Source organism: Actinia tenebrosa, unplaced genomic scaffold (genome assembly GCF_029948245.1).
Source record: "Actinia tenebrosa isolate PJP-AT-01 unplaced genomic scaffold, QUT_ActTen_1.0 PGA_scaffold2__45_contigs__length_23673736, whole genome shotgun sequence".
Classification (NCBI taxonomy): Eukaryota; Metazoa; Cnidaria; class Anthozoa; order Actiniaria; family Actiniidae; genus Actinia; species Actinia tenebrosa.
In genome coordinates this window covers 11,898,812-12,040,312 of record NW_028292579.1, presented here as the reverse complement: position 1 = coordinate 12,040,312, position 141,501 = coordinate 11,898,812, and the positions used below count along the sequence as shown (strand labels likewise).

At 38.4% G+C, this 141,501-nt stretch overlaps 16 protein-coding genes and 1 long non-coding RNA gene across 35 annotated transcripts in view; 8 read left to right on the top strand and 9 right to left on the bottom strand.

Moving 5' to 3' along the window:
• The window catches only part of LOC116306470 (sodium-dependent neutral amino acid transporter B(0)AT3), a 12,566-nt gene extending 11,788 nt beyond the window's left edge, over positions 1–778 (top strand). Inside the window, exon 11 of the mRNA XM_031716540.2 lies at positions 1–778. This exon is cut by the window's left edge and continues 363 nt beyond it. The gene's annotated coding sequence lies outside the window, so the exon portion shown is untranslated.
• A 3,034-nt stretch (positions 779–3,812) lies between these two features.
• LOC116306322 (myosin light chain 3, skeletal muscle isoform-like) lies at positions 3,813–4,807 on the bottom strand. Its single transcript, XM_031716359.2, has one exon. It carries the CDS (start codon positions 4,679–4,681, stop codon positions 4,247–4,249), a length of 435 nt encoding a protein of 144 aa, XP_031572219.1. The 5' UTR covers positions 4,682–4,807; the 3' UTR covers positions 3,813–4,246.
• A 758-nt stretch (positions 4,808–5,565) lies between these two features.
• On the bottom strand, positions 5,566–9,945 carry LOC116306305 (uncharacterized). Of its 2 annotated transcripts, XM_031716340.2 has the most exons (3): positions 9,750–9,945; positions 9,547–9,622; positions 5,566–7,954 (listed from the first exon to the last, which is right to left on the bottom strand). In XM_031716340.2, the coding sequence occupies exons 2-3, from the start codon at positions 9,619–9,621 to the stop codon at positions 6,905–6,907; spliced, it is 1,125 nt and encodes a 374-aa protein (XP_031572200.2). In that variant the 5' UTR covers position 9,622; positions 9,750–9,945; the 3' UTR covers positions 5,566–6,904. The 2 variants fall into 2 exon arrangements, with proteins under 2 accessions (XP_031572200.2, XP_088890728.1); XM_089034602.1 differs by having other exon boundaries at positions 9,547–9,945.
• Positions 8,941–9,971, top strand: LOC116306331 (uncharacterized). The gene is made up of 2 exons (XR_004198250.1): positions 8,941–9,279; positions 9,359–9,971. It is a non-coding gene; the product is annotated as an uncharacterized LOC116306331 (long non-coding RNA).
• A 283-nt stretch (positions 9,972–10,254) lies between these two features.
• Positions 10,255–21,506, top strand: LOC116306292 (T-cell activation inhibitor, mitochondrial). 2 transcript variants are annotated; one of them, XM_031716322.1, is made up of 8 exons: positions 10,255–10,416; positions 14,986–15,127; positions 16,683–16,818; positions 17,164–17,308; positions 18,481–19,043; positions 19,575–19,819; positions 20,193–20,324; positions 20,920–21,506. In XM_031716322.1, the coding sequence occupies exons 2-8, from the start codon at positions 15,093–15,095 to the stop codon at positions 21,140–21,142; spliced, it is 1,479 nt and encodes a 492-aa protein (XP_031572182.1). In that variant the 5' UTR covers positions 10,255–10,416; positions 14,986–15,092; the 3' UTR covers positions 21,143–21,506. The 2 variants fall into 2 exon arrangements, with proteins under 2 accessions (XP_031572182.1, XP_031572189.1); XM_031716329.1 differs by lacking the exon at positions 14,986–15,127.
• A 778-nt stretch (positions 21,507–22,284) lies between these two features.
• On the bottom strand, positions 22,285–33,568 carry LOC116306547 (uncharacterized). Its single transcript, XM_031716627.2, has 16 exons — positions 33,447–33,568; positions 31,948–32,313; positions 31,117–31,263; positions 29,403–30,536; positions 28,801–29,031; positions 28,292–28,430; positions 27,614–27,733; positions 27,106–27,165; positions 26,693–26,819; positions 26,098–26,146; positions 25,669–25,752; positions 25,558–25,585; positions 25,050–25,240; positions 24,412–24,519; positions 23,571–23,695; positions 22,285–23,155 (listed from the first exon to the last, which is right to left on the bottom strand). Exons 1-16 carry the CDS (start codon positions 33,462–33,464, stop codon positions 22,996–22,998), a joined length of 3,087 nt encoding a protein of 1,028 aa, XP_031572487.2. The 5' UTR covers positions 33,465–33,568; the 3' UTR covers positions 22,285–22,995.
• A 1,229-nt stretch (positions 33,569–34,797) lies between these two features.
• On the bottom strand, positions 34,798–47,822 carry LOC116306444 (vacuolar protein sorting-associated protein 35). The gene is made up of 17 exons (XM_031716514.2): positions 47,700–47,822; positions 47,516–47,614; positions 47,341–47,437; positions 46,279–46,402; positions 45,787–45,972; positions 44,697–44,916; positions 44,077–44,160; positions 43,299–43,502; positions 42,742–42,890; positions 41,868–42,075; positions 41,549–41,614; positions 39,436–39,525; positions 38,595–38,717; positions 37,819–37,998; positions 36,545–36,784; positions 36,022–36,165; positions 34,798–35,562 (listed from the first exon to the last, which is right to left on the bottom strand). The coding sequence occupies exons 1-17, from the start codon at positions 47,700–47,702 to the stop codon at positions 35,383–35,385; spliced, it is 2,397 nt and encodes a 798-aa protein (XP_031572374.1). The 5' UTR covers positions 47,703–47,822; the 3' UTR covers positions 34,798–35,382.
• A 563-nt stretch (positions 47,823–48,385) lies between these two features.
• On the top strand, positions 48,386–51,885 carry LOC116306118 (ABC-type oligopeptide transporter ABCB9-like). Its single transcript, XM_031716166.2, has one exon. It carries the CDS (start codon positions 48,492–48,494, stop codon positions 50,955–50,957), a length of 2,466 nt encoding a protein of 821 aa, XP_031572026.1. The 5' UTR covers positions 48,386–48,491; the 3' UTR covers positions 50,958–51,885.
• A 1,121-nt stretch (positions 51,886–53,006) lies between these two features.
• LOC116306129 (uncharacterized) lies at positions 53,007–65,867 on the top strand. 10 transcript variants are annotated; one of them, XM_089034684.1, is made up of 3 exons: positions 53,024–53,141; positions 54,828–54,894; positions 63,781–65,867. In XM_089034684.1, exon 3 carries the CDS (start codon positions 63,942–63,944, stop codon positions 64,515–64,517), a length of 576 nt encoding a protein of 191 aa, XP_088890810.1. In that variant the 5' UTR covers positions 53,024–53,141; positions 54,828–54,894; positions 63,781–63,941; the 3' UTR covers positions 64,518–65,867. The 10 variants fall into 10 exon arrangements, with proteins under 10 accessions (XP_031572059.2, XP_088890810.1, XP_088890808.1 ...); XM_089034682.1 differs by having other exon boundaries at positions 63,777–65,867; XM_031716199.2 differs by lacking the exon at positions 54,828–54,894 and having other exon boundaries at positions 53,007–53,141; positions 63,777–65,867.
• On the bottom strand, positions 53,261–114,264 carry LOC116306403 (uncharacterized). Of its 7 annotated transcripts, none has more exons than XR_016120591.1 (19): positions 114,102–114,264; positions 94,994–95,081; positions 92,109–93,946; positions 91,756–91,849; positions 91,072–91,199; positions 90,673–90,752; positions 90,246–90,362; positions 90,016–90,064; positions 89,675–89,804; positions 89,134–89,278; positions 88,753–88,796; positions 86,604–86,682; positions 85,649–85,752; positions 85,254–85,319; positions 85,063–85,119; positions 84,383–84,475; positions 76,562–76,611; positions 63,749–63,785; positions 53,261–54,886 (listed from the first exon to the last, which is right to left on the bottom strand). XR_016120591.1 is itself a non-coding variant. In XM_089034679.1 (18 exons), exons 2-17 carry the CDS (start codon positions 95,036–95,038, stop codon positions 76,585–76,587), a joined length of 3,096 nt encoding a protein of 1,031 aa, XP_088890805.1. In that variant the 5' UTR covers positions 95,039–95,081; positions 97,628–98,012; the 3' UTR covers positions 53,268–53,925; positions 76,562–76,584. The 7 variants fall into 7 exon arrangements, 3 of the variants coding, with proteins under 3 accessions (XP_088890805.1, XP_088890807.1, XP_088890806.1); XR_016120592.1 differs by having other exon boundaries at positions 114,106–114,264; XR_016120589.1 differs by lacking the exon at positions 114,102–114,264 and adding an exon at positions 97,628–98,012.
• On the bottom strand, positions 103,578–110,222 carry LOC148909264 (uncharacterized). The gene is made up of 2 exons (XM_089033501.1): positions 103,734–110,222; positions 103,578–103,666 (listed from the first exon to the last, which is right to left on the bottom strand). Exon 1 carries the CDS (start codon positions 110,220–110,222, stop codon positions 104,007–104,009), a length of 6,216 nt encoding a protein of 2,071 aa, XP_088889627.1. The 3' UTR covers positions 103,578–103,666; positions 103,734–104,006.
• Positions 114,265–114,820: 556 nt separating the features above from the next.
• LOC116306453 (uncharacterized) lies at positions 114,821–122,798 on the bottom strand. Its single transcript, XM_089034063.1, has 3 exons — positions 120,584–122,798; positions 117,097–118,635; positions 114,821–116,782 (listed from the first exon to the last, which is right to left on the bottom strand). The coding sequence occupies exons 1-3, from the start codon at positions 122,611–122,613 to the stop codon at positions 116,377–116,379; spliced, it is 3,975 nt and encodes a 1,324-aa protein (XP_088890189.1). The 5' UTR covers positions 122,614–122,798; the 3' UTR covers positions 114,821–116,376.
• A 3,503-nt stretch (positions 122,799–126,301) lies between these two features.
• On the top strand, positions 126,302–128,530 carry LOC148909263 (uncharacterized). Its single transcript, XM_089033909.1, has 2 exons — positions 126,302–126,764; positions 127,311–128,530. The coding sequence occupies exons 1-2, from the start codon at positions 126,518–126,520 to the stop codon at positions 127,976–127,978; spliced, it is 915 nt and encodes a 304-aa protein (XP_088890035.1). The 5' UTR covers positions 126,302–126,517; the 3' UTR covers positions 127,979–128,530.
• Positions 128,442–130,483, top strand: LOC148909262 (uncharacterized). The gene is made up of 2 exons (XM_089034062.1): positions 128,442–128,447; positions 128,595–130,483. Exons 1-2 carry the CDS (start codon positions 128,442–128,444, stop codon positions 129,612–129,614), a joined length of 1,026 nt encoding a protein of 341 aa, XP_088890188.1. The 3' UTR covers positions 129,615–130,483.
• A 317-nt stretch (positions 130,484–130,800) lies between these two features.
• On the bottom strand, positions 130,801–132,589 carry LOC148909261 (uncharacterized). Its single transcript, XM_089033908.1, has one exon. The coding sequence runs from the start codon at positions 132,479–132,481 to the stop codon at positions 131,426–131,428; it is 1,056 nt and encodes a 351-aa protein (XP_088890034.1). The 5' UTR covers positions 132,482–132,589; the 3' UTR covers positions 130,801–131,425.
• Positions 132,590–133,899: 1,310 nt separating this feature from the next.
• On the bottom strand, positions 133,900–136,935 carry LOC116294122 (uncharacterized). Its single transcript, XM_031701655.2, has one exon. It carries the CDS (start codon positions 136,728–136,730, stop codon positions 135,012–135,014), a length of 1,719 nt encoding a protein of 572 aa, XP_031557515.1. The 5' UTR covers positions 136,731–136,935; the 3' UTR covers positions 133,900–135,011.
• Positions 136,936–139,973: 3,038 nt separating this feature from the next.
• LOC116294526 (uncharacterized) overlaps positions 139,974–141,501 on the top strand; it is a 5,467-nt gene continuing 3,939 nt past the window's right edge. For both annotated transcript variants that reach the window (XR_016120464.1, XM_089034243.1), the window contains exons 1-2: positions 139,974–140,123; positions 140,232–141,501. The exon at positions 140,232–141,501 is cut by the window's right edge. Coding sequence is in view for 1 of the 2 variants with exons in the window: in XM_089034243.1 (XP_088890369.1) it covers positions 140,302–141,501 (1,200 nt within the window). In the remaining variant the exon portion in view is untranslated. The remainder of the gene's footprint in view (positions 140,124–140,231) is intronic.

Below are 141,501 nucleotides of genomic sequence, written 5' to 3'. Positions count from 1 at the left end.
ACTCAGGTGTCCCAGAGTTCCAGCAGAGTACGAAAATGTCATGTCTGTATTGAGTCATGGGGCGATAGACAGGGATGGTAAATATCAAAAATGAGATTTATTTTTCCAGTCCAGTATCCTGAAAATCATGCATTCTTATTGGCTGTTGGAGGGGGTGGTAATTTCATCTCTGACCCCAGCCCAGTATCCTGGCTGCTTAAGCCAACTGCACGCGCATGTGATAAGGGATTGCTAAACAACAAAACAAATTACATGACAAGTGGAAAAGAGAGTTTTTTTTTTATTTTGAGGGTATAATCTTGTACTGTTTTTCTGTTTTTAGGTCTTTTGTTATTTATTGTGTAAAAGTTGTACGTATACCCCCTAGATGAGTGCTTTCGCTTTTAGGGTTGATGTATTGAACAAATATGTTTAAATTAAAAAACTGTGCCCTCAGTCTTGAAAAGAGACCTTACTATCAGCCTCAACCTGTATATTCAAGACCTCGGGCACAGAAGTTTCCCTATCTGGACCTCCATGCCATACAAAGATGCAACTTTATGACTCTGACAAAATGACTCAAGTTACTCAGATAATTCAAGCAGCTGTCCAAATGATGGTCCAAATAAGGGATGGTAACACCTTGTAGTCCATCTTAATATTGCATCAGTTGATGCAAAGCATACAGTCAAGGCTGCAAGCCGTTCAAATTTGAATAATTATCACTTGAAACTACCTTGTAGCCTCTGTTGAAGTCAACCAATGTATGGGAATTTGGGAATAAACACTTGAGAGTCCAGTTCAGCTAGCATACTACATTTTCAGGGTTCAATAAATTTTGAAGCAACATGTGCATCACTACAGGACCAGTCTCAAATCTAGGTAAAGTTCAAAAATCAATTTGGAATTAAGATAAGGAAGGAAAAGCAGAAAGCCTTGTATTTTTTTCAAGTCTCTTACAACAACTATTTTCCACAGGAAAAAAAAAACGGATTCCCCAATTGGGGATTTGTTGGGAATTTCCTTGAATTCCCAACGAATTTCCATCCAATTCCCAGAGAGAACGAAATTGGGAACATGGCACTGATTCCCAATGTTAGTTTGTTGGGAATTTCGTTTTTTCTATTGGGTATTAGAAGGAAATTCCCAACAACAAATCCCAACGTTGGTATTTGAATTTGGAATTCAAGGATGATTCCCAACAATTCCCAATTTGGGAATCCGTTTTTTTTTTCCTGTGTTCTTTAATTTTCTACTAGCTTTCAAAAGAAGAGAAGTTTAAAATATGTATTCATAGCTGGGAACTATTAAAAGTAATCAAAAACTTACCATATATTTAGAATATTGTCCAGTTAGCTGTCCATGCTTTCCAAACTCACACTGCGACACCTTGTCTGCACCTTGTCAACCTGGGTTTCCTGTGTGGTGCATGACGGTGACACAGGGAACCCAATCTTCTTTTCTCACGCGATATAGCTTGATCTCTCATTGGGCGTAACGTTTTCCCATCTCGGACCATGTGTCATTCTTTAGGGTATTATTTTTTGCTTGCCAGTTGTGCATGAGAACAAGAAGAATGTGGTGCAACTCAAAAAATGAATCTTATTCTCAAGAGAATGACAAGTGATCTGAAGTGGGAAACACTACGTCCAAGGTAGAGATCTCTTACATAAGGAATTATAAATGTTCCAATAACTTTTGAAAAGGAAATGTTAAGTTTAGAACGCGACTTAAGAGCCAGACATATATTTCGAAAGACCGGGGGGGTTGTGTCTAATTTTCCTTAGCCCCTCCCCCTTGTGCGTCACAATCATTTGCAGCAACCCCTACATCACCTCTTGCGACTTTGACGTTCGCTTTTTTCCCCACTTATTCGTAGTCTGTGAGGTCGGCTTGGAATAGGTCCAAAATAGTATTCAAATACCATTTTCGCGCAGTGAAATTTAAATAAGAACGATCCCAATATGGAACCGTGTCGCACGCCACAGCGATGTTCGGCATTTCCAACTGCGCATTTACTGACATTGCATACACTGGACCACAGACTACACCGTTGCGCATAACGAAGCTTAGCGTATGAACAATAGTAAGGTAGGTTCACGTGATTGCTATATAGAAGACGAATGCAATTCTTCCTTGCACTAATTCCCATCTGGGAGAAAAAACAGTGCAAGGGGTCTATTACTGAGAGACTGGTTGTCTAAAACTCTCTACGTGTGCGTGACTGTCGTCTAAAACTAATAAGAAACCACACAGCGTGCCCCGTCCATCTGGACTCCAAGTGTTTGCCACTGGCCTTCCCTTGGCAATTATCAAAAAATATAAATATAAAATATTTACAAAAAAATACAAAATCAACTCGTTGTAAGTTTGATGCAAGGCAAAGCTACGATACAGAGTTGTCAGTAGGTAGCACAGGCAGCCAAAAACATCAAAGGATTTATCAAAGGATTGGCCTGCATCTGGACTAGGTCTGTACTAGGTCTGGACCAGACATGAAAAATTAAATTAAAGCTCGGTAAGCGCAGAGTTCAACTGCTTTGTACAATGGCTGTCGACAACAGAGTTAGTCTCGAGTTAGTCAAAGAATCTCACACGTAACAAATTTTCTTACAGGAAAAAAAATTCAAAATAAAAAGAGTGACAGAGTGTAATTATTGGGTGAGAACATATCACGCCATTGCTACGGGCGCAACGTTGAAGACCTTCAAAAGATTATGCGCCGCAATGTTGCAAACTGAAGATCTCCATTACTTTCGCTCAATGTTCGCAGTAGAAAACTTTGAATTTTTTAAATCGAAAATAGCCTCTGGACTAATCAAACTCAGAGCAAGCCTAATTCAAGGATCGAATTAGCAAATCAGAACTTATTTGTTGATGGATAAAAATCAGAGAAAGACCCTCGAATGGAGAGTGAGATCTAACAAACTCAACTCAAATGTCATGCCAAGTCTTGAGAAGCCCGTCACTAATGGTAGGGTTTATGTTTAGCGCTATTCTAGTTTTTCAAGAAATGGCATAACTAAGATCGGTAAAAAAGACAAGCCTCCCCTTTCAAGGTCCTAGCGACGGCCCTGGGTCCAGGATTTAAGGGCTTAGAGGCGATAAGAGATTTAGTGCCCCCTGCTAAACCAACCTTGATTGTTAAAACATATGCCGTGTTCAATAAGTTCAATACTGAGGGGCATAGTTGCACGTGTGTTGAAATAGGATTTGATTACCGTTAAAGTTTTTCATAAACAACATTTCATATTCTGGGTAAATTGCGTTTCTAAAACACAGAAAATGGTCGAATACGCTTAACTTCTATTAATCGACCAGCCTGTATAATACGACCGTTAAAGTCGTTTCTCAAGAGTGACCGCTAATTAACTCTGCTCGATATTCATTAGAAAGGCCTACGACGTTAACCGGGCAAAAAGAGTTTCAGTTTTGAAGGGAATAACACCAATCCTAATTTGTTTTGTTCACGCGCTTGAATCAGAAGAAATTTGTCGAGATACCGATATATGAGGGGATTAATCAAGGACCCTTCTCGCCATCATAGCTGTAACAACAAACAAACCTTGTCGTATTTACATAATAGAATTACGTACCAGCGTCGTTAAGCTATAACGGAACATCGATTAAGATAGTTTAAAGAAATCTAATGTACCATGAAATTCGATAATTATTATAAGAGTTTGTAATTAGTACAGAATTGCCTTGAATTTTAAAATGCAAACTCCATACTTAAGACAATGGTTTAAATCAAACATTTGTATCGGTTGTAGGAATGCATTCTTGCTCGGAAGACAAAATACGCTACGGGAAACCAAAATTTTACGCGATGATGAAAAAAATTTCTAAATTTTTAATATCTTGATTCGGATTTTAAAAGTTAAAATTACATACAAGTATTATATATTTTGAGTGAATCTTTCTGTGTTACGATTCGACATGCCTTAGAATTTACAATTTTAATCAACGAGTCCATATGCGATCAGATCTTAAAACAATACAACAACACAAAAGATTGGCTCTAAAAAAATAATTCTTAGTTTGAAAACAATCACTGAGCTCTAGCGTATCATCAGCAGAGAAACAAGCTCTAAATTGAAAAAAGTTCAATACAGTTTACCAGATTATTTAGCGGGACTGCTCCTTTAAATACTTGAAATTTCTTTCGGCTTTCTTATCGTATCCGTTTCAAGTTTCAAGTGATGTTTCCAATGAAGTTCACTCAAGGTCTTAATAATACGGAATAATACTTCGCTAATAAATCGCACTAGTTATCCATGACTTTATGAATGAGTTTCTCGTATTCAATCGTACCACGATCGTCTTGTAGAGCTACGATAGTATCAGCCTGCTCTGGTGTCAGTTTATCTCCCAGACTGACCAGAAGATTCCGAAGCATAGCAGAGCTCATGGTTCCATCCATCTCTTTATCAAACGCACGCAATCCTTCGATGAATTCCTCCATCACTACTTTAGGTTTCTTGTTGAACGACACGTAGAGGGTCAAGAAAGAATCAAAACTTACTGGCTTCTTGCCGAGTTCTTTCTCCATCTTCTCTATGTCCTCCATCATTGGGTTTAGACCAACTGACCTTAGCACATCTACCACAGTCTTGGGATCAATAGTTCCACGGCCTGAACGATCAAACAGAGAGAAAGCGTCTCTCAACTCGAGAATCTGGTCTTCAGAGAGGTTAGTCATTTTGTTGTAGTATTATAACGAGTTGTACTAGTATTTGGTTGAGTGAGTTCACCAGACGGACGCCGAGAGTAAGATATGTCCCGAGGAATGTAATTAGCATATTAATGACCTCACCGCTGGGCTCGTCACCCCTTGGTAACGGTTAATCATATAATTAAATCCTGCTGCGAAAGCCAACATCCTGTGCAGGAAACCCTTTGACATATTAAAATTTTAGCACGATACAGAGGCTATCTATCTGACAGAGTAAACAGGGTCTGGAGAGTATTCACGTGAACCGGGAAACGGATAAAATTTAGCGCGGGATCTGGGGAACTGGAGCAAAATCTTTGCGCGATTCGCGATATTGGCATCGGCAGTGACCCGGAAATTGTCGAATTCAAAGTCCAGTTCGCACTCCAGGATGAAAACACTTATAAATAACGTGAAAATATTAATAAATAAAATAAAATTTCAAACTCCTTTGAATATGTTGAATATGGTCATCGTCGATAGCAAAATGTCGCAGCACGCGGGATTTCGGGGAAAGATTGTGCGTGATTCGGGATCCGGATCCTCCTTTTCAGACCTCGAGTCAATGTCCCAAAACTCGACTCAGTAGATATACCCAGCTTTTGATATAGACCCGAGTGGTCAAGCACAAAACATTTCTTTCTGGTAGAAAGTATCCTTTCCCCCTGGGCCCGGTTGTACGTGGTACGAAGGGCGGAAGCGCTATCAGACGAGTACTTTAACCAGTGGTTAAATTTATTGTACAGCATCGACTTCAATATATCCACTGGATAAGGATTTATCCTTCGAAAAGCGTTATCCACACTTCGTATAACCGGACCCTGCATGCATAGAGTGTTCAGAATTTGGTAAAGTGTGCGCAAGAGATGGCGTTCAAAGGTATGCAGGCGGGAAACTGCTTACCCGCACTTTATTTCTCTTTTTCAGTATATCACAGGCATGCAGAACACATAGAAATTGAGACCTTAAGATCCGACGACGAGTACGAGAACGAGTTTTTAGCTTTTAAAGAGAGCCACTATCTTTTTGTAGTCGTGAAAGCGTACGAAGATTGAAATTTTGGATTGTAAAAAAATCGGAAATCGACTACGATTTAATGTTAACCACGTGCACAGGACCAATTTTAAAACTCTTACTCGTCGTCGGATCTGAAGTTCGTTAATAGATAACTTCTAACCTGACACTTCCTTTCATACCTCAAACACATACACTACCTGATCTAAACTCCAACTTGAAATCTTACACAAAATTGCAAACAAGTTGTCGGCCGGTTCATAAAAATTATTATTCGGTATTCTGTGTAGTAGATATCATCGGCATTTGGCACAGTTTTTGCATACAGACTCATGCATATATATGAATTATAGCGTCAATTAACAAGCAATATTTTTATCTTTAAACGGATATATATACTTAAATAACTACCTAAATCTACATGCGGTAATACGGGCAACAAATTCGTGCAATTTTTGCGCAAAAATGTATCGTTGCAATTTGCAACAAACTTTCATTGTTAAGAGTAGAGAAAGCTTCTACTTGGTTCAATAGTGAAATTGTGTTGTCGCAGGAGTGTCGCAGGAGTGTCGCAGGAGTGGCAATACAAGCAACATTCTCTCTAAGTATAAGGTGTCTTGTCGCGCAACATAGTTGTGTTGCAACTTGTGGCAAGTTAAAACACAACTTTGCTACGCGACAAGTTGCACGATTGCCCGTATCACAGCAACCTTAACATGAAATTAAATAAATTTGTTCTAATGAATTTAACGTAATTTGCAAGCTTAAGATCAATCGAAAGTGGGGCCAATATAGAACGGGTCTCAAGAGCAGCGGACGACTGGAATGTTAGCAAAAGCACTAGGAATATTAAGGACTTGAGTGTATTCAAGTAAGCTCTTTTGAAAGAATTCTAAAACTAATTATATGTTTCTTAGGATTATTGCTTTAAATACTATATAATATCTTAATAGGAACAACAGCGTTGCGTCACAAGTTGCAAGAGTGTCTACAACTCAATCGTTGCCAAAAGTAGAAACGAATTCTACTTATCGCAACGATTGCTGCAACTTGTCTCGCAACATTTTTTTTCAAATTGCGCAGTAGGTTAAACGCTGCAATGCTCCATTCAATTTTTTATCTTAACTTTTCGATACTCTTGACTGGGGTTTTTTTATATGATAGTATTTCCTAATATTATTCATATAAATGAAATCGTTAGACATTCCTTGCCTTGAGCGCTTCCTCGGGAGTAACAAACGGTAAAATCTTCAACAACTCTTCAATTCCTTCTTCGACTGATATCGTCGCTTCAAATCCTAGTTCTCGAATCTTCTGGTAACACACTTCGTAGTTCCTTTTATCTTTATCTTCGCCGCTGTCAGACTTCGTAATATTGCATTCAGGTACAGACTTCTCAATGCATTCAGCAACTTCACTCTTGGACATGTTCATACATTCATCTCCAACGTTAAAAACAGTGCCTTTCATCTCCTCGTAGTTTTCCAAAGCAAAAACAAAAGCCCTGGCAGCGTCTTTCACGTGGAGGAAAGTACGTCGGAATTCCCCTTGGTAAAGGTCGAACTGCTTCTCTGTAATGGCTTTGTGAGTAAGGTCGTTTACTAGAAGATCAAGACGAAGTCGTGGTGAAATACCAAATACAGTGGCTAATCGTAAGCTGACGGCGCTAGGCGCTTTCATGACTGCTTTCTCTCCCTCAGCCTTTGAGCTGCCATACAGAGTCAAAGGACATATAGGTGTATCTTCAGTACACATCCCATCTGGTATCGCCCCGTAGCAAGACCCGGTAGAGGCATAAATCAAGGCTTGTCCACGTCGTAAACACCCCACTACATTCTTCGTGCCCTGTTCGTTAACTTCTCGGGCTAGCTCCGGGTCTTTTTCGCAAGCCGGGTACCCGACAATTGCAGCTAGATGGATGACAGCGTCACACTTTGCCATACACTCTCTTAGGTGCCTTACATCTAGTATGTTGCCATTGACTATTTTTAGGCGACGATTACCGACGCATGGCAGCAGGCCGCTTACACCCCAAAGCATCTGGTCGTAGACGAGAACCTCGTAGTCTTTCTGGAGTAATAATGGTACTACTGATGTCCCAAGATAGCCTGCTCCTCCTGTCACTAGTACCCTGGGAAATCGTTTGCCCACAACAGGGATCCCGTTTCTGGCACCATTCATTGTTGAGTCTTTGGTTTCTTTTTTGGATCCATTGAGGACTGCAGGGTTGAAACCTTCATTATCATCCTTGAAAAAAAGAGTTTTAAGAAATAAACAAAAATAGCCTAAAACCAAGAGAAAATGAACTAAGAGAAGGAATCCCCATGCCCCATCATATGCATACTTTGATGCTATTTTTAGAATCATTGATGCTATTCAATAATCATGCTTCCTTTAATGCCTCGTTTTAAGACATGAAAAGCTACAAAAACACAGGCATTTGTTTACTGCAAGATTGGAAGTCGCCTACCTTCAAGAAATCAACCAACCAGGTTCTTCGCTCAAAATATCTCCAAGCTAAAAATAGCATCAAACTGTGCACATGATGGTTACAAGGCTATATAGGTAGGATTTCTTCTCTTAGTTCATATTCTCTTGCTAAAACTCTTTAGCTTAGACATAACGTTTTTCAATTTCAGACCATTTTTTACTAGAGTATAATGTCTTTGCTTGACGGTTGCACATGAGAAGACACATGAATATGGATACAACCCAAACAAAGAATCTTATTCTCAAAAGTACATGTAACATGGTCTGAAATGGGAAAACATTTCTAAGGCTAAAGAGAATCATTCTTTACTGGTTTATTAATAAATAAATGTGCTTTATTATATAATTACCAATGAAATATCTATTTTTCTCTATTTCGAAAAATTGATATCTTCTTGATTTTTACAGAGCCAAGAAAAATGAAGCACCAGGAGAAAAACCCTTGTGGCAAGTGATGGGAGAAAAAAAAAGGTGAAAAAGACTCAGAACTTACAATACATAAACAAAAATACTTGATTCTGATTTGGTTGATTGGCTTTCAATTTTTCTTAAATGTTTATGTCTCCACTGCTTGAATGACAACCAAATTTTTTTGCCCAATTATTGATATATAATCATCAACGCATTTTTTTTGTAGATAATATCACCTTACTCCTCGTAAAAGCAATTTCAAACGGTGTTATTTCCTATACTGATTTTATAGAAATGTTATGGGAGTGATAACTAAATTGAACAACCGTGAACACGTATTATGTAATATGTTTCAAGAACTTTAGCATTTCTACTTTATAACAAACTTTTTAGGACCTTACTTCTACGAACAGTTTACCCAAAGACTTACAAAGCTGTATTAAGCTATGAGTAACCAGGAAACCAATACAGATCCTAAATATTTCTACTCCCAAATAGATGTAAATTTGACTAAGCTCGTGATATTAATGGAAAAGGAAAAAGTAAGTGACGTCCCTATAACACCATCTGCATATACATACATAAAGGTATTTGGGGATATTATACAAAAATACCGACGTACTTATCGTACATTATAGAATTCTAATAGCACCAGTAACAGACAAAGTAAGGTAAGTATATTTTCTTAGCTACAGAATAGTCGTTAAGCCACTGAAACAGGCTAACACTATAATTTTTTTCTCAATGTAGGAACCGCTGTAAGATCGTTCACACCGTACTACCGCGGAACTACCGCGTGCTTATTGATTTTCTATTTTGATTTTATACTACCCTGACACAAAGATATCGCCGGTAATTTGGTGGCTAGTGAGATGTAGAAGAAATTTTAAACAAATTGAGTGAAATCGTAAATCATGATCATTCACATCATCACTTACCTGTACAACATCCGAAGACACTCCATTCCTGTTATGAGAGTTCAAAGAAGCGCAGTCTTCGCTAGGATGAGGCATTCTAGTGAGAATAGAATTACTGTGGATTATCTTGAGGAAGAACTTGGGAAACAATAATCAATCGCTCACAAACATCAGCTTTTACATGTAACATTCGTAAACGCAGTTATGAATGAATGGGAAATTACTAGTAATGGATGGACCGTGTCAAATGGAGCACGTGGGCATCTCAGCATACACGGTTACGTAAACCTTAGCACTTTCTCTGGCACTCCTAGCTTATTGATTCTGTTCACAATACAGCAAATAAACGAAAATAATAGCTACAGTTTCAACGTGGCGAAAATTCCTGAAAGCATTTACTTGTACTTGTGTTTTTTTCACGTTAAATAAAATTGAACTCAAACTAATGTGGTTACTAAGCTTTGACTACGACCTCAGGGGGTAGGAGAGGGGACTACAATATATCCACACTGCACTGAATGAAGGAGAATTCGTCCATTTAAAAATACTTCTCAGCTTTTAACAAAAATTAGAACTTAATAGTTTCTTCACGATCTAAAGAAACAATTTATCCTTTTTTCTGTATGTTGAAATACGTCTTATAGCATTTTCCATTGGAATTTTCATAAGAGCATTTTATATGCTCCTCTACCACTCCCCTAGTAGTGAGTATTATTTTTGCTTGTAGTATATTGATCTGACCGAAGTTGATCAACAGCCCGACGTCGAGGGTATGTGATGTTTTGTACAGATCTTAAACCGACAATGACCTACAGAATAAACCGTAAGAGGTGCTTGTTGTAAATAGATAAAGGAAAGCAATTAAGGAATGTTTTCTCGCATCAATTCAAGGTAAAATTTCCTTCATTTTCAAGCATCAATCTTGTTCATCTTGTTGTGTGATTTCTGATTACGTGTTGTGACTGTATTCGTCTGTATTGAAAGTCTTACTCATTTTATGGTAGACAAACGATCTATGATCAATAAACTAATCTGTATTGGTTCCCTGATACTCTCTTTTGACCGCCTTAAGGGTTTTATCAGTCATTTTGTGTGCGTTCTGAACATTTTCAAAATCGTGCACTATGGCACGTAAGTCATATTACAAAAATTGTACAGTAAGTCAGAGTTACTTTGAATACTTAGCGACGATTTCCTTTTTTTCCCTTTTTTACTATACTTCAATCGCATGATCAGTCAACCCAAAAAAAAAAACAACTTATAACGTACTCAAGTATCTTGTCAATCAAAAATACTTAGTCAAAAGTTGTCATTAATAGACTCGAATGGTTTTTCTAACTTTCTTAACTAAATGCTTGCGCATACTTCTATAGCTAATGTTATTAATGATATCTGAGATTCAAACAAAGGACAAACGTACACCAGCTTATTAATAATATCGTTGCTAAGGAAATATCCATACCAGTCTCTAAAAGCCACTTAGATGTGCACCTGTTTCAAGGCTCTTCTGGAAATAGTGGATAATGATTGAATGACACAAAGTATTCCGTCTTGATGATCTAATAAGGGGTTGTTTACATGGAGAAAACTTGTCCCTGATAGCAGACACCTATATTGAGCATTTATATGGAAAGAAGCTGACAACCGGGACAACTATCGATCTCAATGGAGATACGCATGCTCAAATAAAAAAGTTGTTTTGATTAAGCAAAATCACAAAGAGGGAAACCCTACCAGTAGAGTGACCCTTCTATACTAGCTAGCCGAGGCAAAGTAAAATATCTTATGTAAATGCCGAGGCAAAGTAAAATATCTTATGTAAATGCCCAAGATGAATTTATCTCAGATATGGATGCATATTCCCCCTATAAACAAGCTGTGATGGATAGGGGCATTAACATCTGTCAAGTCATTAAAATCCTAGTCTCCCCCACAGCCGCTTTCAGTGTCAGAAAGCGTTGCGTGATGACACTGAAAGCGGCTGTGGGGGAGACTATTAAATTCCATGCCCAATTCCAATTGATCCACACAAAAAAATGCTCAAAACTTTTTGGTAAATTAGTTTAAATCTGCAAACTCTAAATTAGCGACCAAAAACCAAAATCCTGTCCAAAAAAACGATAATTTCACAATCCACTGAATTTACAGGATTCTCTAACCCCCTCAAAATCTTGATCTGAATCTGTAATCTGGAATACATTATTTCTGAAATCTGCTGATTCACCCTAGCTCTCTTGTATAGTTAATCCGTGTTGTCAAGTGCATGTGACACTGAAGTTTGTCATCATAATTAGAATTTATTAACTTACTATAGCACCTTTTAACATTAAAATGATCAAAAGCGCTTTACATGAATGAATAAATGAAATATGAATATACATATATATACAATACTTATGATAAATATAGGATATAACTATAAAAAACTAACAAGAAAAAATAAATATGTATATATAAATATAATAGGTATAAGGAAAATAAACTATGATAGAAAACTATGTTAAAATTGATAAAAATTACCTATTGTAAGCTATATTAAAAAGATAAGTCTTTTAAGCTTTTTTATATTCACAGGAAGGCTGTTCCGCAATGTGGGGGCAGCAGCATAAAAAGAATGAGCCCCTAATGTAGCAAGCATACACCCCTTGGGACGGTCTAAAAATAATGAATTATTCGATCTGAAATAATAATTATTTATAATTATAATAATTCATTATTTTTAGACCGTCCCAAGGGGTGTATGCTTGCTATGCTTGCTATGCTTGCTATGCTTGCTTGTATAATTTACTAACTTACTAAGTGCCATGTGTACTCATGCATCTAGATTTTGGATGCACAAGTGCATATGACACTGCTGAAAAACAGTCCTACTTCTAACTAATATATACACTGTACTTATAGTTTATGTCATACATGCCATACGTACTATATAAAACTGTCTAACATATGTATGCATATAGAATTATAATTGTTTTAGTTAAGGGTTTTTCAAGTTTGAAGTCAATGATACAATATTCTTTTTTCTTTATTGTTTTTAATGTTTTATACCCCCATAGTTATATTACTTTAAATAACACTTAAGTTCTTTCAATATTGAGAATTTTGTACATAGACTTAAAAACATAATTTTTTCTATCTGGTTTCTCCCACATCTGACTTTTTTCCGGTGTTTCAAAGCCTCTTAAATGAAGCATTGACTTCAAACACACTGTCAGTGATCAAAATAATCCAAATATGATTTTCTCCTGATTGGCTCATGGGATGATCATTTGAAAAGGGACCAAAAAATTATAAAATGTTAACGGTTTGAGTGTCCTCACTGTAATAAAAGCTTCATGAATCTAGTAGTTTCTTGCCAAAAAAAATCCAATCAACTATACTAAGCCATATGTATAATTATGAATATATAGGAGACAGAAATACCTATTAATACCTACTTTTGAATAGCCCTGCTATTTATTATCAAAAATGATTTATAATGTGATATACACCATTGCCATATAAATGGAAGACTAAGGAAACTGAACATCAAATGTATTTTCTTAAGTCATAAGAACTGCCTTTGAATTACACTGTAATATCATTCCCAAAAAAATATTTTCATTTAACCAAAGTCAAAATGTCTGGTATAGAGGAATAAACCATGTTGACAAAGGCTGCATAAATCTTTGGTAGCTTTCCTTTCTGCAAACAGGCTCTGTTTTGGGGGGGGGGTGGGTGGTGGGGGAGGAAGACATTATTAGGCCTCCCCTCCCCCTCCCTCTCCCCTTCCAAAAAAAGACAACAGAGAGCCTGTTAACAGGCTAGTTATTAAGCTTTCTTGCTGAAGATCGTAATCATTTCCATAAGGAATATTAGCAGAAAAACCTAACGCCCAGTTATGAATGGCCCTGCATGTTATTTAGTAAAAAAGTGATATATATAATATAATGCATGTGGTATAGATCGTTGCTATTGGAGACTATAGCAACCAAACTGGACAACAAGTATTTTTTTTAAAGTCATAAAAAACAAATTTTCCACCAAAAAATCAATATGTTTAATTGTTATTGAGTTAATTACCTTAGAGATATTCCTCTATTGTCTGCTAATGTCGTTCTTTTTATCACCTATGCGATTAAAACAGATGGTGAAAATCTTAATAAAAGTTCATAATTACACAGCTGGGATGATTGGCTTTTTTAAGGCAAAAATCAGAAACTTGAAAACGGAGATATTTTATATTTTTCTTCCCACTCAAAATCATTCAAAGACTCTTCCTCCGTGTGTGTGGGAGAAAAAAAACCCGGCGTTTTTAGTGGTTTTTTTCACCGTCTTCCTTTTAGTCCAAACTCTCTTAAATCACCAGTCTGGAAACCTAAACAATCTTTCTCGTTGATAAACACCAGAAAATATTCATGGGAAAGAACAATGGTTGACGTAATGTATCTAAATTTTCCTACTTGATTGCCGGCGAAGCTTCAGTAGCATGATACTTCATGTATGTTACAAACATGTGGATTACCAAATACATTTATTGGTAGAAATAAAATAATTTACCAAACATGACGTTCCTACCTTTCGGTAATAATAATAGAACATTTTGGTAGAAATACTAGTCAGTTTATTACTTGATCAAAAATGTTAAAAATCGAATCTACAGCACTGTTATACAAGACGATTTTAGCCAAACATTTCGTTAAAAGTTTGCCTCGTGTAACAGTGTTGCTCGGCAACACCAATCGATGGCAACAAGGTCGTTCAAAAAGCGCAACAAGATATCGTTACTAGTAAAAATCAGAACCGCGCGACTTCATGTTACATTAGAACAATTTTTGCCACGAAAAATCGTCGTTCCTGCGTCTCGTGTAACTCCAACTTAAATACAATTTTAATTTCAAATTTTCTTTTTGTAAAATAATTAGTTGTTCAGTTTTAGTAATTTTTGTGCAAAATAATAAATAACAGAATAAAGAGTTTTGCCTCAAAAATTGATTTTTTAAAAACAAGAATAACATGTATACGACTATTTTATAATATTTATTTCATTCATATATTATCCAAGAACAAATAAAGTTGCATTGCTGTTTGTAGAAAGGGTTTTTTAACATGTAAAATATCGTCTAAACTTGTTTTTTCCATTAAATCTAATATTTGTTTAACATTCTTATATAAAATACGGCAAAAAAGAGCTCACTGTTTTAAAAATATCAACGAATTCGTACTGAATTTTCAAATGACTGAATTCTCAAGAACAGGAAGAGATTTTCTTTTCATTTTGTTGTTAATGTATGATGACTCTTATTAATATTGAACAAATGTCACTTTTATTGTCACGCCATTAATGATTCACGACTAGTTTAAGTTCACTTTGAGGATTGATTGGAGGAGAGATCGAAAGAAGCTTAAACTGTAAACTGTAAACTTATATTTTATTCAAACTTGTCTAGAATAACTAGTATTTTGTTTATATTTTTGAAGGACTGTGTTTCACAGGCTAAGCATCGAATGAAGAGGTTTCTATATCGTCACTTAAACCTTTGCTCGTCTTTAAGGCGGAAAAACTTAACGAAGCTAGCTTCACAAAGATGCTTGCTTGCTTGAGAAAAATCCCTTCAAAGAGGTAATATTAGACGATAATTCTACTTCAAAGGTTAACAGAAGCTACAAAGCTCAAAATGATTAATCTTTAAGGCTTTGTCTATATCTAACAGCGTCTTTGTTTTTTTTTGATAGTTTTATGTATCTCAAATTTTATAACTTTAAGAATTCCTAAAGTGAGACTATTTTAAAAATAATTTGAAACCCATTTCTTCTGAGTGGGGCTTTATTTTAAAGTTATTCGTCGTCCGTTTAGTATTTTTATATCTAATGTAGTTGATACGCCATTGTTTTGTGATGGAAATGTTTACGAAAAAAACATGCATTTTTTCTTGTTTTTAAAACAAAGAAAGAAAAATTAAGATTCATCTTTCTACCAATGACATCTACTTTTTATCATTTGAAAATAGGAATTTTTATATTTCTGTGTCAAAAAAATGGGATTTGATGCACGGGCAGAGAATTTGGCTGCTAGAAGAAAAAAAAGGAAATACTAGGATCGAAAAAATGTAATTGCTTCAAAGATCCATCATTATATTGACTCCGACGAAGGACTAACGTCCGAAACGTCAGTCTACTATCTTTCGTACCTACGGTGATAAAATTATCTACTACGACACATTTGTTTCAACTAAAAAACACTGACGCAGTCCAAGCTAGTTCCAAAACTAGTCGTTATCTACATCATTATATAGGACTGGGATGTTTCTGACATAATTTATGCTTGGAAATAAGAATAGGACTCTGAACCTGTTTAAAACGAGTTTTGAATGTATCTTTAAGAGTCCAATTGCACGTGACTTCTTACCTTTACTATACATGCGTCAGTCTACGTCACTTGTATCAATGACTGCGATGTCTATCGTTTGGAATTTGATATCATTTTCGAGATTCAGGTTTTGAACGCTAAATTTTTATTTCATGGTAACTATTTCCAAAAGTGTTTTTGCCCTGTGAATACTGAATACTGCAGTGAATTGCAGCTAGAGCCATTTTCATAACCAATAACCAGGATCTCACCTCTGGGGTCTCGGAGGTCTTTTCAGGGTCCTATCTGTGAGTTAACGCTGCCATGACTTTCTATTTGATCAGCCCAGTGGTTGCTTCAGGGTTTAAACTGTGAGTTCACCCTGCCGTAACTTTGATCAGAGTAGAGGTTGTTTCATTTTGGAATTCTTCAATATGATTGTGCGCAATGGACTACTTCGACGATACGGTGGCCCTCTTGGATCGCAAAGGTATTATCGGGCGTCCAGGGGCCAAACAAAGCTTTGAATGACGTCGGTTGATATTAACAGCTCACCACAAGAGAATACACAAAACATGAATCAAGATGGCACATCGATCACCTTTACCCATAAAAAAAAGACAAACACGCGAAACTTTGTTTTTTTTTGTGTGTTTTTTGTTGTTTTTTTTTTGTGTTTTTGTTTTTTGTTTTTTGCCCCCTGGCAAGATGGCCGTAGTATCGTCGAAGTAGTCCATTCACTTTGCTTATTCAGTGTTCACAATAGACTCGTAAGTCTGTTTTGATAAAATTTTTCAAATAAATAAATAATATCATTCTTTTTCCCCAGTGTGATACGAACAGGCCCTCGCCGAGGATCATGGCTGCTACCACGATTTCTCTCACACGCCGAAAGCAAAGCGGCTCTGAAACCATTCTACTTCGCGGTCCATCCGGATCTGTTTGGTCAGTTCCCTGCTGAAAGGGTAAGAAAACCGTGCTCTTTTTTTAAACTGGTGGTAGTGATTGCTCACTCAAGAATAAAGCACAGGTAGCCCAAGTATCGGGAATTCCCCAATCAAGAAGGATATGCTTGGGCTGCCTGTGGAAATAAGATAGAAGGAATTTGAGTGTTACCATAGAGACAAAGGAAGTTGTCTAGTTTCTGTGACAAACCTTCCATATTTACCGTAGACAAACAAAATAAGTATAGGAAGAGATATTGGCGAGGCAAAGACCTAGGTATTCATTGGAAATGTAGCTTGAAATTGTCTTGTAAATCGCGGCTGTTTTGTGACCACATCCTGACGTGATTCGTGCGTCTTTTCCAGGCGACAAACGAAGATTCTCTCAAGAGGCTCAACTCCTACATCGATAACATCGAGAACAAATATCCTGTAAATCCCACACATCTGACGTTCTACCTCAAGGACTGCGTCAAACAACTTGAACAACAGCAGATACGACGGAACCAAGGTGACGTTTCATCTCTTATCTCAGTTATTATCTTGACGTTAGTTGAATGAAAATAAGCCTAGATTCTCAGATTCTGACCAGATTGACCGCAGGTGTTAATGATAGAAATAGCCACATTGATATTTTTGGCCGAGGAATTGATTGAACTTGAATCAGAGTACTGGCCGTCGCAGAATCACTCTACGAAAACTAGAACGACAGCTCGTGGAGGGGGACGGGGGTAGGGGGAGGAAATGTCAGAAATAAACTGAACATAAAGACGACTCTGGTCCGTCGGTTTTTTTCAAATATCACAAATCAAATATATATTTTACTTGTTGTTTCTTGAGATTTAGCTTTTTCAGATCGCGTGTCATTTTTTTGAGTATAGATTCAGTTTAAGTTGTATCCATATTCATGTGTCAAACAAAGAAAAAATGATACTCTAGGGAAGAAAATGTGGCCTAAAATGAGAAAACATTACGCCCAAGGTAAAGAGGTTTATTCTGATATCTTCATATGCACATGACGTGATTTACTGGGGTACCTATATGATAGTCTTGATCTTCTTTTTCGATAAAAATTTTTCCTTTAGGTGCGGTAATGCGGCACAAAGTCGTGCGCGTTGTTATGCAACAGAGGCAAATGTTGCGCGCTCCTATTACCACACCATGCGCAACCAAATTTCTATTGTTTCAAGAAAAAGAAACTCTTTCTGAAAATTGGGAATATGTGGACCGCGTAGCACTTATGAAATACATGAAGATATAGAAATATAGATAAGTTATAGTGCTTGGGAACGAAAATTGGTTGCGCGCCCAGCGTAATACGAAAAACATTTAATATCTAGCTTGCAACGTAAGAATGTTGCGTGACAAGTTTGACGATCTTGTTGCCTTTAGATCTCCTACAGGTTTTGTACCGTTGTATACCTCAAGTTGCGACAGATTTCCTCAATCAGGTCTTGGTTATTCAATAGTTACAGCCGTTACTCGGGCTACCTGCATCTGGCCTGATTTTTTTCTCTAAGAGCTTTTACTTCTTCATAGGTTTTACTTGCTCTACATGACATCTGATTTCTTGGGCTACTTCGAACTCCAGTTTTTATTAAAGGTTTTCTTGCCTGGGAAATACAACAAGAGAGAGAAAAGAAGAGAAAAAAATCTAAACATCTTTCATTTTTCTTTTATCAGATCCCAAATTCAAGACAGTTCGAATTTCTCTCTTTTCGCGAGATCTCAGTTTCACAGTCCAACAAATCCTCAAGTCATGTGGGATGCACGAAGACGTTGTGAACGTACAGAACAAGAGCTCAGATCGTCATGACGTATCGACCCCTGGATTCGGCGGACCAGCAGACTGGCTCCAAACCTATCGCATGTACGGTGATAAAAGGAACATCCATGAAAGTCAATTCCAAAAGAAACCCAAAATAACGCTGACGAGCTTTATATACGAACAAATCAAAGACGCGAAGGAAAAACTTGACTCGAGTGAAAAAGCTTATGAAGAAACGATGAGAATTTCGCAGCAAATTTCCGCAGAGTTGGAGTTGAGGGACCTTTCGTTAGACTGTGGCTGGACCTGTGCGTCATGTCAAGGTGCTCTGAAGAATCTGTTGTATCTGTGTAAGGAAAAGATGTCTGATCTATACACTCTGCGGGGGAGGTCTGTGGTGTTGACGAGGTGGACCGGGGTTGACCCTCATGGTAACATCATGTTGAATGTTGAAGACGTGCCACAGTATTGGTTGGCTGTAAGTTTATTTCCATTTTTAGTTTTTATGCGTGGACAACTAAAAACCTTTATAGTGAAGTCACTAAACCCATGAGATAGGTGTTAGGCTAAGACACATTGGGACAGTAGACCCTAATTCCATTGTTTTCTTTTGTGTCTATTTGACTATTACACGTTGACTGACATTTTTTATTTCACGGGTTAAATGCCTTCACTCTATCACTGTACTTAGTTTCATGCAGCGTCTCGATGGGTGGTTGTAGATTTGCAGTTGTTATTATGACAACGCGAGGAATCAACTTCACAAATTAGATTTTAATTGGACGTCAATCAAAGTATTTTTGTGTATGACATGACGATGTTTTCGAGAACATGTACATATGGAATGTCATGGAAACGCCTTAATTGACGTCCACAAAAACGTACTTCGGCGCGACGGGAAATTGTACGATTCCGCGCGTTATTGAAAACGACAGTAACCGGCGAAAATTTTCATAATTTTATTCCATACTATGTCATAATAATCCTAATTTATGTTATTCTTTTTCAGCTGTTCGGAACACTAGAAGACTACGATGTCCTTCTTCATCAAGTACCGTTATGGGAGAAACGATTGTCTGAACCACTCGGTAACATTTCGATAGTGTACGACAAAACCAGCCCCTCACTAGGGGTCCCAGAGTATCTGAATCACTTACACAGACTTGTAATGGGTCTGAGACGGTTCAGGTTCGGTAGGATAGGATATCCTCTTAAACCTGCGACATTTAAAGGCATCGAGTGTAATATTTTAAGGTAAGACTGTAGACGGTTTATTTGTGGATGATAGTGAAAGAGAAGGAAGACAGACAGACAGACAATTTTCACTGAAGCTTGTCCCGCAAAAGCGTTGCGATACAAGTTGCAAGAGTGTTTCACGGTGCACGGAGACGCAATTGTTGCCAAAAGTAGAAACGACTTCTACTTATCGCAAAGATTGCCACAACTTGTCTCGCAACATGTTTTTAAATTGCGCAGTAGGTTACACTCTGCAATGCTCCATACAACTTGTGTCGCAACGCCGTTGCGAGACAAGTTGCAGAGACAATTGCTCCGTGTAATCGCGCCTTAAGGATTCAAAGATGCCAGTGTTTTGATACTAAAGTTTTGGTACTTTTATTGGTTGTAGTCCTAATGGCCCTATGAGTCTATCAGATAATGGACAGTTCAGAGTACCAGCGTCCACACCAGCTGAACTTCTTGTCGACTTTCTACTTCAAAACAAACAGAAATCTCTCAACTTGCAAGAAAAATTGAACAAGTAAGCAGTAATCACGAGAAGTGATTATTTAGGAGTTTGTAATGCCTCCAACTGCGGGAATAGGATGAATTGACCTGTATTAGTGTTTGCACTATTCCTGTGCTTTCCTCGTGAGATCTAGTTAATATAGTTTAAATTCATACTGCTCCGTGCTAATTAATTATTCGGTGAAATAAGAGTAAGATGCACTGTGGGGTGAAGCTCTGTATTCTCCTTCTAGGATTCTTTGTTGTTTTTTTTAAGTCGTGCCCATATTTATTTGTCTTCTCATGCGCAACCGTTCGACAAAGAAATAATACTCTAGGGAATGACACGCGGCCTGAAATAGGAAAACCCCAAGGTAAAGAGTTCTCTTATGTCGCACATGATTCATATTCTTCCAGTTTGGGTGCAAGGTTTTCCCAGTTTGTACATTTTTCTGTTTGGCAATACTTTTCTATCTTCTCAAGCATTAAAAGTGAACAAAAAACAATACTCAAGGGAATGACGCGCGAATATGAATCGATGAAATAAGAGACGTCTAGGAAGGAGGCTTTAGACCTGGTATGGTAGGCGTCTTCGGGTGACCAACGGTCTAACAGACTCTTTCTTCCAGAAATATTGCTGAAGAACAAGAAGTCATCAGTACTTGCAAGCAGACACTAGGGTTGAAATCACTAAGAAAGGATGAGTCAGTATCCTTCCAGCAAATGATGACCTGCTGTCAGGCATTGATCCAGCAGCCACTAGATGAATTGTTTGGTACACGGGTGATAGTGTCGAAATACTATCAAGTATCAGATGACGGGCAGATTACTATACCATGGGACTGGCAATGAACATCTCTGTTGCTCGTATTACCACGCGCGCAACATGTTGGCATTGTTGTGCGATGTAGAAACTCTTTCTACTCTTTGCGACTCCCCTTTTGACAGAGCCTCTTGGTTCTCTACCTATCTATTTGTGTAAATGTCTGTAAATAATTCGATTTCATAATTTAAAGTTTCCAAATAACGCAAGACATTGTTGGCGTTATCTTTGTCAAGTCGATAAACACAGAATGTTACTTCAAAATTAAAAGGCCCTGCACAGCCTTTTGTCTAAAAACTAATATATTCACTCAGGTATCGGAAAAATAAGAGAAAATATTTTGTTACTGAATGATTGTGAAATTATCAAAATAAAATGAAATATTTCATTGCATTTGCGTCTGAATTCAGTGATTTGTTTTATCTAGTTGTTTTAATGTGTGCACATGATGTTGCTTCCTAACAGACTCGTACCCAGTCGCTTCTCTTGTCTTATTGATCTCGCGGTGCATCAAGGGAATAAAGGAAGTGAAAAGCGAAACGACGTCACTTTTTCTCTCCTTCCCAAAAGCCATCGTGCGCATTAAAAAGCGCGAGTGTCGACTGGGTCTGACTTCCTTACATAAAACCAATTTCGATAGATAGACTGGGGTTTGAGTTTCATTTAAAACAAACTACGCTGCCACTCAATCGTCTCGATTTTTTCGTGCGTCATGTCATACGAAGGTGTATAGATGCTTTGCACAGTCACGTGATGGCAGCCATGACAGGAACCAGGAAGGAATAATCGAATCTGGTCTAAACTGGTTTACGGGGGGAAAAAGACTATTGCTGTTCCTCCTGTTATGACTGCCATCATGTGATGGTGCAAAACTTCCAAGCACTGAAAAGAATCAATAATAGACCTATCCCGAATTCGCTTGACTGACCACGAAACAATGGTTTTAAGGCGAGACTGAACTTGATTATTTTGTTCATCAAGTTCAACCTCGACTTGAAACCATTGTTTCGTGGCCAGTCAAGCAAATTCGGGATAGGTCTATTGGCCCAGATAAAAATTGTACAATTTTTTTACACTGGATCCTCTTATCCAATGGATAACTATATTCAGCCTTCATGTAACCGGTTCCAGGGCAATAGACCAGATCAAAGATTAAATACTCACAAGAAAATACCGTGCTCTATATATCATTTAATGCTTATAAGTTCATTATATCAGCTAAAAAGTATTCTTTCTACTTCATATTCGTTTATACACATTAGAGCATTGCATCAGTGACTTCTGTCTTTAAAATAAAACACTAGTTTTACGCGCCGAGCGAGAATCAGTAATAAAAATAAACAAAAAAATATTTGATAACTTGCACCCTTTGTTCAAAGTCAGAATACTTCCAGAATATCTTGGCTCGTGGGCCCACAAGTCTTGCATTCTATTAAATAATCTACACGAGCCGTTTCTTAGAGTTATATGAGATACGTTGGCTGCGCATCGCTTCTAACTGCGCGCATGAGTGCTCATATTCTTACTTCAAATCAATTCAAACATATAATAAAATTTTGTTTCTGACGAGGTTAAAAATACAAAATGCGTTACCATAGTTGACGCACATTGTCACTGAGAATGGTTCAAACGCTCATTATCTCACTCGGGCATTATTTCTAGTTTCTACAATGCGTGCAATATTTACAATAAAGTGCCCTGATATATCTAATGCTGAATATTCAATAAGAATTATATGGTGTGTGTGTACATAATGAGAATTAACCACATCTTCGCCTGGCTTGTCTTCGCTATGTGATCTTATATCTAGTATAATTATTATGCTATTATGATATATTCTTACTATATTATTATTTCATATCTGTAGTGGTTGCGCGCACCTTTATTTTCCGTGTTGTTCCTTGGTATCAGATACGTGCCCCAGTTCAGGATATAGGGGACCTTTATTGGACTTAGTCCAGGCTTTCATGTCACACATAGCATCATTCAGACAGTTGACCCAAGTAATGCGGTCTTCTTTGGTGTCGCAAGCCAGAAGGAATCTGGAAAACCAATTATTCTTGATTAGTTTTACTATGATCGTTAGGGGAAGGCAAATGACGAGGATAAGTATTTGCTGCATTTGCTGAAGTTGATTTTCTTAATCAAAGCAAACTATTCGACAGGAGTTGAATCGATCAAAGCTCGCGAGATCACTTTCGTATTCCGCGAAAATGCTTCGGCAAAGGCTTTTTCTTAGTTTGATTAACAAGGTGCATTGTGGTCTAGATTGAGTACAAAAAAACACCATATGAATCATGATAGATGAAAAATGTTTGTACTCAAACTAGACCAAAATCCATCATGTTCGGAAAGGTCTTCAGCACGGTAACGGTACAGTAGCGTGTATCGATTCTAATAACGATTCCAAATGGCCTCAATATCTATTATATGCGCGTAGTTTCTGTCTAGACTTACTTGACTTGATCGTTGTTCTTCTTCAAACAGACTTCAATAGTGTTTGGTCTTGCACACAAGTCTCTGGGTACTGTAGTTATGTGATCACTAGTGCACTGTCCAATATCCAGGGTGTCAACAGGAGCCTGTACATGGGAAAACACATGACAGTCAATTACTACACGCTCAACACAAGATCCAATTTTCTAAGCTTTGGCTACGTGCAAAAGTAATTGCCTTCAGAGCCAGCTTGACTTGATGTTTTTCATCAATTTCAGTGTTGCATTTTGTCAAGTCCAAGTGTGAACTGCAATCATTGTTTTGTGGTCAGTCAATCGCATTTCGGAAAACTCTACGGAGTTAATCTTTCATATCCTCCCTGCTACTCAGAATTTCCATACTTCAGTGTTTGTTCTAAGCAAACGATTTGCTTTGTGCAAAGGATAGATTTTCTATGTCGTGTAAGCAAGGAAATTTGTTGCGCTAGAGATGGTAATGCTAGCAACAATTGCCCTTCATCTCGCAACATAACAATGTTTCAGTGCAGGTTGAACGATCTTAGCCCGTATCACCACACCTTAAAGGCGCGATTACACGGAGCAATATTCCCTGCAACTTGTCACGCCACGGATTTTCGACACAAGTTGCATGGAGCATTGCAGCGTGTAACCTACAGCGCAATTTGAAAAATGTTGCTAAACAAGTTGCAGCAATCGTTGCGAAAAGTAGAATTTGTTTCTACTTTTGACAACGATTGCGTCTCCATTGCACCGTGTAAACACTCTTGCAACCTGTGTAATCGCGCCTCAAAGGTAAACGAACCAGTAAAGAAGATATCAGAGAAATACCAAAAGTGGTCTACCTGTGTAGTTTCGTCTCCTGGATACCTCCAGTACGAGAGTAATCCACCTTCCAACACACACCATCTTCTTTGCCACGCACTGAACCCACCCACATCTTCCAGAACAGTCTACGAGATAACAAAATATATCACAAGAATGTAGAATATTAAATGATGGTCTTGATGGACATATATAAAGGACCCAATGGAGACAAAGGAAAATGTGGTACTTTATTTTCCGTTGGTAGAGCGCAATATTGGTTTATTTGCGCTTCAGCACTAGTCAATTAAAACCCCCACTCCCACCCCCCTCCCCCGAATCACAGGATAGGGTGGGGAATTAACACGTCAAGACCGGGATTATAACGCACATTTAATAGAATGAATGTGCTGGTATAAGGAGAATTTAGCGCGCATTTTAAAAGTGTAAACAGTTTTTAAAGCAACGAATTCAATAATCTTAACTGCAAATCTTTCCCCGGGGACCGGGAAAAGCGTGAAATTCAACACCACATGAATGTTAATATAAATTCCCCGCTCTGTCCCGGAGGTCTGGGGGTGCATAACTCTATAACTCACTGGTAGTGACGAGCGGGGCGCGAAACGGGCAAAAAAGCAGGGCAAAGTTTTAGTGCTGGAGCTTGTAACCAGGAACTTACCAAGAATCCCTTGACGTGGCTAGTGTACTGTGGCGTACAATGTACTTTCATCTGTATATAATCCTTTAGTGGACAGCCCTCTGCTACACCGTCCAGCATCCACCTCTTGGAGCCAATCTGGGACAGAGTCACGCGGGTAGAGCCTATCAGCTTGAAGTTAGAATTTCTGAATACTGGCATTGGTGTTGCGCCTGTTGAGATGAGATACAAGCGTATTAGATGGTTATTAGTTTACCACAGCTCTGTTGTTATAGAAAACACGCGCATAGAATCATAATCCAGTCGTTATTGCACAACCATTCGCGAAATATATAACACTACAAGTTATTTATTTTCACGTAGTAAGAGCTTTTTTGCGGGCGCACTCGATTTAACCATGTAAAAGCTCTCGTGTGTTTGTGCTTTAAAAAGCACGAATTTACAAACACAATTAACAGACACTGACAGACGATTCTAACTTCCAAGGTACCTTACAAAAACCATCATATTACTGCAGTATCGTTCTCACCTGGTGATGCTCTGTCAATACCGTGACGCTACAAATGAGAAACGATAGTACTTGTTTAGAAACAAATAACCAAAAAAGGCGTATTGTATTAGAAACAGGATCATGACGTACCTTGGTTTTAGCTGCTTTTGGTGACGGGAAGAACTTGCCTTTTTGAACAGCTGAGGATGCAGACGGGACATATTTCTGCACGTGCTGTAAGCAAAATGAAAAACGGTTTATGACAGGGACATGCTTTATTATGAAAGAAAAGAAAAGAAATAAATAAAGGGAGTGTGAAAGGAAGGGAGAAAGAGAGGAAAGGAAGGGAGAAAGAGAGAAAAGGAAGGGAGAAAGAGAAGAAAGGAAGGGAGAAAGAGAGAAAAGGAAGGGAGAAAGAGAGAAAAGGAAGGGAGAAAGAGAGAAAAGGAAAGGACAAGAAAGGTAAGAATATTGGAAAAAAAGAAAAAAAACTGAAAAAGAAGTAGGAAATAAGATGGAAAGAAAGGGAGTATTGGATTAAAAGGAAGAGCTCTTAACCCACTAATACAGTACACATACCATTCCAAAAACCCTGACGACGACAGCAAAATCTGGGTTGACATTTTCCCTGGACAAAAGAAGAAAAAGAGATTGCAATCATAAGCATATTGGAGGATAAGCATGACGCATTGACGCAGTTTTCTCTTATTTTATCTCTCTTTGCAGTTGCACTGCATGCCACCTCAGTTTTGAAGGGATTTCTTCGTTTAGCAAAAAACCTTGGATGGAAACTGACTGCATGCTATTTGTTAATGTGATAATAGCTAACTTAATTCACTTCTAATTCAACTTTTGTCGCCAAAGTAAGAACATGCATTATGCCCAAAAGAAATTATCTCATAAAAGGGGGGGAGGAGCATGTGTCATGAGGCGGTAACTGGACAGATTCCAAATAGACAACTGCCCCTTTACGAGCTTATTATATTCATTTATTTGTGGGCTGTTTTATATAAACTTGGTTTTTTCACTTCTTGCGGTGAGCGCAACCTCAACTAGCACCAGAATCCTTATCTCACTGATAACAAGCTCAACACTTCAGGATTTTTCTTTTCCTTGTGCTTGTGTGGCTATTGAAAACCTGGCTTAATTAAAGAGTGCAAAAGTATTGACTTACAGAACAAACTTGTCAGGAAACATCAGGTAGTTTCCCTCGTTACAGTCGTTGATGGATAGACTTTTCGTGGAGGTGATTTCCAGTGGACCGTTCTGTACGTGGCACACGAAATGAAACACTCCAAGATCTGTGTGTCAAAAAAACACAAATTTAGACGGATGAACTTTGAAACATCAAGACTACGAGTTTATCCATAGTTAACCTAGTAATAGACTTCTTTATCTTGTACGTATTTTCCCCCATTTCAGACCACATGTTATTCCCTAGAGTATCATTTCTTTGTTTAATGGTTGTGCATGAGAAGACACATGAATATAGATACAACTCGAACAAAGAATCTTATGCTCAAGAGAATGACACGTGGTCTGAAATGGGAAAACATGAGAGAATCTTTCTATGACCACATTACGAACCATGTCTAATTCCAACTCTGAGAACGTCCATAAACTCTTGCTTCAGGGAAAGGCGAATGCCTAAAGTAAAAACATTGACAGGAAAAAAAGATGGAATAAGATACACTTGTTTTGTATTTTACTTTCATTGCAATAGAAGGCAAATATACTGAGGCACACTTGTTGGATTTGTTTTTCTATACCATTATGTGGCTTTTTTAAGGCGGCAGCTATGTTGGTTGGAACAATAGATTCTACCACGCGTTGCCTCGCATTCAAGTATTTGAGAATAAATTTATGCGGGTTAAACAAATGTTCTTATTCTCATGAGAATAAACATTGCCGCCGCGTGATAAAGGTCTATGCGGGAGAGTTGCCTAATTTTGTGTTTGATTTCTGCGCGTTCATAATCATGACTTACATACAAAAATCTATTGGTATAATTATCCTCTTCAGTTTAACAAAATTAAGCATTAACGCAGTATTTCAAGTTATGTAATCTTGTATTAAATTTGAAACAGATATTCACCTGCGATGGAGATTGTTGAAGTACACGCATTAGAGGCATCTTTATTACAATCCTTCTTGCTTTCGTTCTTTTTGTTCTTGATGCGGTGGTGTTCGTTTAAACAAGCTTGTTTGCGCTCAGCTAAAAATATTAATAATAGTGTGAGTGTTTTCCAATAAGAGTGACGTTTATAATATCCAGATAATCTTGCGGATTAAAGGAAAAAAGAGCACGAAGAAAAGAAGAAAAAGAGGAGGCAATTTTTCCTGAAAAAATGAGATGCAACGAAAAAAGTACGCACAGATCACAATCTGCTACACGCAGTACCGTTAAAACCATTCATGGTCACTACTACACCCTGAAAGGCTCACGGCACAAGTACGCACTTCTCACAATCTCCTTCTTGCAGTGTCGTTGCTAACGCCAGCTACAGTCACTACTACACAATTGAAAGCGCACGGCACAAATACGTGACACGGTAAGGGATACACCAGACCAATCACATTGCGCGTTCATTTTACTCTCCTTCCAATCAAAACCCGGAGCACGGCATAAACAGTCACGCCAAGGTCACGCCACTGTTAGACCAATTACATTGCGCAAGAAAATAATCAGCCAATTAAAATTCTAGAAAACATTACATGTACGATCAAGGCACGCTTACGGCACTCAGAAATCTGATCTATTGCAAATACTCACATGCCAGTAAAAGTACTCGTTCAGCCTCCACTTCTTCCTGGGAGCCTTTAAAGATGTCGTTACTGGAGTCACACACGTTAAGTGCTTGACTGGTCTGTAGGATGATGTTCTGTTGGGATGCAGCCTCATCAAGAAGCTCCTATGATAGTAACACAATGTTTGGGTTTGATTAAAACTATATTTATCATCCTTACACCCTCCAGACAGCCCAGGGAATTTAACATTATTAGTGTTAACCCTGGTCCCTTGGGAAAGAATTGCTGTTAAAATTATTGAAGATGTTGCTTTTAAAATCGCTAAACTGTTTAAGTATGTGTTAATTTTCCAGTACATTCGAAAATCTCTGGTCAAGCCTCATTAATTTCCCCCCCTGTACCCGAGGTGGGGGTTTCAATTGAATGGTCCCACTGCGTTGCCCTCCCCCATGTTTTTGTCCATGGCCTAAAATCTCTGACGTATGAAAGCAAATGTCATTTATGTATGTGTATGATAAGTACATTTTTCTTTACCTTGATTACATCTTGCACTGGTTTTGGTCTCTCAGGAACAGGTGGTTTAGCTTTCTTGTACATCTTGGTAGCATACGGATCACCAGATTCTGAATTATATCCTGACTTATACACCCCCATGTTGGCCTGTTCCACCTCTAGCTTTGTCTTTGGTTCGTAGATGTAGGGAGATACAATACCACTGTCATCTGATGACTGACTGCATGAGGTTTCTCTCTTCTCTTTTACAAGCTGAAGACAAACAAGAGAATTGTGTTAGATTAGAAGCTATACTATAAGTAGATAATAATATAATATAATAAGATAATATCGCTCGTAGAAATTCCCCATGTCACATGCATGGGCTCTTTCTTGGTGTTGCAAGGCACCTGCGGCATGAAGACAATAAAACAATAGCCAAGGATAATGAATCTTAGAGCTGAACAATACCCTGCAAAATAAATCCCCAAATACATTAAAGCTTGCTTCAACTGAGAACAACCACACATTTGATTAACTTTTCTGTTGGTTAATCAGATTTCAAGATATTGCACTTCAGGTACAAGCGACATTTTTAGAATTCATGGAAACACAAAAATGTTCTCTAAATCAACTTCACTCACTTCTCTCTGCTGTTCATCAAAGCTTTTCTGGAACTTGGTCTCCCTGTCTTCTTGTATTTTGTCAAACGTACTGAAGTCAAACGTGAAGGTCATCTCATGAATATTAACATCATTGAGATTAACTGTCTCATTCAATTCATCCAAGCCTGAATTAATGCTAGTCTGAGAGGCGAACCGTGAGATCCCCTGTGGTGGTGGAGGCCTAGTAGGGGCTGCTCTCGAGGGTTTGAATTCAGAAACACCTTCTTTTGGCTTGACAGTGGATTTTGAAATTGGTTTCTTTGGCTCATCATATACCACCGCTTCAAGTATAGCATCACAGATTTCTTCAGGCTTAGCAATTGTTTCTGGGATTGCTTTGCTTGTTGATGAAGCATCTTTTTGTTTGACTGCTGCAGTTGTTTCTGAAGATTCAGACCTAACTACAGTGACTTTTGCTCGTGATTTTTGGTCACTCCTGGGAGTGCAAACACTATTGACCTCAACTGGTATAGCTTCATTTTTCCCTTCAAGGATTTCAACTGCCTGGGCAGTTACAGACATAATTCCTCCCCTTTCTCTGCTTTCCATTCTTGCTTTCTTTCTTTCTTCTCTCCTCTTGGTTCTTTCATCTTCAAGGTTCTTATTTCTTTCTCCAGTGCTACTGTTTTCTGAGCCACCAGTAGTACTTTCAGCACTTCTTCTCTTCCTTGGCTTGGGTGTTGGTTCATCTTTAGCATTGGTTCTTTCAGTTGAATGTGTATCACCCTCCCCTAACCTCTCTCTCTTTGCAGGTTTTTTTTCATCTGCACACTTCACTGATACAATAGTTTGATCATAATTATCATTACCAACAACCTTGCTTTCACTTCTTGGTTTTGGAACAGGAGTATCGCCAGCTTCAGAATCAGATTTTTGTCCACCTGAAGAAGAAGTTGGTGGGGCAGGTGCTTTTCTCTTGGAAGAGCTCTTCTCTCTAGTCAGTGTTTTCTCCACATCAATAGTTCTTGGTGGTTTAGGTGGGGCAGCAGCATCAGTTTTAACAGCCTTAACTTCAACTGAAACTGGATTTTTTTCAAAGACATTTCTTGCTGCAGAAATCTTTCCTGGGGTTGATACAGATGGCTTAGGAAAAATGGGTTGGGAATCTTTATCCTGGATAGTACAAAGGATAGATGAAAGAAAAAAAGAAAGAAAAGAATAGATTAGTAAAGTTGTGACTAATCATTATCATCAAACTTATGAATAATTAATGAGGAAAACACAACAGAAATCACGACCGTGAAGAGTGTTGTAAATCTGATACAAAACTGTGTTCATTTGCATAAACTTTAAGTTGGATTTTCTTGGCCAAATTCACTCTAATTTTGAAAATTTTAGTGAAACACAAAGGAACTAACTAAGTCATTTGATAAGTCATATACAGTATTCATGTCCGTGTTGTATCAGATATACAATCACTTGGCTACGCCTCATGGTTGTATAGTATATCTGATACAACATGGCCACTCATACTGTATATATTACTTAAACCCTTTTTACCAACATAAATAGATCCTTGTAACAGACATTGTAATATTTTTATATGCATTATATAAGGGACCTGACAAACAGTCACAACATTTAGCCAACACTTGTTGGGTTCATTTGTCATGGTCACCCAAAAATGCTTGGTCAAAATGTTGGGCCTTAAGAATGATGTATCCTTCATAATATTGAATACATAGATATATACCTGAGCAAAGATGGCAGACCTGGCTGCTACAGTTGGACTAGAGTTTTCATTGGAATTCATATCTAGAGCCTTCTTCCAGTGCTTTTTTGGTGTTGTTTTGTTTTCTTGATCTTTCTGCTGCATCAGAATCAACATTTCTCTTCGAGCCTGTTGAATGTTAAAAAATTATTATTATTCCATCATTTTACAGTTTTTGTGAAAAATTGTCTCCCTATATTACGCAAACAACTGTATTACAATTTAATACCAACCAAAACAAATTCTAAAATATTGATAACAAATCCCTCATCACAATTTCCAGAGGAACTCAATTCACAACAAAGCAATGATTTTTGAACAATTTCCATGAGAGTCAAATTTTGTTGTTTGTCCCCTGAATGGAACTGCGTTGTGCATGCTGGATATCCTGTAAGGGATTTATAAAGAGCTAATCATAGCGTAAAGACACTTTCAATAGGAAAAACCCTATTCCCAGCTACTGAATTAACCCTTTCACTACTAGAGCGGCCAACCAGTAATGTGACATTTTGGCTTTTCCAGCACTCATCCCCTAGGACATTTCTATGTGTTGAAACCTGTGGGCTAATGTTTTTTGGATCATTAACCAATCAGATTCTATCAACTTCTTTGATGTGTGTTATGGGCCTCGATAACTACTGAGCTTATGTTTTTCATTTTGATATTGAGAAATAAAAAACACCCTAATTATGTTACAGGAAGAGCCTGTGTTGGACCCTTATAACCTCTAGTAGTGAAAGGGTTAAACATTACAGGGTAACTATATTCAAAATATAAATAGTATAACAAAAATATGTATAGAGTCTAGGTTACCTGTATAGAAGGGCTACTAGTGTCAATCTCTACACCACCCCGAACCTTAGTCACTGAGGAAGGTGTACTTGGTCCTTGCAGTACAGATTGTGCCTTGGGCATAGTTGCCCTCTTTGGAGTAATGGGTGCTTTTGGAGTAGTAGGCTCTTTGGGTGTCTTGGGGACACTACCATCACTATTGATCCTCCTCTTTTGGTTGTCATCAATCAGCTTGTCTTTATCATCAGTATTATCTTCTGATAGAGGACGGCGTGGCTTAACTGGTGATGGTGCTGCTGGGGCATTGCGTTTGTTACGGCAAGCAGCCAATTCTTCTTTTTTCTTGGCTAGTTGTTCCTTTCTGGTTTGAGTTCTTTCTAAGAGTTTCTGAAAAACATTGAATGTAAAAAAAATTCTCATTACTTAGACCAAAATATTCCTGGATATCAGACATGTAATATTATTCAAAAAAATTGAACATTAATTTTTCTCTTGTCCAAACTAATATGAATGGCTTCAAACACGGAAATAACCAGGGACCTTTGAAATTAAGTGTGTACCATAGACCCTATTTCATATCAGGAAAGTGGGGAAAGGTTTGAAAAAGGAAATAGTAGTAATCGTTTTACAAAAAAGTCAAGACCTCCAATCCAATTTAGTTTATTATCTCCAAAACATTAGGGAAAAAAAACCAAGATTTAAAGAAAGAAAAAATTCCACATGTTGGCTCAACTTCAACTTTTTAAGCTGAAAAAGTTTCGAAATTTCCCTGCAATTCTACCAGTATTAAGTTTTTAAGATTTACTCAATATTACGACTTTTTCAACTGTTTCAATACAGAATGACATTTCAACGATTTATATCAAGTTGAAGCCCTTCAAAAAAATCTAAACTATGCAACCGTTTCCTCACTCAAATTACACATCAAATACTATTAAAAAAGAAATAAAATATAAGAAACCACTACACAATAATTTTCAACCCCATTAATCGATTATACCTGATCAATTAACAATAATTTTTAACAGATAAGCTGAATAAGCTTATCTTCCTTCAGAAAACTTTTTAAAATGTGCTTGAAAACCTCACGCTACAACGGCTGAAATTCCAACCATTTTTGAAGTAGAAATATGGCTTTACAAATGTTTTAATTTCTGAGTTTTGCTACGTCGACTTTAAAAAAGGTAACGAAAGAAATTTAAGAGTTAAAATTCGACGCTGTACGTACTTCGTACTCGAGGGATTTAGAACGATAAGATTTGGTATAAAAACGTTCATGAACTACAACGGTTTTAGGCTGTTTTTGAAATATTTATTTCCTCTAAGAAACAGTCCTAAGTAAAAAATAGCTTTATATCTTAAAATTAGAGTCATCTTCAAAATAAAATTATGCTACAACGGATGAAAACAGAAGTTTTTAAATTATTTTCTCTTCCACATACGGCGACACCCGTGTTGTAAAATAGCTATAAAATACGTTAAAAAGTACCAAAAATAACGCTATTTTCGCTCAGAAGTACCTGTGTGAATGGATCCATCTTCTAGTATCGTTATAAACCATGTATTTGTCGTATTCGAGGGCAGTATTTCGTGTTTTTTCTCGTTGATAATTCAGTTGACCGAAGACTTTCGAACCGTTCTTCAAACTGAACACTTTTGAAATTCAGCGCGCTCTATCACGTGATACTATCCGATCCCATGACTACTCGCGTTATAACACAGGAAGACCGCGATTAATCTGGTTTATATGAGGGATCATGGATGAGGTCCAAAAAGGTGTTCTTGGATGGGGTCCTTAGTGGTTACACGCGCAAATTACGATACAGCCTGTACGGTGGCCCATAGACGTGTTTGCCTTTCCTCGGCACAGAATACGAACGACTCTTTTCGTGGTGGTACTTGCTCATCGTTACAGACTGCAGGTCACGGATTAAATGCCTGGCACTATAATTTTCGGGGGGGTGGGGTGGGTGGGTACTCTTGCCTGTTTGGGGTAGGGGTGTGCCGCTGAACCCTGACCCTGTTCCAGAGTAAAATCGCTGAAATTTATACCCTGTACCAGAGCAAGATCGCTGAAAAACATACTCTGTTCCGGTATTGCGAAAATAGATACCCTGTTCCAGATAGGAGAGAGCGTGACTTCATGTACCCTGTCCCAGAGCGAGCGCGATTTTAAATACCCTGTTCCAGAGTAGAATCGCTGAAAACCATACCCTGTTTCGCGGTACGTACCCGTATAGCGAATATAGGGGAGTACCCCCCGGGATAATTCTCGACGGTTTTTCAACTAAAACGGATCGTAAAAAAATCATAGATTTTTTAATAGGCATAAGTTTCAGGTCTCCCATTGCTAACTTCGCTTAACCGGACTTGACTTGTGTGAAAGTGTGAAAGTCCCCTGGACCACGGTTCCTGGTGAATCAGTATAACAATAGCCATAAAAACAATGCTCAGATAGACTAGACTTGTTTTTACATCAAATTTTCAACCGATTCCGTGCGTGGCAGAGTGCAAGAGATTAGCTGTAGATATGGTGTGGGGGCCCGCTAGTCTCTCCCCTGATGCCTTCGGTCTAGAACATTTTCGTGCGAAGTATTTAATTTCCATTCAGGTCCGAAGTCCATACGACGCCTCAACTCTGCGGATATCTCGGGGAGTATGGCACAGTCGAATCGATTTTTCTTTTTTCTTTGAAATTTCGTCGGTGGGTTTGAGCCCCATCGAAATACATATTATTTTCAATTTGGCAATATCTTTTTAGAGAGATCGACTACCCAATTCATTTTTGCTCATATTCAGATTTAACAGTGAATTAATCTTTGCCATGTTACACAGCAACACTGCTATACTCAAGAACAACTTATCCATACGTAATATAGCAATGATCTTTATTTTTCAGTTGATTTAATTAAAAGTCGTTTTGATTAAAAATAATGAATATTACTATCACCTGATTAGCCCTATTTTTATCAGAGCATACCTAAGTGGGGTACCTAAACAAATATTTATCCCTAAATCTGTGAGCCAAAGGCACACAAAAAGAACACCTAAGTGAAGATTCTGAGATTTTTCAAAATATTTCGTGTTTAGATTTTTCAAAGATGAGTTAGTTGTGGTGCCATTATGGACTAATTCTGTCCTACTTCCATTCGGACCCTCGACTCCAAAACTTATCGAAATACCAATCTGACATTTGCATGCGGTGCCCATTATGGACCAAATTATTGTCCCTCTTCCAATTCGATTCTTAATCCAAAACTTATCGAAATATCAACCTGACATTTGAATGTAAATGGAAAAGCTTGGCGGCTACTTAATCCTAATAATTATCAGAAAAGAATATTACATATAACATGCGCAAAAGGCATCCAATAATCGAGATTTAGAGTACTCCAATGCACAAGGGCGTGGCAGTCACTGATGACCGCTAATAACCTATAATAATGTTCAGTTGGTTCAGATATTGACGCCTTCAAATGAAGGACTAGATTCCTCGGTGGACCTCTTCTTTAATTCTATATGAGAGATGGTATTTTTGAAGTGTTTAGTGATTTGGTCGGTTTCTTCGTTTTCTTCTAGTCCTGGTAGGTCTTCTCGTATTTTGTCCAGTAATTGGTTGAGGATGGTTGGTGTTACCTGGAAAAGATATATTATTAAGCATTATGTGGACTATTTTAAGTAATACCAAATAGCGGGATCGTCGTGTTCAAAACGATAAACATTGATCACTTGCTTGCTTGTTCCCTGGCTAAATTGTTTGTTTGTTTGGTGCGTGGGTAGGTAGGTAGGTGGGTGGGTGGGTTTGTTTACCTGCCTGTTTGCTTTTAAGTGTCTGTCTATTTTGCTTGTTGTTGTTGTTTTTTTTTGTTTTTTTTGTTTTCGTTTTTTGTTGTTGTTGTTGTTGTTTTGTGTGTGTGTGCGCGTGCGTGTGTGTGTGTGTGTGTGCGTGCGTGCGTGCGTGTGTGTGTGTGTGTGTGTGTGTGTGTGTGTGTGTGTGTGTGTGTGTGTATGTGTGTGTGTGTTCGTTAGTTCGCGGTTTGCTTATTTGCCTGACTGTCTGTCGTATCTATTGGCATGGTCTACTACTGTACTCACAGCGTCAGCATTCTTTTCGTAGTAATACAGATATCTGTTGAGTATCTCGATAAATAGTTGTACTTGGACAGTCGAGTCCATGCACTGGTTGGCGATACGAACTGCTTTCTTTAGACATTCCATGACACGTTTACCATCACGACACTACAAGAAATATGAATGGCTAAGTATTTGTATATCATAGGGACGAAACGATAAAGAAAACAATGCTACACAGCTATGAAGGAAAGCCCCCTTCCAGTCCTAAAGCACTGAAAAAGAATAATATATTACAGAAATAGGTAATTCCACTTAGTGTAACAAAATAAATTGGCGCGAAGTCAGGTGATAAAGTCCGCCCTGCAAGCTGGATCGTAACACCGTTGTGTGACAAATTGCATGATTTTGACATGTACTTGCTACAAAGGCAAGTAACAATAAAATGTTTTTGAACCCTGAAACAACCTCCAAGCCGATCAACGTCAGGGCATGGCTAACTCACAAATCGAATTGTAATCTAGTTCGTTGAAACTTCCTCTCTTACCTCACCATCCTCGATATCTTTACTCTTTCCTGACCAGAACAGGTGCGAACAGACCCCAACAGCACGACACTGGTCTGGTTTCTTGAGGAGTTTCGAGGCAGCCAACGCGCACTGTGTACGAAGAGGTTCATGGTTCTCTTCCCCAAAACAGCTCATTTGTTCAAATGTACAGATGATGAGGGTAATGGCTGCCAGCTGGGCTTTGGAATCACTGATTTCATCTTCGTATATTGAAAACGCCTACACAACAAAACCACGAATCATTGGAATTTAAAATATTCTTAATGATGTTGCGTGACAAATAAATTTTTAATGAACAGTATTTGACAAGAATTATTGTGACTGAAAAACTACACTGATGGAAGTTTCATATAGTTGAATGCTATATAAATCTCCTTTGACCAAAGCCATTGCGTGAATGAAAATCTGGATGGTGTTTGATTCATGTAATGATTGTGTGACTGTCATACAAAAAATGTTACGTTACTGAAGTGCCTGTCGTAAGATCCACCAAAAAACGGTAACGCGCTACCCGTTATCACCTAGCTGATTCTTTAGACAAGAGCAACGCATAATGAGGGAACGAAATATAATGTGCCAAAAGAGAGCTAATAGACCTCCTCGGCTCTGGAGCGCTCAAGCGTAATGTTGTCCCATTTCAGACCACGTGTCATTCCCTTGAGAATTATCTATTTATTATTTATTTATTTATTTACATAAATTTATTCATGACAATTATCTAAGTTCCTAAGCTATCATGGAAGGGGTAAGCACAACAGAGCTTGGCTCCAAATTAAGTGCACCCTAACAAAAATTTAAATCATAAAAATCGAGTGAAGGTTTACCAATTATATATTATTATTATTACTATTATTATTATTATTATTATATATTCTTTGTTTGAGTTGTATCCATATTCATGTGTCTTCTCATGTGCAACCGAGCGCAAGCCTTAAACAAAGAAATGATACTCTAGGGAATGACACGTGGTCTGAAAGGGGAAAACGTTACGTCAGAGCCGCGGAGGTCTATTAATATTTCTCATGTTACGTGACTTGCGTGACGGTCCTACGTTCTTTGGAATTTTAAGTATTAAAGAAAGTTGCGTGACGGATAAACATAAACTACTTAAAGACAATGAGTTGTCATTTTGATGTTACAGTTGGATACGTACTGTGTACGTGCTGTGCTGCAAGTCAATGCTGTATGTTTCCCACTGATACGAAAACCACTTTAAAATTCCAAAGTACGCACAAGCCAAGTTTATTACTTACTTGGCTTATAAATTCATAAGCAACTGTCTCAGAATTAGAGAACCCCACACGACCAGCAGCCATGGCTCCCTGGAGGAAGAGTCTGAGGGGCAGCTCAGCATACTCGGCTTTAGCCAATGCACATATCGTTTGATGACAGAACTGGAAAATCTTTTGACATTTTTTGTCCCATTTATCGTCCTAGGTACGAAAATATTAAAATAAATGTAAGACGAGATTTTCTCCCATTCTGTCTTCTACTTTCCCATTTCAGACCTTTCAGAAAATTGCTCTTTTTTATTTAATGTTAATACTTCTTCAATTTTCTGACGCTGTTTAAATGTTAGAACTGGTAACATCAGGAATGCAGGTATCACGGAGTTAGGGGGCTGAGCCGCTTTAGCCCCACCAATAATTTTGCTGCCATTTATTATTGATTCGCTTATTTTCTATTTGATATAAAATTCAGTGTTCAAAAGAGATTTGTGAAATGTTAGCCACCCCAATCCAAAACTCACTCTGCGGTCCCTGGTATGGTAATACTACTTCTAGGCTTAACTCTTGTTGTTTTTTGTGCGTGTTTGTTTGTCCCAAGGGTAAAGGAAATTACTTGAACTTAGTACCACATGGATTATTTAGGATTTTTTTGGCTCTTTCTTGGTGTTGCAAGGCACCTGAGGCATGAAGTCAATAAACTGAATAGCCAATAATAATGAATTTGGAGTTAATACTGCATTAATGTTATCCCTACACCAAAGTTGTTCTACATTCTTGTGGGTGGTGTCTTTGATACTGACCTCATCTTTAGCATCATAATACTGGAATGCTAGCTGATAAGCACTGAACACAATAGGTGGTAGCGTGTACTTGATTCTCTTCTCCCCTCCACTGCCAAAGTGCTTCCTTGCGGTAGTTAGGATCTGGTCAAAGAATAACATATTAATACAAAGACAACATAGCCAATCAGGGTGACATAACAGCAGTACACTGGCCTCTCACATGCAGGGTCCCAGGTTTGAAATTAGCAGTGAAAATTTGTTACTTGACCCAAATAGATCTAAAAGTTAGCCATGCCCCAACTTTGATCATCTCAAAGGTAGTTTTAGGGTTTGATCTGAGAGTTAACCAAGCTCTGACTTATACCAGCCCAGAGGTTGTTTTAGGGTTTTATCTGTGAGTTAGCCATGCCCTGACTTTTTGATCATCTTAGAGGTTGTTTCAACCAAACGTTCAATTCATGAGTTAGCCATGCCCTAACTTAGATCAGCCCAAAGGTTGTTTCAGGGTTCAATCTGTGAGTTAGCCGTGCCCCTGACTTAAATCAATCCAGAGATTGTTTTTCATGGTTTGCTCTGTGAGTTAGCCATACTCTGACTTAGATCAGCCCAGAGATTGTTTCAGGGTTCAATCTGTGAGTTAGCCGTGCCATGACTAAGATCAATCCAGAGGTTGTTTCTTATGGTTTGACCTGTCAGTTATCCATGCCCTGACTTAGATCAGCCCATAAGTTATTACAGGGTTGCATCTGCTACCATGCCCTGATTGCATTGACCAACCCAGAGGCTGCTTCAGGGTTTGATCAAATTTGAAGGTTTGAAATACCCATGATGAGTGATACAAGTAATGAGCATACTATACCAGGTATTGTTGGTCAGGGCTGTTGGCCTTCATCAGGGTGATAAACTTGCCCATTAGATTCTGTTCTTCTGCAAAGTCTTCTGGGTCGTCCTGACAATACAACACAGTACACTGATATTAGAGCCAGTAGTATAGGCTTTGTTTGGAATGTAGATGTATTATACCAGTGACAAAATTATAGTCAGCACTGTATCTTTATACTTATCTTCACTATCAACACTATCATAGTTATGATCACCATCATGACCATCATTACTATCATTATCATCAATACTGTCAACACTATCACCATCAACACTATCACCACCAACATTAACATCAGCACTATCATCACCATCAACACTATTATTAGAATGATAATAATAATAATAATAATTATTATTATTAACATCATCACAACAACACTATCACCACCAACATTAACATCAACACTATCATCAAAATCATTAACACTATCATCATAATTAACAACAACACTCTCAACATCATTATCACTATCATTATCATAACCAATGTCAAACTATAATCACCATCATTAACACTATCATCATCATAATCAATGCCAAACTATAATCAACATCATTAACACTATCATCATCATAATAAATGCCAAACTATAATCAACATCATTAACACTATCATCATCATAAGCAATGCCAAACTATAATCAACATCATTAACACTATCATCATCATAATCAATGCCAAACTATAATCAACATCATTAACACTATCATCATCATAGAGTGCAAATAATATACTCGTGAAATAGTTAGGATTAAATAGGAGATAGTTAGTGCTTAATTAGACAACACATAGGAATTCAGTGAGGCATGACAAGGGCACGGGCGTTTACTAGAATAACAACTCATTACACAAATGAACGTTTTTTTCTAACAAGTTTATTGAATTGAGCTAAAAACCAAGACACAAGACGCAAATTTAATTCTGCAGTAAATCATGACACAAAAAACCCAGTACGCAAATGAACGTGTTATCTACCATTTTTATTTGTTTTATCACGCTAAAGATCAAGACAATGCGCATTTATAAACTAAAACAAATCAAGACTCGAACAACTATTGCTAAAAAAGACCCAGTACGCAAATGAACGTGTTTTCTACCATTTTTATCTTTATATTTTTTATAATTAAAATTTGTAGAACATCAAAATCGTTATTGATTAGATAATTTAAAAAGCAAAGTTAAATATAAATTCGCCAAGATCTTCCATAAAATCTTCTTACTTGTTCCTTGGAAATGGCGAGAAAGGCATAAATTACTCCAATGTGCATGTTGTGTTCCAGTACTCCAGGTGTCTTCTGCGTATTGGCTTTGGCCAGTCCAAAAACCATTTCGCTTGAACCATATTTAGCCCTACTTGTTTGAGCTTCGTAGAACGCCACTTTTGCTTCTGCCCACAGTGTGGACAATTAATGAAGAAAAACTATCGTCCTTTGTAATTTTGCTTCAAGAACGAAAAAGCAATGACTTAAACACTAGACAATTTGAAGATTATACAGTCATCAGCTGAATATCAAGTCATAAAACATGAATCAAGCTCCACTTGTTGTTGAACAGATACGAATTCGAAAATGCGAACATGTCAAATTATACGAAGGAAAAGCATGTACAATAAAATATTGTTTCAGTTTTTGCAAACGTGCTTAAAAATAATTAAAAATGCGCGCCCTTGAGTAGCACACGTGCACTAGTTCACCCGTCACGGCTCGCCTATTTCTTTGACTAATTAGACTTAGGCAACCAATAGCACAAAGTTAGTAATTAGTTAGCTAACTATCTATTTCACGGGTATATTATTTGCACTCTAATCAATGCCAAACTATAATCAACATCATTAACACTATCATCATCATAATCAATGCCAAACTATAATCACCATCATTAACACTATCATTATCATAACCAATGCCAAACTATAATCACCATCATTAACACTATCATTATCATAACCAATGCCAAACTATAATCAACATCATTAAAACTATCATTATCATATTCAATACCAACACTATCACCATCATCATTATCATTATCATCAACATCAAACTCAACTCAGGTTTTTATTGTATTGGTAAATTCTTTATACTCACAGGTTCACTGGGTTGATCATCCTGATCTGTTACTAACACAGACACCAATGTGAGAAGTGTGTCAATCTGAAAAAGGAAAAAGACTTAGTGTGTTTATAATAATAATAAAGAATGTTTTTATACGCATATAAAAAAACTCTATGTGTTTACAATAAATAAATGTATAAATGTATATAGAAATTTAGATTATAAAATAGAAAAATATAATGTTCATTTAATGTAATGTTTTTAGTACATGGAGTTGATCACAAGTCTGTTAACATACTGTAGCACTATTTAAAATTAACCCAAGATAAAAGTACTTTCTTCCTAAACATACCTGTTCTTGTGTGGGTATTTCAACTTCACTTTCAACAGCATTAGATACAACATATAATGACATTTCTTTTCTGGTAGCAAAGTCAAAGTAGTTGAACATGGGGATAAAATACTTCAGTTCTAGGAGCTTGAGGACATTGTTATAAGCATCAATAGGATTCTTAAGTAACTTTGTCAACTCCTTGGACACTGGATTATTTTTGTCAATGCTGAAAAAAAAAAAGAATGCAAAATTCAATTTTTTTTCCAATAAACTGTCTCACAAGGTTTAAAATAAAAAATATTGAAAATTGAAAATTGAAACAAAAATTTAATTTAATATTTAAAATTTGCCTAGTTTTATAGTTTCAAAGAAAAGAAATTAAAATAAATAGGCCTCTTCAGGAGGAGTGTAATGTTTTCCCATTTCAGTCCAAGTGTCATTCCCTAAGGTATCATTTCTTTGTTTAACAATTGTGCATGAAAAGACACATGAATATGGATACAAATATTACAAAGAATCTTGTTCTCTAGTCAATGACACATGGTCTGAAATGGAAAAAAATTACTATAAGAATTATATACATGTATCCCACTGTAGAGAAAAGTGGAAGAGCCAGTGGTAGCCATGACAGGAGGCACAACAATAAAGTCTTTTTCTCCTAGGAAACTAAATTCTTTTTCGTGTAAATAAAATTAGACCAGATTCAATTGGTCCTGCCTCCTGTCATGGCTGCCATCACGTGATGGCGCAAAGCCTCTATAGGCTTGGAAAACATTAAAAAACTTCAAGGTCAGGTCAGGGCAATTTTACATCAGCTGAAGCTAATGGTGTTTTGCATATTAGGTTTTGCAAAGCTACTGTACTGGTCAAATGAAATTGAATTTCCACTTACGATCCAATTTCTAATTTACTAAACAGTTCTGAGGTGTACTGTAACACTTTATCAACATAATCAACCCTGTCAGGATAGCACTTCAGCGCAAGGTTAATCAGCGACACTTGTAAGGAGACCTTGTCTTCTGTTGGCATGTCACTGCGCACCTACAACAGAGGGTTAGACATATATGAACAAACATTATTTTCAAGACCACAATTTTTTTTCTTTGAGACTGTCATATGTCGGATCAGGGACAATGGTTAAACTGACCTACAGAAACTGTTAACTAGGAAACTAATTTTTATCTTTATAATTTGCCTTTTTAAGTAATATTTTCTTCTCATTTTGTAAAGTGTGTTGACATTTTGTAGCTAACGCTATATGATAATTTTTAATCATCATCATATTCATTATCATCATCATCATCATCATCACCATCAATATCATCATCATCATCACCATCAATATCATCATCATCATCATCATCATCATCATCATCATCATCATCATCATCATCATCATCATCATCATCATCATCATCATCAATATCTATGAATTCATACAGTATCTACCTGCATGACTGAAGAAACTTGTTCAGACATGACTTCAAAAAGTTTAATCTCAGCTGGGATACCACCATCACTACGATTGGCAAACAATGCTAGACGATCAATCAGGCTGATAATGATGTTCTTGATGTTGACCTGGGGATGAAGCTCTGCACAGCTGGACAGGAATGCAGTTAGTGTCTGAAGATGGTACTCATCTGGGAATACCTTCAATGGAAAAACAAATGTGTAATAAATGAAATAATGGTCCAAGGAAGGAAGGATTATTTTTATCACACCCTGAAACGACTCCTGGGCAGATCGCAGATCAAAGTTAGTGCACAGCTAATTCACAGATTAAACCCTGAAACAACCTCTGGGCTGGTCTAAGTCAAGCCAGGGCTAACTCACAGATCAAACCCTGAAACAACCTCTGGGCTGATCTAAGTCAGAGCATGGCTAACTCACAGATCAAACCATAAAACAACCACTGGGATGATCTAAGTCAGGGCATGGCTATACACACATAAAACCCTGAAACAACCTCTAGGCTGATCAAAATCTGAACATGGCTAATTGACTCACAGACTGAATTGGAATTTAGCTTGTTAAGATCTGTGGAGGGAGGAAAGATTGAAGACCGAAGAGTTGTCTAGTTTTATTCTACCTAGAGCAACTAGTCCAAATGAAAATAACTTTCTTCTTCCTATAAGCCTAATGGCAATAGATACAAGTATACACTTAGTTTAGTTGCATTGACTCTATAGTTACAACATCAGCACATTAAGTAATTATCATGTACCTGAATAATGCATTCCATTAGATATTCCTGTGCTATTGGGTCTTTACAGTTAACAGTTTGTTCAATGATACCAGGAAGAACAAGCTGGGTAAAAAAATACAATAAAATATGTTAAACGTTTTTTAGAAGACTTTTGAAGATCATAATACAAAACAAAAATTGCTATTTTGAAAAGAATGTACTAATTAACAGTATTTGTAATTTTGTAAATAATGTAACATTTCTGCTGAACACCTTACACATAGTTTTGTATGTATATCTATATTTTTATCTTCATTGTTCATTTAATTATTTTATCTTTAACCAAGCTTTCAACGGCCATAGCAGCCATCTTCAGGGTCATGAAAGTACATATACAAAATCTGTGTACATTATTAACAAGCATGTTATCCATGAAAAAAATAACATCAGCGCAAGTTATACTGCGTGGATACCACACCTTCTATTAATTAAATAGACAGATTTCATGTGTGTACTTTCACAGTCAACTGATGACTGCTATGGCCGAAACTTTATTCAAAGATTAAAAAAGGACATAGAAGAAGCTCAATATATTTAACTAAATGTCTGCAAACAAGGATATTTCAAAGCTTACACATAATTTATGATTTATTACAAACCTTCTTATACATTTCAGCCGTAACTCCTTCAAGTTGGCTTAGTCTGACCAGATTTGTTCCAACCAAGATTCTCAGTTCCTGTCTCTCCCGTTCTCTCTTCTGCTTCTCCCTAGAGTGACCTTGATGCTGGATGCGAACCCAGAGCTTGTTCATCTCAGAGAAATTCAAGAGGACAAAGTTTATGGAGTCTTTGATTGTTCCAGTGCCTTCTGGGGTCTCCCTAAAATTCATTAGAAAATTAAAAACAAAGTTCTGACTATCTTATTTATAGCATGGCGGAGTGGAATGGTGTGGAGTGATCACAATATGTATACATTAGTCTCAAACAAGTAAAACATGAAATCAAGGGCGGATCCAGGGGGAGGGTCGGGGGCGACCCCCCTGTCATTCCTGAGGTCAAATGGGCTTCCTGTGGTAAAAATGCGACTGGGATTCCTTTGCCCACAAAATTTACCCCTGAGACCCCCCCTTCAAAAAATTCTGGATCCGCCCTTGGAAATGATTAGCTAACAAACTGAATAGTCCCCTTCACAGTTCCCTGCGCCATCTTGAAAGGTAACTGTGCCTTTTCATCAAAACAAGATGAATGGTGAGCTTGTAATGATAGAGACATGTGAATATGTCCAAGGTGTTAAAAAGAGGTCAATTAGAATTAAGAAATCTTAATTTTTGCAGAACGAGGATAATGAAAGAATCAAGTATGATCACATATATTGAGTATAGCCTCAACCTGGGCTTAAAATAAAGGCTGATCAGTTGCTGGTTGTGATGACTGGCCAAATTAGTATAAGCTTGGTCATACCTTGTTTCTGGCTAAACATTACTGGTCAAAATGACCAACAAGGCAAAGATTTGACTGGACAAGTTAGAATTTTGGCTGGACATTGCAGATGTCCAGTCCTTATTTTAAACCCTGATGTATACCAGATAACCCACTCCAGTTGTCTAAAAACCATGCAATCCCCCCCCCCCCCCCCTCTAAATCTCCCATCCCTAAGATAATAACTAATGACTGCTAAATAAATTCTCACATTGATAAGATTTCCAGTCATACGAGGTCTGTTTTATTACAAACATTTTGTGTATCTACCTTTCATCCTCATCACCAACATCAGGCAACATGTTCTTAGTTGACTGTAGTAAGTAGTTTCTAAGGAATAAGCCTCGTAAGGGATGCTGAACACCTCGACACATTTCTACCAGGTCTTTCAGGATGTCTTTTCTTGAGGCCTCTTTTGCTTTGACATACACTACACCAACAGTAATCAAAAGGTACCTAGAGAAAGAGGACAGTAATAAACCAGGGACTGTGAAGTTATTTTGAAGGATGAAGGAACCAATATGTATGGTCAAATAAAGGCCCTGGGGTGCATATTTTTGTGAGTCCAGTTTTGAGAGATGAGGGTGCCAACATGTATGATCAAATTGTGACCCTGGGGTGCATATTTTGGTGGGTCCAGTTTTGAGAGATGAGGCTGCCAACATGTATGATCAAATTGTGACCCTGGGGTGCATATTTTGGTGGGTCCCATTATGAGTATAATAATAATAATTTTTTTAATTACAATGAGAATCTACTTACAGTCTTGGGACAATGTTGCCAGCATACTGAACCAGTTCATATAAATCTGAAACCTTTCGTCCCTTCTGGAATTCATCCACAAGATGGAGCTCAAGATGTCTTAGTTCATCAGATATTGCCATGTCTGTGATGACAAAATTAAGGATAAAACCCACATAATCTTGTAACTTCACTGTAAAAAAATATATAAAAAAACTACTTCTGCCTCCACTGAAAGTACAAATGTATGTTAATACCCTCTGGCCTTTGGAGGTTAACTGGGGTAAATGCTGGAGGTGACCTGACTACCATGCCTCCCAGGGGGACAAGCAACTGATATTGATGATCACTTCTGTTAGAAACCAGGGGCCAGTTATATAAAGGGTGGATAGCACCATCTGATGGATAAATCCTTATCCAGTAGATAAAGTGATGCTATTATCCACTATATTTATCCAGTGGATAAGATTTATTTATTGGAAAGTGAAATCCACCGATCATACAACCAGGCCCAGAAATTAAAAAAAAACAATATGAACCCTTGAAATCTCATGAAAAACTTGTACAAACTATTTTTTCCTCCCCTTCGAAAACACCCCCATTTCTTTTATTGATAGTACATTTCTCAATTCAAAATGTTGTTGTCTTGTCCTAAATTATTTAACATTTATGACCAAATCTTCAAAACTTTTTTTCAATCAAGGGGTGTGTTCATAGAATAGCACAAGACAGCTCAATATTTATGCACAATTCTCAAACATCATAAAACGATCAATAATGTACCACTCATTCATATCAATCATTTAAGATAACACCTGCCTAGTAAAATCAAAGACCACACAATTGATTTCTTCAAAACACGAAAATTAGCTTGAAATCATATACAAGGAAATAGAAAATAAATTATCATTAAGTTGAAAACTAACCATAGAAGTGAAAAATTGCTTTCTCGCTTCAAAATAAAAATGAGGGAAGGTTATGAAGAATGCTCAAATTTCAAGAATAACGATAATTTCTCCAAATTAAGGAGTAATCTCCCTCTTGAACGTTACATGGTCTCAAGTTTCTAAACTGCAAGGATACACAACTCGTAGTAACTTTTCGGCGAGAGAAGCGAAGTCCGCAATTCACTCAGCATGTTAGAAGCGTGTTTCAGACCATCCATAAGCTTGCCTTTGTCCTGGAATGATAATCAAACCATCTTTAGACCTGAAATCCTTGGAGAAAAGCGATTAAATCAGCTTCATGTCAGACTCACCAGACATCGTTTCATTTGGAACGACTGAGACTTGACAACTTGGATTGCCTCATCCAGCAGCTTTTCTTGGTCTTCCGTCGATGGTGGCTGTGTGGGAGGCTGAAATAGGGATTGAAGATATGAGATTTAGCTCTGGTTGTGTTAAAGCGGGTGAAAAAGTGTGATAATAACAAGAAATTCTCACCATTTTGTCAGATAACTTCCTCCTGTTTTACTGCTAGTACAAGAACATCCAAAGGTACCAGGCACGTGATCCCTAGACCCAGTCTTCTAACTTCCTCTAAACTCCCCGTGCCTACCCCTACTAGGGAATATTTTTCTAAGGAATTTGAAATCTAACTTTCTAATTATTAATTTTAACTTTTTTTCTATTTATAGACTATCTTTTGCTTTTATTTCGTTCTTTCAACAGAGACTTTCTGCCTTCATTAAAAATCGACATTAAAATTTTAACAATTTTTTTTCCATTCATTTACACTAGTGATTCATTTAATAAATTGTTCTACACCTAAATAATATTTTTCCAATTTTCTGCATGTTGGATTTTATTTCATTTAATGTTGCCATAGCAAATTCGATTTATACTGAATGCATTATGAACCGTTGGTGCTGGCCCCTCCCCTCCCCCCACGTACGAAATTTTCATTCCTACAGAAACTTCCACGAGACAATTAAATTCTCGCTTGTATTGAATTTTTTTAAATGCTCATTTGTTTCTTCGTTTTCTTAGTTACTTCTTCTTCTTTCTTTTCTTCTTTGTTTAGCTTTTTTGGTTACGTGCTCATCTGAGAAGTGAAGCCACTTCCGAACACCTCCGATTGAACACCGAAGACAATCAATCGATATTGTTTCGCTGTTACTTTGCATGTTTTTCTTTGCTTTTTCTTGTTTGATTTCGATTTTGTGCGTCACCTGCAGCAAAAACACAACAGCAAAGGAAAGCATTTACTAAAAAGATAACTTCTAAAAATCAAAAATGAGTTCCTCAACAAGAAGGACTAAAATCAAGATTGCACTCGTTTTGGTATTTACGGCAATCGACTTATTTGTCTCTACAGTATTCCTCATTCATTGGGATGATTTCTCACAGCTAAGCAGCAACAATTACAAGTTCTGTACTTCTGCCTTTGATTTATGGGTCATAGCCTTGTCACGCTGTGTCATCATCCTCGGAGCAGTTGTCGGCTTTCTACGAAACAAGAGAGACGCTATACCTCGTATAGCTTCGTCTGTTAAACCAATGGGTTACTTTCAAGGCGCCATTGTGATCTTTCTGGTCGTTAAGTTTCTGATGAGCACGGAGTGTCATTTGGAGAAAACTTCAAAAATTTGGCTTTGGGGTTTCTCAGCTTGGAACTGTGTTTGTTCAGTTCTACTGGTGCTATGTTGTTATGAATTGTCTAAAATTGAAGTCCCGACATCAATAAGATCTTCACTCTCTACAGATAAAGAAATTAGCGATGTCTTGGAAAGAGAAAAGCTCCTTGGAGATGAGGATACGAATTCAGATGATGAAAATTCTGAACAAAGAAAAAAGTCATCAGTTAAAGCCAAGGTTTCTATGTCTAGCATATTTGCTTATTCTAAACCAGATATTTTATATCTACTCCTGGCATTTTTCTTTCTCCTCACTGCATGTGCTGCACAGATATTCATTCCATACTATACAGGGAAGGTTATTGATGGTATTGCCATAAAGAGAGACCGCAAGATGTTTGAACAGGCTATCTTAATCATGTCACTCATTGCTCTTGTAGAAGCCATAGCAGCCGGTTTGAGGGGAGGAATATTTTCATTTGTTTGTGCAAGATTTAATATCAGAATAAACAACACATTATTTGGATCTATCTTGAAACAAGAGATAGGATTTTTTGACAAATCAAGCACAGGTGAAATTGTTTCTAGATTGACCTCTGACACCACAAAAATAAGTGACCAAATTACCTTGAACCTAAACGTATTTCTTCGGAGTTTGGTAAAGGGTGTTGGTGTATGCATCTTCATGTTCAAACTCTCTTGGAAGCTTGCAATCGTAACATTGATTGGTCTACCAATAATTGCATTGGTGTCAGATATCTATGGTGAATACTATCGCAAGTTATCAGCTGCAGTTCAAGATTCAGTTGCAGAAGCCAATGAAGTTGTAGCTGAAGTTGTTTCATCTATGAAGACTGTTCGCAGCTTTGCCAATGAGGATGGCGAACTGAACCGGTATAAAGAAAAAAACTCTAAAGTATTCAGGCTTAAAGTGAAAGAGGCCATTTGTTTCGGTGGTTACAGCTGGTGCACAGAGATTCTTATCCTAGCAATGGAAGTGATTATACTCTTCTATGGAGGACATCTAGTTCTAAGTGGAGAACTTACAGGTGGAAATCTCGTATCATTCATTCTCTACCAGTTGGAGCTCTCGTTTTGTCTTGAAGAAGTTGGAGATGTCTACACTGGATTTATGGAAGCCCTAGGTGCAGCTCAAAAAGTTTTCAAATTGATTAAAAGAGAGCCAAAGATATTGAATAATGGAAGTGTGGTCCCTTTGCATTCATCAGGAGAAATTGAGTTCAAGAACGTTACCTTTTCATATCCCACAAGGCCAGAGGTGAAGGTTTTAAATGATGTCTCCTTTACAGTCAAAGCGGGCCAGGTTGTTGCATTGGTTGGGTCAAGTGGAGGAGGCAAGAGCACGACTATTAACCTACTACAACATTTCTATGAGCCACAAAGTGGAGAAGTCCTAATTGATTCAATACCAGTTCAACACCTTGACCACAAGTACCTACACAAAGCTGTTTCCCTTGTGGGACAAGAACCAGTCTTGTTTTCCTGTTCAATCAAAGAAAACATTGCTTATGGGATTGAAAACCTTTCAAAGGATACTGAAGCTATAGAAGATGCTTCAAGGCTGGCTAATGCACATGACTTTATTTCGACGATGCCAAAGGGCTACGAAACAGAAGCAGGTGAGAAAGGGCTACAACTTTCAGGTGGACAGAAGCAGAGAATTGCAATTGCAAGATCTCTCATCCGAAAACCCCAAATACTCCTCCTTGATGAGGCCACAAGTGCTCTTGATGCAGAGAGCGAACATCTGGTACAAGATGCCATATACAACAACTTAAAAGGCCATACTGTAATGATAATTGCTCACCGTCTTAGCACTATAGAGAAAGCAGATAAAATAATCGTAATTGACAATGGACAAGTTGTTGAATATGGAACCCATGTTGAATTGATGGCAATAGATGGTACCTTCAGTAAACTTGTGCAGCGGCAGCTATTGGGATCGTCTGAGCTTAAGTCATTAGCAAGTAATGGTGAGACATCAGCTCTTAGACAGACAAGCAGTTCTATTGGTCAAGTTAGCTCATTGTCATCTAGTTTTTCAAGTGCCTCAGGCTCACCTAGAGGATCTCCTGAGAGAAGCAGGCCTGCTCATAAACTTTAACCAGAATTTAAACTTTAGTTATTTGCATGGTAATTAGAATTGTTTTGGAGAATTGTTGTGATAAAATCATAAAAGACCATACCTACCCCATGGAAGAGCTTGGGAAGGTTTGGCAGGGCTAAAAACAACAGTTTCTAAATGACGGTACCTGATGACCAGTTACATTGGACTGTTCAACATGTGACCAGTCAATGTGACCTGTCAATGTAACCAGCCATTGTGACCAGTCCATGTGACCAGCCAATGTGACCAGTCCATGTGACCGGTCCATGTGACCAGTCCATGTGACCAGTCCGTGTGACCAGTCCATGAAAGCAGTCCATGTAACCAGTCCATGTGACCAGTCACATAGGCACTTTTAATATATAAATTCTTCATAAATTGTTACCATAGTGATATGATGTAGGTCATACTTGCATATAAAGTGCAAAAAGTAAATTGTCCACACTTAATCCTGGAAAACCCTTTTAATTGATTTATTTAATTTAAATGTTAATAATTCTATTTAGCAATTTTGAAAACACTGTTTCATGTGTTTTTTGTTGTTGTTTTTTTCCCTATAAAAACAATATATAAAACCTTTATTTTTCCAGAAATCTTAATTTCACCATGGACATTTCTTGGATAATCCGCATAAGTTCATTGTTACAGAAGGTTTTTTCAATGCTTCCGATTTATTTGTGATTTATGAAAGATTTATGGAAGAATATGATTTTCACAAAATCATGGAATAAAAATGTCCTAAAAATATGCGAAATCCAAAATTGCAATTTTTTGATCGAGACCAGTATGACATCACAATCAAACGTATTCTCTCAGGCTTTAGATACACAAACACAGCGTGACAATCAAGACTTGCTCGTCACCCTGCGTTTTGAGGAGAGGTTTTCCACAGCATTTACTTGCACTCTTGTTTGAGAAGTTTGAATCATACTTTCAGTATATAAATTATTGATCATTTGTCTCTAGCTGAAAGTAACCCATTGTTTTTCTATGTGAAATAATTTGTTGCAAATAACTGCTGATAGATATGTTACAATACCAAAGTTTTGGAACACCTGTACATGATTCAAATTAACTTCTCTAATAAAAGTGCAAGTTAATGCCGTGGAAAACCTTTCCTAAGAACACGGTGACGAGCAAAAGAACTGCAACAAACCCAGAGTTTAAAGTGCGCCTAAAGCTTGAGACAAGGCTTTCAGTATTAATGAGCGAAACATGCTCGTTACAAAAATATACGCGTGTAATTGACCCTCATTTCCTAGCTGTTGCTCATGTACGCAGGTAACTCGTGCTCTTTACGTCCGTAATTAAGTGATATTGTCCTCGCACATAGATAACACACACGTTCACCTCCATTAGCTTTGTCTCTTCGCTTTTGTTTTCCCGCCATTTCCATTCCAGTGATAAATAAATCATCAATATGTATTGTTAGTTGAGTATTGTTCCTCCTTATTTAAGCACAGTTATCCCATACCCTTTTGACGTCAGTCATTTGGCGACATTTTTCCGCAAGTCTTTATTTTCGAGAGAGGAGGTTTTTGAATACTTATCAACATGTATCGTTCCTCCTTATTTAAGCACACAGGTATCCCATGTTCTTTTGACGTCGGTTATTAGCCACATCTTTTTTTCGGGGGAGGAGGTTTTTGATCACTTTGTCTATTCGCCCTTGGTTTTCCGCCACTTCCTTTCCATTAATAAACCATTTAATCTGTATTTTTTTCCGGGTTTTTTTTCTAGCACACAGCATCATTGTTTAGCGCACAGCTTTTTCTCTTCTCTAGCTCCTGGTCCACCCATGCACACCATTTGTTCTTTCGTCAATTAATAAACCATTAAATTCTCATGAAAATATATTCTTCCGGTTTATTTATACCACGCACAGAAGCAGTGTTCAGCTTTGTCCCCCCCACTACCATTTGCCGACCATTAACATTTTCTTCCTGTTTATTCAATCACACTGAGATATAAGTGCACGTGGACCAAGCAACTTTCCCGCCTGGTCCATCAGCAAAGTTCCCGCGCACCTTCATTTAGCGCTAGCAGGCGCGCTCATTCTATGACGTCATTCTCGATGATTTCGCGATAAACAATACGACGTGGTTGATACTTCACATTCACCCTCTTCAAAAAGCTCTTGGAATCCTCGCCGAACCCTTCTTGTATCTTAAGGTCACAGAGGTAAATTTTCTCTTGCTAACTTTTTAAAATATACTTTTCAATAACAATCTGAAAAAAATCCTATTTTGTGCAAAATGTTTTGGACAAAACGATTTCAAGGTAAATTGTTTTGGTTTTAAGATTTGAGTTTATTTTTTGTGTCTTTATTGTCCAATTACTCGGTCTTTTCAATTTAGTGCAAAGAGCTGTTTACTTGCTCAAAACGTCCTAATATATAAGCTTTTACTGAAAACCACTTTTCGTTTGCCTAATTTTCATTCACGAAAAGCTTGTTTAGCCAAATTTTGGCTGCTTTTTTTACTGTCGAGTTTTTCGCTGTCATCATCATCTTCGATTTTATCTCTGTTGTTGTTTCCGTTTATATTCTTACTATTGTTGTCGTCTTGAGCAGTTTTTATTTCATACTTACTCGTTTGAATTCACTTTTAAGTAGAGACATGCAAATTTTTCCTAACAAAACCAATGTCTTATTATTCATTCTGCGTAGCAAACACTCAAATTGGACTAGTGCCAGCCGCCATCAAAGACTGATTCAGTAATAGTTATATAACCTAGAAATTTCTACTCGCTCAGGTAAAAGGAAAAATATTTCCATTAAATATTCTCAGCAGATTTAGTATAAACTTTTTCACAGTGGGAATCTTTTATTGTCAAATATAGTTAATAGCCATGTAACACCTGTACCACGTCCACCACAGGGATCTCTAGCTCGTTTTTCGTTTCTTTTGCTTGGATCAGTTCATAAACCAACACAATGGACTACTCTTGAAAGCTAAAAACAAATCTGTGGGATTAAAAAAAAGCGTTTAAGGTTTTATGGCCGAATGAAACTTGTTAGTAGAATGATAAGCCCTTTACAGTGCTTGAGGTCTGCTAGGGGGATATTGTGTCGTGTCCGACCAATGTGGAAAGACTATTTAAAACGAACTAGCTATTATAAGATCGATATCTCGCTATGTACTTTTGACTCGTACTCCAATCAATGTTGGGACCCTGGCTGGGTGGGGGGTGGGAGGTGTGATCGCGGATCGCCGGTTACGTTGCCCACTGGGGTAGGAATTTAACAGTTACCATCTTTATGATATCTAGCGAGCCTGAACATTAGGAAGGGCTGGGAGGAATGACATTAATCTCCCCCCACCCACCCGGCCGCCAGCCGTGGGGCTGAACATTGATTGGTTAATTGATTTATAAAGGGAGGGTGCAGTCCACTTGGTCAATCACACAAATAGGGAGTTTTTTAATTGTCCCCTCGGGCTATAGGCATGACAAAAAGGGATTGGTTGACACGACTTTTTCCGAAAAAAACATTGCTTAATCAAACACGCTAAACCTACAATAAAAGTTATGAATAACGATGTGTTGGGCTCTGCGTTGGTGTAAAAAATATAAACCGCAATACAAGGCATTTAATATCCAAAACTGGTTACTCTAAACATATAATTAACCAAAATATTAGTCCGTTGCCAATAGTGACGAATAGAAGGGAAGCGCGTGTGATGTGCCTCTCACCAAGGCAACCCGCTGGATTCATGCATTCTCGCGTCGCGGCTCGATGTCAGTTGTAAGTGAGTGAACGGTTGTTTGTTGACTCTCTCCTGTTGTTCGAGGGTTTTTCTCCCATTTTCTTCTTTTCTTCCTCTGCAAAAATTATCTCCTTACTGAAATACTACTGATTGGATCTAGGTATCGGCTACAGTTGTAAGTGGGTTGTTAGACCGGTTATAGGCTTTCCGTCGTCCACCCTGGAATGGTAAGCATATCCCATTAAATTATTTTTAGAAAGTACAACTAAAAGCTAGCCGAGTTTTTCCTTTATTTTTTATCATCTTTTCCATTAAATTGATAACAATATCAATAAACCGAACCGAGAAGAGCTTGACAATAAGAAATTTATAGTTTATTGCAAATTGCTTTGTCTTAATTTAGTTCCGGAACTAATGCTTCCTTAAAATGAGGCCCCATTTCACATTTTATCTTGGTTCGTACTTAATGCTCCTAAATCAAGCCAAAACAAAGCCAAAATAAGGCAATGTTTTTGCTAGATTTTAGACCAATGGATTAATCTGATGGAGACAATGAAGCCGAAAGAAAGGCAAAATTATTCGAGAAACTTCGGCTTCAGTGGTCGGTATCTGTCTTCGTATTCTTGACACTTTTACTGATTTATCCAGGATTACAAAACGCTCCTGAAAACAATAATGTCATCAGGCTACTGATTTTAAAACACTTTCGTCTATTTGATATTTCGAAGTCGAAGGAAAAACTAGGTTGAATAGGCCCTTTGCAGCTAAGCAATCACGTGCTGATTAATTCACGTGAGAGCAAATGAATGAACATTTTGATTCCCATGGGTGAAATTTACTGGACTGCAAACAAACTGTCTACAACCTGTTTCGAGAGATTGTAATAAAACTACATTTCGTAACACACTGGATACACATGTTTTCATACAGTTCTTTACAAGTAGCTAAAAAGAATCACCAATTTAATATAAAAACAAACATTTTGCTAACTGCAAAGGGCCTATTGGAATTGCAGTGCATTGAGTTTTTTTGGGACACATTTCAATATGGCGTCTATTTCGTCCCCTTAAGCAGCCAGCCCCACAATGCGATGCAATAACTACTCGACCCAGTCTTTTCCTTGACCTCGGAATGGCTGTGCAAGAGGTTGCTGGTCAATACTCTCAACCATCACCTGAGAAAGCCATCAAATTAATTGCAAATACTGACGTGAACGCAAACGATCCATTTGGGAAAAACCTTTTAGAGGTTTCAGATAAGAAGGGATAGATTCCGCGCATTGCAAAACTATAGTTTATCATGCGCGGCAACTTCAACTTCGACTCAGTGGAGCTATTATTCATGGCCACTTAACGGAAACGTGTAATGGAGTATTCACCGCCCCGACCTGTCCTCATTTTAGGCTCGAGATTCATTGTAAGCCTTACTGAAAAGGTTTTAATGAAAATGAACAGTCAATGTCATAACGTTGTCCACCAAAACAAGACATTTACACATTTAGACATTTACACGTTTAGACTTACAGAAATATCACGTGATTCCTCTAACGTTCTGTCATAAAACAAACGCTGAAATACAATTCTGCATCTTAAATCCTCACTAAATGGTAAGGGCATTCTGGATTTTTGATTCACTGAGTTGAATTTTACATTTAAAGTTCAGGCTGATGCACACGAGGCAAAGAATACATATTGAAACACGTGATATATCTTTTAGTCTAAATGTATAAATGTGTAAATGTCTTTTTTTTTTTTGTGGACAACGTTAATGACATTGACTGTATGTTGCCTACATATTGCAGTAAATGAAGAGAAACGTTGAAAAAAATCATGGTGTAGTTTGGAATTTACGAACATGTTAGTTATGTAATAGATCAAAAACAAGAGCGAGTGTTTGACCAGGGCATCCAAACACCGAGAAACAGATGAAAGCACGAGGCTGTAGGCCGAGTCGCCATTGGTCATTGACCTCATGAATTATTAATGAGTTTGAGAAGTTACAGATCATAAAATAAATAGTTCAAAAATACAGCTCACAGCGAACTATAATCCACCCTATATTCAAATGGCACGGTTTTTTTCCAATATATTTCAATTACTCCAAAGTGATTTACCATCAGCTTTAGATAGAATTACGAACTTAAAACAGTCGAATGAACTACTTTCCCGACTACGTTAATGAAATGCTTTATTTCTGTAAATTTTCTGCTTTAAAACTTAACGTCAAATTCTTTGTAAATTCTCTTCAGATTTTCTGTCAGAAAATGTTTAAGTGCGACTCCGTTAGAAATTTAGATGAAAATCAAAAAATATGTGACCAAAAATCTTAACATGACGAACTGCATTAGGACTATAGAGTCCCCCAGATTGAGCTGCATTCCAAAGTGCTGCAAGGGGTCTATAGTATGATGCGTTAGAGGCTATTTTTCTTCTTAATTTTCCTTTTGAAGTTTGCTTTCCGTGTACAGTGCGTATTTTTTCCCCCTCCTACTTTTGTTATAAGAAAACAAAAGCTTAAAATACTGAAATAAGAATAAGCAGGAAATGTGTACAAATTAAAGCAAAAAGCATTATTTGTATTTTGAAAACAGCGAAAATTAAAACAGGAATGGATTTGGCCTCGTGCATAAACAATAGTTATGTAACAGTATTTAAATGTGTTGGAGATCCGGAGGCACTATTTAATACTTCTTTTACTTAAAAAGCCTTTTCCATCAATAATAGATGAGAGATGAGGCGGTAAGCCATGAATAATAATGATGTTTGGATCTTTTCCCAAAAAAATTGCATCCATATCATTTCAAAGAGCGCATCAAGACTCATTTTCTGCATTATAGTACACTCAACAAAATTACTCGACTCTGATTGGTCGAGAGGAGTACAATTATAGCGTTAATTGTACTCCGTAGGAGTACCGAATTAAGTCGCTATAGCAACACGGCCAAAACAATGTCAAAACAATTATTTTCTATCATTTTGTACTTAAAAAGCATAAATAAAATTTTAAAGCCGTAAGAACTAATCTTTTTTATGCATTTCAGTTGCACGATGGACTGGAAATCGGCCGCCAAATAGACAAAGATGAACGGCGTCGCTTCGCATTTTTTACTGAAATTTTGTTGAGTGAACTATAAACAAAAAATCGCACGATCTTTTCGTACAATTTGGAATTAATAGACACTCGTAATGTTTTGAAAGTTCTTTAATTGTACTCGCCTAAAGACTCGTGCAATTACAAGAACTTTCAAAACATTACTCGTGTCTATTAATTTCCAAATTGTACTCGAGATCGTGCGATTTTAGTAATTTTGAGTAATTTTGAATCTCCTTCCTATCTCCCTGGAGAATCAAAAGTTGTGTAGCGATAGTACGGCTCTCGATTACAACAACAACGACAACAACAGAGTTCTCTGTCTGATTTTCCTACCTCCAAAAAATATCTACCTTAATATAAAATATAATGAAATTTAATACTATGAAAATACTACGTTTCGTAGTCATGGTGACGCCATTGTCAAGTGGATTAATTGGGTACAGAGTTCTTAATACGAAAAATCAGTCCAGTTCGATGTGTGAGTCGTCAGTACACTCTACACTCAATTTCAATCAGCCCAGATTTTGTTTCAGGATTTAAGGATTCGATCTGTAAGTTAGTGGTACTCTGACTTAATTTGGATCAGCCCAGAGGTTGTTTCGGGCCGGTTTTGATCACAGGTAGCCCAAGCTTGGTTTCTGTGGTGTCCTGTTATAAGGAAATGTATGGGGAATCATCAAAAATTTCAATAAAATCATCAAAACGTGAAATAAAGCCTCGAAATTTTACCCTATTATTGAGAAATAGCACTTCTTTCGCTCTGCGCGGTTATTTTTTGAATTTAGCCCGTTTTAAGGATTTTTTCCCCCACCAGTAAGAAATAAGAGAAGGTTGGAAACTCGAGGCCCAAAAGCGAGCCATCACGAGTCTTTGAAACCTCGTACGTCTTCGAATTTTCTTTCCAGCGCCAAATTTTAGTCATGACCCTTCTCTCACATCCCTATAGAACCGAGAAAGTCGCACTAGAGATTAGTCTTCGCGTCTTTAAGCCATGAAATTTGCCTGTATTCACATACTACCTCGCTTGTTCTGACCCGTACTTGGAGCTCACTGTACACCAGTTCAACGGATTTCTTTCGGCAACCGACCCGAGGTCACGCCGGAAGTCTTCGTATCGTAAATGCGGATTCGATTTGGATATCGTCTTTCTTCGAAATTATAAGTTAAATACTTTTGTATCTTAGGCCGTTAAAAATACACTCACCATAATTTCGATGAAAGACGATATCCAAATCGAATCCGCATTTACGATACGAAGACTTTCGGCGTGACCTCGGGTCGGTTGCCGAAAGAAATCCGTTGAACTGGTGTACAGTGAGCTCCAAGTACGGGTCAGAACAAGCGGGGTAGTATGTGAATACAGGCAAATTTCATGGCTTAAAGACGCGAAGACTAATCTCTAGTGCGACTTTCTCGGTTCTATAGGGATGTGAGAGAAGGGTCATGACTAAAATTTGGCGCTGGAAAGAAAATTCGAAGACGTACGAGGTTTCAAAGACTCGTGATGGCTCGCTTTTGGGCCTCGAGTTTCCAACCTTCTCTTATTTCTTACTGGTGGGGGAAAAAATCCTTAAAACGGGCTAAATTCAAAAAATAACCACGCAGAGCGAAAGAAGTGCTATTTCTCAATGATAGGGTAAAATTTCGAGGCTTTACTTCACGTTTTGATGATTTTATTGAAATTTTTTTGAATTTCCAATACATTTCCTTATAACAGGACACCACAGAAACCAAGCTTGGGCTACCTGTGGTTTTGATCAGTCACAGGTAGCCCAAGCTTGGTTTCTGTGGTGTCCTGTTATAAGGAAATGTATGGGGATTTATCAAAAATTTCAATTAAATCATTGAAACCAAGGGCGCCAGGACAGACGGATTGGGTTTTACATATGTGTGATTGTTTCAGTTATTCGTAGATTTCTAATTGAATTGATATATGTTTGTTTCTAAATGGATACGAAATAGTGTTCAGTTATCTTTCCATCCAACGGTCTTTCTGGTTCGAATCAGCCGTACGTACGCTCTGAGTATTTACCGCTGCACCATCCGTGCGAAGCAGCGCCTGCGCCGCATCGTTAGCGATTACTCACCTTTAATAAGTTAATCAAATTTACCTTCAGTACAGTAAAATAGACCGGGTCTAACTTATTAAATGTGAGTAATCGCTAACAAAGCGACGCCGGCGCTGCTTGGCACAGATAGTGCAGCGGTAAATACTCAGAGCGTACGTACAGCTGATTCAAATCAGAAAGACCGTTGGATGGAAAGATAAGTGAACACTATTTACTAGTACATGTAGTATCCATTTAGAAACAAACATATATCAATTCAATTAGAAATCTACGAATAACTGAAACAATCACACATATGTAAAACCCAATCCGTCTGTCCTGGCGCCCTTGTTGAAACGTGGAATAAAGCCTCGAAATTTTACCCGATCATTGAGAAATAACACTTCTTTCGCTCTGTGTGGTTATTTTTTGAATTTAGCCCGTTTTAAGATTTTTTCCCCACCAGTAAGTAAACTATGTTTGGATTATGTATTTTATCTATAATGTTCTATAAAAATACAGTAGATTAAATGAATAAGTATATAAATGAGAGTGCCCAATATTTACAGTCATATCAGAGCTTGTTTAAATTATATCGATAAGCTAAAACGACTTATGAAATAATCAAAGTGCATGAAAGCACGGCTAACTCACAGATCGAACCCTGGGCCCGGTTGCATAAAGCTCTCTTAAGATAAGAGCTAGCATCCGTAAATATTATTAGGACAATACTTACGAGTGTTTTTAAGCTTTTTTTCTTAAGAGAGCTTTATGCAACTGGGCCCTGGTCATCTTGATGCCGTTAACAATGGATGCTCTTTTGTGCACCAATACTCCCCCGCCGAGAGACCGCGATTACTGACGTAACCTGTACAATCGAAGAACTTTTAAAAAAACGGATGTTTTCGGAAGGCGACAGGAGATATATCATGTTGGGAGAAAATCCACTGAGAAAAGCTTGAATACCGAGTTACGTTTCTGTTTTTCTTAATCTCACCGAGAACTAAGTCAAGGACACGAAGGCTAGTGCTGAAACGTTCAATGTTGTTTCCTTGACTATTCTCGTATTTAGTTGCATGCAATTAACCACTTTTCATCTTGGAATCGTTTTCGGCTCCGACATCCTTTTGTCATAAGTGCATGTCTTTCGACATTCCAATTATTTTCAACTCACTTCTCAACTTATTATTTTCACATATAAAACAGTTAAATATTAACATGAATATTAAGCATTTATAATTATACAATTTCATATTTAAAAACGTCGGAAGAACACTCAGCGGAACACCTGTCTTTGTCGAAGCCGAGGATGGCTGTCTAGAACAGATCCTTGAGGAGTCGAGTTTAGATCCATGGCACTAAAATTTCCAATAAAATTCTCGAACTTTTTTAAAGCTTTAAGATATTTTACAGCTAGTTTTGCTTCTCAAAGGGTTTTTTAATTTCATGTGGACTCTATATTATAAAATTTTCCGCCTAAAACGTCAAAACTAAAGTTTCTCATGAATTGTTTTCGTCGGGGTGCAGGAAATCGTGCGAAATAGTAGTATTATTTTCTTACAAAAACAATTGAAAATGGCAATTAAAGAACTCAATTAGATGCTAATTCCTTCCACTTCTGACGTTTGATCCTACATATGTTTATTCGCATATCAATCAAGACCTAAAACCGCTCAATGTAAACAAATAAAGCAAAGAAAATATCAATTTATAGTCTATTTATTTACTAGTATTTAAAACTATTGTGAATATAATTTAACGGAGCCGCTGATAAACTGTTCAAACAGTTCCAAAAATGGACAAAATGCTGTCTGTCACGTCTGAACTGTTTTTAATTTTTTCAAGACGACAGGTTTCTGTAAATATTTGATATTATATTTGTCGTTTCTAGCTGTTAAAAGCGTCATAAAACTTGAAATTGGCCATACAAGTTTGTTTCCTGTATGACTTGAATTTTTCATTTTGATTAAAATGTGAACAAATAAAGGCTTTCTACGTGTTTTTGTTCGTCTTTTCAATTCTTTATCTTATTCTTTCTCGAGTCGACGTCAACTTGCCAGGCAAGCAATGAATTTTGTAATGTATTTTCTATAAGGATTTGAGTAATATCGCTTATGATTCAGAATTCGAAAGCTCAAAATAAGGTTGCGCTTCGACCGGGAACGGATTTAATGGAAAAAAGGCAAGTAAAGAGGAGTCATTGCCAAGATCCAAAAATAGATGGAATGAGTTGTGTTACTATTATTATTCTTCCCCGTCAGGAACACGAAGGTTAGTGTTGAGATCCATTGTTGCTTGTAGTCAACGAAAGTCATTTTAAAAATAGCTTCGATTATTGGCGTGTGAGTCGATATGTCCAAAATTTATTTCGGCGTCTTGGAATGACATTTTTTCGCTTATTGCCAGGCAAGCAATCGGAATATTGTAATTCTGAGTGTCACAATTTTCTATTAAGGATTTGAGTAATATCACTTATGATTCAGAATTCGAAAGCTCAAAATAAGGTTGCGCTTCGACCGGGAACGGATTTAATGGAAAAAAGGCAAGTAAAGAGGAGTCATTGCCAAGATCCAAAAATAGATGGAATGAGTTGTGTTACTATTATTACTTCTTCCCCGTCAGGAACACGAAGGTTAGTGTTGAGATCCATTGTTGCTTGTAGTCAACGAAAGTCATTTTAAAAATAGCCTTCGATTATTGGCGTGTGAGTCGATATGTCCAAAATTTATTTCGGCGTCTTGGAATGACATTTTTTCGCTTATTGCCAGGCAAGCAATCGGAATATTGTAATTCTGAGTGTCACAATTTTCTATTAAGGATTTGAGTAATATCACTTATGATTCAGAATTCGAAAGCTCAAAATAAGGTTGCGCTTCGACCGGGAACGGATTTAATGGAAAAAAGGCAAGTAAAGAGGAGTCATTGCCAAGATCCAAAAATAGATGGAATGAGTTGTGTTACTATTATTACTCTTCCCCGTCAGGAACACGGAGGTTATTGTTGAGATCCATTGTTGTTTGTAGTCAACGAAAGTCATTTTAAAAATAGCCTCAACTATTCGTGTGAGTCGATATGCCCAAAATTTATTTCGGCGTCTTGGAATGACATTTCAGTGTCGCTTATCGCCAATCTCTTTTGGCTCCGCCAATCTCTATTGGAACAGATATATATTAGTCTGCGACCAAAATTAAAATTGAGCTCTTCTGAGAAAAGTGAAGTGAAATGGGGTTCGGAAAAAAATAGTGAATAGCGACATCGACAGGTGTCTCGTCTGTCATTGCTCAGCCACGTTCACGTTCTCTGTTCTGTCTTACTTGGATTATATCGAATCTCAAAGCTGTCTTATAATATTATCAGAACAATGTCTTTATTTTTATTTAAAAGGATTATTTTGCTGTATTTCTTGAAGTTTTAGTCTAATAATACGAACTGTTTGATTATTACGAAAGCAGCACTCATTTCCGAGACGAGGTAGCCTGATGACGAGTCAAGTTGCTTAGCAACGCCTGCTCTAGCCCTTGGGACAATTAGCTACCAAATAAAATACAAGCAAGTTCAAGTTTTGTTTATTCATTGGATGTCTTACATGTGACAACAGGATCAAAAGCTCAATACTAGTGGGACTCGCGAAAACATCAGCTTTTTGCCAGTCTTAACTGAATATATAGTGCATTCGCAGGCCTAACTCACCTTCGTAGACAAGACCAGCTTTTGTATGTATTTGTAAACCGCTTGTCGGCAAGCAAATTTAAGCAAGTTAAATTCCACTTTACTTTGCCAAAGGAATAGCGAGTGCTTTGACAATTTCCAGCGGATTTTATGGAAATTCAAAATCAGAGATCTTGCACCGACGTAACGAGATATTCAAATTATTCTTTCAAACTTCCCTACACGTGTTAACAAAATCTGTTTAACCCAAGAATCAGTGATTGACGCTTACCTTTTTCTCTATTGGTTATTTTTCAAAGGTAGATTGACTACAAAAGAATGAACATGAAAAAAGATTTAGAAAGGTGAACGGAAGACAAGGGTGCATTACTCTCTTGGCAATGTGGTGAGAAACACGAGCGCAAATGAACACCTGTAAGGATTGATCAGGGAAATTCAACCTCTGTGAAATTTTACTGAAAAAAATGGGTTGCAGTCCATCACACGCTCTGATCATCAACTCATCCCGAACACACCACGAACCAGTCTGCCCGCTACAGCCTCGAATTTACATGGTTTCCGAGTCTACCTTGAGAATACTTCAAGACGTTGGGGAGCTACGACTTTATCAACAAGAGGACAAAGACCCTGGAGTCGCTAGAGTTCGTTTCGGTACAACTACTCTGGACCAACTTGAGAATCCTGTCGGATACCAGTCAAAAATTCGTAAGCAGGTTTCTGTTGACTCTGAACAAGAGGTTAAAGTCTTGCAGAATGACAGCGAAATAGCGCCAGTTAATCTAGAAACGGTGCAAGGAAATAATCAGGGCGCTATGGAAGAAGACAGCGTAGATTTTAACGAACAAGACGTGAATGAAACTACTGGTTTACTAACAGGAGATGACACGAGTCAATGTTCGATTTCATCATCATCTACCCTAATAGCCGCGCAAATCCATAATCCATTATCGCTAAAAAGCATAGCTAAAGTGTCAGTTCCTAGCGATGAGAAATCTCGAACTGAAACCCCTGATTCGGGAAAAAAATTAATCAACGAATAACGCAGTCGTCCTTCGTACTTTATTCCGCTACAGTAGAACTACGAGGACTCAGCGGAGCAGCTAGAACGATTTCCTGTGAAACGAAATTTTGTGAATCCAAATATTGCATATCTCAATATGAAGAAACTAACGTCCATGAACAATTATCCTAAATCAGTAAAACATACGTTATATTTATAAAACGAACTGATGAAAAACACCATTTTCGATATTCAAGACGGAAAATCTCCTACCAAATGGCCGTGTACCTTCATATATATCAGACAGTTCAATGAACTGAACGTATTTAAACCAAAACAGGATTACGTGGTTAAAAACTAACATCATCAAAATTTATTGCGATGGGATCTCAATTTTAAATACAAATTACAGAGGATGACTTGACATCTGTTTGTGTAAACTAAGACGAAGAATAAGCTAGATTGTAGGCTGGTACAAGCTTGACACATAACGAATGCCGAACAGAATATATATACACAGCTGTAAAACAAGAATCCATCAACTGCGATGGTTAAAGCAGAAAACAATAAGACCCTAGAAAACAGTGGTGAGATTCTGCCGCGATAATCATGTAAATATCTGCTTAAATAACATAATCATTCTCGTTCGTGGACAATGAGTTAGAGTTGAAAGCGGTTATTTTAAGACTTGTGCGCGCAAAACGCACAAATTCCGTATAATTTGGTAAAAAATTACCAAAAAATTGTCCCCTGCGAAACTCATATTCGTTGCATATTTTACTCAGTAGTCAGAAAGAAAATTACTCATTTTGCGCTTTCAAATGTGCAGTATACTGAGTTCAATTTTTTAACAATCATATCAAAGATATATCCCTGATCGTGAATCATGTTTGTGTAAAGGTGTAAATAACGTAACGTTATAATTCTTTCTAGATAAAACGAGAAATGAACCGAAGGATATCTTTTTAAATGCATACGCTGTTTCATTGCCTTGAGTTAAGTCAAATTATTTTTTTTTGTAATTTAAAATTATAATTGCTGAAAAAATAAATCCCAAAATAGAAATCTTCTTTTCGTATCTCAGCAGCTTTTGGGCTGGATTACAGTGAATTAAATTCATGGGAAAAAAACATGAAAAAATCCCTTATCGCGCTTAACGAAAGAAAGAAAAAATTGAAGATCAAATATTGGATGGAATATTGGTAATGATCCGACCGAGCTAATGGCTTTTATTGTATTGATGTTGTAAAAAAATTTCCGATTGTCTTTATCTTCGTGCTTCAAATGCGCAACGGAACAAATTAAAATTTTGTCGCTCTTCAATTTTGTCATTACAAATGAAATGTATTTTATGAACAAATGTTATAAATAAAGGCTCAGATTAGATGGCCTTTTATTTCTTGTTTTAATAGATTATTGCGTAAAATTTTCTCGCTTCTAAATACAATTCAACCTTTTAATTGAAGCGCTGATGCAATTTCTTCTTATCGCCCAATTTTCGCATGTTTGTTATTGTGAATCGAATTCATACTTTTTTGGTCTGTGTTTGTGCTATCTTGGCTAGTATCATTTTTAAATTGCAATTTGAAGTTCGAAGAAAAATAAGGTTACATTCTTTATTAGTCGTAAACAATCCTATATTTAGCCTATGCGGGGATGAATTCCCCTGGATACCGGGGTATGGTATGTTATTTTAAGATATTCTTGTCTTATATAGGGTCAGGATTTTCGGATCCCCGATCACAAACGAATATGTCCTTTTTATTCAACATGCACTCCTTCAAATTTTGAATTCAAACAATGCCTATATGAAAAATGTCGGGGGGGGGGGGGGGGGGAGGTTGAATGTGTTATTTTATTTATTTTAGTTCACTCGTACAAGAGGGTTGTTTCAATGCGTTTCAAACCGACTCTAACTAATTCGCACTGGTTCGAGCTTTGCTCCTGGTACATAAATGAACTGCCAGAGGCGCCTCAACTTTGTTTTCAGTTCGACGCCGTTGTTCTGCGCTATTTTGGTAATTTGCGGTGGTGATAAGCGATGCCGACAAGTTTTTCCTCTCAATTTATTTGACACCCCGACAGGGTTCTCATAATGAATAAAATATAGACACCCAACAAGGGCTTTAAATTTGAAACGATCGCCTGAAAACAAAACATGTTGATAAATTAAACTGTCGTCTGTTCACGTGAAACCTCAACGTTATGCAAACGCCCGACACTCGTTTTACTTCACAGTTTTATTAACATGTTTAGGATAATTTAAATTTTAATGGATTGTTTATATAGCTTTTTAATTTCTTTTAATTTAGCGTTTCAGTCAATCTAATGCTCTTATTAAGAAAGTAATTCTACCCCGTTTACGAAGTCAAAGAAAAAACAGGGAGGGATCCAGGGGGAGGGTTGTGGGGAATTTTCATTTCCATATGAGAATTTCGATTTCTTCTTATACAGAATGTACCGCTCGTTCTTGTTGTTGTTTGTTCGTTGCTGTTGTTTTTGTTTTTTGATCGGGTACCTCGTCTTTTACAGATGGATGCTCTTTAGAAAACTGATCCTGAATCCAACACAATCTAACACGAAATGAAAACCTCACCATTTAGTACTACTTATGATTTGGGAGAATATAGATATGCTGTCAAATCATCCAAAAAAAGAATAGAAAAATTTAATAAAAGCCAAAATTCTGGCTCGGATCCTGGCTCAAATCCTAGCTCGGTTCCTGGTTCGGATCCCAGCTTGATATCCTGGCTCGTATCCTCAGTTGAAAAATAGGGATTCTCCCTGAAGCCGCCCTTGACAATAGTGCGCCCCTCCCGAACACAAGCCATAACTTCAAGGTGTTCAACAAAAGCTCTTAAATGGTTTTTAAAATGTTGCAATGTGATTGGCTAGAGATTACTTTTACTCCTTATGATTGGTCAAGAGTAAAAGCCATTGCAAATACTAACTATCAAGAGTGTTCGAATCGTTTCCAAACAAATGCTCTTTAATGGTTTTCCAAATGATGAACTCTGATTGGCTAGAGTACTTAATATCTCTTTTTCTAGAGTAAAGCCCGTTCATATCAGATACTCAGCACCTTAGGGTCTCCAAATGGTACCAAATGTCATAGTCATTTTCCTACATAAATTTTCTCTATTTCAAAAAAACTCAGGGTACTGACCGACAGGACGTGGTCTATTAACGCAGTAAAATGTATTTATTTATTGTTTATTTATCATTCGATAATTTACATTATCTAATAACAATACAACAATATATATTTAATTAATTATGGCTTATATTTTGTAATAAATCAGATTAAAGAATTTTATTTTTCCACATGCAATTTATGAGTTTCGAGATTGTAATTTTTATTTTAGTATCAATTATTAAAGCAATTTCCCCCTTGGTCTTGCCGGGCTAAACATTGTTGAATATATGGCTAAAAGTAAGTCTATTTACTAAATACTAGCTACTTAACCGCCCGCATGGCGTTGCGAATGAATGGAAAATTGTAGGAAAACAATGGGAAGCCATGTGGGTGTTACGATATAGTGATTTCGAAATCCAGGTGTTCCTTTGTTTTTACGGCGCGTTTCCCCCTTTTTTTAATATAGAATCAAAGCAAAATAAAGACAGATTAAAAACAGGAAAAGCAAATGAAAAAAGTGCCTACAAAAAATAAGTGGTACACTTTAATAAAGCTAGAAAAAAAGCTATTTGCAGACAAGCCTCAGGTTGAAAGTACGGCTCTAATACACTCAATTGTTTTGCTAATACTTGGAAAGGAGTTATATATATCTTACTTATATTTTGATTAAAAGAGTTTAAAGTTTGCGTGCGTAATCCCTTTTTTCACGATGCACTTAATTTTTTGTTTATCAATGAGCCAAAATGAATGGAGATAAAACGTGATAAAACTAGAAAATCCAAGCCAAACTTATTTCCTGGTCCTCAGGGCAAAAGAAGTTGGTTTAGTATGAGATTAAAAAGCCTTATTAGAGTGATTTAAAAGAATAATTCGTATACGAAAATAGCATTATTGATCACCTGTCATCGAGAAATTAAAAATAGTATTTTTCTGATATCTATAGCTTTTTCTCCTCGTTATTTGGAAAAAAATAATGAAGAATTTTTATCAAGTGAAACGAAAATTAGGATTCTAAACTGAAATTAGTAAGACCAGATGTTGATTTAGCTTGGATTTACCCTTTTAATTTAAAGATTCTATCACCAATTTATTTATTTGTTCTTATACGAAGATATGTTAGGGGGAAAAACATCTAACACCGTCTATGAGATGCTGTCGTTTCGAGACGTCAAAATAAGGTAGTTATTTTGGATGATTAATATTCTCAGTCTTCTCGGCAGATAAGTTGAAATTTGCAATTTAAATACGAATTTTGCTGCTTTGGATATTATATTTTAAGGACTTTTTTACCTTTTATTCATTTTATTTACTCCAGATTTATTTATTCATTCATTCATTTATTCATTCATTCATTTATTCATTCATTACTTATCCATCCGTCCGTCCGTCCGTCCGTCCGTCCGTCCGTCCGTCCGTCCGTCCGTCCGTCCGTCCGTCCGTATACAATTCAACCTCTTTTTCTTCTCTTTAGCATAATTAATTTTTCTCTATCGTTATTTCTTTTCGATCTTCTCTCTTTCTCATTTTTGTATTATTTCTGTCGATCTATTCAAACGACATTGTCAAGAAAAAAGACATGAATAATAATGTAATGACACATGGTCTGAAATAAGTCAACAATACGTTAAACTGAATGTCTAAATGGCTTGACTGACGACTAAATTTTCTAATAAATACACTACCAAGATAAGGTAATAATCTGATTGGACTTAATATGGTTGTTGGTCGGTTGGTCAGTTCCGCTGAGAGTGGTTGTTGGCTGTCAGTGCCCGTTTAGAGATCTTAGCAGTAATCAAACATGCTTACAAGACTGTACACCCCGGCTGGGAGGATGTTCTAATGTATAGAGATCTTAGCAGTAATCAAACATGCTTACAAGACTGTACACCCCGGCTGGGAGGATATTATAAGGTATAGAGATCTTAGCAGTAATCAAACATGCTTACAAGACTGTACACCCCGGCTGGGAGGATGTTCTAATGTATAGAGATCTTAGCAGTAATCAAACATGCTTACAAGACTGTACACCCCGGCTGGGAGGATGTTATAAGGTATAGAGATCTTAGCAGTAATCAAACATGCTTACAAGACTGTACACCCCGGCTGGGAGGATGTTATAAGGTATAGAGATCTTAGCAGTAATCAAACATGCTTACAAGACTGTACACCCCGGCTGGGAGGATGTTCTAATGTATAGAGATCTTAGCAGTAATCAAACATGCTTACAAGACTGTACATTGCCCTGGCTGGGAGGATTTTCAATGTATAGATCGAGACCACCAATAGGGACAGTGGTATAGAAATCCCTGAAGTGTGGATACCGCGGCAATAACAAAACACTTAGGACGGAGACATAACAACCAAACAGCCAATCACAGCACGAATCGACAAACCAATCACAGCACAGATCTTCTGACGAGTGGCCAAATAACAGACACACCATCCAGCCTAAACCATTGCCTGATGAAGACTAGCAGTTTGAAGTCGAAACGTCGCGGTCCTACTACAAATGATTTGAATTATCTAACCAGAAAAGTGTCAATTTTCACTTCTTATCAATTAGTCTATCAAGAAATTCTGAAAACGTTGAAGCAAAACTCAAGTACAGATGAGAGTATAAGATGTATTGGCAATCAAATGTTGATTAGATTCATCAACACATAAAACTAGCAATTATTTACTGCTTCCTGATTTGATACTTGACCTATAGGAGTCTTCAGAGGGCTTAAGAGGGCTTCAGGCTCTCGGCCAATCAGCGTCAAACACTACATCACCCACTCATAAGAATACTCGAACTGTGATTAAAAATATCTGTCAAGCCAAAATATACTTCATCACCTTAGAGGTAGTCGTTTAGCCATTTCACTGCTCCTCAATCTCTTAAGTACTATTTCTTTGTTCTGCAGAAACGCTTGAAAAGATTTTTCAAAGTGGATATGACGCAAGCAACAAATGATTTTTTGAGAGAATGACACGCGATTTCAAATGGTGAAACTTTACGCCATGGCTCTAGAGCTCTATCACAGGAGCTGTGATATCAAAATCAAACGAAATGAAATGAAGGAAACATTACGTCCAGGTTAATTAATAATGTATAGAGGCGAATCTCACAATGAAACGACAAGCACTTTTTACATACATTTCTTCGTAGTGTATGATCAAAATATCAGTAGTAAAGGGAGAAAGAAATACCCAAACACCCCAAAATATAAATTATAGTCACAAGTAATGTGAAATAAGCACATTTAGCCACCCATTGGGCTTCATAAGAATAAAATAAATTAAGGATTCATATACAAAGAAATATACGTAGCAATGTTTGATGTTGAGTGTATGACGTCACAGACTCCAAAAAATAATCGTTAAAATATCATGCTTTCGTCCTGAATATCGAGAAAACACTTCATACAGTGATTATTGGACCTTTAAAGAGTATTCTTAGGAAGTTTCAGCTGAATCCAAGTTTGAGCGATTTTCGTCAGAGTAGCACTTTAAGCTAACTGATAATTGATTGATATCTCTTGCGTTTGTCCGTAGAACAGCATCTTGACGCAAATGCATGTAATGGAGACATCTTTACACTTTACCTTGGACTTAATATTTTCCCATTTCATGCTACTCACGCAGATATCATTCTTGAATTTAAAAAATTCTTCGTTCGAGTTGTGTATATCCATGTTATCAATATTCATGTGTCCTCCCATGCGCAATCGTTAAACAAAGAAATAATACTCTAGGGAATGACACTTGGTCTGAAATTGTCGGCCAAGGTAAAGCAATCTATTAGTACCCAAAGTGCAGTCAATGACGGAAGTAGAAAGCTCTTTTACCAATTATTTATTACTATACAGCATTACCGTATTAATATGACATTTCCAAGAGTTCAAGATTTAAGGATATCAATTCAATGCTACATTTAGCGATGTAGGTTCTTTTTCTTTATGGCATTAATTGGTTATTCATTACTTACTCCGCGAATACCTATTACTATCCATCTAGAAAATGCCACTTTTGTCGGTGTCTTATAGGGAAATAAATATGTAAGTATCAATCAGTTGTAAGACGTCAGCAAAATAAAGAATAGTGCATACACCGAATCGAAATATGGCGACCAATTTGAATAAATACTAAAAAAATCGAATTTTCCAAAAAAAATCTTAACATACATTTACTGTATATATACTGGCACGAAAACCAAGCTTGGGCTACCTGTGATAGGCGCACGTGGAAACATAGCTATCAGGTAATTTTTTAATCAAAGTTTGTTTGCAAGACATTCATCAAGGTTTCAAGGTTTCAAGGTTTTTTATTTCCCAGAATGAAAATTTTATACTTTACATCACTATTTTTAAAAAAATTAACTGGGAGGAGCAGAAGAAAACAACCCAAAAGGGTTAAGAGAATATTTCTGCACCTTGAAACTATATAATACTTTCAAATAAGAAGTTACAAGGGGGAAAGTAGCAAACTAAAATAGATTCAATACACATAAAAAGGTGTAATAAAGTGAAGTTTGAACTAAATTAAAGTAGGAAATAAAGTTACATTAAAGCAAGACCTAAATAGAATCAATTCTCATAGATGACAACATAAGTGCAAAAATAACACTACAACAGATTATTGGTCATTTTGTTTACATCTATCACAAATATATAGGGGATATTTATAGAGTTATATGGGACTTATCTGTAAAATTTGAAAAAACTCTCTTCATTTTTTCCATTCATTTCCGTCGTCATTTCAATATGTTGACTGAATGCGTCTAATTTCCTGTAATATTAGACAAAAGATATGTGTGTCTGACATATATTCTTGGCACCCAGTGCTGTCATTTCCTTCAATAGATATGAAATAGGCTATTTTGTTCACGTAATTGAGATTTTATCCCGAATAAAAATTTTTTCAATATCCTGACCGCAGACTCTACTCTTCCTTCGCGTTGGACAAGAAAGAAGACAAGGAAGAGAGCTCTCGTTTGTACGAACCAATATGGCGGCGATGACGTCACTACATAAACGTGTCTGATTGTCAGGATGGATCAATGGTCCGAACAACAAATATTAGACAAATAATTTGAATAAAGAATAGCATGGGGTACAGAGGTTATTTATTCTCGCTCTGGCGTTTGCTGTTTTGAAGGGAAATCGCGAGGAAAAATGAAATAACCTTCGCCTTTGGCGCTCGCCCGTACAACCATAGGAAGCGAGATAGCCCTGCGGTCGCCACAGGTGAATTGAGTTTGCTTGATGTGTTGTTCTCTCCTATGCTACGAGGGCTTTCTCCGGGTTCTCCGGTTTCTTCCCTCCCTAAAAATCAACATGTGAGTTGAGCGTTGTGTGCATAGAATATCAAATGCAGTGGTAGTGCGTGTGAGTGAAAAGTGTCCCCAATTAGTGCGAAAGCGCTAGAACGAGTAGACACTTAAATAAAAGTGATTTATTTATCTATAGAACCCCTGGAGCACCAACTGGTCCTAACTGATTTTAAGCTTTTAAGTTATTTGTTACGGCCAGTACCTTTATTGTTTTAGATTATCAAATTTTGTAAATATTATTATGAGTAGTTGTCATTCTAGGTACAATAAATTATTGTTGTTGCTGTTGCTGCTTTTGTTGAGCCCAGGATAAATGAAGAGAGATTTTATTGGCGTTTGACATTTGTTTTTTTTTAATAGTATTTTTTCTCTCGGTCATACGTAATCCATGCAAATACTCACTTAGATAAATCCTTTCCTTTGTCGCCTGTTTCAAAAGCGAATTAACGGCCTAGTGAAAGATTTTGAGTTAAAATCGTATTAAAAGATTATGGCAAAGTAAAGAAAAGTGCCTAGATCAAATGAAAATAAGAGATAAGATTTACTAGCTGTACTAATAATTGTTAGTGATAACAAAAGGACTTACCGAGGTTTGTAGGCGAGCCGTTATTTGTATTGGGGTCAGCCAATCAGAATTTGGGATACATTTTAGACACACATGCACGCATAATCATTTTGACTAATTTTTATATACAGTCAATGTCATTAACGTTGTCCACCGAAAAAAGACATTTACACATTAACGCATTTAGACTAAAAGATATATCACGTGTTTCATTATGTATTATTTGCCTCGTGTGCGTCAGCCTGAACTTTAAATGTAAAATTCAACTCGTGAATCGAAAATCCAGAATGCCCTGACCATTTAGTGAGGATTTAAGTTGGAGAATGGTATTTCAGCGTTTGTTTTATGCCAGAACCTTCGAGTAAACACATGATATTTCTTTTAGTCTAAATGCCTAAATGTGTAAATGTGTAAATGTGTAAATGTGTAAATGTCTTTTTTTGGTGGACAACGTTAATGACATTGACTGTATAATGTTTTGTCAAGATAAAAATGACTAAGGAAAGGAATCTCTGGTATTCATGCTTGTGATCATCATAGGCACTGATGCTATTTTTAGAATCACATTTGCCATAGTTTGTTTTTCTGCACGCATACTGCGCACGCTCTACGCTGTTTGCTCACGTTTTTCGAAAAACACAAGGAAGCATGAGCAAACAGCGTAGAGCGCGCACTATGCGCGTGCCGAAGACCAAACGTTCAAATTAATGATTCTAAAAATAGCATCAATTTTCCAAAAAAGCATCAAAGTATGCTTATGATGGGACGCGGGGATTCCTTCTCTTAGTTCATATTCTCTTGGTTTTGCTCATTACCATTCAAACTCTAGTTCCCACTTTGTGAATTTGCATGAATTCGCAATGGCCGCGTAACTTCAACAAGCGAGCTGATTCATTTCAGAGATTTGAAAAACATTTTTAGCAACAGAAAATTAGATTAAACAAAATTGTCACTCGTCAAACTTAGTTTCGTATTGTGGCGAAGAATCCCACAAGTTTTAAAAACGTAAAAAAATATTAATAGTTAGCTCATGTCTGGTACAGGATTGAAGTGTTTCCTAGTCAGAAATTTCCCAAAAAAATTAATCAATCGCCAAGATCTTATTGCTGGTCATGTGAATGATGTTCACATGTCAGTTCGTTTGCCGCCTCGAGCATTTCAAGATTTGACATTTCCGCCGCGCTGTATTTGAGCAGATTTTCGTCTAAAAAGACCCGCCGTGACACTAAAAAGGGTTTCGTATGTCAATTATTAGGTATCGTGCTATTTGATTGGCTGACACCAGAAAACCATTTGAGCTTTATTTATTTTCTGTTCATACTCTAGTACCTGAGAGGAAATCGTTCCGAGATGGGATCCAAGAAACGTGCCAAGATTTCTCAATTTACTCTGTTGCTTGCGAAATGAGTGAACGGAGACATCATAAACGAGTCGCTGTGTAAATAACTTATTAAGGCATTATATTTTCCCTTTGAGTATCACGTACGCAAGGCAGATCCTCTTTATGTCTTCCTGTTTGTACACCATTTATAGCTATTTACATATTATCTAGGCATTTTACTCACGTCGAACGAGTTTTTAATTCCTGTTCAATCACATCTCAGTCCTTATTGATACTATGACAATATGTGTCGATGTGATAAGAATCTAATTTTTCAGGGACCGGAAAAAGTAAAGCAGGATTGTTTCTCATTAATTATATACCAGATATTGATAGCCCTGATAAGGGACAGAGCTGTAACTCAAGTATAGGGGGCCCTTGGTTGTGCCGGAAAGAGAGCGAGAGGGGGAGGGGAGGGGGAGGGGGAGGGGGAGGGGGAGGGGGAGGGGGAGGGGGAGGGGGAGGGTAGTAGAAAAAATCATGTCAAAAATCATTTTATAAAAAGAAGAGAATAAGTACAGAATGAGGGGATCACAAGACACTAGACCAAGGAGACACTAAAATCATGTATATTTTTAAGCAGGGACGGCTTATCCTTGCATGGATGTTTTTCTTTTTCGTTTCATTTCATCAGTTCTTTCTTTCGTTTTATTGCCTTCACTTTTTAAATGATCACTTATTTATTAACATTAACGGCTTAAAATCAAGACCAAAATTCTACAATGTTGCGCGCGACGAATTTTATACTGCGAAAATGCCTCCGTCCGTCGTTGTCTACAACGTCGTTGTGCTGGCCAGAATGTGATAGGTCTGATTACTGCACTATTACATGTACGAAACGGTGGCCGCGTCTTTCTTATCGCCCGTTGACGTCACCTCACGTGACTGATGTTGCAAAAACGTTTGCGCATACTCCAACTTAGTCCACAACTTAGTCTTTCTAAGTTCATGCTATGATCGATAAAAATATGCAAATTTGATTTTCACCTTTGACTGAAAAATGGTCTTTACGAAATTCCAAAACTTAAGGTCAGTTCTACATATTGTCTTTTGAAAAAAATTTTTGGATCCGTAAAAAGGATACTGACGAATCTTTTATAATTCAGAGAAACGAACATTTGGCGTCTTTTTGATAGGACGTTTGCATAATGGCGTCATTTGACTCCCCGAGCTACCAAGATGCTTCGCGATTTTTCTTTCTTATTTAAATTTGTATTCCCTCATGAAATTAGTAAGACAATCGGTGCTAATTGACTGAAAGAAAGAAAGTTTGCAAGGGAGTCTGGTAGTAGAGGTCAATGACGCCATCCAACAAACATCCTATTCTTGGAAAACTTGCTGAAATGCACGCATGCGCAAACGCTTTTCCTTGGCATGCCATCCAACATGGCCGCCACTTCCTTGATATTTTATTGTCCTGAGAAAAATTGCAAACCATTTCTTGATATTTTACCCTGGTTTGAAAGCACAGAAACTAAGACTTTAAAGCTTAAAAAAACTATTGGTTAAGTAACGATTTTAAAGTAAGAAGAATGGGTGAACAGAGAATTACCCTTCTTTCTCGTTCGGCCTCTCTCTTTGCTATTCTGCTAACATGGCGATCATACCTTTGCTTCCTCATGTTGAATAACTCTTTAATAATAATAAGAACGTAGATAACTGTAAAAAATACAGCAAAACACACTTACCTTATGTAGATACTGCACATAATTCATGCACACCAAGCCACTGAAGAAACCTAAAACAGTAATATAAATTGTACGTACAGCATGCGATCAGCTCCTGGCAAAGCAAGACACGCTCGCAAGCAAAAGAGTCTCTTCAAAACAAACAAGATTTTCGCCATTAAATTTCACCGCTACTCGGTGAAAAGCTATTGTAAATATTGCTTTACGTTTGGACGAAATCTTCTAGTTATAGTTTCATTAGAAGGTGAACAAAACGCAGAGATTTACCTAAACTTTAAACTCTATACTTCCACATGTAAGACATGTATGCTTTCTTTGTAAATGCTAGCCCTTATCTCAAGAGCAAACACTTCCCTTCATAGCATGCTTAATCAACCATGTACATTTTCTATTGAAAACTTGCCATTCAGCTTTAAAAAATTCCACACGCAATTAGTAATGACATCTATTGATATCAATTCTAAAGCTATAGAGTGTGTGCAACCATGTGACTCAAAATCCCTGGAGATGTGAATAAACAATGAAACAGCCACCATTTTAGTTGATCATACAAGAGAAGTTACTCGTTTTCCATGTTGGATACTAATATTAGAAGTTTAAGAAAAAATATTGAGAATCTTGAATCTCATTTATTGAATGAGGTAGAAATCGACTTTGACATAATAGGGGTATCCGAAACTAAAATAGCAACTAAAAATGAATCTTTGGATGTCAATTTGAATATCGCAAATTATGCTTTTGAATTTGTGCCTACGCCTCTTTCTTGTGGAGGCGTTGGCTTGTATATAAACAAAGAGGTTGATTATTCTGTCTTGGAAAGGACATCTAATGAAGCATATCAGGCATTGTGGATTGAAATTCTTTTTAGCGACAAACGGAATGTCATTTGTGGAGTTGTGTATAGACAGCACAATTGTGCAAATGACTTTCTCTCATACTTTGAAAATGCACTAGAAAATTACAGCTCGTCACAAAAAAATATCTATATCTTAGGTGATTTCAATATAGATTTGCTAAAATCGGAAACTTGTTCATATAGCGAAACGTTTTTACTTTCTTTACAAAGCTGGTATATGTTTCCAACAATAGACAAACCCACTCGTGTTTACAATAATTCTGCAACTCTTATTGACAACATTTTGATTAACAATCCTGTCTCTGGAATTTGCAGCGGTAATCTAATTACTGATATTACTGACCATTTCTCACAATTTTGCATCATTCCTTCTGGCAAAGGAACCAATAAAACATACCGCCAAAAAGTTAGACGCTTTTCAAAATCGTCTGAAAGGGAATTTGTGAAAGAAATTTCTGAAACTGCGATCTCACAGCGTGCTTCTCAGAAAATAACGTTGACAAAATCTTCTCCTCTCTTTATCGAAAAATAAATAATATTGTCAACAAAGTTGCTCCTCTGAAAAAGCTAAGTAAGCGAGATATTAAAAAGCTAAACAAGCCATGGATAACCGAGGGAATTCGTGAGTCTATAAGGATTAAAAATCAGTTATTAATGTCTGGAAATAAAGACCGATATCTTTACTATAGGAACAAAATAGTTTCTCTTATACGAACAAGTAAAAGAAATCATTATGAATCTTTTTTTGAAGTAAATCAAAGAAATGCAAAGAAGACTTGGCAAGCTATCAACTCATTTTTGCACAATAATAAGAGTAAACGCAAACAAGTTTCAGCTTTAAAGGATTCTTCTCTTAACGATCGTGTTACTAGTAGCCCACACAAGTTACCTAACATTCTCAATACTTTTTTTGCTGCCGTAGGAAAAAAATATGCTAGTCGAATTCCGCAGTCCAAGACACACTTTACCAAATACCTTAAAAATATAAATCAACTTAATTCCATGTTTTTCACTCCTGTGACAGCATCTGAAATAGATGATGAAATTTTATCGCTATCTAATAATAAAGCTTATGGTCTATACTCCTGCCCAGTTAATTTTTTAAAAGCATCTAAACCGTTTCTCAGTGAACATCTTGCGAAACTGATGAACTTATCTGTGCAAACAGGTAGATATCCGACAAAACTTAAGATCTCCAAAATTTGTCCTATTTATAAATCGGAGGATGATATAGACCCTAGTAACTACAGACCTATATCACTTCTCTCCGTGTTTAACAGAATCTTTGAAAATACAATGTATAATAGATTAATTACATTCATACATAAACATCATATTCTCTCTGACATGCAGTATGGCTTTAGGAAAAATCACTCCACACAACATACACTTCTTGATATAATTAGTACAGTACAGCATAATATGGACAACAAAATATACACATGTGCAGTTTTCATTGATTTAGCGAAAGCATTCGATACTGTTGACCATTCCATTCTCAAGAAAAAACTTTATATTTATGGCGTGAGAGGATGCGTCTATAATTGGTTTAAGTCGTACTTGTCTGAGAGAACTCAAACTACTAGTGTTAGTAATCATATATCGAATAAAGAAGCAACTAATTTTGGGGTCCCTCAGGGTTCTACATTAGGTCCTTTACTCTTTCTCCTTTACATAAATGATATTAGTATGTCCTCTAATATTTTAAAATTTCATCTTTTCGCAGACGATACAAATATACTTCACTCGAATAAATGCTTAAAAACCCTTGAAAAGGAAATGAACAATGAACTAACAAAGCTCCATGATTGGTTCACTGCAAACAAACTTACCATAAATATCAAAAAATCAAACTTTGTTTTATTCCATTCAGCTCGTAACAAACCAAAACATTCATTGAACATTAAAATCTTGGATTATAAAAGTAACCAGTATATACAGCTTGAAAAAAAGGATTATGTAAAATATCTTGGTGTTTTATTAGATAGTACATTATCTTGGAAGCCTCATATTGATTACATAAGCAAAAAAGTAAGTAGAATAGTGGGAATTCTCAGCAGATTGAGACATTTTGTTCCAAAAAATACTCTAATCAAAATGTATAAATCCCTCTTACAGCCGCTCTTGATATATGGAATATATACCTGGGGTCAAGCTTGCAAAAAGCTTACTGATAAATTGCTCATTCTGCAGAAGCGCGCTCTAAGGTCAATATTTTTCGTGAAATCAATTAAAAGTGCAATACCAATATTCATTGAACATGACATTTTACCAATCAAATCTCTTTATTTTTATTCAGTAGCACAGCTAATGTACGATGTTAAATATGATTATATTCCCAGTAATATTAGCAAACTCTTTACTTACATAAAAGATATTCACTCCTATGAAACAAGATCTTCTGCCAGTGATAATTTCTACACTAGATATTCACGTTTAAACACTCAAAAAGATTCCTTCTCGCGAGTGGGTGCACGTCTATGGAATCAAATACCACCTTTCATTAGGAGTTTATCCAAAAAAGACTTCCAAAAGGAAATCAAAACCGTTTTATTAAACGATCTTAATATTAATCGCTATGATACTGAGATCTTCAAACTTTTTAAGTAAGTCTATCTGTAATGAGCTATTTTTCATTTTCTACTCAGTGAACTACTTTTCATTTCCTATTCAGCTCTTTGTACTCTGATTATTTAGTATTATTAACATATAAAGACATCTTTGTAAATCTACGTGTATATTCTGTGAATTTAACCTGCCTAGACTAGCTTTAGCTATCAGCTCTTTGTACTCTGATTATTTAGTATTATTAACATATAAAGACATCTTTGTAAATCTACGTGTATATTCTGTGAATTTAACCTGCCTAGACTAGCTTTAGCTATATGCAGGTTATATAGTTTTTCTTTTTTGTATTCTTTTATTCATCAATAAAGTTTACCAAGCTAGTCAGGAATGCTTTGTTATCGTCAACCAAGATGGCGGCAATGACGTAACATGCACCTTCTCTATTGCTACGCTTGGGTGTAATGTTTTCCCTTTTCAGACCACGTATCAGTCATTCTCTCGAGAATAAGATTCTTTGCGTGAGTTGTAACTATATTCATGTGTCTTCTCGTGCACGACTGTGAACGTCACATGTTCTGAAATGGGAAGACAAGGTATTTGCATGTTTTTATTTCTTATAATAGCAATTATTTTGACAATACAAAATGGACGATGTAAAAAAAATACTTGTGTAAAATATCGAACACCTTTGATATCTAAGGCGCAGTTCACAGACACCGAATTTTTCATGTACTTAATCTGAACATAATAACTCATCCTAATCTTGCTCTATTTACAAATTAAACGTTTATTAGTAATATTAAACACGCATGCGTGATATCGTACTGTAATATTAACATGTTGAGAGCTGTAAAACACGAGAGAAGCAAGCTTTTACAGGTCCCATATTGTTTATATCGCAGTACAGAGACATCAGTAATCTTTTTATATTGCTTTTATGAAATATTATGCTATGAAAGCAGTGCCAGCCAACTGACAAAGTAAAAAAGAAAAAAAGCAAAAGAAAACAATTAGTTATTATTCGAAAACTATGTATTATGCTTGCTATTTATTTTCTGCTTTTTATCACTTCATTGTTTTATTAATAATCTAAAATAAACACAGTAAAATGCTATCAGACTTGGCTATTTTCGATCAATAGTGGTATAAGTTCAAAGGATAAAGAGGATACTACTGGCTAGTCTGATTACTGGACTCATTTACGCATGGTAAGACTCATATCAGCATAAAAATGTTCACAAATACCAAGGGAAAATGAAAGAATGCACAACTTCGACAATACAAATATTCTTACAAAATATTTACAAAATACTGCTTCGTCTCAGACTGAGCGACACCCTGAGCAATAAAAAACTGAAAACTGAAATATTTACAAATTATAATATTGCTTGATCTCAGAATAGAACGTTTTCCAACAACCGGGGTTAAAAATTCTAATGAGTTTGCTAATATGCTAATGATCTACGTACCGTACTGCCAGCTAAATTATACCGAAATAATCTGCGTGAAGAAGTTTTAACCTTAAAATGCTAGTCTTATTGCACTTTCTGTGAACTTGACATAATTTCTAGGAATGTAAACGAACTCAACGTTCTAAATTTATTAAAAACTCAACAAGTGTTACAAGACTTTATGTTTTTTATTCAACATCAACGTTTGTATCTGAAAAAATGCAAACGAGTGGACTAACCTAGCATGGAAATTTGCTTTACACAGAAATACCTTTTTAGTTTGTTATAAATGTTCAAATAAGCGTACTCGACGTTCAGCAAGAAATGACGCAAGCTCGACACACTGGAAGAAGCCATCTAGGATGTCTCCATAACTGTGATATGGCTTTGTACACTTTTATTTCTTTAAATACATGCTCCACCTTGATTCGTCATCGTGACAGACACTTGTTAAAGCGCCTTGCCCGCCTTCTTTCTCTGGGGTTCAGCAAATGCATTTGATTTGCTCTTACGGCTGTCAGCAATGGTCCACCATCAGGATAAGCCTTGTCCGCTAGAAGTTTTGCACCTTGTGGTAGGTCCAGAGGCTGTCCTGGTCCAATGCGGGCCATCAGCCTGTAAGATGTCGCATCGTGTGTACTACCAAGAAACCCGGCTTGAACATATCTCAAGTGTCCAAGGTTATCAATGATAAGTTGGGTGTTGAAACAGTGGTAGTGACGGTGCCCACTATAGAACGATCTCTGGGGCTCTGTTATGGGTCGGTATATCTCATGCGGGGTTGCGTCTATAGCGCCCACTGCGTTTGGGAATTCTGGCCAATTTCCCCTGATGTTGGCCCATTCATTTACATTTAACCAGCGAATTTGATTTTGGAAATACCTCCACATCTCTGGTATGACTCTGTATATAATTCGCACAACAGTTGATGGGTCTGTATCGAACCACAGAGCTAGACTTTCCACATGCAGATATTTGCGTAGCCACATTAAAGCTAATAGAACTTGATTCGTGATGTTGAGTTGTGAGCGTCCTAGTCGTTGACGTGGTAATCCATCCCTTGTTAAACGGAATAGAGCTGGAGAAACATCTGCTACTAGCTGCAGAAATGACTGTGGGGTTTCACCTGTATTTCTCCAAAACAACCATGGCTGTCTTTGTATTAGAGAGAACACATCCCTGCCACGGAAGCCTGTAAGAAGACGTCTATTCAACGGCACGTTTGGTATGTTTATCGGAGGCTGGGAAGCAGACAGGAGTATCAAAATTGCTAGTATTTGCAAAAGCAGGACACGTATATCCTGAATCTGCATCTCAAGTTCACAGTAGCTACCAGTCAAACTTCTATTTTTTGAATAATTAAAATCGAAGCGTGCAACTAACACCGTTTTTGTAATTAGTCCAGGCTGTTTAGAGTTTTGCACTTCGGAATTTTCTGAGCATTCAGTGCCCATCGAGTGACAATTGAGTTTAGCTAGTTTACTTGATTATTTCTGATAAACGTTTTGTCAAGATTTTTTACAAAAAGATTCTCCAATACCGGGAAATTCGCATGGGTTAGGTAAGTAAACCATTCTTAAAAAGCCCATTTCTGGACTTTTGCGACAAATTAATTTTATTATCGTTTTCAACTTATGGTTTGTAATTTTAATTGTGATAGGATCACTACCAAAGCATGCTAATGTTGGTGAAAAGGAAATTGAATTTATTTCTAAATGCTACAACGAATGTAATAGCAAAGAGTGGCCTGAAATCCTACAGTACTGCAAAGAAAGAATCCTAGAGGCACAACTCCCTCATCATGTTGTGGCACTCTATCTGGAGAGCCCACTGGCAAGTCGACTGATAACCAGAATGAAGAACATTTTAAAGAAAATGTTGGCTTCCCCGACTGAACCAATAGACTCCATGAAGTATGCAGAGAAGAAAACACCTTCCCAGAGAAGACAAGCAGTGAAGGACAAATTAGAGGGAGAGTATGTTGCGTCATCATCATGCGAGAGCGAGTTTGATGAAAAAGATGACTGCTTTGCCGGTACGAACAAGGTATCTAAAAAGAGGAAGGTTGACAATGCAGCAGAAACCCAAGCTGCACATAAGAAAATGTGCGAAAAGGCTTTGGAAACGATGAGTAAAGTAGATGCCGTTTTAGGCAAGGTGGACAAATATCTAGATAAGAATAACCAAGCTATTAAAAAATGGAATCAAATCTTCAGTCTCGACTGTTATAGCGAGCTGGTATATCGTCACTTCTACTCAAAGATTTGTAATTTATAAACGTTGCTGTTGAATAAAACTTCTATAAAAATCTTGTAACAATTTTAGTGAGTTTTTAGAGAAGTAAACTCGTTGCTGCTGGCCTATCTCCGACTTCTCAGAAGTTACATATATGAAACTTCTGAAAAGCCGGAGAAAGGCCAGCACCAGCAACAGCAAGTTTACTTCTCTTAAAACCAAATATATAGCGTTAATAGTTTTGTAAGAACGTTTTAGAATGGCAAGCGTTTTAATGCTGAGTTCGTTTACATTCCTGGAAATTATGACAAGTTCACAGAAAGTGCAATAAGACTAGCATTTTAAGGTTAAAACTTCTTCACGCAGATTATTTCGGTATAATTTAGCTGGCAGTACGGTACGTAGATCATTAGCATATTAGCAAACTCAATAGAATTTTTAACCCCGGTTGTTGGAAAACGTTCTAATAAGCCTGAAGTGAGTTGACGTTTTACCCCCGTCTCTAGACCATAATCCTTTTCACACACTGCTTTTGTTCTTTAATTATGACTATTGTTCCTGTATTCTCTAATGAAAAAAAATCTTAATATGAAAGATCTTAAAAACTATAGAGTCGGGGGTAAAACGTCATCTCGCTTCAGGCTTATTTGAGAAACTGTCCCTCTCTAAGTCATTTGACATCAAGAATGTGTCTTATTTTTTGCTGGCTACCTTGTTGGGTGCGACCGCGGCTTTAGCTTGCTCAACGTCGTCTTTAGAGGATGAGCCACGTCGATTGATGAACTGCGTGGCCATTGCCTTGATCTGAGGGGGAATCAGTTAATAATGTTAATGATCTTGTAATGCAGTGATGTAGCACCTTAAGCGCAAATGCCAAATTTTACTGGCTGCCAAAATAAAAGCTCCACGTTGCATGATAAGTGCAGGCTGCGCATTTCTAGAAAAACTATTAAAGAATAATAAAATTTACGAAAAATAAAATTCGTTTCGTAATACCGCAGAAACAGAACATGGTGCTGCTTCGCTTGTGTTTATTTATTCTAATGTTCAAACAGGGATCGAGCTCATGTCTCAAAAGGAGTTTTTAGATAGCGGGGTCCTGTTGCTGTAAACCTATTAGCCCGCTGTTCGAGGTTAAGGAAAAAACTAGGTCGAGTTATCATTGCAGTGCATTGTGGGACCATATTTCCAAGATGGCGTCCATTTCGTTTACTAAAACAGTCCCACAATACACTGCAATGATAACTCGATCCAGTTTTCCCCTCCTACTCGGAATGGCTTATTGCGCAACAGTTGTTCGTTACGTGCGTTGAGTACTTGTTAATGCGTCACTTCCTAAACATCAAGTGAATATACCTTTTTCACAGTCGGTGCACAATTTATTATCTTACCTGCTGCAGATGTTCTGTCTTACTGAACTTTTTCTTTGCTATCTGAAGTACCTCAGCCTACAGAGATGTGAAAGAGCGTTAGTTTAGGCAAGACAAGACAAGGCAAGGCGAAGGCGAAGGCGAGGCGAGGCGAGGCGAGGCGAGGCGAGGCGAGGCAAGGCAAGGCAAGGCAAGGCAACGTGTCTGATTACCTTCCAGTAGTTCTTGAAGTCTTCCAGAAAATGTCCCCAAATACCATAAAAGTACGGAGGACCGACCTGAAAGGGTCATAAACGATACGGTTGTAACATGTTCCTTGTAGGTTTACTTGCAAAAAAAAAATTGTTGGTGTTTTTTTTGTTGCTTTTTTTCGTTTTGTTTTGTTTTGTTTCGTTCTGCTTTGCTTCGTTTTGCTCTGTTTCGTTCGTTTTCTTTCGTTTGTTTTCGTTGTTTTTTCTTTCGTTTCGTTTAGCTCTGTTTTGTTTGTTTTGTTTTTTTTATTTGGGTCTGCATTTTTCTGTTCTGTTTTGTTTCTGTTTTAAATTTTCTACAGCTCTTTTTCACAGAAGCCACTAAACGAAAGGAAACCAGATTGGCCTGTAGATACCTCTTCGCCTTGTTCAGCTTTGAACACGAAGTAATCAGTTATCTTTTTAAATTCACCAGCAACCGTCTCGTGTTTCTCGCTCAATCTTGATAATTCAACCTCAGCTGAAAAAAAGCAAATCCAGAAATATTCGATTAATGCTCACTTGATGGGCGCCGCGCGTGGAAACAGTTTCAAAAAACGACACTTGCAGGAGTTCCTCTTTTTTCTTCCATATTTTACGCCTTTTTTATATTCCTTTTGCCATAACGTTTTGGTGGTAAAAAGTGCTGTACTTAATGTAGGTGTTATTTGTCATCTTCTCCACTAACTTCCCATGGGCTACAAGTTCCTTAAAGCACGGTTTTTAAAATCTAAAATCTATTAAGCTTTAGCTGTTGTATCACATCGTGGGACAATCACAAGCCCATAGATCGAATTGGAATTGAGAAGTATATTTTGAGGAGGTAGGAAAACCGGAGAACACGGAGAAAAACCCTCAAAGCACAGGAAAGAACCAACAAACAACTCTACTCACATACGACATCGAGTCCGGCAGGGCTCGAACCCTGGTCGCATTGGTGAAAGGCAACGCATTAGCAGCGCACGCCACCCGTGCTTCCCATTTTGTCCTCCTAAACAATCTTTCCGCCTCTCTTAGTTCTTTCATCATTTTTTCTTTAGTGCCTGGAGTAAAGTTACTTAATGTAACTGGCCAGCTGTTCCCTCCCTATCCTCCCCCTATCCTCCCCCTATCCTCCCCCTATCCTCCCCCTATCCTCCCCTATCCTCCCCCTATCCTCCCCCTATCCTCCCCCTATCCTCCCCCTATCCTCCCCCTATCCTCCCCCTATCCTCCCCCTATCCTCCCCCTATCCTCCCCTATCCTCCCCTATCCTCCCCCTATCCTCCCCCTATCCTCCCCCTATCCTCCCATGATCGGTTGCCTGTAGGGTGACAGTGAATAATTACCTACCTGTCTTGAAGAACTCATTCATGTAACCGTCGAACGGCTCGCGAAAATCCGCTTCTCCTTCGCGCACAACGATTTCATGCTGGAAAAAAAGATTAAAATATTTTTTATTGTGTCTGAAAACAAATATATTAATAATAAAATAATAATAATAATAATAATAATACACCTTTTGCTGTTCATTAACAGAAAATGTACATTCATTTGTGCCAATAGTTGTATCAATAACGTGTAATGTACTTTCATCAACACCACAAGTAACATCATTAGCGCGGATCAACTTTCAATAACGATAACTGAATATGCGTGTACATTCATAGGCATCAATGGACAATCAATAGCGCGTTTGTACATTCATATGCGCGGATTGTATTTTCTTGTGCGTGAAATTCAACTTCAATAGCACCAAATGACAAACAATTGCATTTATGGACAATCATTTACCCAAAAGTGAAAATTCATTAGTGCTATTAGCATAATCACTGACAATCTATAATGCGTTTGGACAATCATGAGGGTCAATGTTATATTCTATAGCGTGGTTCGACAAACATTTGCATGATTCGAATGAACAATAAGAGAAATAAAACAATCATTAGCGATTTTTTATCTATTTTAGCCTTTAATTTCTTCGCCATTTATACATCGTGGCAAATACGTTTGCATATAACTGAACCACTGACCACATTTAGCGATAGTGATAGTTGCCACATTTCTCTGGAGCCCTTCCATTAGCAACTGCGTTCTATAGTGACCTAGAGCAATCCCTTGTCGTCTTGCCTCAGCCCGATCGTTCGTATGTTGTTGGATCTCTGGACGGCTGATGTCGGCTTTGATTGCTGCTTTAAGTGAGCTAATTGCTATTCTCCTACGCAGCCGCTATTATGGAGGCAGTTACCTGAGTTTTTTTTATATGTTTTAAAGTGATAAACAAAAATCGCTAATGATTGTTTTATTTCTCTTATTGTTCATTCGAATCATGCAAATGTTTGTCGAACCACGCTATAGAATATAACATTGACCCTCATGATTGTCCAAACGCATTATAGATTGTCAGTGATTATGCTAATAGCACTAATGAATTTTCACTTTTGGGTAAATGATTGTCCATAAATGCAATTGTTTGTCATTTGGTGCTATTGAAGTTGAATTTCACGCACAAGAAAATACAATCCGCGCATATGAATGTACAAACGCGCTATTGATTGTCCATTGATGCCTATGAATGTACACGCATATTCAGTTATCGTTATTGAAAGTTGATCCGCGCTAATGATGTTACTTGTGGTGTTGATGAAAGTACATTACACGTTATTGATACAACTATTGGCACAAATGAATGTACATTTTCTCTTAATGAACAGCAAAAGGTGTAATAATAATAATAATAAAATTGTGCACGAGAACAAATTGACAATCTTTCCTTGTATTAAAGGTTGTCCAGATGATGCACACTTTAATATGACGATTATCCACCCTTCCCTACCCTCCCATGGGATGATAATTGTTTTACCTTTGCCTTGGTTGCCAAGGTGTTGCACACCCCAAAAATTATCCACCCTCCCCTCCCCTAGGATGATAATTGTCCTACTTTTGCTTCACAGGTCGCTAAGGAAATTATACATTTCTTTATATTTTTTGAACAAACTATCTGCTAGTTTCACACTCAGTATGAAAATACAAAATAGATGAAAAGAACTTTAACCAGTCATTATTAGACCCGGACAGTTTTCGTAAACTAATGAGCACATGCAGATCCTATAGACTTTAATGGTGACTATTCTTCAGTAAGTAATTAAAATGAAGTTAACAATCCAAAATTTGATTGATTGATTGATTTAGGACCATACTTCCAGACATCGAGTGCTGAACCGTCGTATGGCAGCGCGAAGCATTTACGGCTACGCCGGAGATTTCGACCCCGTCACCGCTATCCGAGGACTTACAGACTGATCAGGAAGCTCTCGGCCGAAACCTAAGGGAGAGGTTAGTCGGTCCCTAGACCATAGATGATTAACCCCTTGCTATGACCAGCAGACCCAATAGAACTATTTTCTCGTTGATGTCTTACGATCCGTTCACTCTTCTTTTCATGTGGGACGCGTTTTGAAAAACCCTCCCCTTCCCTCCCCTAAGATAATAATTGTCCTACCTTCGCTTTACAGGTTGCCAAGGTGATTTTAGCCTGTGCCATATCTGTGACGAAAGAAAAACACAAAGTCATAATCAGTAGGGTCTTACTTATGGCTGTATAAACTACTCACTCTTTCCGCTCATGCGTCGTTTTCAACAAACCTCTTTAGCTTCTCATGCAGATTGCCCATCTCAGATCACATGACATTCCCATGAGAATTGTTCTCTTATGAAGAACATGTTAAAATATTTACACATGAAAGAATCAACTCCCAAGAGTGGCATGCATCACATGGTCTGAAATGTGCACAACAAACAACGAAGCTAAAGAGGCCTATTGACAAGACGTCTTAGGCCACAGGGATCCCAACACAAAGACAGTATATCCTTTCATACTCACTCTCGCGAATTTCCTTAAAAGAGGACTGGGAACCAGCCAGGACGATGTAGGGGTCTGGTAAGGTGTATTCTGCCCCAGGCCCTTTGATTTCACGAATCTTACAATACATCTGTACGATATACTGCAGGAGATTCATCATGTTATCCTAGAAAGATACGAGCATCAATGTAGTTTTTGAATTATATATTAAACTGGGTACCTGGGTAAGGGGCATGGAACTCAAGGGTGACATGGGAGAGGCACCCCCCTCTTACCTCTGGGGTTTTGTGTTCGGTTTTTGGACCCAGTCCATCACGGATTTGAGGGTTGAGTTTCCCCGGGTTCTCCGGTTTTCCTCCCTTCGTAAACCCAAACACGCTAATTCCAATTATATCTGGGAGTTCAACCTGCGCCCTGGCTTAGATCAGCCCAGAGGGTGTTTCAGGGTATCGATCTGTGAGTTAGTCATGCCCTGACTTAGGTCAGATACAGTAACAGTTTTTTGTAGGGTGGCGGACTGGTGGTGGGGGACGTTCCTACCCAGTCTTTCTCCTTTACGTACCTGTGTTTTGATGTCTTTGAGCTTCATCAAGGCATTGATTTGAAAGCCGTCCGCTTGACCACGTGCTGTGCTTCCATTCATGTAGTTCCCGAGAGCCAACACGAGGGACAACACAAAATGAATTTCTTTACTGAAAAAGAAAGAGAGAGAAAAAAAGATTCATTCAACTTAGTTTTTAGCAATGCATAGACCCCTTGCACTCAGTCCCAAGAGGATTTGTTCTGGGGGACAAAACAATGGATGAAAAGAGGGTCCATTGTTTCGTCCCCAGAACAATTCCTCTAGAGAATCAATGCATGGGGGCTATTCAGAATCAGTAGATTGTTTTTTGATTGACTTACTCTGTGCGAATATGCGCATTTGCTTCTCCTATCGCTCCTAGTCTGCGATCTAAAACAAATAAATAAGATGTTCAGTTAATTAGGAGTTCACTTCGTAGTCCTCACAGACTTTAGTTTGGACACACGATCTGAAGTCTAGGTGAGCACAAGTAGCCCGAGTAACTCAAAATGAGTATATCAAACGGCAAAGTTTATAATGGGTTGTAAAGCAACGTGGATTTTTAACGTACCAACATCATGGATTGTCTCGGTGAAGCGGTCTTTGTACAGCCAGCATTCTAGACGTTCAGAGAAGTGGTCCATCTTGTGTAATCTCATTAGGAACTCCTCGGGTTTGTCCAGTGTCGCTTGATAAAAATGAAGAATAAAAATTGTAAAATAAGACATTGCTTAACGTCTCAATAATGAAAAGTTACCAAAGAAATAGAAAATGCGCGCACGTGCTGTGTGGAATTATAAAGCACGCGGGGGTTGGTAAAACACGACAGTTAAAAGTTAAGAGATGAAGCTAGTGAGGTATCCTCCAACGCAGTCGTTCTTAAGGGCCGGCACGTAACGTTTCAGGGAAACGTTGCGTGACAGGAGTTTGGGCTGCCTGTTTATATGGTTTTTGTTTCTATTTTTGTGAAGCATTAATCGAGAAGAGGGTTGCACTACCTTCAGGGTGGTCCTGTACTTCTTTAGATATAACCTCGATTTCGTCTGGTTTTGGTCTGATGTGATAAAGTGCTTTGAGTCTGGAAAATAACAATACAGTTGCGTGACCGTGACGGCAACGTGTTCCAACATTTTGACAGTAATACTTTGCGCTACAAATGTTTCAAAGAATCACCGTGCCGCGTGGTTTTCAAGTTCATACAGAGATTGGGGAGAACCTAAATAGCACTCAAAACGTTGATGTAATGTCTTCAAAAAATTGATTGTCGGTTGTATTAAGTGCGATTCATTGTATTTTCATGAATACATTAAATACATCAACTGCTTGCTACGTAAGCTCTCCCATACAGATTGTGCCCTAGAATAATAGCAGGGGAGGGGTAGGGATGTAATGCTTACCCGTCCATATCAATGGTATTAGTGTCCATTTTATATATAGCCTCCTTGACGTCATCTAATTGACAGCTGAGGCTGGTCATGATGATGCCAATCATCTGTGATCTACTGTTATCCAGAACCTTGATCACCTGAACATGTGACACAAAACAGTCACAATTTTAAAGTCAGCAGTGTCTTCAGCAAGTGGATATGTCCCAGGAAACCCACTCGAAGCCTTTTAACCACTCAATTAATTTATCAAGTGCTACGCGGTCCACATATTCTCATCGTTGCATCATAATTACCGCGACTTAACATCTATTTCACCCCGGCATGCTCTCAGTCTGACCTCCAGCTCAGCTGGTAGAGCATCGGTAGTACAATTCCGAAGGTCGTGGGTTCGATTCCCAGGGTCTTTCGCCCGGAATAACCTCGTTCCTAAGCACTATAATTTATCTATATTTCTATATCTTCATCAGTTAAGTGTTCCGTTCAAGAATAAAATCACAAGAATGAGAAAGAAGCTGCTGGCAACGCGCTTATCATCTTAGCCTTATTAACCAGCGACGCAAGGAATCGATGTTATATTCCCCGCGATCTTGTTGCATCTTTTGTTTTAAGTATTCGTAAATCGGATGCACTGATGGAGAAAGAGGGGTGAAGGGTGCATCTTCTGCTTCCTGTGTTAATCTATATTTCTCACACCTGTTTTCCAGCAGGACGATCAAAAATCAAGTCTTCATGCAGGGATTTTCGCTTGTTTGCCCGTTTTCTTTTGTTGATTTTTCTTCCAAACAACCTGAGAAGTGAATGTGAATGAAAAAATGAATGAAAGAAATAGTTAACATTGGGCATGAGCATCAACTTTTTACCGTTCAATCCCCCCCCGGTCGTTCAATCACACAGCACGTTGAAAATATTTTAGTTAGCGCATGCGCATCAAACTTTCATCAGGGCGATACTATTCCAGGTCGCGCATGCGCATCACACTTTTATCCGCACATGCGCAGCATAATATTACCCTAGTCAGTACAATACTAGACAACACCCATTCTTACTTTTGAAATTCTTTGATGTCAAACTCTGCCTCCTTCATGTTTCCCCAGATGGTGTTTCTACTCTTTGTTGCACCATCGGAGCACTGGTCGTCTGCTGTATCGTCAGTCAGTAGGATTCTCTGCCAGAACAGCGGTCTCATCTCGACTCCTGGCTTTATAACGCCCTTCCTTGGTCGAATTATTCTTGACCCAGAGGGTGGAGGTGCACCACCTGGAGGGGGAGGAGGTGGGGGTGCACCACCCGGAAAAGGGGGAGGGGGTGGGGGTGGTGCACCGATACCACCAGGAGGCGGTGGGGGTGGGGGTGGTGCAATGTTACCCCCAGGGGGTGGGGGTGGACAAGGCGGAGGGGGAGGGGGTGGTGCTGCTGGTTCTATCGATTGTCCTTCAGACATTAATGAATTCATCATCTTCATTTCTTCCAATTCTTCCTTCAGTTTGTTAATCGTCGTCTTGTACATCCCAACCACACTTTCGTGTTCAGTTTTCAGGTTTTCTAGTTCTTGTCTTAGTTTGTCTACATCTGCGCGCGAGGAATCCCTTGCTCTATCCAAGTTGAACGGCATAGTTGGATGGTACACGGCTTGTGGTTCGACTCGATCTTCTGCAACATTCATTTCCGGTTCCGGTTCAGGATTAAGGTCGTTTGTCTGTAGTTTTTCTCTCCATACTTTTGACCGTGGTTTCTGATTACTACTATTAACCGCTGTAGCACTCACAACATTTTCCTTTTCTAAACCATCATGTAGTTTCTGTTCTTGCTGCTCTACGGTCTTCTCATCTCTCTCTTGTTTCTCTGCCTCCACCGTCACGCAATCATTACTCGTTACATTATTACTTACAGTCTTACTTTTGATCACATTATTTTGAGGTCCTTTCGTATGAGTATCGCCACGTTGAACATGACTTTGACCTGGTCTCTGCCCGGCAATCGTCTTCATATCCCCTTGTCTAATATGTTTCTGACTGTCTTGTCCAACAGATTGTACATTCGTGATCATTCCACCGCGTTGATTATTATTTTGACCCGATCTCTGCCCAACGTTGGATGCTATATTTTCTGATATCTTGTGGTTTTGAATCTCCTGTCCAATTTGACTTGTCGTCTGGTTTTCGTTCGTCTTTCCCTTGTCTCTCCAATATACAGGCTTGTCGCGTCTGGTAGGGCTGTTTGGATTACTATTCCCAGGAGAGCTGAGAATGATGTGACCGGTTGATGTTTTCCTTGTCAGTGATTTAGGTGTGTCGGCAATAGGATGTGTTCTTGGCGAAGTTCCCTCTGTATTTTGCTGTCCAACTTTCTTGCTTGAGACCACAATTGGTGACCTAACCGAGGAAGCGCTTGTCGCTCTTGCCTCAGTGACTCTGTGAGTTTTCTCGCGTTCTAGAGATTTCTTGCGGTCAGCAAAGCAAATATTATTTTCGGCATTTCCGTTGGAAACTTGTGTTCTATTCTGGGAGCCCTGAGGAGTGAACACAGCCGTTGACTGCACCTTTCGCGTAGGGCTCACTGGGCCGCTTTTATGAGTTGGTGACGTTGGGCCATTGTGATTGGTTGCCTCAATTTTCGCGCCAATTCCATCCCTTGTTCCCCGATTGGTTCTCGAGCTGCCTTCAAAAACAGCCTTCCCACTAAAAGACGATTGTGGAGGGCTCTTTTCTTCTTCTTTTCTTTCATTCTTTGCTTTTTGAAGTCTGTTTTGATCAGTTTGTATCAGGTCAGCTAGTGCCTTAGACCCACCACCAGCACGGCTTACAGACTTTAGCTTCGGTGTTAACCATGCTGGCTTGTCAGACTGTTTGCTATCGTTAGCTGGTAAGTGCGAAAACTTTTTAGGCTTAGGAAAATAGAAAGAAAGAAAGATAGCATTAAAAATAGATTTTGAGAGGTCAAGAGGCAATGATGACGTCTAAATGAACAGCTGGCGAACCTTAAGGTTGGAAGGTAATTTAGATCGAGTTTCAAATGGAGGTTAACTAGTTGACGTATCCACTATTTAACTAGATCAAACGTTTAATTTCTTTTAGAAAACCCCAAAAATCTCCCTTTAGATTTCACTTTAATTGAGATTATTATTTTGTTTTCAAAGAAAATTCTCATGAACTTATCATGGTTTTTCTTGTTGGGACACGTTTTTTCTTAATCCTCTTTTCTTGTTTCAATTGTTTTTGTTCGTTTGTCTCTAGAACGTTCTTGGGATAATATTTGGATGGATTTCCGGCTTTCATCACAGCAAGACAAGTTTATTAATTGAATAATCTTTTCTTACTAATAGAACAGACTAGACCCATACATTGCACCATGCTTAGCGATATGGACTGCGCATGCTCATCTGTTGTATGCAAATGATCTTACGAAGGTAAGTTTTTGTATTGTAACCAGTGCTTCTCGGTCACAGGTTTCCGAGGGCACTGGAGCTATCAAGCTGGTTGATACTTCTATTTTATAAGAATATAAAAATCTACTGCCAAAACTTGCCTTAAAAATTACGTTATCTTAGACTGACCGCCATGCAGAACGTGGTGCATTATGGTCTCGTTTGGGGCAATGATTATTTTATTTAGCCCTATGTGTGAAGACATTTTACTACCATTACCATAATCCCTATTTTTAAAAAGAGTATATTTATTATTGTGTAAATGAACAAAAATAATGTACAAAGGATTTTGGTAGATGTAGTACATGATTATATAATGCAAGTATCCTATTGATGCTAATGAACTAAATAAAAGAAAGTGTGCAAGGGATTCTGATAGATGTAGTACATGATAATATAATGTAAGTATCCTATTGGTGCTAATGAACTAAACAAAAGAAAGTGTTCAAGGGATTCTGGTAGATGTAGAACATAATGATACAATGGCTAAAGCGAGTAGTTACGTACCTGTATTGGTGATCTTCCTGCTGAAGCAGAACTCATGGTTGACATGCGCTGTCAACACCAATGGATTAATACTGGTCAATAATTATATCTGAAACAGGAGAAAACACACAACATAATGCATCAAATCCAAAGATTTATCTTTCTATAGATTTTTGTCAAATATACAACATAAAAATAAAATAAAATAAATTTTTATATATATATATATATATGTATAATACAATTTTTAAAGTGCTTATAAGCCTTTACACAATATTTTCAGAATTGATTCTTTAAATAGCGAATAGTTGATTGTGAAAATAATTTGCCATTTGAACGTCGGGTCTTTGAGATACGAAGGTTTATATTTCCAATATGTTAATGACTATGACGTAACATAAGGGATTTGAGTTATTTTGGGGCAATTTTTAATATTGAACGCTGGACGTTTTCTGAAAACAAATTTGTAAGAACCTTTACGTGAGTCACGAGTAAAAGGGGGATGTTTTTAAAATACTGTATTCCAGAACGAGTGCAGTGCTGTATATTAAATGATCCCTTATGTTACGTCATAGTCATTAACATATTGGGAATATAAACCTTCGTATCTCAAAGACCCGACATTCAAATGACAAAATATTTTCACAATTAACTATCCACTATCTAAAGAATCAATTCTGAAAATATTGTGCAAAGGCTTATAAGCACTTTAATGTCTGCGGGGAAAACAACTCAGTTAGGAGTGCAAATTTTCGTAATTCATATACGTTTGCGTAAGAGGGCTCGCATTGAGCATTTTTATCTACCAACATACGATCCAAGCGAAGCAATGCTTAAGTCAGGCTGCACGCAGGCTAAGATAGAAAGAGATAGTCAAAACCGAGAATCTGGAAAGAATTCCCTTGAAGCACAGGAGAAAACCTACCAAATCAACCGGATATGATTGCCGGGTCTGTGTCCGGGAATCGAACAGCCGGGATGATAATAATGAATGGCGATCAAGTGGTCATGCGCGGACTGGATTTTGTCACATGACTCATGGGGAATATTTATTGCTAGGATTTTATGATTGAAAAGCATTGTGGAAAACCAAATTTCAATCGTTTTCTTTCTAATGTTGTCATGGATACCTTAGTAACCAAAAACCAAAGCCATAAGAAATTAAAAATAAACTGCTTGATGATTTGTGCGAAATAAAAAGTGACCTTGGAGTCAGAAAGTTGTTTACTGTCGTCCTCCTTGAAACTGCTACCTCAGCACTCAATACGCACGGCATGTCAATCAAATTATTTTCATGACGAAAAGACAAAGTTTCTAAGGACACGTGTCTCCTATGTAATGTCAATGGCAACGAATTCAGTAAATTGATAACGTTCGTCTAAATTTAAACCTTTTTCATCTCGATAGCAAATTGTACTATCCTACATGATTATTATAAGTCGCACACACACGTTGCTTGCCGGTAAGATTGCACGAAACTTGGCTTGCACAAGCATCCTATACCCCATTCACACCAAGGCTTAAACATGTTTAAAAGTGGTTTAACTAAACAGGTTTGGAAAACTATCTACGAACACTACACAATATTTGGTGAAATAATGCATGTAAACTATCCTTTGTCTTGCTGTGACAATATTTTAGAAAGTTTCATTATATTGTAGGTTTCCAGTTTCTCAATTTTTTTCCTAATGAAAACATAGTTTAATTAACTAAACTCGTTTAGGTGTGAATGGGGTACTAGTCTCCCACTCAGCCGTTCTTAGTGTCGTCACGCAACGCTCCGCAACGAAGCGTTGGTTGCGTGACGACACTAAGAACGGTTGCGGTGGGAGACTGTAATGGCATCGATTAACATGACTTGGCCGGTGATGTCGTAGAGAGCTAGTAGAAACAAGCTCGCATAAAATGTCGTGTGTGTCGGACATGGAAGACTCTACTTCAAAATAAAACTTTAAGTACAGTATACTAAGAAATAACTTTCCAGCTATTAATAACCACTTCGAAAATTCTCGCGCACAAGACTAACAGGAAAATACAAAATAAATCGCCCTTTTTTCTCGATGAAATTTGTATCATTTCTTTCATATTTTCCTCTTAGCCATGCACCAAGTTAATTGTGAAAGGAATCTAAACTGACCTGGCTTTAGTTAAAAAATGCAAGAATTCAATTAAGAAACATTAGCGGCTTTGCGGACCAGCAGTTTAGAGACAAGATGCTCAGAAGGTCAAGAGAGTCTAGGGGAAAGACGGTCAAAAATTCCAGAGAAATATAAGCTAATACTAGATAGTTGAAAACCACATTATTGTCTGTCAAAACAATTAGATATTTTGGAAGCTAGATAGAACTAGTCGAACGTGCCTGAAAGAAGGAGGAAAGTGTGAAGATTTCCCTCAATAATAAATGTCGGTCATTATGTAAGTCATTATTTGATGTCGTGGCGAAGTTTTACCGATGATTTGTGTTTTGCTGATGAACCTCTTTCCTCTCAAGAATAAATTCCACAACGGATTTGTAAAATTAACAGAGGTAATTCTAAGTTTTAAAACTTAAAAATATTCCTCATTTTAGCACACAAAATAGCAAACGTACTGCTTGGCAAAAGGAACACACTTCCAAGAAAATGTCAAATGATTAATCGGGCAATTCAGTCATACCTGAAGAAGACTGTCTCTCCAAAACGGTGTCAGAATTCTTGGCCTTGAGCTTATAGTATAGTAGTCTTATCATCCATGTTCTAAATGTCGATTGAATCAGTGAACTTACTTAATAAAGCGCCGTGTTTTCAAAACCGTTCTTTCGACTCAGTTTACAACGACAACTCATTACATCCTGAGTGATTTGACTTTCCGTAGCACGATCGACATAGCTTGCATTCTTATGACATGAGTTTGAAATAAAGTTTTTGTTTTTACTCGATAAAAATACTCGTCATTTATCCAACTACCAAGGTAAATATGCCCGTCTTTTGGATATATTCTTTTTTCTTTCACTGTAGAGTATTCCTCATTCATTTGCAAATAGCGTAGTCGAAAATATGGTCGATTAGGTCACTAGATTACCTGAAGAATCGCAGGCCAGGGATAGAGAAGAGCGTGACATCTGAAGAAGGCATCGTTTCAAACCGGGGAAATCTTATGAACATAAGAAACGCCTCTTTGAGATCTAGGAACATGACCCCGTGGGAGGGAATTCTGGCACATGCAGCGGAAATGACGTCAAAGAAGTAAGATATTTTTTGCTGAGAGCGAAGAAAGGAAGGTGTGGTAAGGGCGATTTCTTGACGTCTTGTATAAACGTCATAGCCTCTTCAAAAGGAAACTTTATATTTGGGATTCCTTTAAGATTTTGATATTGGGAGTCCTGTGGAGCGCGCAGGCAGCAATGACCCAAGTAAGGCTGGTAAGAAGGAAATAAGACTCTATAACGTATATAAACACAAACGTACGAGAAAGGACTCAAGAAATCGCTACGAGAAAGAGAGGACGGTACAAACAACATTTGAGTAATAGCTTGGGCTTCCTGTGGCTTGACTAAAATCAACTGATGACGTCATCCACAGGCAGCCCGTCGTCTAATTTTCCATCATTATCCAAACAATTTCTGAGCCAATTAACACAATTATCCTTATTAAGATACCATTGAGTGATAGAATGTCTGTGAACCAGACGACGTATGGTCTTGTAATAACCTCTTAAATATCTGTCTTATCTTCAACGAGCGATAACTACAGACAGAAACAAGCCATTCACGGGTTCAACGGGGTTACGCGTTTCTGCCCAAAGGCGAAGAAATCCACGACTGCCTTTGCTTTGCTCAAAATAACCCGTTCTATCACTCTCAAAATAACTAGTAACCAAAGTTAGAAAACCTCCTTCCAAAAATAGCCTGTTCTATAAATTTCCATATGACCGAGAGGATTGGTCTAGAGATTATGACGTCATATTGGTAACAATTTGTTATTTAAATAAACTGCAGGCCATGCAAATTTACAAAAAAAATATAAAAATAATAATATTTTACTTGTAAAGTTACACTACTTAGTGCGAATAAATTCTAATTTTAGATTCACGATTTAGAAATCTTGTCCAAGGCCGAACTCCAATTTTTGGAGCCTTTTCAAAAAAAATAAAATTGTAAAATTCTCGTTCAGTTAGTCGACTGCTGAGATTCGACTAAATACAGCACTGATACAGTTAAAGTTAGCTATATTTTTTATGCTTATAAAAAGACTGAAAGAGGAGCAGCTTAGCAGAGAATGAACAGTTATTTAAATACCTTTGCAGAATTTCTGAGCTGGACTTTTGAAGGAAGTGGCTTTCCTCCGTAGTGTCTTTTGTTTTCTAAATAAAACTCGAGTCTAAACCGCATGACTGGAAACCGTAACTATAAATACCTTGTAAAAATATGCCAGGAATGCGACACGCAAAGGGAGTCAACGTAGAAAACAATACAGACCCTTGTACTCTTGACCCGACTACCGTTGCTAAGCGACTGATGGAAGACACATACATCCATATATGGAGAAAGTTAGTTGAGTGATCCACGCGTGCAGCTCATCAACTGCGGATCACGTCAGGGTTTTATCTTATTCAGTTCCACAACAACATTTGGATATTTCATATCTGTCGATTGTAACGACTAAACAGGGCTTAACGGGCAACGTTAACGCACATATTTGACCCCGAAATAGATTTTTCGCATTTTCTAATTATAGTTTAAAGAAAACGTGCTTGAATTTGATTCAAAAGGATCTTATATTATAGTGAAAAGTGTGAGATAGCAAAGCAGCGTTTAAAACATATGAGTCATTTAGTACAACTGATTCTTTTGTTGGGTGTTTTGTATGTTATATCAGTTGTTTGTACGATACTTGATGTGGGGTCGCTGTGGGTTTATTTTTGTTCTGTACTGAAGATATTAATGATTTGTCTATTTTTAGTGTTGAGTTGGTTAAAGTTATGATCTAATTTGAGGGGAGTGGGGTGGGGAATCTCCATGACGATAATGAGTGGTGTAAGAAAGGGGATCGGTTGAATAAAAATATATGAGAAAAAGAATGAATTGATAAACGAAAGACAGATTGAATAAACAAATTAATTTGATTAATTGTATCATCACTCTATAATCCCATATAAGCAGCTATTGCATTATTTTCAATTTCTCTTTCCTGTCCAAATTAAAGATAATTTGGATCATTTCCATTCGCATTCTTTCGAGGGAAAAATATGACTTATGGAATGAATCTAGTATAGTTTGGGATGATATAATGTAGTCCTATTATCTATACTTATTGATTAATTGGTTAATAGAAATAATAATAATATTAATAATAATAATAATAATAATCAGTAATAATAAAATATGGTTAATTGATTGATTAGTATATGTAATAGGACTCCATGCTGTCAAATTAAGAAATAATTGGACGAGGAAAATTCCGAGGACTGACAAAATTGGATGAGGCCGTAGGCCAAGTCTAATTTGGCAGTCAGAGGAATTTTTCGAGTCTAATTATTTCTTGATTGGGGAGCATGAAGTCCCATTACCTATTAATTATATAGCTGCCTAATTAATCCCATATCAACAAGACCTGTCCAATTAAGAAAATAATTGGACAGTTACCTATATGGGATTAATGAGAAGCTTTGTAATTGATTAATTGGATGGATGGATGGATGGATGGATGGATGGATGGATGGATGGATGGATGGATGGATGGATGGATGGATGGATGGATGGATGGATGGATGGATGGATGGATGGATGTGTTATGACATAACTTGTTACCAGTCCCCCCCCCACATGTATACATACGGGATATTCACCCAGATACGTTATTGAGTAAAGCATGGCGGACGATCACCGAATGTTTTAATTGTTTGAAGTATATTTTAGCCTTTCATCGGTCACAACATTGGCGACGAGGAAAACAAACCGGAAGAAAACAAAGGTAAATTATTCTTCTCGACATCCTAACAGTTGGATTCGACGAAAACAAAAGAAAAAATCGCTCGTAAAGCAACGAAAGAGTGTATACAGCGAAGACAACGAGACTACAAATGGCCGACGAAGCACATGGAGCCCAAGCTATCGCCCAAGCACCGACGATACACGTCGTTACCGAGACAAGGAACCTTAAAACTCAACCTTTTATCGCCCCAGAAGAAGCCAATGCAATCGGAAGAGAGTGGGAAGACTGGCTAGAAGACATAGAAAGAGAGTTTAGATTCTTCAAAATAACTGACCCAGTCGACAAAAAAGATGCACTTATCATATATGGAGGTAAGCAAATCGCAAGATTAGAAAAGAGCCTTCCTGATCCAGATGACGGAAATTGCTACGATAAATTGAAAACAAAGCTCAATAACCATTTTGTGCCGAAACAAAACAAACACCATGCCAGATATCAATTCCTCAAGATGAAACCTACAACCCACGAGTCCATAACAGCCTACACAGCTCGACTCAGAGAGAAAGCCCAGAAATGCGAGTTTGGAGAAGTGCAGGATGAGAGAATACTAGAGCACATCATCCAAACAATCGACGATAAAACTCTGATACAGAAAACTATCAGTAAAAATTGGAATTTAACCCAATTCCTACAAGAAGCAAGCCAGATAGAGGACTTGAACCGTCAGGTAAGATAAATGAAAACAGAACAGAGAGCAGGAGAGAACATCGCCAAAGTGGAGAGCAGGAAACCTTCCAACTACAGACCACAGCGAACCAGACCAAACAACCGGGAACAGAACCAGCCTAAAGAAAAGAGCGGACAGAGTAAATGTCGAAATTGTGGATACGAACACAACAAACAGGATCACTGCCCCGCCTTCGGAAAACGATGCAACAAGTGTAACAAATGGAACCATTTCACCAACCTGTGGGAAAGAAGCAAGATTCATCGTCGTGTATGGACGAATACACTCACCCCCTCTTTTATGTAGAGACACTCTGATACAGCTTGGAATGATGAAGATCCAACAAGATGGAGGACTAACGGCATCTAATGACATGAGGATACCAGATGGCAGCCAATGCATAGGAACAGTGAAGCAGCAGAAAGAAGAGAAGGAAATGATGGACATTGTAGACAAGTATAACCATATATTCGAAGGTATTGGAAAGATATATGACCACAAGAACAACAGGGAGATACATGGGAGATTTAACATGAGACCAGAAGCAGTCCCAATAGCACAGAAACCGCGTCAAGTCCCTTACTACCTACAGAAACCCTTCAAAGATTGGCTAGACCAAGGTGTAGAAGAGGACATCTTTGAAAGAGTCCCAGAGAACGAGCCAATAACTTGGTGTTCCCCAGTAGTGGTCCAACCTAAACCAAGCTTCAATAACACTGCAAAAGAGGAACTCAAACCTCAAATGATACGTGCTAGTGTAGACCTGCGAGTGCCAAATAGGTACATGGAGCGAAACAGGATAACACAGCCACCCATAGTTGAAGATTTCATACACCGATTCCATGATTGCACCATCTGGACCAAGTTAGACCTGCGGCAAGGATATCATCAGCTAGAACTTGACCCAGAATCTAGATCAGTTGCTACTTTCAGTACACCATGGGGTAACTACAGACCCAAACGACTGGTATTCGGAGCGAAGGCATCCCAAGACCTATTCGACGACACAATGCAGAAAGTCTTCGGAGACATACCAGGATGCTTGAACCAGAGAGATGATATACTTCTAGGAGCAAGAGACTGGACGACACATAACCAGATTTTAGAAACTGTACTGCAGAGAGTTAGTGACTTTGGAATCACACTAAACCGACAGAAGTGTAAGTTCGGGAAAAGAGAGATCCAGTTCTATGGGTACAAATTTAGTAGAGAAGGACTCCACCCAGCAGATGAGAAGGTGCGAGCTGTCAAGGAATGTGCCAGACCAGAATCTAAGTCGGAAGTGAGGAGCTTCCTGGGCATGACAGGTTACCTTTCCAAGTTTATCCCCAGGTATGCATCTTTGACAAAGCCACTGAGAGATCTGACGCTGAAGGAAACTAAGTTCCACTGGAATGAAGAGAAAGAAAGTGCCTTCCAGCTGCTTAAAGACAGCATTTCAAGTAAAGATGTAATCGCATTTTTTAATCCAAGGCTACCAATGATGGTAAGAACAGAGGCCAGCTACAACGAAGGATTGTCAGCCGGATTGTTCCAGAAGACAGAGAAGGGATGGCAACCAATCCACTTCATAAGCAGAACTCTAACCAACACAGAGAAGTTCTACAGCCAAACGGAGAAAGATGCTCTATGCGTGAAATGGGCCAAAGAGAGATTCAGCATTTATCTCCTTGGTGCCCCAAGATTCACCATAGTGACAGCACACAAACCACTGCTAACGCTTTTCAACAAAGCCACTGCAAAACTCCCACCACGCATTGAAAAGTGGGTAATGGCTATGCAAGACGTTGACTTCGAAATGAAGTACCAACCAGGGAAAGATGAAGCTGACCCCCTCGATTTTCTGTCACGGCACCCACTGCCAGACATTGAAGAAGACGACACGGAATACACAGTGTAGCGGACATCTTCTTTCGTTCAGTGGGGACATCTAATTCAGTAATGGGTACACAACGCAAAACGCTCGTCGATTATATCAGCGTTTTAATTCTCGATAATCTTGATGTTCTTCAGTTATTTCATTCACAATAGACAGATTTATAATTACGAGGTTCACTAGAAATAAAAAGTTACAAATTAAAAGCCTATATCTTACGGAAAATCAAATATAATCTTGACATACCATATGGTGTACGTATTACGATCGTCTTGCTGCCTGTCCCGGCTTACATCCCATAATTTCAACTTATGAATATTAATAACCTACGCTAATTAGGAAATCAAATAGTTGTCGTCTACATTACTGGCCCCAAATGAGGCATTTCTTATGGATCATTTCTTAAATCATTGTCCTGACGACAATAACAAATTAATTTGGTTTCATAGCACAATTATCAATTAACTCAACAATGTTCTTGTGTAATTCGCTAACAGTGCTTCCTTGATTCTTGAGGCTTTAATCAACTCCTTCCAGCAAGCACAATTTGTGAATGGGACGGACCAACTCTGTCTTAGACGTCTTGACTCTTGCGGAGCGTACAAGTCCCTCCCTTGCCTTGTAAACTTCTAGTACACATGCCAGAGGCCACTGGCCCCGTTTAACGGTCTCGTCCACCACCAAAACAACATCACCTTTCGCTAGGTTCCTTTGTGGGGAGATCCATTTCTGCCTCAATTGTAAAGTTGGTAGGTACTCTTTGAGCCAACGGCGCCAGAACAGATTGGCTAGATATTGACACTGTCTCCATCGACGTCTGCCATAGTTATCAGAAGCCGTGAATACACCTAGAGGCATACTCGCTCCTGGACGCAGTAACAGGATATGGTTAGGCGTTAAAGGGGAGTCGTCCTTGGGATCATCACTGCAAGTTGTCAACGGCCTACTGTTAAGAATGGCCTCCACTTGCGTCATTAAAGTCAACAGGACTTCGTCTGTAGTAACTTGCTCCCTCAACAGGGCCCTTAAAATGGACCTTACAGATCTTATGATTCTCTCCCATATTCCACCCATGCTGCTGGCTCCTGGGGGATTAAACTTCCAGACGATTTCTCTCTGTTTTAGGAAACTCTCGATCTTCTGAACATTCCATTCTTGTAAAGATTTGCGTAGCTCTCTCTCACCACCCTTATAGTTAGTACCATTGTCGCTTCTGATTTCGATGGGTCTTCCTCTGCGATTCATGAACCGCTGCAACGCATTGATGAAGGAATCTGCTTCCAAGCTATGAGCAACCTCTAGATGTACGGCTCGTGATGTTAAACAAGTGAAAATGCATCCGTACCGTTTCTCTGTGCTCCGACCTCTTTTCACTAAGAATGGACCAAAGAAGTCTGTTCCAACAAATGAAAATGGTGGTTCGTCAGGGGTGAGCCTGTCAACTGGCAAGTTTGCCATCTGTTGGGATATAGGCGGGGCCTTACGTCTTCGGCAGTCAAAGCATGTCGTCAGCACACGTCTAATTAGGGATCTTGCGCTTACTATCCAATATCGCTGTCTTACAAGGGCCAGTAGGTGTTCTCTTCCAGCGTGGCCGTACAGTTGGTGATAATGTCTAATAACAAGCTCGCAGACAGGGTGGTTCTTCGGTAGAATTGGTGGATGTTTGGCTGCATCAGAAATTGGGGCGTTCTCTAAGCGGCCTCCAACTAATAAAACTCCTCCTTTAAGCACGGGGGCTAGCTTGAAAATGCAACTTGCCTTTGGTAGGGGTTTCTCTCTTGTGGAAACTTTGACTTTCGACTTCTCAATCTGTTTGCTCAAGATATTCACTTCCCTTGTGAAGCCTTGGCCTTGTACATCCTTGATAATCGCAACTTCTGCTTCTCGAATCTCTTTCACAGTTATTCTTCCTCTTGTAGCAGGCTTAACTTCAATATCATGCTTTGAACTTCTTAACTTGTTTACGAAGTAGTTTCTGAATCTCAGCATCCAGGCAATGGCCACCTTTAAGCGATACCAATCAGAGTAATGCTCGTACATTCGTTGCAGGAAGTTCTTTGAGTCCCTTTGCTGTGCCATATAGACCTGTCTCTCTCTCTTCACTTCTGGGTCGTCACTTGGTACCTCAGATATCTTGAGAACTGGTGCTGGCCACGAATCTTGGCCTTTCCATAAAAACTCAGGGCCGCACAACCATCGCCTTCCTTCGTCTCCTGTAATTTTCTCCGCGGTCAAACCTCTGGACGCATCATCCGCAGGATTGTCTTTGGTATTCACATATCTCCACTGCTTGGGGGTAGAAAATTCGTGAATGATAGCAATCCGATGTGCCACGAAGATGTTGAATCGTCTTGAGAAGTTGTTGATGTATTGAAGCACTGTTGTAGAGTCAGTCCAGAACGTCGACTCAGTCAGCGGCAGATCTAGCTCGGCTGTTAACATCTTATCAATTTTGACTGCTACAACGGCCGCCGATAGTTCTAAGCGAGGAATGGTCACTGGTTTTACAGGAGCGAGCCTTGACTTCCCGTTCAGGAACGAACAATGTACTTCCCCATTAATGTCAACCATCCGCAGGTACGATACGGTGCCATAAGCTGACTGGGAAGCATCTGCGAAATGGTGCAATTCATAGGTGACGATGTCTCCAAGGTCAGGTGACTTCAAGCATCTCGGTAGCTTCATATTTGACAGTCTTGGTAGGTCTTCTAGCCATCTCTTCCACTCAACGAGGTTATGTTCAGGGATTGGGTCATCCCATTTTAGTTGCTGTCTACAAAGTTCTTGCAAGATTAGCTTGGCTAACAGGACGAATGGAGCAGCGATACCCAATGGATCATAGCCAGAACTCGTTATGGATAACATCCCACGTCTTGTAAGAGACCTTTCCTTTACCTGTGTCTTAAATCCGATGCAATCTTTCTCGACATTCCATTCAACTCCTAAGGCTCTTTCCGTCGGAAATCGTTCAAAGTCTAGTTCCTTTACAGCCTTAGCTCTTTCAGATTCAGGTATCGACTTGAGGACTTCTTTACTATTGCTCATCCACTTTGTGAGACGAAATCCTCCTCGTCGTAGCAGTTCAGTCACTTCAGATGCAGTTCGTATAGCGCCTTCAACAGTACTTGTCGACTTCAGCATATCATCCACATAGAAGTTCCTATGCACGATGTTCACAATCTCATCATTAAATTCGGTTTGATTGTCGTCAGCTGTTTTTCTGAGTGCAAAATTCGCACAACTTGGCGAAGACGTTGCACCGAAAATGTGGACTAGCATTTGAAAATTTGCTGGCTGTTGACTAAGATCTCCATCAGGCCACCAAAGGAATCTAAGCATGTCACAGTCCTTGGGCTCAACCTTGACTTGCAAAAACATAGCTTCGATATCTGCTGCTAGTGCTATGGGCTCTTCGCGAAATCTAGTAAGGACGCCTACGAGATTGTTCGTTTGATCAGGTCCTTGCAATAGTTGGTCATTTAATGACATGCCTTTCCATTTGGCGGCGCAGTCGAATACCACGCGTAGCTTCTTGGGGGTAATCACAGCATGGTGGGGTAGGTACCACACTCTCTTCTGGTCAAAATTCTCGTTGGGAAGGCGACGGGCATAGCCCTTAGTCAGATGGTCATCTATAACTTCTTTGTATTTCTCATAAAGTCCAGGATCGTTCAGGAATCTTTGTTTTAATGTTGCAAGTCTAAACTCAGCCATCGGTCGATTGTTCAATGTACAATAACTGCTGTTTCTCCACGGCAGGGCCATTTGGTAGTGACCCTCAGATAAAACCGTGCTTTCCTGCATGATAGACAACGCTCTTTTATCTTCTGCTGACATGCATTCTTCGGAACTTAGTACTGCATCTCCGAAATCGGTCCTCCAGAATCTTTCAACTTGAGCCTTAAGCTCATCACCATGGGAAGATATGTAGTGTGCGTTCAAGCTTTGTTGATGCCTAGACTCAGTCATCGGTCCTACGATGGTCCATCCAAGGAGTGTCTTGACCGCATACGGTTCCTTCCGTTGTCCTCGTTTCTCTTCTAACGCCCAAAAGGCTTCAGGCGTATCATTGCCGATGAGTAAAGTAACTTCATCAGTGTCTATTTCAGGTATTTGTATTTCTGCTAGATGTGGCCACCTACGAATGTCTTCATCTCTGGGTGCACCTTCTGTAGTGATGTGCAATTTTTTGACTGTCCATACGGTCGGTATCTCGACGACATTGTCTGAGTCAAGAGCTGTAACTTCCAAACTCGCGGTTAATCCCTTTCGCTGAACGTTTGCCTTTTCGATAGTTGTCAACGAGAATGTTCGTTCGGCGCCTTCGATTCCCAGCTGTTCTATTAGGCGTTTCTCGCACAATGTCGTGTCGGATCCTTGGTCCAAAAGAGCGTAGGTGACAACAGATCTCTGACCTTTCTTTCCACGAACCTTTACGGGCACGATTGGAAGACATACTCTTTTCTCCTTGGCAAGAACATCGACGCTGTTTACGCTATCAGCCTTGACGACATTATAATTTTTAGCACTGTTCGTATTGTTACTTGAATCCTGGCTCGGCTGTTGATTAAGGTTAGAGCTGTTCGGTGGATGCAGCAACGTGTGGTGTTTTCCCTCACAGGAATCCACTTCACACTGTTTTTTCTGATAGCAATTCTTTGCTCTATGTCCTCGCTTAAGGCAGTTGTCACATAACCCCTTGTCTCGAACAAACTTCATTCTTTCACCTTGCGTCTTCTTCTTAAATTCATCGCAGCTTGTGAGAAGATGTGCTTGGGCACAAAGACCACACTTTACCTGGTCGTTTAAAGTATATGCGGCCCTCGAAGCTAATTGTGAATCCTTTGTTGTTGCCGTCACTTTCGGCGTTTCTGCTTGGTGTGTCGCTAGGGTGGTAGCTCTTGGCGGCCTTGGCGTGTTCTGAAACGGTTTACTTCGGGGTCGCATTCTGTCCCTGGACGTGTCCTTTGAGTCCATAATCTGTCCGAAAACAGGATCATTTGCGGCCTTTGCTCTCTCAGACAAAAATTCGGACATATGGTCTATGCTGGGTTTTCCTCCTCCGCTTCGTATCACTCTAGCCTTCTTGAGCCACCTAGCCTTTAGGTGGACAGGGAAACGTTCTGCTATTTTCTTCAAGTTGTCAGCATTGTTCAAGTCGTCATAATATCCAACGGCACGTAGAGTTAATTCACAGTCCTTTAACTTATCGGCGAAAACTTGCAGGCCTTGTCTATCAGACGCCCTCAGCGGGGGTCCCTCAGTTACAAGATCAATGTAGGCCGTGGCTATGACATAAGGTTCGCCGAATCTTTCAAGCAATAACGTTCGTGCTGTGAGGTAGCCGTCGGTAGAGTCCAATACTACACAGTTCTTGATCACTTCTTTCGCCTTGCCCGTACAATATTGCAGTAAATAATTCAATCGTTCTCCGTTATCCTCAGTCTTTGCTTCAATGTTCTGTTCGTAGTTGCGAATAAACCTCCAGTAGTGTAATGGGTTTCCATCAAAGGTTAATAGCTCTGGTTTAGGAAGCATTAAAGCGTTGGTCATGGCGCTGGTGATCCTTTCTTGCTGCTTTATCAGTTGACTGAGGACCTTCTCATGGACTGCTGGCTTAGGTGGTTCATCGTTATTGGCAGTGTCGCTTAGACGGTTATCATAATCAGCGACGTAGAACTCGGGTGTGTTCAGGTCCAGCCATGCCTGTGGTGTCGGTGCATGTGCAGCATGAACAAACTTCGGTTTGGGCTTCCTGTGTACTACATCAGGCCATTCTGTCGTCGTAAACGGGTTACTTGAGCTTCCCCTTGTCGGTGTTGCTAACGAACTGCCAGGCGTCTGGGCCATCGGGGCTGCGAATGGGTTAGTGGAGATCGGTGTTATCGGAGTTGCAAACGGGTTCACAGGGAGGCGCTGTCTAAAGTCTGCAACTCTAGTCGATTCCTTTGGGGCACTTCTTGGTGTGGAGCCAAAGGGGTTTGAACCAGGTAACACGTCGTCGTCGTCGTCGTAAAAATTGTATAGCTCAACTCGTTCGGCCCTTTCATAGATTTTTAGTTCAGTGTTTCTTTGTTCCATTTCGTGTTGAGCTTTTAGTAATGTGTGTCGACGTTTTATTTTATTGACTTGAATTGCCTCCTCTAACCGCAATTTCATCGTCATCTCTTCAATTCTTTCTTGCAATTCTTGCTCTTCCTTCAACTGTCTAATCTTAAGCTCGGCAACAGCTTGATCTGCCCTCGCTTTCAACTTTAACTTCGTTGCTGTACTTGATTGGGAACTTTCGTTAGAGCCTGCTTGGCTACTAGAATCGCAGGGTTCGACAAGAGGCAGATCAAAGTCAATGAACGGTCTTTTGTTCCGGTGGGTCCACGCATCAATTTCTCCCTCAATGTCTTTTTTAGCTTCTAGCTCTCTACTGTAAATGCCTTCAGCTTCTTCAATATCCAACTGTTCCTTCAAGCATTCTAAGTGCTGTTGACAACACCGTTCGAAGTTATCAAATGTGTTCAATATTTTCTGCCTTATCCTCAGAACGGTATCAATATCATTGAAATTCTCTGATTTCATCACTTCTTTTATATTTCGATAATTCTTTGTCAATTGGCCAATATATCCCGATCTTGAGCGTCTTAGAGCTTCAGCTCTCTCTTCTCTCACTCCGTCACAACTTTCACGATCAGCGGGCTTCTTGCGTCTTGCCGGCGGGCTTCCTGTGTCATCATCCATCGCTGCACATGGAAATTCGAGGAATTCACAAGCCGTACGATTCTTGTAAACACTCTTCGGAGATGAAATAAACGCTGGATAACTGCAGAATCAAGCTTAATAAATGTCCATCAGTCGGTGAATGACATATGTGAACAATAATGTAGCGGACATCTTCTTTCGTTCAGTGGGGACATCTAATTCAGTAATGGGTACACAACGCAAAACGCTCGTCGATTATATCAGCGTTTTAATTCTCGATAATCTTGATGTTCTTCAGTTATTTCATTCACAATAGACAGATTTATAATTACGAGGTTCACTAGAAATAAAAAGTTACAAATTAAAAGCCTATATCTTACGGAAAATCAAATATAATCTTGACATACCATATGGTGTACGTATTACGATCGTCTTGCTGCCTGTCCCGGCTTACATCCCATAATTTCAACTTATGAATATTAATAACCTACGCTAATTAGGAAATCAAATAGTTGTCGTCTACACACAGTAAAAGCTATCATAGACAAGGAACCAACGGTACTCATTGACAAGATCAGATTAGAAACAAGCAAAGATGAAACACTCCAGAAAGTAAGAGACATCATCACGAAAGGAAATTGGGAAAAGCACAAGAAAGAACCTGATATCACACCATATTACTCAGTGAAGGAGGAACTGTTCATAGCAGAGGATCTAGTGTTCCGAAACGACAGGATAGTCCTACCAGCCAAGTTACAGACCAAGGTTATCGCAATCGCGCACGAATTAGGACACTTGGGATCGACCAAGACCAAGCAAATGGTAAGAGCCAAATACTGGTTCCCATACATGAACGCGATGATAGAGCACACTGTAGGACAGTGCTATGAATGCAAAATCACAACGAGACAAGCAAAAGAAGAACCAATAAAACCATCAGTGATTCCAGAGAAACCATGGGAAACAGTAGCCACAGACTTTGGAGGACCATACCCGGATGGTCACTACAATCTTGTGGTGGTGGACAAACGAACCAGATACCCAGAGGTGGAAACGACATACTCAACAGGATTCAAGCCCACCAAAGAGAAACTAAAGAAGATGTTTGGACATCACGGAATACCAAAGAGACTGGAATCAGACAATGGACCCCCATTTAACTCGAAAGAATTTGCTGACTTTGCAGAGGAAGAAGGCTTTGAACACCATCGTGTCACACCATTACACCCGAGAGCAAATGGCGAAGCAGAAAGATTTATGCAACTATTAAACAAGACAGAGCAAATTGCCCACATCCAAGGCAAAGACAAAGCAGGAAGAAACATTGCTATACAAGAAATGTTGATGGCCTACAGGGACACACCACATCCAGCAACCGGCGTGTCACCATACCAAGCTATGACAAACAGACTAATCCGCACCAAACTAGATTACACTCCACCAATCAAGGAGAAGCCAAGTCAGCCAGACAAGATCATCAACGAAAGAGATAAACGATACAAAGCTAAGATGGACAAGAGGAAAAGTATCAAGGAACATTCATTCATCAAAGGTGACTACGTGCTAGTGAAGCAAAGAAAGGTCAACAAATGGTCAACACCATATGATCCATCGTTCTATATTGTAACCCAAATTGAGGGATCGACAGTGACAGCCAGACGCATACATGATGGACGAACACTAACACGAGATGCAAGCCATTTCAAACTTGGCAACACAGTAATGCAGAACAACGATAATACGGACAGAGAGGAAGAGGAAGCAGAGTTAGAACATGATAATAAAGATTGGAGGGAAGAGATACTGCGGAATACTACTGAGATAGATGAACCAAAGCAAGAGAAGCAACCACAGAACCCTACCACAGATAGAGGAGACAAAAACGCAACACAGAACAGAGCAGCCGACAAAGGACCACATCCACAAAGCCCCCACCCAAGAGCTGAACGACCCAAAAGACAGACCAGAAGACCAGCGTATCTGCAAGACTACGTCCCAAGATAAGAACATTAATTAAGAGTTATGAACTATTGAGTTACAAAATGTTGAAAGAACATTTGTTGTTTTCAAATTTTTATTGTGATTTATTTTCTTTTAAATTATACATCTGTAAGAAGAGGAGATGTTATGACATAACTTGTTACCAGTCCCCCCCACATGTATACATACGGGATATTCACCCAGATACGTTATTGAGTAAAGCATGGCGGACGATCACCGAATGTTTTAATTGTTTGAAGTATATTTTAGCCTTTCATCGGTCACAACAGGATGGATGGATGAATGGATGGATGGATGGATGCATGGATGGATGCATGGATAGATGGGTGGATGGATGCATGGATGGATGCATGGATGCATGGATGAATGGATGGATGCATGGATGAATGGATGGATGCATGGATGAATGGATGGATGGATGCATGCATGGATGCATGGATGGGTGCATGGGTGCATGGATGCATGGATGGATGGGTAGATGGATGGATGCATGCATGGATGAATGGATGGATGCATGGATGCATGGATGGATGCATGGATAGATGCATGGATGGATGCATGGATGGAATAGGTAGTAAGTTACGAAAGAAGGGATAGCCGGACCGGACACCGGATGCCAAAATTATAATTAAGAAAAAACGAACATTTAACTTCGCCCGGTTCAATAATAACCTCTTACTGCGTATAAAGACGATCCACCAACGTATCATAAAAGGTATACAGATACCAACACATGCACTATGTTTAACCTTACTCTAAAGTCACTGTTTATAAAATATCTCAATAATTCTTGCAATGAAAAGCGCGACACCGTCACTACAGGACACCAAGTGCTGTCCTCTATCAAAACACACCATGGAGGGGTGGGGGTGAATTGTCCAATGTCAAAACAAACCTTTTATAAAGTGATATCTCATCATATTTTAAAAAGATGTGATAATGATAAGAAAACGGAGGTACTAATTGATAGGGTTTATCATTTTGGTCCTCTTATAGCTTGGTTAGTGAAGTGGAGAATCTTGAAGCGGAATCTCCAGCAGCGAGGACAAGAATCGTCCCCCCACAGAGAATCAACATATTTAACATTATATATTCATCAAACATTGAAACAACACAAGCTTTGTGTGCCCAGACGAACTACAAGAAAATACCGACAAAGAAAATAAATAATCAGATAGTTGATTTCTTCAGACTGAGATGATTTCTAGATTAGTCATGACTGAAATGGAAACTGTTCTTTTCCTTGGGAATTTTTACCCGGAAACCATGAGTGTTATATATCGTATTGCTCGAGTTGGATAATTAAAACATGTTTTACTAAACCTAAATAGGGCGAACAAGGCTCGCATGTAATCATATAATACTAATCTGCTTTATATCTGTAAATATAGGCGGTTAAACTATTGTTTCATTTGAAGATAAACACGCTCTGTTCTGCCAGCTCCTGCAGCCATTCCCTTGACATAATCCATAATATTAGCAAGTCACATGTCTTTTCCTAGCTAAACCTTTCGCATCATTTCTTATGCCTTTTCTATTTCGTGTACTGAGCTATCACAGGTATTGGTATCTTGATATTTATCAAAATACAGCCATAAATTATTAGTTATTATCAAAAATTATAATGCTTGCAATAACCTCGCAGATTATGGACTATATTCGCTTCTTTGAAAAACATTCTTAGTCTCCTAATTTGGTATATTGCTATAATCTCATATGCCTATTTTCTACTATACACTCGTTTTGAATTCTACATATTGTTATCACTAGAAGTTAAGTTTGAATGATAACACTGAAAAGGTCTCATCTCCCGATGACAAAGTTATCGATAAATATCATAACCCTTAAGACGCTATTGATAAATTACTATCGATAACACAGAACATATACAACGAAGATAACGATATAGGTGCATACCTACTTGCAGTGAATTGAAGTACAACAGAACCAGTTCGAAAAAGGAGCAGAGATTACAAATATTATTATTTGTAATCGAACGGCAAGAGCTCAATACACTAAAATCATTAAAACAACCTTGCAGAATACCAAACACGTCAGGGGTCAAGAAAGTTCCATGAGATAAGTTAGTGCCCTCCGGGCAATACTGGGTACTTAGTATTCATTCAACGAGACTATTAACCATTACTATTACAATGGCTTTGACACGTGGTGGTTGGCATGGTTACGGTGAGTATCATCTCAGGCACGTGCCGCCCTTCCAAAACAAGTTTGTTTCGTCATATCAAAATGAAATCAATTCATGTGGGATTTCTGTGGATTTTGTGGAGTAAATTGCTACACCTCTGCATCGCACTGCATTCACATTTTATTTGGGATTTTATGCTTAGCACGCCACGGTGTTTGGAGAGAAGACCAAGTCTATTAGACTTGTTATTTACCCCACCTCCATGAGACATTTGTCCTTCTTGTAAGGCCCCCCCCCCACCCCTCACAAGATATTTGTTCTTAGATATTAGGGTCTAGGTTTTGGGCTCGTGGCCTCCTTCAGTTCGGTTTTATAGCTTTTGTATTGCACGTAATTCTGCGTTTGTAAAATCAACGATTAGACAAAATAAAACAAGAACAAAACAATAATATCTTTTTCTCTTTAGAAGATAAACTTTTTAAATGCCGGCAAAACGTATCAATTTTAATGTCATCCAACATGGCTGCAATCACGTGTTCGAGCAAAACCTCTATAGTCGATTTGCAATTATTCCTAATAAAATAAAAGTACAGATCAAAAGATACGGCGGCCATGAAACAAGGAAAGAAACTGTTGTGTATGAATATATGACTAACCTGGTGGCTATGAAAACTAGCAATTCAGGAGTACATATGACGTCATAGCCGCCATTTTGGTCGACTTAATTGTCTCTCATCATGTCAATCAACATGGCGGCCACGTCTTTTGTCTTCTTATTTTTGGGGGAAGTGATGTACGCCAATAATAGACCCCTTGCTCTGCTTGCTGAGAATATTCCCAATGTTGGTCCAATAGCAGATTTTATTAGATTTACTCTATTGCCTTAGCCTCAAGCCATTGTTGCATTTGGGCGGTCAGTTTCTATACATTTCATTTTGTATTAACCTTAACCCAAATGCCTCTACTCAAAACGAGTGTTTGAAGGCAATAGTTAGAGAGTAAATCTAAAAATCAACTCTTAAATTTCAATTGGAATTTCGGTGGATGAAGAGCTACTCTGTGGAAATTCCACTGCTAAATCTAATTTATTTTTGTTTATTTATTTTTATTATTTATTATTTAATATCTGTTATTTAAAGGACAAAACAATAAACCGGCTTTTACTCTTATGAGAATAAACAAAAGTTGAGGTGCACTGGACATTCCATTAATGGAAGAGCCTATATAGGACGCAATTGATGTGAATGTATTCATAAAAATACTATGAATCGGACCTAATACAATAAATAGAACGACAATAGGTATATAATAGATCTTTTCTGAATTAACTAAGTGCTATGTAGATTTTCCCTTCCATTCTTGTCTTTAGATTCTCATTCAATTTGAACATAAGGATTTACCATTCCCAGCAAATCTCTTGGGAATAGGATTCCTTATTTATTGCATCCATATTAAAAGGGAAAGGAAAGAAATCCTACTCAAGGGAATAGCAGGTGCACAGTACCTTTTTGGCCCGTTTTTCCTCATGGGCAAGATAGCTTCTTTCCCAGTCTCGTAAAGAGAAAGGAAACGACCATGGGAGCGAGGCTGGAGGTATTTTCATACATAGTCTCACCTTATTTCAGACAGAATTGTAATGTAAGGTCTTGCAAATTCTTCTCGAATTCACCTGAGTAACCACGAAACAATGGCTTTTAGGGTTGAACTTGATAAAATACATTAAATGTATGCATGAACACATCAAGTCCTACTTCGACTTGGAGCCATCGTCTTATGGTCATTCAGGGAAGTCCAGGAAAGGTCAATAGTCCCTTTCACAGTTCCCTGCGCCATCTTGAAAGGTAGCCGTATCTTTGCATCGTAGCGAGACGAACGGTGAGCTTGCAATGATAGAGACATGTGAATAATTGTTCAAGGTGTTAAAAAAAGGTCTCTATCATTGCAAGCTTACCGTTCGTCTCGCTTCGATGCAAAGGTACGGTTACCTTTCAAGATGGCGCAGGGAAATGTGAAAGGCGCTATTGAAGGCAAGGCTAATTACTTGACTTATTGGTACTTTGGAGTCCATCCTTGCGTCTGCAATTTCCGTATTTTCAAGCGATCAATCTCGCTCGTCACCTCTAGTTCATCCAGCATCTTATCATTTAAATCCATCAACAAGCTCCCATCTACAGTATTTGCTCTAAATGTCTCGACGTATCTATGTAAATTAAGGTTTTTCAGAGATTCTGACACTTCATCTACTGTCAGCGTACTAAGATAGTCCACGGAACTAAAGTCCTTGCCTCCCTGCTCCTTCGACCTTTGCAAACGAGACAGAAATTTCGCAATGTCTGTTTGTTTGTCAGCTTTTGCCTCTGAAATGGGTTCAACGTAATGGTAGTCCACAGAGCTCTCCATGTCAGTGGTAGACTTGGATCTCTTCAAGGCACTCGTGATATCTTTTTCAGATTTTCAATTTTTTAAAGTATTTTGCTCTTCGTTTTTTTCGTGCTTTGAGAAATTGAAGGTGGAACATCGTAGAGAGGGAAAGATGTTGCTGAAGATCCGGAATCAGACGAAATGGACGGCCCCAAATCGCTTAGCTGTCGAAGGGGTTTCTTTCCATTCCGGCCCTCTTCAAGATGAACGATTGTGTTTCCTGCTCCAACTTCTTTTGTCATGCATACATATTTCTCCTGGTTCTGTTCTTCTTCTTCTTCTTCTTCTCCTTCTCCTTCTCCTTCTTCATCTTCTTCTTCTCCTTCTTCTGTATCTGTCTTGTACGAGTAACGGCTTGGTTGTTTTGGGACAAAAGGAGGAAGACTAAGGTGACCATGTCCACTCTGGAACACATTATCATTAGTATCGTATCTAAGGTTCTTGACTATGGATGTGGGGCGACTCGCTGATTGACTCTGTTTGACTGGGACTTCGTCATAATCATTTGTCTCTTCGGTAATGTCACGAGAGTTGTTAAATTGTAATGGAGGAATGTTACTTTTTGCAAGGTGTCCATCCTTCCCATTGTCACTACCACTGCTATCACGACCATGACCGCCACCATCTTCCTCATCATTATCATCATCATCAGCAGTTACTGTACCAGTACCAGTACCATTACCAGAAGCAGCAGCTGTAGCCTCATATTTCTTACTTTGTTGCTGTTTGAGTGATTCCGATTCACCAAAGTTAACTTCTGGTGTTATATCCTTGCAGAAGCTCATATCTACATAAACATCTTCCTTTTCGTTGATTAAAGTAGTGGTTTTGGCGCTTTCGTCAATATCATCAGCACAAGTCCCTTTCTTTTCCGTCTCATCGTCAAGACAACTACTGAAAGCACAGCTGTCATTTACTGTTTGCTTGTCGTCACAGATTCCCGAAGACGTAGCTGTCATGTCAGGTGTCACGCGATTTCGAGATCTTGGAATCGGTTTCCTAGTATTGCCTTGTTTAAGTAGAGAACATTCTTGCTTTTTTATAAAATTACAGCCATATCTGAAGCTTGTTTCATTAAAATTTATCTTAAAACTTCCAATTCGACAGAGTTTTTCAGTCTGGTAAGCGCTTCGTTCGCTCTTGTCCAAAACTGGAATTACTCTGATGTCTAGATCGTGGGGAATTGTGAGCAGAGTTCGCTCCTTACTTCCGTGATTAGCGCCACACGACGTAGCAACCACCAGCTTCATAACAAACGCTTCCTTGAGAGAAAATGCTCCTAATTGATTAAATCCTGTAGGGCAGCCAGCATTGATATCTCTTCTACTCGTTTTCAACAAGTTGTCCTGAAACTTCACCAAAACGGGAAAGTGTGGTGTCTTTGCAACAACTTCCTTGAGAAACAAAACAGAATGTTCAAAGTCCCCGAGTGTCTTGAACTTCGCTCGGTACGAAAATGGAATCAAAATTTCTCGTTTTTCTTTGTTTGTGCACTCGCAGATTAGATAGTTATCATCGTGTGGATTTGTGGTGAGCCTTTTTAATTTTAGCACGTCTCCCATTTTAATGTTTAATTCAGAATCATCATCACATGCTTCGACGTAAGTCGGGAAATCTTCGGCCAGTTTTAGTACATCATCATAAAATTCCTGATAGATTGGATTCGGGAGCACCTTTACCTTCGCTGGTGAATTTAATGGTACATAGAATTCGCGATTTCTTTCATCTGTGGCTTTAACAGTGTCGCAGTTTTTCACCATGTGCAGGTGAACCACTTCGAGAGCTGACAGAGTCAATTCGTCTTCATTGCCATAAACTCCTTCGATGACTTTGACGATTTGAGGCAATGGATATTCATCGATGAAAGTTTTAAAGTCGTACACTCTCGAGTTCAATTCAGCCATAACGATCAATCCCAAGAGAGAGGTTTAAACTTTCGAACCTCCTCGCACCCGAAACGAATAATGAACCTCTAATTCTGTATACGGGCTTTTGTTATAATTCGTTTCAGTCGTCAGTCGCTATTTCCTCAATGCTACGCATAAACAAAGTAAACATCTTGTCCAATAGAAATTCAGTACGAACGAGAGCTATTTCACAGTTTTCGAATAAATAGTTCCTAGACAAATACTAGATCGAAACAAAAGGGTCAGTCATCTCCAACTGTGACCTCAGCACGGAAGAGTAAATAAAATTTTCAAAAACTTTTCAATCAATCTCGCTCCTTGTTTTGCAGAAATATTTTCCTTGAAAAGCTTTTTTTGGAAAAAACCCAAATCGCTGAAGGCCGTCAGTCTTGCAACGAAAATAACAGACAAGAATATATATTTTAAAAAATTAGTAATTCTATTTGTATTGTCTGCAATAACCTTGCATGAATCATAAATATTCCTTCTCATACTTATTAATAATGCATGAGGAAACCAGCCAATCACTGGGCTATTTTTGGGTGACATGATGTTACTTGAAACCTGGTAAAGTCCTCTGAAAGGACTGAATTCAGTCTGAAATAACTGGAACAAAATTAATTCTATATTCCTAATTCCTATAGGACTGAATTAATTTTGTTCCAGCTACTCCAAGTCGAATAACTAATGAGCATGAGAAGTCATTTCAAAGCCTCCAATATCGGACTGGCCGGGATTTCGAGTTGCGCCTCGGACTGGAACTAATTGCTTGGACTTGAAATCGCGTCAAGTCCGACATTGGAGGCTTTGAAATATTACATGAACTCCGTTTATGTTATAGAAAACGTTTGAAAGTGTTTTACGTTTTTCTTAAAAAATCTTATCAAAATATTCTATTTTGGCTAAATTTTCTTCTTATTCACGGCAAGTGCATCAATAAATATGAGCACTGATATGAGCACTTCAAATGAGAAGGTGAAATAATAAGCGTAAATTTATTAGGTTAGTCAATGATGTCGCGATATAATATGTAAATTAACCATTTTAAACAATTAATCGACTTGTAACGCAATGGACCACAGGTAGCCCAAGCTTGGTTTCTGGTGGGACTGGTGGGGATCTTAAAACGGGCTAAATTCAAAAAATAACCACGCAGAGCGAAAGAAGTGCTATTTCTCAATGATCGGGTAAAAGTTCGAGGCTTTATTTCACGTTTCAATGATTTTATTGAAATTTTTGATGAATCTCCATACATTTCCTTATAACAGGACACCACAGAAACCAAGCTTGGGCTACCTGTGAATGCACTCGACGCGTCTGGATAAACAAAAGGTATGGATGTTGTTAGCCCACAGCGGGGACACTCAAGAAAACTATATATATATCAGTTTTTTTTTTCTAGACTTCATACGAATTCTTTACTTCTTATTTTTAAACCGGAAAATAATAATCCATGCATTTTGGCAATTCTAGTTATTGTTTTCAGTGACCTAAGTATCAGCCCCAATGCATCAAGTCCCTTTTTCGTGGTGCAAAAGAAATGTAATTTGTTCTATTTGCAGACCTATAGGCGTGAAAAAGCATGTTTTCATCATGGATATACGGGTGTAACATCTCACAGATGCCCTTCCCAGGTGGTACTCTTAGATGGGAACAGAGGTGCATATGCACCCATGAAACTCATCCCAGTAGAACTATTCACTGTAGTTACCTCTCTTCAAGACCTTCAGCTCAATGATGCTTGCCCACTATGGAATCTGTTGGTGCATGTTACGGTTCGATGTTTATTAGATTCTGTAAGTTAGCCATGCCCTGACTTTAATCAGCCCAAAGGTGGTTTCAGGGTTTGATCTGTGAGTTAGCATTGCCCAGACTTTGATCAGCCCAGAGGTATTTTCAAGGTATCGATAAAATGTGAAGGTTACGGCACATATTGGTTAGGTATCGTAGAATTCTCATGTTTGATGCATTCATGAACAAGTTTCACAATAGTAGCCGCATGTGAGTCTGTGACACGCAGTTCATGCAATAGTCTTTTATCCAAATTGAGCAGCATTTCTCCGTCTATTTTGTTTTGTTTGAACGCCTTCTCATACCTCTCAAGGTTGAGAAACTTGAGAAACTTCAAAACTTCAAGCGGGCTCCAACTTTTTACATTTTTGCTGTTGATGAAATCCAAACCGGGCGGAGCCTTTGGCATCTTTTGAGGACATTTAAAAAACGGCAGTTTGTTGTGTCGATCAGCTTTTACCATCATGAATGGGACCTCTGAGTACAGCTTACGACTTTCCCCCGATTTTTCATATCTGATTTTAAGGTGGACATCTTCTGAATCATAAGATATTTGAGTGGTATCAGAAGGCATTTTGTGTTCCATATGATCTTTTTTAATTTCCGATTTAGTTTCTTCTATATGCGACCTTGATCGTTCTCTTTTTGAAGATTTTAACTCATTTGGGTTTAGTTGGGGTCCTTGGCTTCCTCGATCACTAGTGAAGTTGTAATAATCTGGTTGAGCTTGTTTGTGAGTGGACTCACAGAGAATTTCGTATTTGGTTGGCAAATGGGGTGCTACACTTGCCATCTTGACATACCCACCTTCTCCTTCTAGGTTATCAATGTCAAGTCTCTCATTTATCCTACCCACATCTTGATGTGTACCCCCTCTAGTTTGATATGGGGCTCGTTGCTCGTCCTTCTTATTTGGTTCACTAGGAAACTTTCTTGGGAGGGTTTTTGACTTCATGATGGAGGAATTAGGAAACGAGCCGGCATCTTCCGCTCGCCTAGCGGCACGCCGTATAGGAGGAGGTGTTAAAATGGGACGATCTTGTCTCATGTACGATTGTGAAGGAATTCTTGGGGGAATAGGCGGTGGTTTCTGTTTCTTTGAAATTTTAGGAGGAAGAAAGGGTGGATCTTTATTCACATGAATGCTCACGCCAGTTGTTACCGACGCATTGTCATCGTCAACGTGTGGAATGTCCTGATACTCAAGACTAGCCAAGCTAAAGAGCTGGTGATTCCAAGAGGAAGGACCTTTGGTGCCATCTTCCTGGAACACAACCCAGTGCTGATGCAAGACGCCAATCTCCTTCACCATTTCTGCTGTAGTTTTCCTATCAATTATTTGACAAAGGCGAGTATATTCTGGACCGCCTCTTGATTCTGCTGTCGCGGCGTTGACGATGACGTCCTCAACAAGAGGAATTGAACTCACAACGACTTGCCCGTCTGACACCTGGCTCGCTATGACGTCACGATGGTCTATAACTTCGTGTAGCGTGACGCGTTCCAAACTGCTTAACAATGCGGGGCTCTTGGATGTACCATAAATCCTTTTGATTTTAAGTTTATCGCCGATAAATTTCACGTTTCGAGGAAGCCTGCAAAACTCGACTGCCTCTTTAAGGGGGATGCTTTCAGATGTCAGATCTCCAAGAGTCTTAAAAACCCCTTTGTAACTGAAAGGGATATCCACATCTGCGCGATTTCCATCCAGAAAAGCACACTTCAGATAATTGTTTTCTCGATCCTTTACCTTCTTTTTAAGTTTAAGAACGTCGCCTTTTTTGATTCCCAAAGTCTCATCTTCTTCAACCACTAGCACATGCGCGGGAAAATGGTCGAACAGCTCGCCTACATTGTCGTAGAACTTGTTATAATCTTTCCAGATCACTTCAACTTTGGCGGTGGAGTCGTGTGGCAGATAAAACTCATTCTTCAGAGAATCAGTGGCACGAATTACCTCTTTATGTCTTTCGCAATGCAGAACAAAGACATCGTTCGATAACATCTTTACCGGTTGTCCTTTCCTTTCATTGTTTCCTTTCAGGTTCGTTTTAATGCGAACAACTTGAGGCAGAGGAAAGAGATCCACGAACTTCTCTAAAGAATATTCTTCACTGCTCCATTTAATCTTGCTTATATCTGACATGGTATTTGATCGGAACATCGTTAATATTTTAGTTCTTTCAAAGGCAATGTACCTTAGGAAGGAAATAAGCGCCAATTTTTTCTATCGTCAAAGAGCTGTTGTTCTTTAGTCCTGAATCGACTGTACTTGCCATTATGAACTATTCTTTATGATGATGTTAAAGTATTTACTTCCTTTCTATGCTCGAATGGCATAACCAATCAGTCAAATTATCTTTGGTCCAGTGCTTATGCCAGCATGATGAATATTACATTTAGTTCTCGATGCAAAAGACCTTGTAAATACAAAGTCAGAAGTTATGACACAACCATGGGGAAAGGTACGATCCTTTCAAAAAAATACTGAATACTGAATCCTACATATTAGCGGAGTGGATCGAGGTGATAAAAATGGTACTTATTTGTGTATTTAAAAAAATATGCATAACATCATTTGCCCCAGTTCTGGCCAATATTCCGGTTTTGTTTCTATAGAAGCTAAGCATGCAACCTAGCTAGTATACAGCATTCTGTATTTATCATGCATTTGTAGACATTTGAAGACATAATTTCAGTTGCTTGTGTTATACCTGAATTAAAAACTAAATAATAAAACAGAACCATTTTGAAAAAGATTTCGAATAAATAATACCTATACAGAGCTTTTAAGCGTGACGTCAATCATATGGTACAGCGACTTCCGAGTATAAAGATTTTCCTTATTTTTTCTTCAAGACAGGGTTTGTTGTCCAAAGTTCTAATTGTTTCAGATGGAAGTTAAATCATTTGGACCTTTTTCGTTTTATTTTAGAGGTTTTTGTAAGAAGATGGACTCGGAAATACGTCACTCCTATTTTCTCGTTTACGCGAATTAATCAAGTGAGACGCAGGCATCGATATCAACGGATTTAGACTGCGAGACTGCAGCTTCTGCAGTTGATAGGCGAGAAGGACGCAAGTGTTACGAGGTGACGTCATCAGCCGTGAGATTGAGCACGTCAACAAGTAGTATAGTCTGCCAGTTTGTTGGTCAATTGTTTTTTGAATAGCATTTATTTTGGTTGCTTACGGTGTATACGATGTGTCCGTAGATCTGTGTCATCTGTGAGATGATTTGCAGTAATGTTGGTTCTCTCAAAGCAAGCAAGCTTAGCTTGCGTATATCAAGTTCTGGATGCACGAGGGAGGTAGCTAAGCACGAAAGAAGCGTAGGAGTCGCACGAGACCTAGCCGAGTGCAACTCTAGCTTCTTGAGTGCTTAAGCAGCCTTCTTCGTGCATCCAGAACTGGATGTACGCACAAATAAGATTTGAACATTGGTTTTATAACGATAGCAAAACCTTAAAAAAATATTTGTTTATCAAAAAAAATCGTCATTAATTAGCTGCCGCTAATCAATCACGTTCAGCGCGCACCATCCATTTCTGGATGCACGCTCGCGCACGCTAATTAACCAATCAGAGCGCGTGATGTATCGTGGCTATGTTATAATGATTAATTAATGTACAATGATTAATTAGCAAATTCAACTAATCATGCATGTAATACTTTTTTATTTTTATTACAAATAATGAAATACCCTCTGTTAAAGTTACAGATTGTTATATTTTCTTTTCTGTATTATAGATATAACAATAGGTATCGCTTTCATCTCGTGACAAAATGACAGCGAAAGTCTAAAAGCACTTGTTATAAAATTCATAGCACTTTTAATCGCAGATGATTAAATGCATTCCAGTGTCAGTGTTATACACACACTGATCCGAAGACCTCGAAGTTTCTAACTCTTTCTAGAGTGTGAGTCACTTCTCAAGCTCTTACTGCTATTTACACAAACATGCGAACTCTGTAGTTAAGATTCGCCAGCCTGTTGGAATTTGTTTTTTTACTGCTGCCATCAGTCTAAAAATATGAAAGGCACCAACTGATTAGGGTTTGATTGACGGCAGCGAAAAACCAAATTACAGCTACAGCTCGCAGGTAACGAATTCGCAAGTTTATGAAAATAACAGTAATTAGCGATTGATACACTCAAAGACAGTTTTATAGAATTTACCATTCATAGAATTTCGACTTCGTTTTTTCTCTTAGATAAAGATACAAAGTATTGTTGTGGATATATAGTGATGATGTACAACTTTGTTTTTAAAACAAGACCTGCTGTGATCGATTTAACCTCTGCTAAATTCAACTTTTAGAGTTTTCGGTCGATACTCTTTTTCTTTAGCAAGCTTTAGTATCTTTTCTTGGTGTTTTTGGTCTTCAACATCGAGTTCTAAGAGAGAATCTTCGTCCAAGCCTTCGAATAGTTTACCATTAATACCTTCAAGACGAAACTTCTCGACGTACCTTTCCAGGCCTATTTCTCTGAGACATTCCGAAATTTCATCGACTGTCAAATCCTTGAGTTTACAAGGCGTTTTCAGGACTGTTTTGCTGTCACTTTCGTTGTCTTTTTGCTCTCTCTTCAAAGAACTTCGAGGACTTTTTGTCACTTGGACATTCAATCTGTCTTCGCCACTCAAAGACCACTTTATGACTTCACATGAAACAGGTTGAGCATTGTCTTGACCATTGTGGTGCTTGCTTTTGACTCTTCTCTCGAAAGACGACGGCTGTCTTGGTTGTAAGACTGTAAGTTCTGTAACTACAATCTCTGGTGGCTTGTCATGATCATAGACGTGGTCTTTTCCATCCACGTTGATGACCGCTTCCATGTCGAAAAACTTAGTAAACGGCTCGGTATGTGCCTCAATTATCTTAGCTGTAGTTAGTGTACTATTGATATGGCTAGCGCGATATCTTTCGTGCGTGGCTTCACATGAAAAAAACTATACACTTGAGTGATTCTGTTGATCTTAGGAAGAGAGCGAGACAATTAGAATAACATTCAAAAATTCGAATCAATATTAATGGCAAGGGCAAGAGGTTTATAGGCACTAGGTACATGAAGTTCTACCTTCGTAAAAAAAGGACTATTTCAGTTATTTTACCGCCTAACTTGAGACAGTTCTTCTGATAATCCTTATCACAAATATTATCTATTCTTATGATATTTATTTAGTCAATGCTTTGCGCATGCACCGTGGGGACAGAACGGAATGGAGAAATTATAAATTTTAATGGCATTGAAAGATATTTTAAATGATTCTAGGACTTTTTAAAGAGTATGTTTTAAATATATATATATATATTTTTAGAATTGTTTTTCAATTATTTTTGTCTTGCAATTACAGGAAAATGCCATCTCTTTGGAGTAGTACAACATTTCAATAAGTCTAACAATTTGCCAAATTTTTTACTTCCATCCCTGTACTAGCTGTTTATCTAATTGAATATTTTCTTCCCGAAAGGATAAATTATGGCAAGCCGAATGTAGCAATATTCAATTCAGCTCGTTTATTCAACGTTCAACCATATTTATTCAACGTTCAACCATATTTATTCAACGTTCAACCCCTTATTCAACGTTCAACCCCTTATTCAACGTTCAACCCCTTATTCAACGTTCAACCCCTTATTCAACGTTCAACCCCTTATTCAACGTTCAACCCCTTATTCAACGTTCAACCCCTTATTCAACGTTCAACCCCTTATTCAACGTTCAACCATATTTATTCAACGTTCAACCCCTTATTCAACGTTCAACCATATTTATTCAACGTTCAACCCCTTATTCATTCAACGTTCAACCCCTTATTTAACGTTCAACCATATTTATTCAACGTTCAACCACCCCTCCCCAATCCCCTCCCCAAGGTTTACTCGTTCCCGGTTTCCTCTCGGCCCGACTACAACAGCCTCGGGCAGAGGGGAGCCTAGGAACAAGGTTGAAGGCGACCTGGCCTAAAACAGAGCCCAGTTACACCGCGTACGTTGTCAGATTTGATCGGTTACGCACGTGTTTGGATTTGGGCATAGTTATAATAGAGATTGGGGCAGTAATGGACAATAACAATAAAAAATACTTGGATGATCTGGCAAAATGCCTAACCGAGGCAGGAAAGATCTTAAATCAGATGAATGGTTCTTCGAATCCATCAACTTCTACTGGTCTCTCTAGCAGAATGGAATCTGCTATTTCTTCGGTCGGGAGAACAGTCAATAGAGCTCAATCTATGGTCCAGAACTCTACAAACAGAGGGCTTTATTCCCGTTTAAATGGACGAGAACGTCTGCGAGCCATTTCAGGTATTGTTTATACTTTTCTTTGGAGATCCCATTGTTCAAAACCTATCGTAGTTTTCGTGACTCAGGCTTACACGTGGTAAAAGCTGCCATTTTGTAGCGCTGCGCGAACGTAATAAAAATAAAATATACTGCAGTATGTCCTGCTCTCGGACCCTCCATATGATTCAAGCGTCGTTTTATAGTACTATGACTATGGATTTCACCGAAGTGTGGTATGCACACTGAGACGTTTGCTACTGTGCTAATAAACATAAACGTTGTAGTCTGCATTCCTTTCTACAGTCGGTATCCTTTTGATTAGGGATAGACCATTATATTTAGGGGGAGGGGGGGGGGGTGGTATGAGCAAAAAGATTTTTTTTAAATTATTATATTACATGGTTGGAAAAAAATATTGTTGTTGAGGGCTTATCATATTTTTTTTGCCAAAAAGTTTGATGTTAAGGCGAATCATTGATTTTGTAAAAAGGATGCTGTAACAAAGCCAGTTTAATTTTGATTAGCTTATTAGATGCAGAAGTTTTAACTATTGCTTATGCTTATTAGGTACTTCTGCCTCATCTGCACAAAAAAAGGCTAAACCAATGGAAAAGACTTTCGAGTTTGTTCTTGTAAATTCCAGGGGGCAGCTCAATGAGAGTGATTCATTGCTCTTAGAAGATGATGCCATCATACTGAGAGGCATTGTTACTCTGAACTCTAACATGAATGAACAAAACATTCGAGCATGCTTGGCTGAGGCAGTTGTTATAAAGTTTCCAACTGTGGCTCCACAGGATTTGGAATTTTTAAAAGCAATTAGAAGAAAATTGTCAAAGCCTGTAAATGCTGGTGAATTCTCCTTCAAAGAAGTAAAACTCCTTGCAGGCCAGGGAAGCATTTATATAACCCTGAAGGATGGATTTGAATGCTTGCTTGATGATTATATTCAAGGAAGAAATCGTGAACCCAATGTAGAAGGTGAAGAAAGGCAGGAAACACCAGCACCAGTCACTCAAGATGGCAGGGAAAATAACCATGGCCAAAATGTAGAGGATTATGAAAGCCTTGTTCCTTCTCAAAAGCCACAAGAGGAAGATGACGGCGACCTACTTAAGTCTGCATGGGGTGGGAACTATGATGTTGAATCAGCAGTGAAAGAATGCTTGAAAGCATGTGAGGCAGACAAGGCTACTGTAAAGGACAACTCCTCAATTCATTCTTTCTTTTATTAATTAGCTTATTTACATTCATAATATCATATTTTTATGGTTTAATCCTAGTTACGATACCTAGTTACGTTATTGTTTTTCTTTGTTTATTCCCGCTTTTGTTAGCGTTGTAAAATGATCCTTTAGCGTCACCACGCGCATATAAAAGGCCATAAGCGTCCCTATTAGCCAGTTTTTTCCAAATAGTTACTCGTAAATATTGATTGTGTATCCAAACTCCTTTCGAATACGTTCCTTTGGTAAATCCTTGGTTTTTAGAGGCAAGCGGGATCGATATGTAAGTACTCCTTTATTTCTTATTTAGATATTTTGTTCGGAAAACTCAAAACGCCCACGCTATCAAAATGAGTTTTATACTGCTTTATGCCATGATTATACTTATTATATTATCTTTCTTGCGAGTAATATTCATTTATTATGTTGTTGTTAAATGTATTCATAAAATGCCAGTTTTCTCATTCAAATCATGTTGGTAATTAGTTTTTAATGTGAGCTGTTACAATGTTGTATTGCAGTTTACGTATTGGTATCAATAAATTTGCGTTTACTCAGTGATCGTCCTGGTAGCGTGAATATTTGGTATCGCTCGCAGTAAAGTTCGCCCGCAAAAGCATCTTAGTCAGTGGTCGCGACGCCTGGGACGTGGGATTTTCGTCGATACGAATCTCGCCTGCACGCCCTCCTCGGTTGCCCCAAGGCTAAAACGCTTACAGCTACTAACCCAGTTGAGGTATTAAGATGTGCACAAAAATATATTGTGAAGGGACGACCACTTGATACTACTGAAACTGAGTCAAATTTGGAAGGAGAGGTGAACTTTATTGATGTGAACAGACAAAACTTGTTAAAAACTGCATTTGATGAAATTGAAGAGATTGAAAACCTTCAGCTCACTTTGCAAGTAACCTTTTATGGTGAAGTTGCACATGATAATGGGGGGCCAAGAAAGGAATTCTTCCGTTTATGCCTCAGAGAGATTAAAGAAAAATATTTTGACAATGGATTGAGGAATCTGCTTTCTGATGACTATATAAAGGTTGGCATCATCATGGCTCTTAGCATGCTTCAAAATGGGCCAGTACCAAAATTTATGGATGAATCAATGTTACAAGAGTTGTTTCAAGAACCCAAGCCCAGCATATGCATTCTTAAGCTACGTATGGGGTTTGCAAAGATTGGCTTGTACCAAATTGCAAAGGCTGTCCCACAGTTAGTACACTTGATGCGACCCTCTCAATCGTATAATCTTACAAGAAGAAAGTTGATTTCCTTACTTGCACCTTCCTTCTCAGATGAAGGGTCAAATGCAAAGAGGTATGAAATGGCTGTCTATGAGTTATTCTTAAAGTATGTCCGAGAGGCTACCAGTGGTCGTAGGGCAGCCATCACCATTGGACATATCTTACAATTCGCAACTGGTGCTGAAGAAGAGCCAGTTCTGGGCTTTGCAATTCCACCTAGCATCTGCTTCGCCACTGCAACTAGTAAGAACAAGTGGGCTTTTGTGCCTACTTCAAACACTTGCACCCAGACATTGTATTTACCCACTGGGTCACATGATTGTCCTCTTCCTTCTGAAGAAGAGCTCTTTGATGTATATGACAGTGCCTTTGTTAATGTTTATTTCGGTCTGGCATGAGTATAAGAAACTCCTGCCTCAATGTTACATAAATCATGAACAACCTAAAGAGATTCATTCACAATTGAAAAAAACTAGGACAAGAATACAATGATGAAATTTATTTTCTTCTGATATTTTAATATGATTGCCAAAAGCAAAGCACAGAAATGTAAACTTGAATGTTTGATTTTTTGTGTTCTAAATTTTCCGAAGAGATATATTGGTGTTGCTTTAAACAATTTCCACATATAAGCTAAAACCAAAAAGTTGTTACTGTTTATTTTTCTAAAAATGTTGAAGATATTTATGAAAGAAAATTAACTATGATATACATAGCTCTAAAAGATGCACTGTTATATTGAAACTATTATTGCTATTGAAAAATCTATTTGTTATTTCCTTTTAATTTTTGAAGAAATTACTGGTATGTCAATTCTTAGGTTGCTAATAGCTGGGATTTCATTTCTTAGAGCCTCCTGGGAAGAGGGATTTCATGTAATGGGACTGGGATATTTGAACCAAAGAACAATAGGAAAATGAAATTGAGGATTGAGTAAAACTGGCCGAGATTGTTGGATTTGAACTGGGATTGGAATAAACAGTTTTTGGTTGGGATATGGGATTAATAATAATTAGCACCCCCTTTTTGTTAAGGATTTCAGCTTTACATTTTTAGGAAAATTATGTGAAACTAGGGTGGGTGTAAGGGTGATTTCTAAAACACATCAAAATTTGTTATTCAAGGCAGAGTAACAATTCCAGGATCAATTTAAAGCCATGGCTTTTCTACAACCAATTCATATGTGCATTTCAAAACAACTTAATATGCAGTTGAAAACTATTACAATTATTTCTAGTATTAAACCTGCAGCTTATTAAGACCAAAATTTACAACCTGTATTCAGTCTTGGCACTTCCTGAGTATTTAGTTTTCATGACAGGTTCAGAACCCAAAAAATTAATGATCAAATTATATTATTTAGAAATTGATTTTTGTTGATGGTGGAGGGGGAACTGAACTCGGGGGGATGAAAGTATTAATACACAGAAGAGAAATTAGAAGAAAAAAAACTTCCTTACAGCAGACCCTGGATTACTGAGATGTTAATTATGAAATTTTTTATTTTTTATGCATAAATTCACAAACTACAGGTGAATCAATTTGGTTGTGTTGTATGAAAAATTAAAGCTCTCAGACTCAATATCACAATCTAAACTTTTAATGGAGACTAGCAATATGGCTTGCTATGGTGTACTACTATGTCAAATATATATAAGAAAACAATAGAACAAGGGTCTCCTACATCATAAAGTCCATTAGATTCATATCGAAATCATGGGGTTCGTGACTTTAATCTTTATTCATAGCATACTCATTTCATTTCTTCAATTATCTCTTGAGTGAGACTTAAAACCTGACAATATATGTCTACTCCCAGTTCACTTGATTCCTTCAGTGGATCAATCCTATCCAAAACGTATGCCTTTATTAATTCTTCATTATCAAGATCTATTGGCTCAACTATCACATTATTTTCCTGTCTGGAACGTGATGGACCTTGGGCATCGTATCCATACATGGCTAGATCATCTGGCTCTTCATCCACCAATCCATGCGCTAATGGATTATTGGCATGCATCATTCCATTTGTCCACATCTGGATGGGGGACCAGTTTCTCTCTGTACGTACTCTGTGGTGATTAAAAGCCTTCATAAATTCATTCATTGCCTTATTTATTCTGGGGATAAATACCAAGTGTAGAGCAAAAAGATGGACAGCTTCATTTACTTGGAGTATTCCAGTGGATTCCATGGCATAAAAGGTGTACTAATACAGATGGCAAACACATCTGAAAACATCTCGCCACAACCTTTCAATGCGCTGATTGTGAGTTGAGGGACCTGCTATAAAACTTCCTCTTCCTTCACCTCTAGCTTTCACCATGGCATCGCATACAAGGACATTCTCTACACCTTGATCCACTCTGATTCTTGATGGCCAGAGATCACCATCAGAATTAATTGCATTTAAAAAGAGTTCAAGAACAGTTTCTGAAAGGTTGTTTGAATTGCAACTTAAATACATTATTCTTCTGGAAAATCCATCGATGCATCCATGAATTACTAGTTTCCAACGAATCAACGAATGGTGCCCATCAAGATGCCATAGAGAGTTTGGCCATGGCACTTGATAAGTTCTTCGAGACACCAAGGCACCCCATCTCAAGACAGTGTTTTTAGGATCCATTCTAGCCATACTTTCTCTTATTCTTTGCCTTTGAATTCTGTAGCCAAGTGACTTTACGTAGCCAGCAACGTAACCCTGGCCAGTGGCTGATCCATGAGTTGACAAATATGTTTTAACTATATCATCCAGTATTTCGTCAGACAAGTCACTAAAGCCTTTCATATCTTGTAAATGAAATTCTTCTACTCTTCTGTATATTGTCCATCTTGAAACGCCTAAATATTCTGCAATCTTGGTCCAACTGAATCCTAGTGCACGAAGTCCTTCAAGGGTTTCACAAGAAATATCATACGAAGGCCTACCAGGTTTTAGAGAGCAAGTCTTGGTGGCCGCCATTTGCCCAGCAACAGTTGTAGGCGTGACAGATCCCATATTGATGTAATGTGACCAAGAATTCAACACATCTGTTAGATATTTTGACAACAACTCGAGTTCATTTCTATCACTTGGATCCACGCTGAAGCAATCACACAGTGTCCTGGTCAAACAAACAGCCATGTCAAGTACAACACTATGTGCTTCGGCAATCTCTCTATCAAATGGCTGCTGACTAATTTCCTTTGTTTTCTCGAGAATAGAGATTAAACATCTTGGAACCTCTTTCTCAAGATCGACTTTTTGATCTGTATCCGCCATATTCTAGACCACTGGGCTCTGTTTTAGGCCAGGTCGCCTTCAACCTTGTTCCTAGGCTCCCCTCTGCCCGAGGCTGTTGTAGTCGGGCCGAGAGGAAACCGGGAACGAGTAAACCTTGGGGAGGGGATTGGGGAGGGGTGGTTGAATGTTGAATAAATATGGTTGAACGTTGAATAAGGGGTTGAACGTTGAATAAGGGGTTGACCGTTGAATGAATATGGTTGAACGTTGAATAAATATGGTTGAACGTTGAATAAGGGGTTGAACGTTGAATAAATATGGTTGAACGTTGAATAAGGGGTTGAACGTTGAATAAATATGGTTCAACGTTGAATAAGGGGTTGAACGTTGAATTATAAGGGGTTGAACGTTGAATAAGGGGTTGAACGTTGAATAAGGGGTTGAACGTTGAATAAGGGGTTGAACGTTGAATGAATATGGTTGAACGTTGAATAAGGGGTTGAACGTTGAATAAGGGGTTGAACGTTGAATAAATATGGTTGAACGTTGAATAAATATGGTTGAACGTTGAATAAATATGGTTGAACGTTGAATAAATATGGTTGAACGTTGAATAAATATGGTTGAACGTTGAATAAGGGGTTGAACGTTGAATATTGCTACATTCGGCTTGCCATAATAAATTACATTTACATCTGAACTTTTCATGTAGTAATCAATGCGTCAATGCCAACGTCTGCGCACTACAAGAGTGTAAAGAACATACCATATATCCATGAAAAAGTTCACTAACAAAATTGTACATATTAGTGCAAAGTTAGGTAGGTCTACGGTCTACTGAACTTACCAATTTGTGCAAATTTTTCAAATTTTTTCACGGATATAATTTGGGTATGCACTGTACTGCTATAAGTAAACATCTGCCACTACCATTCAGTAACTACCTCTACTACAACCAATTTTAATGTTGCTAACACAATCAAACACTTGTATAAAGTCAAAACGTAAAAAATATAATATATAAACACCAAAAAAGTTTCAATCCTCAAGAGAAAAAAATTCTTGTTATTGACAAATATTCTTTTGTTTTTCTACTACTTGGACTTTTTTGCGATACTTTTTAAGCTATTTAAAATAATTTTTAAATGGTCAACTGACGTTTCACGTTGAACGTAAATCTAAAACTCTCTGGTGTCTATACCACTGCCTCTAACCTCTACCGACTAGTACTACTACTAGAGTGCAAACAATTAATCCGTGAAACACTAATTACTAAATAGTACAAAATAGTATTAATTAAACAATAGAAAGCAATGGAATTTGCATGAAATTGTGCTATTTAGTATTACTAAAGTTTCACGGTTATATTGTTTGCACTCTACTACCACTATCACACCACTATTACTGACACTAAGAACAAATCACTATGAGGCATAACAAATAAGTAAACACCGAGGTTAAGCAGATAAACAGGTTCTTTTCATTTATTGGTTCAAAATTCTCGGCATTAAAATGTGTGTGTGAACATAAAGGATGATTTTTTCTCCAAATTTAAACTTGAATATATTTTACTCAATTTAATAGCTAATTGACACTTTATTGGCTTCAAACAATTGTTACATTTGGGTCATTTTCTATACATTTCATTGTATTGACCCAAATGCCTCAACTTGATACAACATTGTTTGAAGGAAATAGAGAGTCACTCTGATATCTGCCATTGGAGGTTAATTATTTGTATATTTGTAAATGAGTGAGTGGGGGAAAATGTGAAGCAAAAATGTAAGCAGATTCGTTAAGTGAACTGAAGGCATTATAAAATTATTAAGTATTAGTTTTTAAATGGAAGCAACAGTTCCAAGATCAACAAGTATTTCATCTTATTCATCCCATTTCCAAATAATGAGAAAATCTTGAAAAATGCACTATAGAGTCCCGAGAGGAATTGTTTTGGGGGACAAAACAACGGATGTTTTTTTTTTTGGCATAGGAAAAGACGGCCTAATGTTTTGTACCCCAGAACAATCTGCAAAGATTCTATTAGGTAATCTGAAGAAAAAAACTGGGTTGAGTTAGCATAGAAGTGTATTTTGGACTTTATGTCACCTCTCTGGACTGTTTAGTAAACATATTTCCAAGATGGCGTTTATTTCGCTCTCTAAAACAGTCCTAAAATTCATTGTAATGCCAACTGGACCTAGTTTAATTTTCCTATTTAGAATGGATTATGCTGAGAGAGCGTAGCGAATATTGGTACTGACATTCCATAGAAATTCCAATAACACTAATAACACAAATTAACACTTGCAAAAATTGTGAATATATACAATCAGCTAGAAATTATTGAATTCCAAAATTGATATATGCAATATGAGTTCTCCATAATAGATATTTTTGGATGATATTTATCATAATTTTAACCACCATTCTCGGGTGCAGATATTGCGGTCACGCTATCTCCTTCACGTGACCAATACTTTGACTTTGAAAAATACTAATATAAGGAAAACATTTCTATTTTCTAAGTTTTACTTTGGAACATGAATGACTTACGTATGAGTAGTATATGTTATGTCTTTGGCAGCCATCCGTTGGTAATTTTAAGTATTTTTTGTATATGTAGTGGATTTTGGATTCCTAGACTTTGCAAAGCATCAGCATTCAGAGACGATAACAAAGACCCGTCAATTGTTTCCCTTTTAAATATCTCGACATACATGTCCAAGTGACAAAATCTTAAGACCTCACCAACATCTCGTATAGACCACGATTGAATGTTATGGGGATATTCAATATTGAGTTTCCCTTTTGGATTTTCATTGGGTTTGAGCTTCAGTTTTTCAATCATTTCTAGATTTAGTCGATCAGCAGTGGCGTTTACTGGCGTTACCTCACGATACTCAGCCGAGCTCCCTACAATATCACTACCAGACGAAGGCAACCTTTTCGAAACATTTAGATCTGATACACTTCGCCTCAATTTCTTGACTTCGCTTCCGACTTTTGAGGGCACTTTTTTCAACGGAGAAAAAAAGTTGCCAAACTTTTTGCCGCTATCCTTGAAGCGGTTTCGAGACTCGCTCCCGAAAGCTGACGGGCTCTTAGCGGTGCTATGAGAGCCCTCTGCTTCATTATCATCAAAACTCGGAGGAAGTTTCTCCGGATTCAGACTAATACTTCTTGACCTACCACTTTCTTTAACTGAAAGGTATTCCTCAAATACATTGTCATTCATCTCTTTCGGTGGTCTCGGTAGGCCTTTAGGAGGAACACTAGGAGCGCTTATAGAACGTGGCTTTGGAACTGGAGCTTGTTCGCGTTGCCCTGGTGTATAATTCCTTGGAGGTAATCGTGGTCCAACCTCACTGTAATTCGAAGGTGATTCATATTCCTCTGGTTCTTCTATATCTTCCATTATAACTTTACACGGACCATGCCTGATAAACCTTAAAACCAGCTGATCACTTTTGGTCTTGTCTTGAGCTATTTTGCACAGTTTGGCATAATTCTTATCACCTTGAATTGCTCCAAGTGCTGCGACAACTCGAACTTGCAGATCGGTCGGTAGTGGTAGAACCGAGTGGGCCTTTTGGTCTTCCCAAGTCGTTGTGAAAACAACTTTGTAGTGATTGACTGAATGAAGCTTAACTGGGCCTAAGATACCGAAACCAGAGGGACGATTTATGTCATAACCATCCTGTAACAGTTTTAGCTTGTTATCCATGAATTTCACTGAACACGGAAGCTTCCAGTATTTAATAACATCTTTAAGAGTTGGAGACGTAGTTGGACAATCTCCAAGCACCTTAAAACGTCCTTTAAAACTAAGTGGCAGCTCTACAGTTCGACCTGTTTCTAGCACTTGGCAAACGAGGAACCTCTCTCGGAATTTTTGTTTTGTTTTTATTAACTCAAGGACTTCATTAGCAGCGATGTTCAAAAATGGTAGATTCTGGTCGGATGCGGCAAATTTAGGAAATCCAATAGCCAGGGCTTCTACAGTGTCATAATATGCTGGTCCATCGCTTTTGTTGAGGATTTGGACTCTAGAATTCGAGTCTGCCGGTAATAAAACTTCCAGTGACCCTTCAGTTGCTTTCACAGTAGCTAATTCTTTAATACTATGTAGTGTTAGGAGTTGTGACGAACTTAGAGTTCTGTCTTCTTCGAATTCATCATGATAGCCTTCTTCTACTTTGACTATTTGAGGAAGTGGAAATTTCTCTAAAAAGTCCTTGAGAAAAAACTCTTCTCCGCTCCAAACTATGGAGTCTTCTCGGATATTCATCCCAGGACAGTTCGAATTGAAGCTATTATAGATTCATTTTAAGCGTTGATCTTGAAGACAAATATAATTTGGGCGAGATCAGTGAAGCGCAAGGAAGCGTATCACATACACTACGCGTTCAATAAATGATCAGAGGTCGTGCCCAGATTGTTTTCAAATGCATAAATAATTAACCCAGAATATCTTATACTCGAGGTCATTATGGTTTGGCTAACCTCTGGTGAATAATCAGATTCACATAATGGGAAAAGAAAAAAGGAGCGAAAAGGAAGTGGAACGAAGATACACACGAAAATGAAACATTGAATTTAACAGTTAGACTTTTCGAAACATGCACAAACATAGTTCACCATGTTTTTATATTTTGTCTAACAAAGCTTCATTGAATTAAATAAGTACAGCATCAGCGTAGAGCAGTTTTCGCATGACTGTGGGAAGCTCACGGCACGAACACGGTTATGACACCGCAAGGGATACGCCAGACCAATCACAATAGAGAGTTTTAGATTTACGTTCACGGCAAACGTGAAGCGTCAGTTGACCAGTGAAAAATTGTTTTAAATAGCTGAGAAAGAATCGCAAAAAAGTTCAAGTAATAGAAAAACAAAACAATATTTGTCTTTGGTGAGAAGGTTTGCAAGAGGTAAAGTGAAATACAGGAAAACGATGAAAACGTGGTCACGTTTGCCGTTTGCGGGGAGAAAAAAAGTCAATCTAAAACTCTCTAATGTACGAGAATTTACTCTTCATCCAATCAAATGTCCGAATCACGGCTGATAACACAACACGGTCACGCCAATGTCACGGTCCGACCAATCTGTGAAAATGTGTTTCATTGGTGACTTCAAAACGAGCGATAAGAATACTGGAAATACTAAAATAACTTTTAATATCTATAAAAGATGAAAAATATTTTAAATATAAAGCTTGAACCATTAAAATGAAGATTTCTTTGAAATGATGAGAGTATGTGGACCGCGTGGCACTAATGAAATAGTAGAAGATAATATAGGTAAGTTGTAGTGCTTGGGAACGAGGTTATTCCGGGCGAAAGCCCTTGGAATTAAATTCGGAAAAATTCATTCGGAAAAAAAACATCTATTTCACCCCGGCCTGCTCTCAGTCTGACCTCTAGCTCAGCTGGTAGAGCATCGGTAAGTACAATTCCGAAGGTCGTGGGTTCGAATCCCAGCGAGGTCGGAAATTAATTTTTCCGAATTTAATTCCAAGGGCTTTCGCCTGGAATAACCTCGTTCCCAAGCACTACAACTTACCTATATTATCTTCTACTATTTCATTAGTGCCACGCGGTCCACATACTCTCATCTTTGCATCATAATTACCGCGAGCTAACATCTATTTCACTATTTCATCTATTTCTGCTCTCAGTCTGACCTCTAGCTCAGCTGGTAGAGCATCGGTAGTACAATTCCGAAGGTCGTGGGTTCGAATCCCAGCGAGGTCGGAAATTAATTTTTCCGAATTTAATTCCAAGGGCTTTCGCCCGGAATAACTTCGTTCCCAAGCACTACAACTTACCTATATTATCTTCTACTATTTCTTTGAAATGTTGAGTTTCTCGTATTCAGTTCTTGACGTCAAGAGCAAGAAATGAAAAAAAAAATTTGGTTTTTTAATTAGAAAAAAATTAATTTATTTATTGATTACAAGCAGTGTGTCTTGGTTGGTTAGTGTACTGCGTGGTAAGTGAGAGGAGCAAGTGTGTCTTGGTTGGTTAGTGTGGTGCCTGGTAAGTGAGAGGAGCAAGTGTGTCTTGGTTGGTTAGTGTGCTGCCTGGTAAGTGTGAGGAGCTAGTGTGTCTTGGTTGGTTAGTGTGTTGCCTGGTAAGTGAGATGAGCTAGTGTGTCTTGGTTGGTTAGTGTGCTGCCTCGTAAGTGTGAGGAGCTAGTGTGTCTTGGTTGGTTAGTGTGCTGCCTGGTAAGTGAGAGGAGCAAGTGTGTCTTGGTTGGTTAGTGTGGTGCCTGGTAAGTGAGAGGAGCAAGTGTGTCTTGGTTGGTTAGTGTGGTGTCTGGTAAGTGAGAGGAGCAAGTGTGTCTTGGTTGGTTAGTGTGGTGTCTGGTAAGTGAGAGGAGCAAGTGTGTCTTGGTTGGTTAGTGTGGTGCCTGGTAAGTGAGAGGAGCAAGTGTGTCTTGGTTGGTTAGTGTGGTGCCTGGTAAGTGAGAGGAGCAAGTGTGTCTTGGTTGGTTAGTGTGTTGCCTGGTAAGTGAGAGGAGCAAGTGTGTCTTGGTTGGTTAGTGTGGTGTCTGGTAGGTGAGAGGAGCTAGTGTGTCTTGGTTAGATAGTGTGGTGTCTGGTAAGTGAGAGGAGCAAGTGTGTCTTGGTTGGTTAGTGTGTTGCCTGGTAAGTGAGAGGAGCAAGTGTGTCTTGGTTGGTTAGTGTGTTGCCTGGTAAGTGAGAGGAGCAAGTGTGTCTTGGTTGGTTAGTGTGGTGCCTGGTACGTGAGAGGAGCAAGTGTGTCTTGGTTGGTTAGTGTGGTGTCTGGTAAGTGTGAGGAGCTAGTGTGTCTTGGTTGGTTAGTGTGTTGCCTGGTAAGTGAGAGGAGCTAGTGTGTCTTGGTTGGTTAGTGTGCTGCCTGGTAAGTGTGAGGAGCTAGTGTGTCTTGGTTGGTTAGTGTGGTGTCTGGTAAGTGAGAGGAGCAAGTGTGTCTTGGTTGGTTAGTGTGGTGTCTGGTAAGTGAGAGGAGCAAGTGTGTCTTGGTTGGTTAGTGTGGTGTCTGGTAAGTGAGAGGAGCAAGTGTGTCTTGGTTGGTTAGTGTAGTGCCTGGTAAGTGAGAGGAGCAAGTGTGTCTTGGTTGGTTAGTGTGGTGCCTGGTAAGTGAGAGGAGCAAGTGTGTCTTGGTTGGTTAGTGTGTTGCCTGGTAAGTGAGAGGAGCTAGTGTGTCTTGGTTGGTTAGTGTGGTGCCTGGTAAGTGAGAGGAGCAAGTGTGTCTTGGTTGGTTAGTGTGTTGCCTGGTAAGTGAGAGGAGCAAGTGTGTCTTGGTTGGTTAGTGTGTTGCCTGGTAAGTGAGAGGAGCAAGTGTGTCTTGGTTGGTTAGTGTGGTGTCTGGTAAGTGAGAGGAGCAAGTGTGTCTTGGTTGGTTAGTGTGGTGTCTGGTAAGTGAGAGGAGCAAGTGTGTCTTGGTTGGTTAGTGTGTTGCCTGGTAAGTGAGAGGACAAGTGTGTCTTGGTTGGTTAGTGTACTGCCTGGTAAGTGTGAGGAGCTAGTGTGTCTTGGTTGGTTAGTGAAGAGTTCTCTACTGGCCACTAGGGCCTGGACACGAGTTAGATACCGCTGACCGGCTCAGTAGGAGCGGCCATTTTGTTTACGTTAAGATTACGTTTTAGGACAGAACTATAATACAAGACTATTCAGCACCAGTATATCTTTATTTATGTAAGTTTTCCATTTATTATATGTGTAATCGTTTACTTCACATTTATCTATACATGATTTACTTTAAGTGCTATTATTTAGCTTAGATTTTATATATTTGTATCTTAGGACTCTATCATCGTTGTAGAATAAAATACTATCAGACATCGAGAAGCATCTCTTTCTTCATGATAGAGTCATGGTTGTAGTTGAATGTTCTGTTCCTAGCTGCACCTTTAAGACACAGGATGTCACAGACGCCGTCGCCGTTGCACTACTAAATAACCATGGGCTAGCACACAGAGACACTGCCACAACGCTCCAGGCCCCAGCGTCAAGAGGACCGAAACTAGATCGGCCGAAAGTAGACATCGGCATTTCAATAGAGGAATGGAACGTATTCGTCCGCCGTTGGGAAGTATTTCGCTCTGGCTCTGGCATAGACGATGCTTCAGCCCCATCTCAGCTCTTTCAGTGTGCTGGACCTGCATTGGGAGATAGCATCCTAAAGGCCAACCACAAGGCAACATCGGAATCCCTCGGAAATCTTCTCTCTGCTATGCGCTCACTGGCCGTCATCCCGGTTGCCACGTGCGTTATACGCACCGAGTTGCTGCAATTACATCAGGAACGCGACGAGGCATTCCGTGCCTTCACAGCTCGGGCGCGAGGAAAGGCCGAAACCTGTGCCTACAGCACACGGTGCGAGTGCGGCAAAACCGTTAACTATACAGACCACATCCTCCGAGACGTCTTACTCAACGGCATTTACGACCCCGACATACGTCGCGAGGTACTCGGGACCAAAGACATCCTGCAGAAAGCGGTGAACGACGTTATTGCCTTGGTGGAAAACAAAGAAATGGCCCGAAATGCACTCCCACCATCAACCCTCTCTGGCATGTCATCATTCCAGCAACAACGAAGAACAAAACCCTCTGCGGCCCCATCACATCCTGATCAAGCCAAAGAGGCAACTTGCCCCGACTGTAAGAGTCCCTTCAAAACCTTTACAGAAGGAGCGCGAGGATGGAACACCAAGCCCCATCAAGTGTGCATAAACTGCTACAGGGCCCGAAGACGAAAGCAACGCCAAAAACCCGCCAACATCCAGGCACTAGAATCTGAGCCTATCGCCCAAATCACAACAGTCAGCGTACACAGCACCCACAACAGTCATCGGCGCCGAAGAAGACAGCACTCTCAACGCTATAAACGGGACCTGACCATAACACATAGTACAATCCATAGGCCCCCATCAACGAGACTAGAGCATCACATATTCTCCAAGGGCGAATGGAGAAGAGCTCGTTTCAGAGAACACCCCAGAGTGTCCGTCACCATCACCGTTGACGGACCAAACAACCGATCTCACAACCACTGCTTTAACAAGGAGGCA

Excerpts from the sequence above, each read along its gene's own strand:
- LOC148909264 (XM_089033501.1), bottom strand. The coding sequence starts at position 110,222 with ATGGATGATGACACAGGAAGCCCGCCGGCAAGACGCAAGAAGCCCGCT.
- LOC116306453 (XM_089034063.1), bottom strand. The coding sequence starts at position 122,613 with ATGTTCCGATCAAATACCATGTCAGATATAAGCAAGATTAAATGGAGC. Across the intron at positions 118,636-120,583 it reads ATACCTAACCAATATGTGCC|AGTGTACGACTTTAAAACTT; the intron begins GTAACCTTCACA and ends ATTGAACTCGAG. Across the intron at positions 116,783-117,096 it reads AAACAACCAAGCCGTTACTC|ATCTGAAAAAGATATCACGA; the intron begins GTACAAGACAGA and ends AAAAAATTGAAA.
- LOC116306129 (XM_031716199.2), top strand. The coding sequence starts at position 63,942 with ATGGGTTGCAGTCCATCACACGCTCTGATCATCAACTCATCCCGAACA.
- LOC116306292 (XM_031716322.1), top strand. The coding sequence starts at position 15,093 with ATGCTTGCTTGCTTGAGAAAAATCCCTTCAAAGAG. Across the intron at positions 19,820-20,192 it reads ATCGAGTGTAATATTTTAAG|TCCTAATGGCCCTATGAGTC; the intron begins GTAAGACTGTAG and ends TATTGGTTGTAG. Across the intron at positions 20,325-20,919 it reads TTGCAAGAAAAATTGAACAA|AAATATTGCTGAAGAACAAG; the intron begins GTAAGCAGTAAT and ends TCTTTCTTCCAG.
- LOC116306403 (XM_089034679.1), bottom strand. The coding sequence starts at position 95,038 with ATGTCAACCATGAGTTCTGCTTCAGCAGGAAGATCACCAATACAG. Across the intron at positions 85,753-86,603 it reads GAATGAGTTCTTCAAGACAG|CTGAGGTTGAATTATCAAGA; the intron begins GTAGGTAATTAT and ends GCTTTTTTTCAG. Across the intron at positions 84,476-85,062 it reads AGACAGAACATCTGCAGCAG|ATCAAGGCAATGGCCACGCA; the intron begins GTAAGATAATAA and ends ATTCCCCCTCAG.
- LOC148909263 (XM_089033909.1), top strand. The coding sequence starts at position 126,518 with ATGGACAATAACAATAAAAAATACTTGGATGATCTGGCAAAATGCCTA. Across the intron at positions 126,765-127,310 it reads ACGTCTGCGAGCCATTTCAG|GTACTTCTGCCTCATCTGCA; the intron begins GTATTGTTTATA and ends TATGCTTATTAG.
- LOC148909261 (XM_089033908.1), bottom strand. The coding sequence starts at position 132,481 with ATGGCGGATACAGATCAAAAAGTCGATCTTGAGAAAGAGGTTCCAAGA.
- LOC116306118 (XM_031716166.2), top strand. The coding sequence starts at position 48,492 with ATGAGTTCCTCAACAAGAAGGACTAAAATCAAGATTGCACTCGTTTTG.
- LOC116306444 (XM_031716514.2), bottom strand. Across the intron at positions 44,161-44,696 it reads CGGCTGAAATGTATAAGAAG|CTTGTTCTTCCTGGTATCAT; the intron begins GTTTGTAATAAA and ends TTTTTTACCCAG. Across the intron at positions 42,076-42,741 it reads AGTAAATTAGAAATTGGATC|CATTGACAAAAATAATCCAG; the intron begins GTAAGTGGAAAT and ends TTTTTTTTTCAG.
- LOC116294122 (XM_031701655.2), bottom strand. The coding sequence starts at position 136,730 with ATGAATATCCGAGAAGACTCCATAGTTTGGAGCGGAGAAGAGTTTTTT.
- LOC116306305 (XM_089034602.1), bottom strand. The coding sequence starts at position 9,621 with ATGCCTCATCCTAGCGAAGACTGCGCTTCTTTGAACTCTCATAACAGG. Across the intron at positions 7,955-9,546 it reads TGTCTTCGGATGTTGTACAG|GATGATAATGAAGGTTTCAA; the intron begins GTAAGTGATGAT and ends CTTTTTTTCAAG.
- LOC116306322 (XM_031716359.2), bottom strand. The coding sequence starts at position 4,681 with ATGACTAACCTCTCTGAAGACCAGATTCTCGAGTTGAGAGACGCTTTC.
- LOC116306547 (XM_031716627.2), bottom strand. Across the intron at positions 31,264-31,947 it reads CTAGTAGCCCTTCTATACAG|GCTCGAAGAGAAATGTTGAT; the intron begins GTAACCTAGACT and ends AACATTCAACAG. Across the intron at positions 30,537-31,116 it reads GGTCTGCCATCTTTGCTCAG|GATAAAGATTCCCAACCCAT; the intron begins GTATATATCTAT and ends TGTACTATCCAG.